At 54.4% G+C, this 121,896-nt stretch overlaps 1 protein-coding gene across 4 annotated transcripts; it reads right to left on the reverse strand.

Annotated features, from left to right (window-relative positions):
• Window positions 1-53,056: 53,056 nt before the first annotated feature.
• Window positions 53,057-120,481, reverse strand: PTPRU (protein tyrosine phosphatase receptor type U). 4 transcript variants are annotated; one of them, XM_027714649.2, is made up of 32 exons: window positions 120,344-120,480; window positions 102,716-102,844; window positions 94,568-94,839; window positions 94,413-94,494; window positions 93,433-93,548; window positions 93,154-93,328; window positions 91,910-92,203; window positions 91,006-91,314; window positions 87,311-87,420; window positions 86,795-86,996; window positions 85,851-85,953; window positions 85,161-85,434; window positions 83,496-83,532; window positions 82,848-82,986; window positions 80,810-80,839; window positions 79,365-79,522; window positions 75,766-75,956; window positions 74,141-74,213; window positions 73,140-73,216; window positions 72,408-72,425; window positions 71,578-71,614; window positions 71,156-71,253; window positions 70,956-71,072; window positions 69,967-70,121; window positions 68,351-68,486; window positions 68,116-68,265; window positions 67,818-67,991; window positions 65,199-65,339; window positions 62,585-62,710; window positions 59,698-59,855; window positions 58,454-58,589; window positions 53,057-55,975 (listed from the first exon to the last, which is right to left on the reverse strand). In XM_027714649.2, the coding sequence occupies exons 1-32, from the start codon at window positions 120,414-120,416 to the stop codon at window positions 55,913-55,915; spliced, it is 4,353 nt and encodes a 1,450-aa protein (XP_027570450.2). In that variant the 5' UTR covers window positions 120,417-120,480; the 3' UTR covers window positions 53,057-55,912. The 4 variants fall into 4 exon arrangements, with proteins under 4 accessions (XP_027570450.2, XP_039245866.1, XP_039245865.1 ...); XM_039389932.1 differs by lacking the exon at window positions 80,810-80,839; XM_039389931.1 differs by lacking the exon at window positions 72,408-72,425.
• Window positions 120,482-121,896: the final 1,415 nt, after the last annotated feature.

Below are 121,896 nucleotides of genomic sequence, written 5' to 3' on the forward strand. Positions count from 1 at the left end.
ACAGCCCTGGTGCAAATCAGAAGCTCGGGTAGGTCCATCTGTTCTTTACCCCCAGAGAAGGACTGCTGGCCTTGAATACTGTGGGCAGTTTTGGGCACCACAATGGAAGGAAGATATGAGGGTGTCCAAAGGAGGGTTTCCCTCAGCCCAAGGATGGTGAACCTCAACAAGTCCCTCTGCTGCTGAGGAAGCCTCGAGTGCGGAGCATCTGTTTAAGACAGGACCCTAAATCTGGCACCCAAGTCCCATTTTCAGTAAGTCCCTTATTAGTCTGACCTTTATCCAGTGTTAAAATAAATTGATGGGGAAGGGCTTTGAGAGGAGCAGCTGAGGGCACTTGGTGTGTTCAGCTGGAGCAGAGGAGACTGAGGGGAGACCTCAGTGCAGTTCCAATTCCTGGGCAGGGGCAGAGGAGGGGCAGGGACTGAGCTCTGCTCTGGGGGAGCAGGGACAGCCCCCAGGGAACGGCTGGAGCTGTGTCAGGGCAGGCGCAGGGTGGATCTCAGGCAAAGGTTCTTCCCCCAGAGGCTGGTTGGGCACTGCCCAGGCTCCCCAGGGCAGTGGGCACAGCCCCAAGGCTGCCAGAGCTGCAGGAGGGTTTGGCTGATCCTCTGGGGCACAGGGGGGGACTCTTGGGGCTGGGCCTGTGCAGGGCTGAGGATTGGACTCCATGATCTTTGTGGGTCCCTTCCAGCTTAGCATATTCTGGGATTCTGTGACTCAGGTGGCCCTTGGCTGTGCTGCACTCTCTGAGATCTCCACGTAGTCAGAGCACTTTCTTCCCACCCAGTGTCTCCTCCCTGCAAAGCACGAGGATGGAAGTAAAGCCTTTCCCTCCAGGAACAGCCTCACACCTCCTCTGAGTGAAGGGAAATCTCTGCTGGCTGTTCCCCAGGACATGGAGACAGGGCCAAAGATGTCCCACAGAGAGAGAAGGGCTGGGCAGTGCCAGCAGCTGGCTTAGCCACAAACACTCTGGAGCATCGTGAAAAAGCCACCAGAGCTTGAAGTGGCCCAAGGCAGGTGCATCCAGCATCTCATCTCTGTCCCCCCAGCATCACTCAGGTCCCATCTCAGTGGAGGTGACAGTCCCTGAGCATCTCCCCTCCTCTCACCAGGGGTGATGAACCTTGACGAGTCAGGAACCCTTGAAAGGGAGGGTGTGGGGGGTGGGTGGGTGTAGTTGAGCATCTGTTTTAGCCAAGACCCTAAATCTGGCACCCAAGTCCCATTTTCAATAAGTTCTTTATTAGTCTGACCTTTGCCCAGTGTTCATAATAAATTGATGGTGTTTCCTGTTTCCCTTGTATAAATACATCTTTTTAATAAACGCTGTAGCCACATACCCGGAGAGTTTGTTTCTCTCTGCCTGGAGTTATCACCCCATAAACAAGAAGCAGCTCCACACAAGCCCCTAATTGATCCATTTTGCCTGATTCCCAATAAGCCATAAAAAGGTACGTTCGTTGAGGGGAAAACTAGAGTTTTTATCATCTTCTGCCTCATTTTAAGGGAGGATGAAAGGAAGACAACTGCTTTACGTTTACTAAAATATTTAGAACAAGCTGTGAAAGATAAAAAACATCTCAGAACAACTATAAGTTGTATTAATACCACAGTCCGTCCTTGAGAGTAAAATGCAGTCCCAGGCAGGTAAAAAGCTATTAAAGAGATAAAGAGATCTTCCTTTGAATTGACACGTATCTTATTTGATTGCAGCACCATTCCCGTGCAGTTCCAACGTTCCTTCTCCACTAATACCGAATTAATTCATTTTGATTATTGTTATTATGGCAAATGGCAAAAGGAATTAGCAGAGATGAATCAGGAGCTCGGGCTGGATCCCACCTCCCACCGAGACACAGCGAGACCTGCGGGCCCATAAAAATGATGGAAGGGAAGGGGAAGGAAATCATCCGGCAGATTAAAAAGATTCCTTGCAAGGTGGCGTCTGCCAGGCTTCGTCCAACGCCCAACATCGTCCCCGTGACCTCCAAACAGAAGGATTTTCCCCCCGTTGAACTCCGGGTTCGGCTCAGGGGAGGGTGGTGTGGGCACAGGGAGTGCCAGGGCTGAGCCTGGCACAGCAGAGAAGCCAAAGGGCACTTTCTGCACCTTGCAGGGGTCGCCCATTTGAAAGGCAAATTTCAGTAGCAGCAAATGTGCAGGGTTGCAAAACAGGGGAGCAGGTCTGGGAAGCAGCTCCAGGGCTGCTGCCCTGCAGGGCCCAATCCTCTTGAGCAGACCAGGCTGGCGACTCCAGGACTTCTCTCCAGCTTGACTTGAACTGGATTGGGCTTCTTTTCCCTACAGCATTACTGGGATAAGGGAGAATCATGGAATGGTTTGGGCTGGAAGAGACCTTAAAGCCCATCCAGTCCCACCCCCTGCCATGGGCAGGGACACCTTCCACTAGCCCAGGTTGCTCCAAGCCCCATCCAACCTGGCCTTGGACACTTCCAGGGATGGGCAGCCACAGCTGCTCTGGGCAACCTGTGCCAGGGCCTGCCCAGCCTCACAGGGAAGGATTTCTCCCCAATCTCCCATCTATCCCTGCCCTCTGGCAGTGGGAAACCATTCCCTGTGTCCTGTCCCTCCATCCCTTGTCCCAAGCCCCTCTCCAGCTCTCCTGGAGCCCCTTTAGACCCTGGAAGGGGCTCTAAGGTCTCTTTGGAGCCTTCTCCTCTCCAGGTGAACCCCCCCAGCTCTCCCAGCCTGGCTCCAGAGCAGAGGGGCTCCAGCCTCCGGCGAGTGGAAGCTCCACTCCCGCTCCTGCAGCCACTCTTGTCTTCTGCACTGCTCAGCTCCAGACAAATATCCTGTGAGTTACCCCTTGCCTCAAGCCACAGACTGATTTTCTTATATTTATCAGGTCAATGGGACTTCACCTGAAAGATGAAGAGATGAGAACTGGCTCTGCTCATCTCTGCTGTCACTGCTCGGGGGGGGCTCTGGCTGCTGTCCTTCTGCGTGGGGAGAGCACAGAGCTGCCCGTGGGATGGGCACTGGGGACTTGGGTGACCTGTATTCAAGTCCCACCAGGGCTGGAGAATCCCACATATCTGGGGATTTTATTCTGGCCCTGGAAAAGATCACTGGCACTGGTAAACTAAAAGAACTTTGGGGAGAAAGAAAAATCACAGCCCTGATTGATGGGGGGGGGGAATAAAAGTGAAAGAAAACAGCCCTGCCCAACTGGAGTTTTCCCCAGTTGGAGCATCCTAAATCTCCAGATTCTTCCAGGATTCAGAGGAAGAAGTCTCCAGGAGAGGGCATTGCTGCGATGGCTCTGCACGGGGCCCTGCATCTCCCCGCTGCTGTTTAACCCCTCAGCAAGGCAAGAGGTGTTGCCTGCGAAGCCTTTCACGTGTACAAAATACACTTCACGTGTATTTTGGGGCTTTTCAGGCCCACAACTGACCCTGCCTCCATCGATTTGTCAAGGACCCCCTCCACCTCTCCCCACCTCTGGCTTTGCTCAGCTCAACCTGAGCTCTGGAGCTGCTGGGGCAGAGCCCACGTTTCCCCTCTGACCCCATCTCATTTCCCAGCATCAGAACCGTGGAACAATTTGGGTTGGGAGAGACCTTAATCTTGCTCCACCCCGTGCTATGAGCAGGGACACCTTCCACTAGACCAGGTGTCCCCCAGCACCTCGTCCCTGCTCCTGCAGTCCCCTGAGCCGTCAAACCCCGCCGAGGCTGGGGGGGTGTCCAGGATCAACTCTGTGCATCCAGGAGCTCCAAAACCGCTCAGAGACAGCGAAGTCCCCGCGGAGCAGACGCCGTTTGTTTGTTTATGGGTTTGTTTGCCGGTTTGTTTGCAGACGCCGGTGCGGAGCTGTTCAGCATCCCGAGTCCCGGCCCTGCCGAGCGCTGGGAAGCCGCGTCTCCCTCCGTTAAACCCAGCGGGAGAGCGGGAGCTGCCTCGGCAGGGAGGGGATGCGGAGGCAGGGGGAGTGATCCCCCACATTCCAAGGCTCCCTGAGCCAAACTGGGGGGCCCGATGTGCGGGGATGAAGCGGGGGGAGGTGAAAGGTGCGTTGCTGATCCCGAGTGTGGTGTTTGTTTGGGGTGAGGCTTAACAGGGACTAATACCTTTGGGATGTTTGTTATTATAGCATCAGCCACGTCAGCACATAGAATTCGGGAGGGAGGGAGGGAGGTGGCCACATCTCCCGTTTGCCAGTCTCTTCCCAGTCTCACACCACCCAGCCTGCTCCAGGAGAGGTTTCTTTGCCGTCTGAACCACTCCAGGGGCTTCAGCATCCCTTCCCTCCTGCGTAACTCAAAGCCTTTCTCAGCCCCCCCCTTCCCTCTTTCCTGCTTGTGAGGGATGCAGCTATTTCTGTATTACAGGGAAGTTTTAGGAGCAGAATCCATTAGGGGCTCATTTACAGCCATGCCCGTAGGCAGACGCAAACCTCGCTTCCCTAAGATGAGAGACTAATCCATCAGCTGCCTCTGCCTGGCCTGTTCTGTCTGCAAATGGCTTTACTGTGCCAGGCTTCTCACTCTCTTGGCAGCCTGGAGATGCTCAAGCTCTCCTGGACCCCTGTGATCAACAGTCCCCAGAGAAATCATCCCCCCCCCAGCCCTGTACCCACGAGCTGAAGGGAGGATGTTTCTCTTCCCAGCTTCTGCAAACATCTGGGCTGTATCCTCACAGCTGGACCACAGGGATAGAGTTTGGACACCCCTGGGACAAGGGGAAAGACCCAGATTGTGTCCCAATCTTGCCTTCCTGCGAGGAGCTGACAACAGAGATCCCTTTTGAGTTTTCTTCCACCTCCCATTTTGATCAATCTCTTATCATTTCTCAGAGGCCATTAGTGATAAGGGTGGAAGAAGAGCTTCCTGGATCAGATCAAAAGTCCATCGAGGCCAGTCTCCTGTGGGGCTGGGACAGGAGCAGGACAGGCAGGAGGCCATAAACCCTTCCTGACTCTGGCCATCTGCAGCTCGGGGCCTTCCTGAGCCAGACAGATCCGTAAGGAACTCGTATTTAAAAGCCCTTGATGGCCCTTTTCTGGCCATATTTGTCTAATGACTTTGCAAACCCACTCCTGGGTTTGGTCTCCCCTGGCCCTGGCAGAGAGTTTCACAATTGGATTAGGCACTGTCTGGAAATGTCCTTCCTCCATAAGGGGAGAGAGAAAGTTATCTTGGATTTCATCTGTTGCTGGCACTAATCTGAACTGAAATCTTTCTTAAATCTCTGCAGGGAAGTGCAAGTCATGCCTGGCCAAAATCTGGTGTCTGGCAAGGTCCAGGTGCCCAAAGGACCCACAAAGGAGCTATGGATCCCCCTGGGGTCATCCATCTCCATAAGGTGTAGCCTGTTCCTAAAATCTCCCTAATTCTGGGAGTGCTTCTCTTGGGACCATCCCAAAAATCTGTATTTTCAGACCTCCTAAGCCTTCCCATCACTACCAGGTTCCCGATATAATGGGACAGAAGATTTTATTTGCTCAAAAAGATGTAGAAACTAAAGGGATTAAGTTAAATTTTTCAAAGTCATGCATCAAAAGAGGAGCTTGTACTGCCCTAATCAGGCATGAAAAGAAAGCCAACCCTCTCTAGAGGGATTCATGTTCAGCTGGAGATGGGACAGCTCTGTCACATCCACTGGTTGTAGCCTGGCCCAGATTTAGCAATGCCAGCCTGGCTTTCCAAAGTTTCCACCAAGCTTGGATCCATGCAAAAAATAAATCACAGGTCCCTCAAATTCTGTCCTCAGCCTTCCTGGTCAGAGATTTTTGTGCATTTGTCCAAGAACTCTGTGCTGTTCCCCCTGAAAATTCCAGATGGAACTTGAGGAGTGGGGAGCCCACATGTGGTATCTTCTGCTGACACAGACCTTGCTACTACCGGGCCCGTGAGCGGGGTTTTAATGCTGGATGGTGACACTTTGGTTTATTGGTGCTCTCTCCACACACCCCAGGTGGTGACAATGCTCCTTCTGGTGCCTTCTGAAGTAGATGACAAGAAAGGAAGGATTGCAAGAAACAAAAAGAAAGTTTCTAACGACGCCAGGGTTCAGCACACACCTCGATCTCCTGATGTTAAACACTGCTGACACAGGCCCTGCACTGCACAAATCTGCAGCTTCCCTTAAATTAGCAATTCCACAGACACAGTGGGAGCTTGCATAAGAATTGTCCATAAAGGGAAGAGAGTCACAATATCAGCCTAGCATGAAGCCCTGCTTTCTGCTTTTTAATTAAGATTTCAAGCCTGTGTCTCCCCCGAGGTGCTGCGCGAGGTTTTGCCAGAGACGAGAAGCAGCCGGGGTCCCTCTCAGCAAATTGGCTTTCCCAGCTCTGCTCACACGCCCGTCAGGGCTGAATTCCCAGGGCCACGTTTGGGGGACAGCTCCCACAAGAAAGTGAAGCCCATAATTTGGGGACTGGGAGCCTTCCCTGCAGGCTCAGGTGCTTTTGTGCCTCCCCTTTCCCAGCCAGGACCTGCTGTGGAAGCAATGGGACGTGAGGTTTTTTTCCTGCCTGTCACTCTCAGTTCTGAACAGAAAGGCAGGAACTCTTAGGATGACATTTCCAGTGTGAATACCTCTGTTTATATATTTTTTAAATTATTCTCCTCTCTTCCATGTTCTCTCAGCATTCCCTTGGAGCTTCTCTTTCCCTGTCTGCCCCCTCCTGCCGCGTATCCCTGAAGCTGGAAAGTGAAATCAGAGACATGAGCAACCGAACAAGTTATCTGCCAGAATCAAAGAAAGATGTTGGCATTTGCATTTGTCCTGGTCCATTTCTCCATCACAACCCTATTCCCCCACCTGTAATTCCAGAGCAGAGCCCAGTGGCTCACAAACACCTCAAAGATGAAGCAGCAAAACCGGGGCTCCCTGGGGGGGGGGGTGTCAAAATAACCCCACAGACACGGGGTCACAACCAGAAATCCCTGTCTCCCTCCCCTTTACATCACTGCCAACTTAGGATTCATTTCAGAGGAAGCAGAGGCAGGCCAGGAAGCCCAGCACAGCTCTCCCCTGGCTCTCCCAGTTTCAGATGTGCCAGGAATCGTCGCTGTGCACATCCATCACTCCCGTTAATGCTGCCCCTCCGATGGCAAACCTTTCCTGAGCGAACACGAGCTCACAGCCAGCAGCCACCGCAGCCTTCCCAACCTCCACGCAGGCTGGGCAGGATCCAGCCCAGGGGAATACCCCCGAGCAGGGATCTGGCTGCGTTTTCACGGGGAGAGCCGAACGTGGTGCCCACTGGAGACTTTTAGGTGCCACCTGCAACACAAAGGGAGAGGCACAACACTGAGAACACACCCCACTGCTGGCTGTCCCCACGTCGAGGGGACAACGACAAAGACTGCCCTGGAAGCACCTCTGAAGGTTTCACAATTACACCCATAAAGAATTTAACACGCAATAAAAGCGCCGAGTAAGTTATCAAGGCCTGGCGAGGAGAGAGAAGCTGATGCCTTGCCCTACAGGTGTTCATAAAATATTTAGGAACTTTAAAAAGAAGAGGGAAAAATGCAGTTCAATAAACCACCGTCACAAGCAGGTCCACTCTGCCAGGCAGCCAGTGAGATGCAGGATTTCTTCAGGACTCATTAACTCCCCCTCCGTCGTTAATGGGGCCGTGGCCGCTCATCCCCCTTCCCCCACATCCCACAAACGGCTTCATTTAGAAGCTGAGATTGGAGCCCGAGCTCCAGGAATAACATTTGCCTGGATGTAATTAGGCATCAGCAGAGCAAGACTCCCCTAGTCAAGGGAGAGTGGAAATCCAGGTCAGGCAGCTCTCTGCCCACAGCTACCTGCTCCCGGCTGGAAAAGACATGGATCTGGGGAATGTGATGCCGTGGAATGGACTTTTCAAACCCCCGTGTTTAAGTGGGGGATAGAGGGAAACTGGGTAGAAAGTTTTTTGGAAGGAATGGGTTGTCTGCCCCCGGTGATGAGCTGAGGGCTTTTGTGGAATCACAGAATCCTGGAATGGTTTGGGATGGAAGAGCCTTAAAGCTCATCCAGTGCCACCCCCTGGCATGGGCAGGGACACCTTCCACCAGCCCAGGTTGCTCCAAGCCTTATCCAACATGGTCTTGGACACTTCCAGGGATCCAGGGGCAGCCACAGCTCCTCTGGCAACCTGTGCCAGGGCCCCCCCACCCTCCCAGGGAACAATTCCTTCCCAATATCTAACCCAAATTTCCTCTCTTTCAGTTTGAACCCATCATTCCTGTTCCCGTTGAACAGTCCCTCTCCAGCTCCTGGAGCCCTTCAGATCCTGGAAGGTGCTGTGAGGTCTCCACACGACCTTTTGTTTTTCCAGGCTGAACAGCTCCAACTTCCTCAGCCTGTTTTTGTGCCCGTGGGGATGAACCAACCCGAGCCAGAGCCACACGAGGAAGACCTGCCCAGCTCTTCCTCCCATTCTCCCGATGGATTTGGGCTCCTTGGGGCAGGGCTTTTCCCCCACCACTTCCAGGTGTGGCAGCTGAGGTTGGAGCAGGTCCCGGTGGGGCTGTGCCACCAGGAGAACCTGCCTTCAATGGATGAGGGAAGAGCAGGTGAATTCCAGGCTGTGGGGTGGGAAAAGCCCTCCAGGAGCAGCGGGAAGTGCTGCTCTGCCTCTCGGAAACCCAAAGCGCTCCTGATCTGTCGAGCATGGGAGATACAAGGGAGCAAACCAAGAGGAGATAAAACCCCCACAAGTGCTGTTTTGACATTTGCTTGTCCCAAACGAGAGCAGGAAATCAGAAACACGCAGGAAGGAATAACGGCAGGACTGGAATCCCGGGCAATTTCCATTCGGATCTGTCAAAACAGCTCCTTCTGGCACAGCAAGACGTGAACCTGCCTCTGCCCACACTGTCAGTCAGCCCTGGAGAGCTGGGGGACAGAACCCAAGGCAGGGGGGGACCCACAGGGGAAAAATAATCCCTCCTCCCCTGAGAAAATCATGGTCTTGAACATCTTTCTTGGGACACTTAAACACCCGAGTTGTCATTTGGCTGCAAACAATATTAACAATGAGGAAAAAAAAAACGTTTTAATAGGAATAAAATCTATTCTTTAGGCTGCAAATATTCTTTTTTTCTTTTTTTAATATGTGTGTGTGTGTGTGTGTGTGTTGAGTGAAAAGGAATTAAGTGTCTAAAAAAAGAAGTGCTTCTGAATTAAGGCTCATTTCAATTTAAGACTGCTGAAAGGCAGAACTCCAGGTGTTGTGCAGGGTTTTCTTTGTTCATTGTCACAATTCAAGAGGAATTTGCAAAATACTTTGACTAAATCCACCGTGATTTTTCTGTCAGAAACATTCCAGGTGACAATTTTTACCCAGAAAGCTCCACTTGTGGCAACTCAGAGAGAATAGTTTAACACCAGCCCAGAGGGAAATATTTCATTCTTATTTTCCTGAAGAAATGAACACTTCCAACAAAAGCTGACACTTGCAGGGGGAGAGATATTTTGCAGAAATCTCGAGTTTTACAGAAACCCAATAGAACGAGGATGTTTACACGGAAAAATCTCGGACAAATGCAACGTATCCCATGATCTCATCCCGAGCTTGCCCTCCCCAGGCTGCAGCATCTGCTTTACAGTGTCAGACCAGCCTTTCCAAAAACCCAGGCACTGGGGTGAGTGCACAGAACCTCCAGGAACCCAGAGGCAGCACTCAGCACCCGAGCAGGGCCTCAGGAGCTGCGAGCCAGAGGGTTGGCAAAACCCAACATGTGCTTCCTGGCGCTGATGGAGCGGCGATAACTCCCAGCAGCTGAGAGCGCCCGGCCCCCGGCCCTCCCCCTGCTCCTGCGGGGGTAAATCTTGGGCTGTCCCCTCCAGCTGTCCCTCCCTGGCCCCAGGAGGGGTTATTTGCTCAGATGGGATGGAAGGAGAGGTGGAAGCATCTGTGCACAGCCACGGCTTTGGCGTCAGGAAGGGCCATCTCCCAGCACCACCAACTGATTTATCACCACCAACCCCTCCCTTCCAGCAGAGCCAACCTGAATTCATCCCTCCAGAGCAATAAACTCTTTTTTCCCCTTGAATTCTTCCCAGATGACAAGTCAGGCTGTTGCCCTCCAGCCTCAGCAGGTCAGACCTGCTCCAGCGGTCCCCAAAATCCACCCTGAGCTGGGCTGGGATGTGCTGCTCTCCTGCAGAACCTCAAGGTAATCTGACCTGAGGGGCCCAGAGCTCTTAAACTTGGGGGGGTTCAGGGCTTCCTCTCACATTGCTGGCTTGACTTGGGCTTATTTAAACTCCTGACTGAGGTTTAGATTATTTCTGCCCTTTTCCTGCCGCGAAATTTTTTCTCCTTTAGACTGAAAAAAATCTCGGCTGCACTCGCCTCGTGCTTCCCCTGCACAGTCTGTTTGGGTTCATCTCGTTCCTGGAGGCTGCCCAGGTCTCTGTGGGGTGGAGGGAAGGGGGGCTCCCAGCTGTGAGCTGGGATCTGCACTAAAGGAGATCCCTGCAGCACACTGGTGGTGTGGGACATGTGGGGAGATGTTTTCACTCGGCACAAATGTGCATTTTGGACTGGCAAAGCAGGAGCACTTCCAAGCTCCCTGTGTGGATCCAGGGGGCTGTAGCCAAGTGCTGTAAATCAGAGCAGCCCCTAAGCTGGCCTGGTTACAGCAGGCCTGCCACCACAACAGTGCTGGCACGGGGATGAGGAGCCAGCAAACGATCCCCAAGAGCGTTGGCCTCGACTCAGTTTGCATGACCTCATGCCACATCTTGGTGGAGAGGTCCACCAGTGAAAAATGGGGACTCCACAGGCTCCAAAACCAGCAAGTCTGAAAGCAAAAGCAAGTAGAAATGTTAAGCTTGGCTTGTGCTCAGAGCACACCCCCAGAGCTCGGCTCCCTGGATCACGGGGAGCTGTGGAGACTCAAACTTCACAGCTTGGGCTGGGAGGACCCAAAGTGCCAGTGCACATCTCAGTGTGTTACCATCATTATTATTATTATTGTTATTATTATTATTATTATTATTAGCAGCAGCAGCAGCTAGAAACCCCCAGTATGGCCTTGAAGCAATGCAATTAAAAAAAAAAAAAAATCTCGAAGTGATAATAAAAAAATAAATAAATAAAAAATAAATAAATAAAAAAACCCACAAAAATATGAATGGCCCTTCCAGAATGGGTTTACATTTTCCTTGGCTAATTGCCCATCCCATGAATCAGGTTGAGCCAAATCCTAAATTCTAAGAAAAACTCCATCATCCCCCTTCTGTTTGAAGGGAAACTGCCAACATGTCTCACCCGTAATCGTCTGAATCTGAGGAGAGACATTCAAATTTATGATGGGAGGCAGAGAGCCAAGTCCCATTGCTCTTCAATGAACATCCTTCAGTGAGAAATCCCTCATTCCCTGTTGCTGGAGTGAAGAGCTGGGCTCTGCCTGCACAGCCGGTTTTGTTCCAGGGCACTCAGCCCCACCGGGGCTGAATTCCTCTTGCTATCCTGTTATTAGCTCTGATTAAACAGGGAGGAAGAGGAAATTAAGCTATTCCTGTGTAATTATGTGTCTTAGCAAGCCGGTTTTAACCCATTTGTTGCCTTCAAAACCAAGTTTCCCGGGAGGGTTTTCATCCCTGGACCGTGATCTCACCCTGCTGAACTCGGCACAAGTGGGGCAGGGCAATGACTCACTTTCAGTGTTTAAAGCCAGCCCAATAAATCCCTGAACGACTTTCTAACGGTGCAGTAAACATAATCAATGAACATTAACAAAGCACTGGGAAGCCAAGAAATTCTTTGGGGGGTAAAACACACACCATGAATCTTTCCTGTGCTGTTGTATCAGGCAGGAGCCTCCGACTCCTTTATTGTGTTCGACACACACAGCTGGGAAATATTGTCTAAAGCCATTCCTAGACTGACCCAGGTTTTTCAAAGAGGTTTTTTGGAGCATCTAGGCCTGATTTTTTTTTTTTTTTAAGGTGTATAAGTGCCTTAAGATTGAGGTGCTTGTAAAAAAAGGGTTTTTACAAACGTCAGGGAATTTGGAGTTGAAGGAGGTCACTGGTCCTTCTCCTCTGAAGAGGAGAGGAAACGGCCTCAAGTTCTGCCAGGTTGGATATTGGGGGAAATTTCTCCATGGAAAGGGCTGTCCAGCCCTGGCACAGCTACCCAGGGCAGTGGTAGAATCCCCATCCCTGGAGGGAGTTAAAAGCCCAGTGGATGTGGCACTTGGGGACATGGGTCAGTGGTGGCCTTGGCAGTGCTGGTTTAATGTTTGGACTCGAAGGTCTTGGAGGGCTTTTCCAACCTAAATGATTCTGTGACATTCAATGGCATTCAAAGATGCCACTGCCCCACCAAGAGGTTGTGCTTCGTGCTCCTCATCTCCTGGGGTTCAACACGGAGAGGACATCACATGCTGGGCAAGAAGGGACTTAAAAGACTTTGCTCTCTTTTCTCTGTATGGCAGTAAAATGAGCCACTTCCCAACTCACTGGATTAGTTTTACACCTTGAGGGGAAAAGGGGCCCTTCTCTCAGAGCCAGCCTCTGGGAGGGTGTCATTCACCCTGACACAGGCACAGGGAAGTCAAACACTTCCATTTATACACCTTCAGCTCTCTCCATTATAATCCTTATGGAGAAAAAGAACCCTCAGCTCTGGGGGAAACACCAGACTGTGGAAAACAGCTCAGGCTTTCACATGGGTCAGGTCTCAGGTCAGGCCAGCCAAATCCTGCCCCTGGACCACTGTCAAGCTCCAACCACCACCTCCAGTCAGCTCATTCCCAGCATTGTTCCAGGATCTAGAGGTCCTGATTAGACCCAGCACCCTGTTGTGCTCTGAGCTGCAGACAGACACAGAGCCAAGTCCTGGCCCAAAAAAACCCTGTAATAAAAATAGACAAGACAGATGGAGGCTCAGATTTATGGGAAGACACACAGCAGGTCAGGAGCAGAGTTGAAATGAGAGGGAAGTAGCAGGTCTGAGATCCCTCAATTAACTCTTTTTCTTTGGCACCAAGGCACAAATCATACCCTTCAAAATGCCCCAGTCCAGATGCTCCAACCACCTTGATTTCAGAGCCCAGAAAGCTGCAAAGCCTCAGACAGCCAGTGCTGAGCCAAAATGTGCTCTCAGGCACACATGGTGTGACTCTTGGGGTGTCCTGTGCAGGGCTAAGGGTTGGACTCGATGATCCTTGTGGATCCCTTCCAACTCAGCATATTCTGTGACTCTGTGAAATGCCTGAAAACAGCCCCAGCCCCAAACTGCTTCTCCCAAGATCCACAAATCATTCATGACCCTGATCTTCAGTCTCCTGTGACAGTTTCATCTGAAGCTGGGCACCCTCTCCAACCCCCACAGCTTTCCCTGGGCTCTGACTCACCACACCAACCCTTTCCCAAACCTTTGGAAAATCAAGCTGTGCTGCCATTGCATCATCAGCTGTAACGTCAGACAGTGTGACTGACAGCCCTCATTAATTAGGAGACCAGCAATCACGCTGAGTGTGCTTTGTGTTCCTCACCACAGGGCTGTGTTTGGGTTCCTGTAAAACTTATAAATAGTATTAACAGCAATTGCATCAATAATAAGAGCACAGTTGTGAACTGTTTATATAGCACCCATCTGCTCAGAGCTCCACAGTGACTGATAACGCCACAACCATCTGGGTGCCTTTGGCTCCTGCTTATCAGCGTGGCAAATCAGGCAGCCAGTCTCCATCCCAGCAGCTCTCGCTGGTTCTGACTTGCCAGCAGCCATAAATCACCTCCTTAAACTGCAGACTGTTCCTGGAGAGGGAGATGGGAACCCACAGGCAAAAGTTGGGAGCACCAAGATGGAAAGAGAGACATTCTTATTGCAGAGTGCAAAGAGGCTCTGAGGGGAATCTGCAAAACCACAGTGAAATAAGGAGAGACCATCCCTGCAAAGGCACAGTCACTCAGAGCAGTTCTGGTTTTAGTTTAAATCACTTTTAAAAGTAACCCTTGCAAGGGTTTGGCTTTGAAAGGAATCCTCTTTCTCCTGGGCCGGGGGCTGTTTGTGTCGATGAGGCCCTTGCAGGGCAAACACTGGGTGCATTCAGGGCCTGGAAAACATCCCATAATGCCAACATGCCTCCTGGGCAGGAATCCCCATCACTTCCATCCCTGCAAGTGTCCAAGGCCAGGTTGGACGGGGCTTGGAGCAACCTGGGCTAGTGGAAGGTGTCCCTGCCCATGGCAGGGGGTGGAATGGGATGGGCTCTAAAGTCCCTTCCAAACCACGCTGTGATTCCGTGATTTGGGATCCAGGAGGGGCTGGTTGGGTCTGCAAAGAGAAGAACAGGATCTTGCCCATGTCTGCCTCTGCAGGGAGGGGGCAGAGGAGGGACCAGGCTCTGCTGGGGGGGCCCAGCAATGGCACAGCAGGAACGGGCAGGAACTGATGCCCAGGAAGCTCCACCTGGACAGGAGGAAGAACTTCTTTGCTGGGCAGTGACCCAGCCCTGAACAGAGACCAGAGAGGGAGTGGAGTCTCCTCCCCGGAGATATTCCAGACCCCTCCGGACACAATCCTGTGCCAGGTGCTCTGGGATGGCCCTGCTGGAGCAGGAGGTGGGACCAGGTGGGACACTGTGGTCCCTTCCAGCCTGACCCATCCTGTGAACCAGCCCCAAGTGTGTCTATCCGTGGGTCTGTCACATGAGTGTGACAAGTGCCTGGTGGAAATGGCTAAAACCACCCAAAACCAGGCTCTTGTTCAGGGTCTCCCTTTTCCTTCACCCCTGTGACCAAAGTAAGAGCTCGAAGGTGAAAGGAAAGACAGTCAGTCCATGTTCTCCCATCAAAAGAAACCCACAGCAAGAATCTGTTGGGACAAGCCACTGAAGCTGCAGCAGGAACATCCTGGCCAGGGAGATTTGGCCTCAACCAGCATGTCATGAGCAGGATTTCAATCCAGGTCTTACTCAGGAGGTCTCCCCAACAGAGAAAGTCTGAAAAATAAAGCTCTTAGGAACAGTATGTCAAAAGATTAATGTTCACTCCTGCTTCTCATCAAGCCCTGAACGCCTCAGGAGGAGAGTTCAGCACTTCTGTTCCTGCCATGGCTGTGCAGAGCGGCGTGAAATGACTTCCAGAAACAAACTCATGGGCAGATCTGCGCTCCTCAGGCAGGAGGTCCTGCAAGGACAGACAATGTGGCAGCAAAAGCAGCCCCCGGGAGGCTCATGTCTTCCACAGAGCCTTGGAAATCTCCAATCCCCTTCCAACGCTTTGATCCTCAAACGACCCAGCGATTCCAGGCAGTGATTTCCCCGGCTGGAAGGCAGGGATGGTGCTGTTCCCCTGCCATGAGGAGACTCTCTGCTCTACCCAGGTAAGTCATTCAAACAGCACTGGCAATTTTGGAAGCTTCTCTTTTACTTGCCGTAGCCGAGGCAACCTAAAAAGGCTGGAGTGCTGGAACACTTCCAGCCCCTGGAATTGCTGGAGACACACTTCATGGCAAGCTGGGCACCCACTTTGGATAATCCTGACCTCCAGAGAGCTACACCACAGCAAATCCCCTGCAGAGCCTTTGTGCCAGGTGGAAGGAGAAGGTCTCTGTGCCAGGAGCTCCACGGGATTTGCCCCTGAAGAAATCCAAGGCAGAACAGTCCAATTCCAACACAGACAATGAGCTGTGAAAACAGCAGAAATCCACACCAGAAAGCTTCTATTTACAAACCTCCCCTGAATTCCTTTTATACACTCTTCTTTGAGGGATTTTTACAAGTTTTTGGGGCTTCCCCAAGACTTTCTGGTTCCAGCCAAAAATAGACCTTTTTGTTTTCTCGTTAGAAATGTCATTTCAAGGTAAAAGGGTTCTTTCCATGACAAATCCGTCTCAAATATTCTCATTGAACAGGGAAAAAAATATTCAGGAAATCTGCCATTTTGCTCTACTTTTCTCAATTTTGACCACACCATCTTTTTCCCAATGGGAACATGTTTCTTGTGAAAATATGGCTCATTGTCTGAGCCACGTTCAGGAAAAGCAACAAGACAGACAAGACACAGCTTGTCACCCCTCTCCAGACACGAAAAGGTTCTCCAGCTAAAATTGTGGGAAATAACGACACGTGTAAAAAAAAAAAGGAGAAAAAAGTTTCAAATAAACTCTCCTCTTTTTTCTTTTTCTATTTTTTTTTTTCCTCCCAGCTCAACTGAAGCTCTTCAAAGTTTCTCCTCTCATTGAGTCATTTAGTCTTCAGATAAGTGATTCTTGAGCCTTTGATTAAAATTACTGGGGAGCGTCTCTGCATGATTAAAGAGAGATAACACAACAAAAGGACGAGGACTTTACACCATTATTATGGCAAAGAAGTGCAATTCCCGACCTGAGAGCTGCATCAACTTGTCTAATGCAATAAATGCTTCCCCTTGTTGGAAAAGTGTCAAATTAAGCTTCAAGATGTCAACCCTGAGCTTTCAAAGGGAGCTTTCTGGGGAACTGTGGGACTGCCAGACTGATGTGGCAAAGGGCTGGGAGGTGGCACAGAGGGAGTTATTCCCTGCTGGAAAACACCAGAGCAGAGTCTGCCACCTCCAAAAGGTGGGAGAGGGTGCAGAGAGACTCACAAATGCACGGTGAGAGAAGAAAGGGTATGGGGAGGGATAAATTGGAACGTGGCACAGGTTGCCCAGAGAAGCTGCAGCTGCCCCATCCTTGGAAGTGTTCAAGGCCGGGTTGAACAAGGCTTGGAACAACTTAGTCTGTGGAAAGTGTCCCTGCCCATGGAGGAGTGGAATAAGATGGGCTTTAAGGTCCTTTCCAGCCCAACCATTCTGTGATTCCATGAGCTGGGATCCAGGAGAGGCTGGATCTCAAAGACATGCAAAGGTCTGCCCAGTTCACAACCTGCTGCATGTTCCTCGGACACACAGCAGGGAAAACACATTTGTCTAGAGAAAAAAACCATCATTTCCAATCCTACCCAAACCAGAATAGTTATTCTGGAGGGAAAAAAGTCATTTTTTTGTCCAAAGCAAACATCCATCTAAGGATTTAGTCAGGACACCTACACGATGTAGACAAGTCTCTGCTTTCCTTGCAACGTGCCCTTGGACACACAGCAGGGAAAACACCTTTGTCTAGGGAAAAAAAAAAATCATTCCCAACCTTACCCAAACCAGAAGAGATGTTCTGAAGAGAAAAAAGTCATTTTTTTGTCCAAAGAAAATGTCCACCCAAGGATTTAATCAGACCTACACGATGTCACTGCCTGATGCAGACAAGCCACGGGTCTCTACTTTCCCCTTGGAAGAAAGGATCATTCACTCCCTCCCCAGGCACAATGTGGAGCTCCATTCTTTTAATTCAAGGAGTTCCTACAGTGCTGGGAGCTTGTAAAAGTGCAGACAGATAGTTCACAGACGCATCCTATTTGTGGCTTAAAATATACAAGTTTATCATGCAAATGATATGTCAACAGAATGGCTGTGCTTGGCAATACTTCCCCGGGTAAATTAAGCAGTTAAACATACCATGTGTAATATTAAAGAGGTTATGTGTTACATATAATAAGCAGTTGGAGCCAAGTTGTCAGGGAGCCAAGTTCCCTCAGAAATCTGAAATTCAAGGAGCTTCTTCCCACTTGGTTGGGAAAAATGGGGGTTTCTGCCAAAATGCCTCGAGGCAACGTGGTCCCAGCTGAGGCCCCACTGAGGATTTATCCATGAGATGAATGGTCCAGTCTCAGCTCCCCGGTTGGCATTTCCAGAGCCGGGAATTTTTCACAGCTTGAGCTCCGTGCATCTGGGAACTATTTGCAAGGGCAAAAAAAATAATGCGAGGAGCCAATCTTCTCGAGGCTTTTTCACTTCCTGGAGGGTGGAAAATACCAGGCTGGGGGAAGAGAGAGAGAGAAAAAAAAAAAAAAAAAAAAAAAAAAACACAACAAAAATGTCTTGGATTGTTTCAGCTCCACAAATTGCTCCCCGAGGCAAGTAAACGTTGTAAAAAAACATACACAAATATTCAGATTCAAGTTTAACCAAATACCAGGACATTTGGATTTATTCACGTGTCAGCAGCCCCCGAGCTTTTCCGAGTTATTTCAGGTTCCTTCCCATCAGCAAACGTTTTCTGTTTCACAGAAACTCACAGTCAAACCTGGGGGCTCCCGGGGCCCGAAAGAGCCAAATAAAAACGTTCCCTGCCTGCCCCGTGCAGCAGCTCATTACGCTCTGCCCTCCACACAAATGGCTCCGGTGATTTATGGGGAATCAAAGCTGAAATCCCATTTGTTTACAGACCTGGTGCTTGGCTCCGGGGGGTTGTTTTAAAGGGATGCGATGGAGTGAGGCGCAGAAAGTGTTCCTCGGTCCCACCTCGCCTGGGCTGTGCCACCCACACCTCCCCTGACCACCCAATGTCTCCACGGGCACCTTATTTGGAGGGGAAAACGCTTCTCTCCCTCTCTCAGGCCCCACGTTTGGAGACTGCTGTGAGCATTTAGGCTGATGTTTTTCGCACGTCCTAAAAAACCATCCCTCTCCCTGCACACCCATGTGCACATTCCCCGTGGGTTGATTCCCCTCAGCACCCCACAGGCCTGAAGAGATGGTAAAATTCCAGTAAAGTAGGTGTTTCTCAGGCCTCTTCTGCAGGCCATGACCCTGTTTAAACCCCCGTGAGAAACAGGACGATGCATCACATACCCCTGAAAAAGGATGTTTTCGAGTTAATCACTTCCAAAACACCCCGTGAGGAGAAATCCAGGAACACAAGCAAATCATTTCCTTTGCTGTTAAAACCACCACCCTGCTCCTGGGCTGGGCTGTGCTGGCAAAGCCCTCCAGGCACTGATGCTCCTGCAGCTTCTCCCTGCCAGGTTGGGAAGCTCTGGGAAACGACCCTTTCTCCTCCCTGCAGGTGTAATGGTGCCTTTGCCCCCTCCTTGCTGAATTAAGCAGATCCCACTCCTTGATTTTCCCTTGGAAAGGCGTCATTTCCTATTCATTATTGTTCTTCTGCTCTTCTTTGAATCTCCTCCAACATCTCCCCACCCTTCTGGATGCTGTGCCAAGCACGGGGTGGGGGGGGGGGGGGAATAAAACCTTCCTGTGCAAAACTGGTGCATCACAAGTTGCTCATCCACGACCTCCCAGGGCTTTTCCTGAGTCATCAGTCACCCAGTCCTGCAGTTACTCCCTGCATTCCCAACCATCCTTCCCCACCTTTAGCCACGTGGGAGTGATGTGTTTGAAGTAAGCTCCTCACCCAAGCTGTGTCCACGGTCAGGAAAGAGAAAAAGGCATTTGCCAGAGGCAATTCATCCCACTCTTAAGTGTTATCTGAGGTACAATGAACAACTCCTGCCCTGGAAGTGCCTCCACCCTTCCTAGGACCAGAAGAGGACCTGACATTTAGAAGGTCTCAGTTAAAGGGGATGAATGGTCTGACATTTGGCCCTATCAAAATATGATTTTACTCGACCTGGGGCTGCCAAGCCCACCCCAGGCTGGGGATCATTCACTGGGGCTCTGCAAGGGCCCCTTTTCTTCCCCAGTCTTTGTGTCACTTCCAACATTTCTCAGTGAAGACTTAACAGATTCTTCTCTTTTTGTTCCCTGGCTCATTCCTGGGGACATTAAATGGGACAGGGTCAGGACCAGCCATTAAGGGTCTCCATGAGAAAAGACAGCTCTTTGATCAGAACCTCCTTTTAAGACTCCATTTGGACACCGATTCCAACCCCCACTTATTTGATGTGCCCCGTGATGACTTTGGAGGGCTCCACTCTGGCCATTGGGATTGTCCTGGGACAGGGAGCCAAATGCTTTGGAGAAGTTTGACCAAGTTAAGGAGCAGTGTGGGGGTGACAGCTGCCTTCCCTGAGACTGATGGGCTTGGAGGGCACAAAGGATTATCACGACCAGGGGTCTGACTCCCGAGCCACGCTGGCTCTAAAATTCCATCCATTAGGCTCCTTGGAAAATCCCAGCTATAAATCTTCCAGGCCCAATCCTTTTCCCTACAGAGCCCCCCTGGAAGCAGCACAATTGCTCAGGAAGCTCATTAGGATGCTGGTGGGGGCAGGGAGGGAAGGGTCTGGCTCCAGCCATGCTCAGGTCTCTCCTTCCCATGTTGACCCGGCAGCAGATTCCCAAAAGGATTCGTATTTTCCACGCTGCCCTTTGCTTTCCAACACCCCCAGACTCGGAGCCACAGCCTCACTGCAGCTGAAACACTTCCTAATGGCCTCAACCCCGAGATTTACACGGAGCCAACTCCCTTCCAAACCCTTCCATAAAAACGCCTCCTGCAAAGCAGATTTGTTTCGTTATCGTCGGGCCTGGAAGTGCCTGAAGAGACAAACAACTTCAAACTCCTTCAAATTTATTGTGCCACTAAGTCTGCACTTCATTTAAGCCCCATGTACCTGGTGCATGTCTGATGGGGGCCAGGCAGGGGAGGGGGGATGGAGAGCCCTGGTGCGATGGAGGGGTGATTATGGCGCAATAAATATTGGATGGAGGATCTATGATAACATCTATTACGGCTTTATGAAATATTGATGGTGGCTGAATACATATTGCCTCCTGAACAGCTCGTTCTGGAGATGTTTAATGAAAGACATCTGTCGTTTTATCCTTGAATCTACATGCAGGAGAAGTATTGCCTCTCCCTCCTGGCTGGAATCTCGGGGAGGGCTCCCAGAGCTGGGAGAAATGGGGCTGAAATCCTCAGGCTCAGCCATCCAGAGGGGTGGAGAGGCAGAGACTGGTTTATGCTTCCAGAGTCTTTCATTCTGGGGATGAATTAACTCTGTGCTCCTCCGAAATCAATCCCTGCACAGACAAGTGGCTTTAATGGGGCCAAGAAAAAGAGTGAGCAGGAGAAAGGGTGGGAAAGGATGGGGGCTCCCAGAGAAATCAGCTCATCCCTCAGACCTTCATCTCAGCATTTAACCCTGAGTGCAGCCCTGGGGCACAGCACAGGCCCCTGAGGGATCCAAACATCCACAGAACACATTCACCCCAAATCATGGAATGGTTTGGGTGGGAAAGGACCTTAAAGACCACCCAGTCCCACTCCCTGCCATGGGCAGGGACACCTTCCACTAGCCCAACCTGCCCTTGGACACTTCCAGAGATCCAGGGGCAGCCACAGCTTCTCTGGGCAACCTGTGCCAGGGCCTCCCCACCCTCACAGAAACAATTCCTTCCCAACATCCCATCTATCCCTGCCCTCTGCCACTGGGAAGCCATTCCCTGTGTCCTGTCACTCCATCCCTTGCCCCGAGTTCCTGCTCCACACACTCACCTGGAATAAATCCTTTCACCTTTGGTTTAACTAGAAAGGATGAACTTTGCCAAACTGAGCTTCCTCAACTGTCTCCCCAAGGAAAAGGACCTTAAGGAAACCTGATTTCCCAATATTTATTCCTCACACTCACAGGATCCTTCCACTGGACCATGGGTGTACAGGGCAACACCAAAAGAGAAACCAGGAATTATTGTGATATCCCAGACAATCTGAGAAGGTCTTAGAGAGGCAAGAGAGTAGAGATTTAATGAAGGTGATAGATGATAATCTGATTCTTTTGGGGGCTTTTTTCTAGTCTCATTTCTCAGTCTAAAAATGTGTGTCGTTAGTGAAAACTCAGCTTAGCATTGTAAACTTAGCTCCTTAAGAGATTGGCTCCATTTGAGCACTCTTATTGTATGAAAATGAGAGGAAGTTCTTGCCTCTTCCAGTAAATTACACCATTTTCTACTTGAGGCTTCAAACCAATTCAGTGAAAGCCCTTGTACAGACATTTCTTACAGTGGTAACTCAAGTGGGGTATTAAATGGCATTTTTAGCTAAATCGGTGCAAGTTTAAACAGCGGTGCAAGAAAAATAGATAGATGCTCCTCCAGACCTTCTATCCACTCCCTAATTTCCTTCCCCTGCCCAGTTTGGGGTGCTCCAGGCTCTCAGCTCACCCATCTCCAAGCCAGATCAGACGCACGTGGTCAACTGCAGGTTGAGCACTGATGGGGATCAGGGCTGGGGTTTTCCAAGAGACCAGAGGTTCAACTCGGAGAAGGTTCAACCCGGAGAAGGTTCAACCCGGAGAAGGTTCAACCTCTCCCCAGCCCCTGCTGAAGGTTTCGCTCTTTGAACATTCACCCCACGGAGCCGGCGGCCAAAAAACCGGCCATTTGTCCTTTCCCATCCCATCCTCCTTCACCCACCAGAGCGCATTCCTTCTGCCTCCCTTCGCCAGCCCTTTTTTTTCCAGTGGCATTCCCCTCCCCGCTGCCAAATGGATGCTCGGGAGCGCGGAGACAGTAAAACATCGCCCTAATGTCCCTCGCTGCTGCAGCCTCCTCCCATTATTGGGGGAGCAGCATCAGGTTATGGGCTGTTAATGGTCTCTCCACTCGTTTATGGCTTCTCTGGCACCATTCCTGGGTTGGGCACCGCTGTTTTACATCCCCTCGCCGCTCCCCTCCGGCGGGACTCGCGTGTCGCGTGTGCGATGCGACAGTCGGGGAGCTGGTGGGGGGCACGACCAGCAGCAGCGCATCAAAACCACATTAAACACGTTACGACAAAGCCGGCGAACCTCGTCTTGTCTCTGGGTGGGGGCTCGTGGAGGGGGGGGGGGAATTTTTATTTTTGTTGCGTGAAGCGAATGAATAATTCATAGCGAGTCATTGACATGATAAATTCCTCCATTTCTCCCTCTTTTGTGAATCGACAGCAAACAACTTCCCCATTCCTCCCCTCCTGCATTTTCATTATTCGGAATTATTCGCTAAACAATTGCTTGGAATAATTCTGGGGAGCAGATTCTCTGCCGGGCTGACGTCAGTGGAATTAGTGCCAGCGGGAGGGTCGGTTCAGAGGAGATGGTCCATCCACAAGCCTTTCATCACCGGGATTTGGGCTCTGGATTTTGAGCCGTGACGATTAGAGGCAGCCCAGACAGGCTGGACAGTCCCATTTTCCCTTTGCAGAGTTCTGCAAATCAGGTTTTCCACCGTGACCCCCTCGTGTTTACAAATTAACAGGGGCTGAAATCGCTGCCATGGGATGAGACGTCACGTTGGCACCTCCAGCAGCACTTTTGCCACCGCGTTTCATCTCCGGCCCTGCAGGACAAAGTGGGATTTCTGCATTTCCATTTCAACCGCTGCAAATGAGCCCTGCCCTTCCCAGGAATGCTCCTCTCTCTGAACCCACTGCCAGGCTCACCAGTGCAGCTCTGCCTTTGATATTCATGGGATGTGAAAACAACCCAAGGTTTGCTTTTTAATTTCATGGGAAATTTCGCAAGTGGGTTTTTTTTTGCTCCGTTCTGCACTTCATTTATTCATTTACAGACTGACCCAAACCCCACATGAACAACTGAATGTCTTCAGAATACCACAGCTCTGACTCAGAAAGTCCTTGATATTTATCTGCCTGCGGTTTCCAATAAGTTAAACCCAGCTGACCTAAAATACCAAATTCTGAGGGAGCTCTCTGGCTGATGACTCCTGGTATCTGACAGCAATTGTCTGGGGTGTATTTTCTGTATTTATTTATTATAAATGAGACACCTGACACCATGAGATCATAAGCAATTTCCAGCTCTCTCCAAATCACCGGGAGGGTTCCAGTCTCGAGCCTCGCAACATCATCAATTCTGCTGCAAAACTTTCCGGGGCTGATTGTCAGTAATTTGCAACATGTAAGCTGGAGGGAGGGAATTGCTTGCACTTCTCCTCTTCATCTTCTCGTGGAAATCAGCCCGTGCTGAGCGAGCCAACCACACTGTTGTGACCATAAAAAAAACTACAAATCTGGGGGTCTGACTCTCTCCTTTTAAGTGTTTTATGTCACTGGCAAAATGTAAAAGTCATCTCCCTGTTTTCAGTTCCCTTGGAAATCAGCCCATGCTGAGCAGGCCAACCAGACTGTTGTGACCATAAAAAACCTACAAATCTGGGGGTCTGACTCTCTCCTTTTAAGTGTTTTAGGCAAAATGCAAACGTCATATCCCTGCTTTCAGTCCTGTCTGGGTGAGGATATTGATTTCTTAGGTCATTTCTCTGCTTTCCCTGCATCACCTCCCTGCATTTTGGATTTAGGTCAATTCCTGTCACCACCTTGTTTAAAAGAATTTCCCAACGAGCAACAAACATTTCATAAACCTTGATTTCTGCAAAAATCAAAAACCTCCTGTCAAAACTTCTACCCCCCCCCCCCCCAAACCCAGAGAGGGGAGGATTTCACACTGAGGAAACACAACTGCAGAGCAGCAAGCTCTGCTTCCGTGGTGCCTCAGATCATTGTGAGTGAGCAGCAAAGAGCTTCCTGTGCAGCTGAAATCCTCAGACATTTCCTCTTTTCCTCTTCAAACCCCTCCTCTGGAGCGTCGCCTCCACCCACTCCAGCCTTGCAGCGGGGCTGGGTGAACCTTACTGGCAATTAGGAGCCTCCTTCAAGGCAGGAGCTCCTCGGAGGCTCCCACACTTCCACCCCAGCAGGATTCATCCCCCAAGGAATGCTGAGCCCCGGCTGTGATGCTGTGGGGGTGGGCAGAGCCCGCAGCCGACACAAAAACCTGCTCATCCCGTAGTTTAGCGAAGGATCAGGGCACATCCATGGGTTTTGAGCTTCAGTCTCGCTCTCTTTAGCAGAGCCCTGCGCTCCAGAATGACTCATTTCTGTGCCAAGGCAGCTTTGCCTGCCCATCACCCTCCCATCCTGGTGTCCTGGAAAATCCCAGCTCAAGTTTAAGTTCCCATTGACCAGCAGCAGTCTGTGGAAGGTGTCCCTTCTCATCCCAGGGGGGGTTGAACTAAATGACCATTAAAGGTCTCTTCCAACCCAAACCATCCCACCCACCAGCTCCCACTGTGTGGCAGGGAATGGTGGGGACAGAAAGGATTTATTGGTGGGACCCAGGCTGGGAATTGGGGCAGCCAAAAACCCATAAGGGCCCTTTCAGGGACATCAGAGGGTTCTCCTGCTGCCCAAGGGAACCATAAGTTGATGCATTGCTGGATTTCAGCTTTAGTTTAATCCTCTCCTTTTGCTGGTGTTAATTAAAAGTGACTGGTGCTGCAGGAGAGCAGAGAGTGCAGCAGAACAGAGCCAGTGACCCACCAAGCTGGTGAAACTAATAAATAGAGATCCTAATTATTAATGACCCAAGACCCAGTCCCTATCCTCCTTTTACTGGGTGCAGTTCTTACTACTCCAAAAGGCCAGTCTGAGGCATCATTTATATTTTATTTGCCCACAAATACCAGTGCTGGGCACTCCTGGGGCACAGGGCTCAGTCTGGGCATCCCCCCAGGCCCTGGGCTGAGGCAGCAATCCTGGCACAGGCAGTGCCCAGGTAACACAATTCCTCATCACAGCAGCTTTTGAGTGAAGCTCCCTAGGACACTGTGGCCTTCAAAGGGGCTAAAACAGCAAAGGAGATCAGACAAAACCTGGACAAAAACCTTCCCACACCATCCTCTGGAACAGAGACCATGAGTCAAACTTTGCTCTTCCCCCACCTCCTCACAACCCCCTCTCAGCTCTAATTCAAAGGAAGTGCTCGAAGCAGGGAGATGAATCCTGTGGTGAAACGGGGCTGAGATGAATCATCCCTCGAGGGCATGGTGCTCCTGGGACCAGGAGGGTCCTTCTGGGACCAGGAGGGTCCTTCTGGGACAAGGAGAGCCTCAGCAGTGAGGGGCAGCCAGCACTGCTCCAGCTGCAGCAGCTCCTGGCTCTCCAGCCCTCATTCCCACATCCTGCTCCAGTTGGCACTGGCTGATGTTGTGGTGCTCTGGAGCACCCTCATCTCTCCAGGAGAGCTTTCACTGCAGCTCTTGAGCACCAGGAAATGGGAGATACTCCACTTGATGCTGCTCTGCAAATCCATCAGAGAGGGAGGACGGGAAGGGGAACAGCTCGACCCTGCCTGTCACTCCATGGAGGCTTTGCCCTGTGTTAGGGATTGATTAATTCCCAACAAAGTTTGGGAAAAACTGGTGCCCCTGCCTGATGCACAACAGGGAAACCACCAAGAAGTTTATCCCCTGCCTATAAATGACCTGCTGTGGGGGCAACATCCACCCAGCAGGCAGCAGGGGGGAGGCACAGAGAGCTTGGTTCACCCTGCCCACGGGTGCCTGAGCTTTGGGCTGTGCCCAAAAAGGGTGGTAAATCCTCCTGTGAGGGTTGTAAATCCACAGACTTTTGTTGCCAGAAGCTCTCCTCAGCCTGGGCAAAGTGGCAGTGCCACCATGCTGTGGTGGCATGGGACAGCACCTCTGAAGGCTTCTACACAATTTGCTGAGCTGTGGGACATCCACTCCTGGCTGGAATTCACGTGGAATACACACGTGCTGGCACTTACACCCTGCCACCACATACCTGTCCTGCAGTTTGGGGCCACCAAAGCCAAGAGACAGGGCCACGCTGGCACCTTTGTGGGGCTGCCCAACAGCTTTGGCAACACAAGTCACACCTGGGGGGGTGAATCCTGATTTACACCAGTACAACAGGGAAAATTAAGCTTGCAGTGCTTTAAATCCAGAGGAGTTTCCTCCCCCGTTTCCCTTGGCTGAGGGAAGGAGCCACTGCCAACGCCCAGAGCTGGCAGTGCCATCCCTGCTGTGCTCAGGAGGAGGGGAGGCAGCAGCTCCGGGAAGTTTTGGCCCCTGGAGATGGACCCAAGCTTGCTGTGCTCTCAGTGCCAACACCACAGCGCCAAGACAGGCTGCCAGCCCCGGGGGGGGGGTTCCAGGGGGGCACCACCAGCTCCTGCACCTCCCGCACTGCTGGGGTGGGAGAAGGGCACCGAGGGGCAGGGGGGTGGGTGTGTGCCCTTCTGGCACCCACGGGGGGCTGCAGGTGACCCCTCCCTCCTCTCCCCTCCCTCCCTGGCAGCACGAAGCCCCCAACCTGCCCTGCTGGAGTTGTGTGAGTCACAGCCCTGATGTCACCTCCCCGCGTCACCGCCGCGGCTCCGGGAGGGCTTTAACGAGCCTTTGTTTTCCTCAGCCCGGAGAAACCTCAAAGCAGCCGAGGCTGCAGCCCCCCGAGGAGCCAGCAGGTCACTCTGCCACTGCCCCTGTCCCCACAGCAGGACAGGGAGGGCTGCAGAAGGGGCAGAGCCTCGCAGAGCTGGGGGACAGCAGGGACAACACCCAAGTGACACAAGAACACCTCTGTCCTCACTAGAACCTGCCAGGGGCCACCCCCCTCGTAGGACATGGCAGGTGACACCCTGCTGTGCCCTGATCCCGCAGGGATGAGGCAGAGGTGCCAAAGTGGCAGTGCCACCATGCTGTGGTGGCATGGGACAGCACCTCTGAAAGCTTCTACACAAGGAGCTGAGCTGTGGGACATCCATTCCCGGCTGGAATTCACGTGGAATACACACGTGCTGGCACTTACCCCCTGCCACCACATACCTGTCCTGCAGTTTGGGGCCACCAAACCCAAGAGGCAGAGCCACGCTGGCACCTTGGTGGGGCTGCCCAGAACACAAGTCCCACCTGGGGGGTGAATCCTGATTTATACCAATACACACAAAGAAAAAAATCAAGCTTGTGGTGCTTTAAACCAGAGGAATATATGGAACATATCCTTGCAAAGCAGAAGGGAATGAAATTCGTGATAAAAATCAGGGGGGATGAAGAGCATTTTCCTCTCTTTTCTGAAGGTCACTAAAAAGGGAAGCATCACGTGAGGTCCCTGGGAAACCAGCAGTGTAAATAGTCAAGGACAGAGGGCAACTTCCATTAAAGAAAGTGTCTTGCTAAAATACATAAGCACCATATAAATTATTGGATAATGAAATTCCAGTTAATTTGCTGCCTGCTCAGCCCCAACCCTCCTGCCATGCTCCTGAGCCCAGCCAGTTGTATCGAGAAAGAATTACGTGGGAATGAGGGGCAGCTGGACTGGGAAAACAGCAGCTGCTCCAGGATGGGGTGGGGGGTGGATGCTGCAGCTCCACGTCCACTCTGCTGGGCCCCACACCACCAGTGTCCCATGGCCTGACAGGCAAGGCCTTGAGAGCCAAAATGAGGATTTTCCACTAGCTTGAGGACAATCATAGAATCCTGGAATGGTTTGGCTTGGAAGGGACCTTAAAGATGATCTCATTCCACCCCCTCCATGGGCAGGGACACCTTCCACTAGCCCAGGTTGCTCCAACCTGGCCTTGGACACTTCCAGAGATTCCAGAGGCAGCCACAGCTTCTCTGGGCAACCTGTGCCAGGGCCTGCCCACCCTCCCAGCCAACAATTCCTTCCCAATATCCCATCTCTCCCTGCCCTCTGGCAGTGGGAAGCCATTCCCTGTGTCCTGTCCCTCCATCCCTTGTCCCCAGTCCCTCTCCAGCTCTCCTGGAGCCCCTTTAGGCCCTGCCAGGGGCTCTCAGCTCTCCCTGGAGCCTTCTCTTCTCCAGATGAACCCCCCCAGCTCTCCCAGCCTGGCTCCAGAGCAGAGGGGCTCCAGCCCTCATTTTTTGGTCCATGTCCATCTACTTCTTGCACCTGCCCTGTGCAGCACAGTGACCCCCGTGGTGTGTGGGATGGATCAGGTCCTGGACCTACGACCTGGAGTTGGTTTCCAGCACAAATCCCATTCTAACTCTTCCCATTCCCCTCCCCCCCCTCTGCTGCTGTGAACTATTGGCACTTCAGAGCACCAAATATTCAGCCCATTCCATGTAATTTAAAACCCATTATATAAGCTGCTCTCCCCCCCCCACCACCTCCCAGTGTCTCCAATTGGTGTGTCAGAATGTAATTAGCTTTTGATGGGATGTTAAGATTCCTTGAGCTCCCGTGGAGAGGCAGCGTGGGGAGAGGAGAGGCAGCGGTTTGTGATTGTCACTCCCCATGGGAAGCACTCGAAGACCCTGGAAGGCTCATTTGCAGAAATCTAAAATAAAATCAAATAAATAAATAAATAAAGGGAAAATCCAAAAGCAACAGAGCCAGTAGGCTTTGGTTTACTTGACTGAAATCACTGAGATTTTGTTTTTATTTTTATTTTTTTTTTTAGCCTCTGTGCTTTTTCCTGCTTGGAGAAGAATGGAAATTAACTGTCTTGTGCCTGATCAGGGCACTATTCCAAACCCAGATCCTTGGGAAGCTTGAGAAGTCCTTCCTGAGCTGCTCATTCCTGCCTCTCTGGCAGAGGAGATGCTTGGGAGCTTTGCTGCTTCACCCGACCCAGTGAGCTCCTCCACCCACAGCTCAGCATCCAAACCCTGAGCCCAGGAAGGGCAGAGGGAGGTGACAGTTTCCTGGAATCCCATCTGGAAGGGCACATCTGATCCTGGCAAAGTGCAATCCACAGCCTGTCTCCAAAAGGTGGCACTTGGGACCCGGAGCTGGAATTTAGGGGAAGGTTGGTGAGTCGAGGCAGAACAACCATCTCCACTGTCAGCCCTGCTGGGGCTGAGCCTCTTCAGGGCTCAGAAAATCACAGTTCTCCACCACGGGGAGGCAGGACAGCAGAGTTCCTGCATCTGGGAATGCAATTCAAGGGGGATTGCACCAATTCCAGCAGGGATCAGCAGTTCCCAGCAAGGTTGGAGCAACCTGGGCTAGTGGAAGGTGTCCCTGCCTATGGCAGGGGGGGGACTGGGTGATCTTTAACACCCCTTCCAACCCAAACCAGTCTATGATTCTTTATTTCAGCGTTTATTTTGTCATCCCTGAGCCCTCCTGCAGCTCTGGCTGGGGGATCCCATGGGAAGAGAGAAGCCAAAGGATGCAGGTCCTTACTCAGGTGAACCCCGGGGGTGTGTCAGGGTTCACAGCCCCTCTCCTGGGGGCTGCAGCCTGGATATCATTCATGGAGTTTTTCCAAAGCCACTGCACTTTGGTATCATTTCCCCCAACCTCACAGAGCCCTAATGATCCATGTAGGAAACACCACATTTCCAGAGCTTTCTCCCCACTCTCCCACCAGCTGATCTCCACGGGTGTTTAAAACAAGGCTGGCAATTCCCTCAGGACAAGTTTTCTGTGCTCTGGCCAAGCCTGAGCTTTCCCAAGAGCAGCAGCCCCAGGCAGCAGCAGCCCTTGGAGCATCTGCACACCTTCAGGTGGTGCTGAAACCACCAAACAACGTGTTCTTCCCCACATCAGCCCTGGCCCAGAGCCCACTGGAGCCATGAGATAATTGTCATTAACTCAGCAGGCTCTGGATGGGGTTGGTTTGGTCGCTCCCCACCCGTGCAGAGGCTTTGGGACGGATCCTACAGGACATTCGAGCTCAGGGCAGCCACATAAACACTTCCCAAAACACAAACCTGCCACAAACCCCCTGCAAACACACGTGGCCTGATGTCACCCCACCCTTGGCTCTGAGTTAGTTGGTGATGTGAAACACAGACCCATCCAATACGATAACAAGCCATTGCCATCAAATGCCAATTCAACTGGATAATGGGCCCTATTGATTGCTGCGAGGGCCAGACCAATTTCACTTGTCCTTTTAATGATTATTATGACATTATCTATATTATTTCTGCTCAGCAAAATTAATTCCTCCTTCCCCAGCCCTGTCCCTCGGGATGTGTGTGAGTTCAAGTCTCCACTCCTGCTCAGGTGGAAACTAAGGAGACCTCTGCAAGGACTGGACTTAATTCACTTCTAAACTGTTGTCAGGCTATTTGATTACTTTTTTTTCCCTTCTAATACTACCACTGGCATTAATGGAAAGAAAACAATAGCTGCATTTGGTCATTTAAGTAGTCAGCCTCCCCTTCCACAGCTCTGCTGACATTTCTGTCTCCAGCTTGGACAGTAATGCATTCCATTTTAATTTTACCAAATGCTTGCTTTATGATCAGAGACATTTTTCATTTGTATGTGTTTGCATCTCTCTTAAAATTCAATATTTCATTTGGGGCTGCCAGCTTATTGCCTGCTCCTCAAAATAAAGCATTTGTGGCACGAGGATATTTCAAATTATTTTCTCTGGTTTCCTCCACTGAAGAGCAGCAATTGCCTTTCCAAATGCTCTGGGAGGAGCAGAGAGGAGTCAGTCCCAGTCCCTGCACGGGGTACCTGGGGGATAATGGGGTTTTTTGGGACTGCCCTGTACAGAATCACCCCCAAAAAAGGCAAAAAAGAAGAGTTTTAACAAGCTTTTCTTTCCCTGGGCAAACACACCTGTGGCTGTGTTTATTCCTGTGAGCAGAACAGAAAATTATAAAGAATTATAAAATAACACAGCTGATGAGATTCCTTTGTTCCTCCCTTCCCTGCCGAGCCATCAGAGAAGCCTACACAGCACACGGGGCCGCGAGGAGCCATGAGATGAGAGGGAGCACATTGTTGGTGGGTGGCCGCTTTCCGAAACGTCAGGAATATTTTCTAACGAACAGAGGTTGCGCTGTGAGTTCCAGGACCCCAGACGAAGGGTGGGGGGCAAGGAGGGGGGCCGGGCGGAGCGGGGGGGCGCCATGGCACGAGGGGATGCGACAGGGAGACTTCAGTCCCCAGTTTTGGGGTTCAGGTGTGTGGCAGACCCCAGAAAGACATCAGGCAATACCCAAAACGCCGTGTCCTGGAGCTGTTGACTATCAGAAGAGGGAGTTTTTTTCAGAATCTTCACACTTAAAACAAGCTCTCACTGGTGTTAGAACCTCCCTGGAGGAAAGGGGCAGGTGACACCAAAGTGTCCCTGCTCCTCCCTCTGCTGTTCCCTTCCCAAATATCCATTCTCTGCCAGCTCCCCTTCCCCACAGCAAACCCCAGTCCCTTCAAAGGCTGCCCCTGGGACCCAGATGTGTCAGAGGATAATTCCCTGAGTCCCTCTCTGATCTCTGACACGAAGGAAGAATTGACAGGGGAAGTGGGTCGGTTACATACAGAGCAATTTTCTAATTTTCTGAGCAAATTTGGTTAAAGCTGCTGAACAGGAAAGCCTGAAAGCTCAATAACAGAGCAGCCAGGCAGGCAGAGGGATGAGGAGAGCTCTGAATTCAGAATTTTCTGCCCTGAGCTGCAGGGACCATTCGAGAGGCTGAAGGAGATGTTTGTCCTTCCTTGGCCATTACCTTAAGGCTACTGAGAAAGACTTCAGAGCAAACAGTTTTTTACAATATAATAACATTTCCACCGGGGTCCAGCACAAGACTCCTCCAGAATCCCTCCTCTGCCTGCCTTGAGTCAACAAAACAAGGAAAGGTTTCGTGTGGGGGCTGCTGAAGGTTTTGTTTGCAGGAGCCTGTTCCTGCCTGGGCATACAGCCCTTGAATAATTCCAAACCATTTCCATGTGGGAGCAGCCCTGTGCTTGCACAGGGGGATGGAAGGAGCCCTTAACCGGATGGATTGCTGGGAGATGGAAGCACTGGAGTTGTTCTGAGAGCAGGAAGCAGCACAAGAGCTTTTCTCAGGGTCTCTCTGATCTCCTGTGAGGACAGCACAGAACAAAAGGGTTTGTCTCTGTTCAGGAGAGGGAGGGGTGTCCCAGCTCCTGGTACCTGCCCTGGCAAACGCAGTGCTGGGAGCAGAGACCTCAGTGCAGTTCCAGTTCCTCAGGAAGGGCAGAGGAGGGGCAGGGACTGAGCTCTGCTCTGGGGGAGCAGGGACAGCACCCAGGGAATGGCTGGAGCTGTGTCAGGGCAGGCTCAGGTTGGATCTCAGGCAAAGGTTCTTCCCCCAGAGGCTGGTTGGGCACTGCCCAGGCTCCCCAGGGCAGTGGGCACAGCCCCAAGGCTGCCAGAGCTGCAGGAGGGTTTGGCTGATCCTCTGGGGCACAGGGGGGGACTCTTGGGGCTGGGCCTGTGCAGGGCTGAGGATTGGACTCCATCATCCTTGGGGGTCCCTTCCAGCTTAGCATATTCTGGGATTCTGTGACTCAAGGGAAGGTGGCAGGAGGGTCCTGGCAGGGGATCACATTCCCTCAGTGCATGAATGAGCAGCAGCCCATGGACCTGCTGGGGGAGTCAGAGCAGCAGAACCTGCCCAGAAGTACTTTTGCCATCATTATCCACATCCCCAGATTTCTGATCACGTGCAAAGCAGCAGCTTGGCTTTTTCCCAGTCAGGCTGTTGGTCAAACTGGAGCCACCAGCCCGTGCCACAGCTCCCAGGGTGTCAGGTCCATCCATGGCCCATGAAAAGGCCTGCAGAGCTGGCAGGATCCCACTCTGAGCCAAGGAAACATCTGGCAAAGCTCTCTTGAAGCCATGTCTTCTGTGCTGGCCTTTCCTACCTCATTCCAGGTGGCTTTCCAGGATGTATCCTCACCTTCCTCACGGGTTTAGGGTCCATCAGAGATATCTGCTGGGCTTTGTTACTTCCTTTCTTTTGCTCTCTCCCAAGCCTGGTGTTGTCACACGTACAAATGTCTCTGGTTTTGGTTTCCAGCACCACAATTTTCATTTCAATCCCTCACCATCTTCACCCCCAACAGCAGGTGTACATGTGGCACTTGGGGACACGCTTAGTGGTGGCTTTGGCAGTGCCAGGTTGAACCTGATGATCTTAGAGGTCTTTTCCAACCTAAATGAGTCTATGATAAGATGCAGTCAATTGTTTATCACTCACAGATCCACCAACTCCGCTTCTTTGTGTATTTTATGAGGCAGGGCCCAAAAACACCTCAAATCATGAGCATCCCCCTTGCACTGCAGTGTCAGTCCCACTGAGCCCACGTTGAAGGACATCTGATCAGTGGGGAGAGCCCAGCCATGACAATCCATAAAACTCAGCTGCGTTAAGAAACCCTCTAGACTCAACTTCGCATATCTAATTAATTTTAACGTTCCTAACTAGTCCCATTGTCCATCCTTTTCAGGTTTTATTACGAGCTTTTTAATGGAGTTGGAAGGCAAATTGACTCTCCCTTGGTGGGGGGAAGTGACATGTGGAATATCAGCCCCAAGTAAAGTTAGATAATCAGTAATAAGAAAGGGAAAGAAATTGGAAAATGAAAGGCTAAAATATCAAATGAAGTCTCCTGTGATGGAGAACATTTTCTGTGCCCACACTGCCAGAGAAACCTGATTTGAGCTCCTGATTTGTTCCGAGCCTGCCAAGAGGAGGCTGAGAGATGAGCTGCCTCTTAAATCAGGTCTGTGTCCTAAAAGCCTGGTGACATCAACACAGGAAAACCATGGAGATAACTGAGGGTCCCCAAGGGCTCAGAGCTGTAGAATTTCCTTGCTGTCCTGAAACCACACCAACCAACACTGGCTTGTGCCCCCTGGCTTTGGTCTCCATGTTCTGCCCTCATCTCCATCATCTTCTACAGAGTGAGGTCCTTCAGGCTGAGGAAAGGAGTTTGGGTGTCTCCAGAGCACCCTAAAATCCAGGGATGAGGCTGCCTGCCATGGGGACACCACCTCAGAACTGAGATGTTCTTGAAGGACAGGCACCAGCAAACACCTCAGCATCCACCTGCTCCATGCCTTGCTCTGCCTGGACAAAGCCACGTCACTCCCCTCTGGTGGGGGATGTACTCTCATAATTCCCATCCCCTTTAAATTGCTAAAAATTGTAGTTATCCCTCACAGCTCAAGAGCTCACAAGCTCTTCCCTAAGAATATTGATGGGTTTTTCCAAACCTAAGCCTGGGTGTCTCTGGAAGGTTTGGTGCCCTCTGCTTCCCCACGTTTTTTCAGCTGGGAGCTCCCTCCCTGCCCAAATTGTCCTTGGACCAGCCCTTTTAGGAACACAACTTCCACTCTCAGCTCTCTGAAGACCACACTTACCTTTATCCATCCAGGATGGCTTTATCCATCTCTGGATGTTGCATCACCTTCTCTGGGCAGCTGGTTAAAAACAGACCTGTCGGTGCTTCTGTTTTGGGTGTCATTAACAGCCAGGGGGGTTAATCTGGATTTTGGGTGCTACTGGGAGCTGGGCAAGAGGTTATTTATCCACACACCACTGTGAAGAGAAGGAGGCTGACACAACACTCAGCCTTCAGCCCACGTCCTTGGGTTGGTCTCAGTGGTCACACCACGGGCAGGGACACCCAGAGGAACACTCAGGAAGGGCTGGGATGTCCCAGTGGTCCTCCAGCCCCTGCTAAATCCCCCATCCAAAAGCCAGGCTCCTCAGGGAGCAGTGCAGGAGCCGTGTTTGCACAGCTCCAAGAGGAGAGAGAGCCTATATGTTATATCAGCAATAAATGTCAGCAGCTAAAATCAGGCTTCAATTCCTAACTGTCGATTTTCAATAACAATAAAGGCTGAATAGGAGCAGGCTGGTTAACTCCCTGACAGAGCCCATCAGCCTGGCTTCCTTTAAACACTCTGGGACCCGGGGGGGCTGAGAAATCTCACCTGCTCATTACAGAGCAGCCCCTTGTTAAAAGTGGATTTCCCACCTCTGAACGTGCCTTTACATCTCAGGATGTACAAGGAGCAAGTCAAGGTCACCTCCCAGCACAAAACCCTTCTTTTATCCTCAGGTGCTCTTGTATCTACTGCATTTCTCTGAGTATTTTTTGTCCCAGGGTTTCTGTCCAGCCCAGGTGGAAATGACTGAAGTAATAAAGCTCTCACCATTTCCCCTGGAGGATTATTCCATGGTCTAAGAGATTTTGCCATAATAATAATAATAATAATAATAATAATAATAATAATAATAATAATAATAAATATTATAATTATTATTATTATTATTTCCTTCCTGACAGCTGAAATTTGATGCAGTTTAATTTCATCCTGTTATATCAAGGTATGGAGAGAAATGAGAAAAACCACTGTAGGGAAGAGTGGCAGGGAGGGCAGAAAGACCTAAAGGGATCTGGGCAGGTGAAGCTGAGAAGTGACAGATCCTGTCACAGTCCCAGTGCTGTCCCATGTTGGATAGTCCATCTCCATCTCCTCCCCAGTCTCTATTTTGCCCAAAACCTGGAATATCAACCCCGACACGCTGTGCCTGCACCAAAGGGATGCTCCCACCACGGGCAGGACAGACAGAAACCACAAAATTCTGCATGAAAAATGAATCTCTTCTGAACTTTCCAGCGGAGGAAAGTTGCGGGTGTTGCAGCTGTAGCAGAATATGCTCCTCTTCCCCTCATCAGGAGGTGTTATTGGGGAACAATTAAAAACAAGTCAGGGGTAATTAATGGTAATTAAGTGCTCTCGGCGGGGAGTGAGACGCTCGGGGGATGCTGCAGAGCTGACAGGCGGAGAGGAGCTGCCTGTGCGGCGCTTCTGCCCCCGGGGAAGGTGAGGAGAGTTCCTGGGATGGGATCCCAGCTCTGTGCCAGGGGTCGGGGCTCCCCCAAACCACACGGGAACCAACCCTCGAGGCCAGGCAGGCTCCAGCTTTTTGGTTTTCCCATCTGGGACGTCTTTTCCGCTGTAAAAGCTGTTTGCGAAGGAGCTCGGGGAGAGCTGGGCTGAAGCAGGAGGGGAGCTGCGGTGCAAGGAGGGGCTTGGAGCTTGACTGAGAGTGTCCCCAGATGTGATGGGGTGAGACCACACCGCCTGTGGCAGCTGAAGGGACGCAGACACGATCCAGGAAGGGAAGGAAGCAGCTGGTGGGACTGGAAAATCACTGCCTGCAAATGAGAGTTCAGCCTGAAGAGCAAAATCTTTCCCAAAAAGCCAGCGCTCCCTCTCCAGCAGCGCCCACCTCCCCTGGCTTATCGGGAAATCCTAATAACCACGGATTTACACGAGCACTCCTCGTTAGACGGGCGAGGAGCAACAGAGATATCCGCTTGCGGTTGGAATTTCAGCTGCATCCAAGTGTGCGACAATAGGTGGAGCTCGAAGTACTGTCAGCTCGCAGGGAGGAGAGCAAACCAGGGGCTCAGGGGAGACCCACAGCCAGAGTCACCCCAGGCTGGGACGTGCCCCACCCTGGCTGTCCCCGTGCCCAGCCTGCACAGAGCCACCCCCTGAGCTCCTGAGGGACACAGCCCGACCGCTGGAATGGTTTGCACGGGAACGGCTTTTGCTTTGGGAAGAACTTTTGCATTAATGAAGCCTGGAGGGATTTAAAGAGCCGCGTGGATGGGGCACTTAGGGACTCGGTGGGAATGGTTGGATTCGATGCTCTTAAAGGGCTTTTCCAACCTGAATGATGCTTTGAATCTGTGAAGTCATGGTTCTCACTGCAGATTTTGTGCCACACAGCCAGCACTGTCAAACCAGGGCTCCAAATGTGGACCTTGCCCAGTTATTCCAGCCAAGCCAGACCTCCAGCTCTGTAATCCCAGTTTAAATCACGCTAGAGGTGCACAACCTGCACCAAGGCATTTTGGGGTGGGTTACTCTGCCTGGATAGATGCAAACAGGGGATGCTTCAGTCAGATAGACCCTCAGACACCCTGTCAGGACTGGATCAAGGGAATGGCCCAGGAGAAGCAGCCCAAGACATGGCAAGGGCAGGAGTGGACCTTCCTCCTCCTCTCCTAAGTGCTGCTGCTCCTCCACGGGGGAAGGAGGACCAGTTGCCCCCCCCAGTATCACCATGGACCATCCTGGGGGGCTGGGGGCAAAGCAGAGAAGGGTTTGCTTTCCTTGGGTGGTTGTTGCTGGTTTGGCTGTGAAGCAGAAGCAGAGGAAGGCACAGCTGAACTGAGGGCTCTGCCTGAGCCTCCCACACTCCTGCAGGCAATGGTGGGAGCAGAGACCAACCCACCATTAAACTGCTTTAGTTTCTGGATGCAAATGCAACACAGAAATCCTTGGGAGAAGCCTGAGATCAAAACAAGAGCTGTGGATTACTGCACATGTTAATTCTGAAACCTAAAGGCATTGTATGGTTGGAGTGAGGTAGGAGAAGGGAGTAGGTTTAGATTAAATATTAGGAAGAAACTTCCCTGGGAGGGTGGAGAGGCCCTGGCACAGGTTGTCCAGAGAAGCTGTGGCTGCCCCTGGATCTCTGGAAGTGTCCAAGGCCAGGTTGGGGCTGGTGGAAGGTGTCCCCGTCGGTGGCAGGGGTGGAAGCAGATGATTTTTGAGGTTCTTTCCAACCCAAATCAGTCATTTATACCTGGCTGGACAGGTTGGATGGGGCTTGGAGCAACCTGGGCTGGTGGAAGGTGTCCCTGCCCATGGCAGGGGGTGGCACTGGGTGATTTTTAACATCCCTTCCAACCCAAACAATTCTGGGATTCTTTGCTCATCCTTAGAACCCCCATCCCTGCTCCCCGAGTGCTTTTGGCTTCTGCACACGAGCTGCTCCTTTGAGCCTTTCCCCTTCCACACTACAAAATCAGTCTCTCTCCACCACTTCCTTACAAAGTGGCCAAAATTACAGCCAGCACTGGATCCTGCAGCTTGTTGGCTGGACTTTGGGCAGGGTCTGAAACATCCCAGCTTGAGCTCAGCCAGGCCTGGGCCGTTGCCATGCAGATAATTCTTAATTGCACAGAAAAGAAAAATGAGCTGCAAACCAACTGCTTTGATTAAAATGACTGGTTTTGGAGCTGTTAAGACACAGAACTCCCTTCTTTATGGCAAGAGCTCCTTGCAGGAGCTGCTGGTGGTAAAATTGGTTTCTCCTGTGCTTCAAAAGCAGAACAGCAGGTGATCACTTCAGAGGGACCAGGGTTTCCTTCAGCCAGAACAAGCACACCTCCATTCCAGGTCCCCCTTTCTTGGGCTGGGGACATTTTCCAAGATCTCAACTGAGACAAGAGTTCAGGCTTTCTCTGCTCACACCAGACTCCTCTGAGGTGCCCAAAGTCACAGGGCAGGATGGAGGTTCCTGCACCCACTATTAAAGATTTGGATCCAGGGGCCAATTTTGACTCTGGGTAAATTCCCCCACAGGAATTTCATGAAGGAAATTCATGAAATTTAAAATTACACGAAGATTTAAGCACCACATCAGGGCTGTGGCATCAACAAGATGCTTCACCTATAACCAAGCAACACAACCTCTCCACTGTCCCAGGTTTGCACCACCAGGACCTTCACAACTCCTCTCCTTGAAGGGTTTCTAAGGCAGCACTTAAGGTGAGAGCTCTGTTACCTTAACAAAGGGTGAAAAACTCATTAAAAAGGAACATTCCAGTTCCTTTGAAAGCTTCCTGCAGCAGGACCCCATGGATATGTGTGCTCTTCCCACCAGCTGGATGCACACTAAGAAGTTCTGCAGAGTTCATGGTCTAAATAAACGATAAAACCACCACAGCAGCAGGATCTGCCTCCAGGGGCATCAGGCAGTGGGAAAATACAGCATTACTGGGATGACATCCTTCTGCTGTCCCTGTTTCTGGAGCATATTTGACATCCCCATGGGAACAAACACCCCCCTGAGCTGGCCCTGCTGTTGCCCAGGGTGACAAATGGAGGCACAGGGGCTGTGACAGCAGAGCCCCAGGAATGCTGGAGCTGGAGAAGATGGATGAATCCTCAGGCCTGTCCCTGTGGAGCTCTGGGAGGCCCCATATGGCCAGGGCTGCTGGCACCCTGGGGCTATAAGGGCTGCTTGGATGGAGCCTGGCTCCAAATCCCATCTGCCAGTGTCACTGGGCTACTTCCAGCTCGGATGAAGCCTGGAAAACTCGAGTGCCTCAAAGGGGGTGGAATGCAACTGGAAGCCGTGATGTCTCTAAGCTCAGGGCGAGAAGAATGTTGTCTTAAATACCAACAGTCTCACCTGCAGATCCCAAAGCATCTTTTAAAACACTCCCCTGCTCCAGCACAGCAGCTGCACATCCCTCACAGTCACAGAGACACCAAATCTGGGCTATTCCTACCAAATTTCCCAATCAGGCCCTTTGCTGCTTCCATGGAAACAGAGCTGGCCACGTCAAGAAAGGGTTAAATTCCTAAGGTAGCTGCTAATTACATTTGTAAGTAGTTTTAAAAGGCCACCGAGGCCCTGCAAGCAAACATTTTCCCTTTTAATGACACCGGTAATAGATTAAGAGGGACCTGACTCCCGACAAACATTAAAGCAAGGAATTGGATTACCCTGACGACCCCAGCCAGGGATCTCCTGTGTGTGGAGACACTGGGAAAAGAGCCTGGCAAACAGCCACAGCAGCCTTGGCACAGATGTGGCACGGGCAGGTCGGTGCCACTTCCCCTTCTGTCCCTGCTCGTCCCCCAACACTGGAAGTGAAGCTGTGCCAGGAAAAAAGAAAATGGGAAGTGCTTTTAGGGGTGGGAGGAGGTGATACTGCAGATGTTTGGGTTGTTGCAGGGTTTTTGCCTTAGAGGAGGAGGAGTGAAAGGCAGAGACTGGGGGGAGGAGGGGGGAAAGGAAATATTTATCAAGCTTCAAAAGAAGCAGATGGTTGCAATGGAAGGGAAAGTGCCCGTGGGATGACTCCGGTGGGAGGGGGATTAGTCCTGAGCTTGTAAAGGTGTTTAAGTGTTCCCTGTTCTGGGCCATCACATCATTGTCAAAAGCCCAGGGTGCCACCACACCTCTGCTGAAACCCCAACCTGGGTGCTCTGGGCAGAGCAGGGACCTCAGTGAGGGATCCCAGGGCTTTGGGATCATCCCCAGTGCTCTGCACTCACCACCCAGCCGGGACTGCCCCTCCCTGTGCCACCAGCCCAGGAGGCTCCAGTGCCACTGAGCTGCCCCAGGGCACGAGCCACCTCCAGCCTGCACTGCCAGGGGGACTCGCTGGTCCCCTCCACTGCTCCCAGTGGGATGCTGGGCCTGCTGGGACTCGCTGGAGGAGCCACTTGCCAGCGCCTGGCAGGATGGAAATCTGCCTAATTAGCACCAGTAAAAGCAGCAGCAGCAGCAGGGGCCCGGGCAGCCCCTGCCAAGCAAACATGTTCCAATCAAACTGCAGCTTCTTTGCTCCAAAGTTTACAAGATGTTGCTTTCAAACCCTCGTTAAGCCCTTCTGTTGTCCCCCCCTGTGCCACGGGTGTGATGCCAGGACGTGCAGCCACCGCTCCAGCCCTGCTCCTGCTGGGGGTGGGGATGGGGATGTGGGCACATCTGGCACAGGTGGCATGGAAGAGCCAAGGAAACCTGAGGGATTGGACTTTTCCCGGGTCATCCTCTGGACACAGCCTCTGCACAAAGCCCCAGGGCAGCGTTTGGAAGTGCTTTGGGAGTCCCAGGCAGCTCTTCCTGAAGTTGGAGTGTATGAACCCAGGTTTAAACCCAGCCTGGCCAGCCAAGGCTCCAAAATTTGTGCAGAGAATCTGGTATCTCCAAGGTGCAGCACCTCTCAGACTGGCACAGGTACAGGGGAGGCACTTCTGCTTGAGCCTGGGGAAGGGCCCAGCTGAAACTCAGTCCTGGAATCCCACAATGGTTTGTGTTGGAAGGGACCTTAAAGATCATCTCATTCCAACCCCACACCGACCCTAAAGAGGGGCTGGCAGAGAGATCAACAGGGAGAGAAACTGAGACAGATGATGGACAGATCAGACACCTCACCATGATGCACCAGAGAGGGGGGCCACAAAGGAAGGGTCTCCATAGGGAGGGTGGTCCCTGGGGATGGATGCAGGGGGATCCAGGGGGAGGGGATGGTTCCCCACCGGGAATGCAGTGGGCTCAACACATCCCTCATCCCCATGGAGAACATTTTGGGCTCACTGTGGCTTCATTGTCTCCTCTTGACCTGCTTTTCTGCTGTCTTTGGGGACCTGGGATGGTGGCCCCACAGCTCCTGTACACCAGACATTTCCTGGGCAGAGCAGCACATCAAGCACGGCAGGACAGAGCCTGACCAGAGCTGAGCTGGCCCTGCACACCCCCCCAGGCAAAGCAGGCAGGGAAGTGGGCAGGGATGGAGGCAGGACATGCAAATCCCTGCCAAGCTGTGCCTTGGTGTCAGCAGAAGGCTCTCAAATGGGAACGGCCCAAGCCTTGAACACAATTTTTGGAAATAAGTTAATTCTTTGGACACTAATTAAATGCTGGGCACCAAGTCCTACCTCTGGGCGAGTGCCTGGGCTGCTTCCCTGCTGGTGGCACAGCCCCAAACTGTCCTTTCACCAACCAAGTGGTGCCTCAGGTGCTGTGTCACAGCCCCAAGGAAGGTGCCAAACCACAACCCCCCCCACTGGAACACCTTTTCCTCACGAGCTGGTGCCTGCCCTTCATCCCAAAGACCTGGGTGCACCTGAACAGGGTTTGGGGCCCCCAAACTTTGTGCCAAGGGGATCACATGCCCTTGGCAAGTCCAGCCAGGTCATGGCACGTGGCTCTGGCTCTGCAGAGGAGCCCAGCCCAGAGGAGCCCTGGGCGCTGGGACAGCGGGAACACTCTGCCAGGATTTACTCAGCACTTTGAACAATTAGTCCTTCTCCTTCTGCAGTGCTCAGGGATGTGTTAAGTGCAGTTTACAGGCAGCAAGGTGTCCCACAGAGAGCCTGAGAGGCGAGGAGGCAAACACTGGGAGGGGGAAATGAGATGGAGAAGCTCAGCCTCGAGGCAAACCATCCCCCCTGCTGCCCCGGGCACGAGAACTCGGATCCTCCCCCTCTCAAAGCACTGCCTGGTTTTGGCTGGACCCACACAAGCACTTTCCTGCCCTGTGGGACACCCCCGAAAGCATTACCCCCCCACTGGACTTTGTAGCTGCTCTGCAGTGCCCACCTCCATCCCCTGCAATTAGAAAGTGATGAAAAGTAGAAGAAAAAGAGCTACAATTCAGTTCTGGCCCACCTCTGACCTCCCACCCCTGCTCAGAATTCCGAGATAGTTTAACTCGTAGTCCCGTGAGCACACACAGCCCCCAAAAGTCAGAGCAGCTGCAGGAGATGCCAGCTTGGGTTTGGGTGACAACAAGCAGGAGATGGGGCAGAGCCAGGTGTGCTCAGCACAGCCTGCAGGGCACTGAAGGATTCAGGTTGGAAAAGATCTGTAAGGTCAAGTCCAGCCATTAACCCAGCATTGCCAAGCCCCCCACTCACCTTGTCCCCAGTTGCCAGAGCTCCCTGACTGTTCAATCCTTCCAGGGTGGTGATTCCAGCACTTCCCTGAGCTGGAAGCTGCTGGGCAGGTGGCACCAGCCAGGGCCAACCCAGACACCGACCCCACAGAACTCCCTTGGGAACACACTCCAAGCCCTGCAAAACCTGCCGGGCTTTTCGAGGTGGGGGGGAAGGCCAGGGAAAAACAGCACGAGAAAACATCAGGTTTCCACACTCCCACCCTTGTGTCGTTCCCCTTTTGATGCTACTTTTTATTTTGATTGCAAAAGGCTTCGTGGTCTGCCACAAACCTCCCTCCTGCCCTGAGAGCCAATGTCAACAGGAGCTCTGGGAGCTCCTCAGAGGGAAAGGTTTAAAATTACAGCGTGAAAAAAAAATAAAAATTAAAAGCAGTGGCCTGATTTCTTTTTTTTTTCCCAAGCTTTGCCTTTGCCTTCCCAGGAAAAGTCAGCATTTTTTCTCTTTTCCCCATGAAGCAGTAGTCACGTTTTGGGGTCCCAAAATGGGGGACTTGCAGCTGCCCAGCTCCCAGGTGGGCAGTGCCCAAACTCCTTGATATCATCCCAGAGAGAAGACCCTGGCTGGCTTTTCCATGCAAAATCTCTCCTCTTGGAGCCAAGTCAAACACCTTCCCCTCTTGGCATGGCCTGCAGAGCCCAGCCAGGATAGCAGCAGTTATTTAGTTAATGCTGGAAAAAAACCCTTGGATCAGGAGAAAAAAAAAACAAAACAAAACATTTTCCTACAGAAAAATGCAATCCCCAACCCCTTCCTGTGCTCAATTAAGACAAGGCCACTAATTAGGCTTCCACCTACCCATCCCACACCCTCTCCTGGGCCAGCAGTTTGCTGCCCACCCTTGTGCAGTACTTAACCAGCCTTTCTCTGAGTTAAAAAGCCTGTGAAAGGCACGAAATTGGGCCAGGGCAGGTTTGCAAACAGCCTCAGCTCCTGGAGCTTGGCAACATATTTAATTCCAGCCAGAGAAACTCAAACCAAGAGGGGTCCTTTGCCAAATGGTCTTGCAGCAGGGCAGCAAAGGCAGGGAGTTCATGTGCCCCATCTTTGCATTTTCTCTTGCTGCAGAAGGGAGGGATGTATAAATCTGTATAAATCCGTATAAATCTATATAAATCCATAAAATCTCCACGTCCACCTGCATTTTTGTGTCTCTGAGTGGCTCCAAACAGGCTCCTTCAAAACACCTGCCTGTGTTTCAGGTGCTCGGGGGGGGGTGAGGCTGTTTATTTGGGTGTGTTTGTGTCTCTGCATTCTGGCTGTGTTTTTGGTAGGGGCTGCATTTCCCTCTGCATATGGCTCTGTGGGCTTCCTGCCTGATTGCGTGGGAGAGTTTTCCCGTGGCTTTTTGGTGCCATTCCCAGGCAGCTCCAGCAGCAAAAGGCACGCTCTGCAAGGGGAAATTATTAGGCAGCATGGGAAGAAGAGGGGGGAGCACTGAGAAATGTGCAGGAAGGAAGCCAAATGGGGGGGGGGGGAGGGAAAAGTGGCCCAGAGGGTCTTTTGGATGATTTTTCCCAGCCACGTGGAAGGGAGCAAACAGGGTGTTTGGGAAGGGACGCTGGAATGGCACGAACAGGGGGGAAGGGAGAGCCCCAGGGAGGGGAATCACGCTGCAGGTGTCCCACTGGATGGATTCCAACGTGCATTTTATTCCTCCAGGGGTTTAGAGGGGTGTTTCCCACTTCTCTGGCGTCTAAACCAAGGAGCTGCCAGCCCCTGCAGGGCTCCCAGGAATGCCCTGCCCCTGGTGTCCCACACCCCAGCACGAGGCTTTTCCCAACAGGAGAGTCCTCCAGTTCCTCCCACGCTGACTCCAGACACAGGATAACCAGCTGGAATGGTCAGCCTTGCAGTTCTGACACTCAGACAAGACAAGGACACGTCATACCCTGAGCTGTGGTGGCCCAGGAGGTAAATCCTGGAGCATCTGCAGCCCAACACCACCATCCTGCAGGAACATCACTAGGCAGTTGCTCAAGCACCTCAGGAAAACCCCTAGGCTCCATCACCCCAACAGCTCCAGGATTCCCAGTGGACATTCCCTGGCCCTCAGGTCCTGCCCTCCTTCACTGCCATCACCTGTGAGACACCTGAGCTGTGCCTGCCCTCACTAATGAAGGTTAATAACTTAATGATTCATCCTCCCTCAGCCTCTTTAGGAGCTTCCCTCTCCCTGCTCTAATCCTTGCAAGAGGATTTCTGGCTGCCTTGAGGGCCTAATGCCAGTCCCATATGGTCCTTCCAGGCTGTATTTCGGGCTTGGCCACCACTTGTGACCAAATCTCCCTCCCCTGGGGGCTTCTTTGCACATGAGTGTGCAAATCATACCCTCCCACCCCCACCAAAGGCCACCAACACCCTCCACGTGGGTGCTCAGCCCCAGAGCAGGGAGCAGATGTGGCCTTCAGGGGCCTGACCTGCACCTTCCAAATTCCATGCAGTGACCACGGGGTAACAGTGGATGGGCTGCAGGTGGGAACAACCCCCCCAACAGCAACTCTTCATCATCCTCTCTATCACAGACTCACAGAACATCCTGAGCTGGAAGGGACCCACAAGGATCATCCAGTCCAACCCCTGGCCCTGCACACACACCCCAACAATCCCACCCTGTCCCTCAGAGCGTTGTCCAAACCCTCCTGGAGCTCTGGCAGCCTTGGGGCTGTGCCCACTGCCCTGGGGAGCCTGGGCAGTGCCCAACCAGCCTCTGGGGGAAGAACCTTTCCCTAAAATCCACCCTGAGCCTGCCCTGACACAGCTCCAGCCGTTCCACATCTGATGCAGAGCATCTTTGGAGTTCCCCCCACGACGGAGGTCCCTGGGGGTCCCATCCATTACACTCCTATCAACACCCCTCTTTGGTTCATCTCTTCACCCAATCTCCCCTGTGCATCTTGGTGGAAAGAGCCCAGAGATAATAACAGGAGATATGGGTTGACCTATGGGATTCCTGGGGTGATCAAACCGTCAGATAACAGAATAAATCTTTCTCGTGGGCCGGGGATTAAATCAGACAGTGTTGGCTGCTGCAGCTTCTTATTTATTTGTGTTCTCTTAAATTGCATTTCCCTTCCCCCCACGAAGAGCCCTCGCTGCCTTCAGCTGTAAATTACTGCAAACCTTCTGGGGAGTTTAGACACTGAGTCTCTTAACCTTGCAAACATCTCCCGTTTCCCTTAATGGTCTCCGAGAGCTCTCAGGAAAGAGAAAGCAAAATGGGGAACGTGATTTGATGGGAAGCTCCCACCTTGGCATTGCACAGGAGCTTGACCCGGCCTGGAGATCACCTAAACCACAGGGGATCAGTGTGTGACTCCTGGATGTTCCATGACCTTGGATGCAGCATTTCACCTCTGCTTCCCCCAGCTCTCCACCCGTCCCTGGTTCTCCGCAGCCTCCTGGGGCTGGGGATGGTTTGCATCCCACAGACAGGGCCCCAGGGAGCTGGGAATCATAAACCAGGGAATCACAGAATCATTTATATTGGAAAAGGTGGAAGAGGTCGCCCAGAGAAGCTGTGGCTGCCCCTGAATCCCTGGAAGTGTCCAAGGCCAGGTTGGATGGGGCTTGGAGCAACCTGGGCTGGTGGAAAGTGTCCCTGCCCAGAGGGGTGGAACAAGATGAGCTTTAAGGTCCTTCCAACCCAAACCATTCCATGATTTGATGATTCCAAGATCGTCGAGTCCAGCCATGAACCTGGCACTGCCAAATCCACCACGAAACTCCATCCCTGAAAGGGGGGACCTGGAACTGCTCTCCTGCATCAGCACATGTTCCCAGAAGGCAGCATGTCCCCATTTGCTTTGGCAGGGGCAGCACATGGATAACTGGGCACCTGGCAGCATCTCTGGGGTTTGGGTAGGAGATCATGCCAGCTTTAGAACACAGGACTGATGGGTGAACTCCGAAAGGGGGGTTGGAGGAATGCCCAGAAGGGGGTTCAGTCTCTCTGTCTGTTCAGGAGAAACGTTTGACAGAGTGAAATATGTTCTCCTTCAAAGAGAAAAAAAAGAAAGAAGAAGAAGAAAAAAAAAACAACAAATCAAAACCAACCCAAATCTAAGCGTGAAATTTGCTGTGAAATTATTACAACCCTGGAAAAGTTTCTACATTTCAGAGCTAAAGACCCAGTTTCAGACGAGGCTCCTGCCTGACCCCCTGATGCTCCTCCACCTCCCCGGGGTGAGCTGCAGGGGAGGCAGGGGCTGATGCACTGTGGGGTGTCAGGAAAGGCTTACACCGAAAAAAATCCCTTGCACTTCCTAAATCCTTCCTTGGAACAACAACTTTCTGAATCTCACCCAACAACCCCTGGACCCCAGTGAATTCCCAGGGCTCTGCAGAGCCACCGGCACCTCCTCAGGGCTTCCTCCCCTTCCCAACCCTTCCTGCAGCCTCCCTGCCTTGATCTGGACACGTCTCACCATAAAGCTAATCCTGAGGAACAGGAAAAAAAACCCCAGGCTGTGAGACCCAGTTCCCAGCCAGACATTTCTAATGAATTTTAATTTTACCAAAACGAAAATCCCGGAGCTGCCGTGTCAGCCGATCCCTCCTCAGACCTCATTAAGCGTCCCACAGAGCAGGGAGGGACGAGCTGCTCCCTATTCCCTTTTTATTTTGTTTTAAACAGCAATCCATTCCGGAATGGGGAGGGCTGGATCAATGGGCTGTGGCTGCCCGAGGTGTTGGTGTGATGGTTCATTAGAGGAGGGTTGTTGTGCCAACATCTGACACCAGGGAGACACTGGGGGGGGGGATCATCCAGGTCCTGAGCCAGTCCCCAAACCTGTCTGCAGCCAGGGGAGGTTTGGGTTCCACATGGATCATCAGGTGTGAGGGGACAGCACATCTTCTCATGTCCCAAATTAGAGAAAAAACACCCCGGGGGAGCTGCGGGGAACTTCTCAAATGGCAGCAACAGAGCTTCAGGGCTCGGTGTGAGGGAGGGAAAAATCCTTGGGAATGGCAGCACACGGGGGAGGGACATGGGAGGGGGAATATTGGGGGGGAGCATCAGTGGGGAATGTGGTGGTGGAGGGATGTAGACTGGGGGATGTTGGAGGGGGGACATTGGAGGGGCCTGTTAGTGGGGGTGTTGGTGGGGGAGGTTGGTGGGAGGACATTGGTGGGGGAATATCAGCAGGAGGATGTTGGTGGGGGATGTTTTTGGGGTGACATTGTCAGGGGGACATCAGTGGGGGAACATTAGCAGGAGGACATTGGTGGGGGGCTGGCACAGAGTTGGGGATGGATGGATGGATGGATGGATGGATGGATGGATGGATGGATGGATGGATGGGATGTTTTTCTGCATTTCTCACCCCACCCCAGGGGAGAAACATGCCTGAGCCCCCCTGCACCCAACCCGAATCCCACTGCTGCAGCACAGCCCCCTGGAAGTCCCCCAGATCTGCAACCACCACGGGCACCACTCCTTTGGGGGGCAGAGATCTGTCAGGAACAGCCCCAGGCTCCCAGCACAACACTCTCCTGAGGCCAGGGGAGGGTTCCATCCTGCTGCTGACCCGGCTGTGCCCCCGGTGCCTCCCTGAGGGGAAGCTCCAGGCCCTGGTGTTCCCAAGCCCTCGGTAATTTTGGGTGCATTCATCTCTGCCCGGCCCCAAGGAAGGCCCGAAGTTCAGCCCTGGCTCAGTGCCTCCTCTTTGGAATTCTGGCAGCTCCACCAGCCAGCTGAGCCCTTTTAATGGGCAGCAGCAGCATCCCAGGAGCCCTGGGCGAGTCCTGCCTCGCTGAGCTGGGCTGTCCCTGGCAGGAGCTCTGTCGGAGCAGGGGAGGGCAGAAGGGTATGGGATTGTTGTCCCCAGGGTGACAGCGAGTGGTGGATGATGCTCTGCCCCACACACTTCCTTCCCAGGGATGTCACAGAGGGGAGGAACCCACAGACTCCAGCTCAGAAAAGTCCATTCTGGTTTTAGGAAGGGAGAGATGAAGCACTGAGAGATCTTCTCTTGGAAGTCCTCAAAGAAACCCCAACAAACTCCACTCTTGCCTTCCCTGCAGGACCGTCCTCCAGCCCACCAGCAAACGGGCGATTTGTCAGTGCACCCACACCCCCAACATGTTTCTTTGGGGTGGAGAGTCCTCCCCTGGCCTTCTTCACATCCTGGGACTGGAGGGGAAAATGTCACTTGGCCACAGAGCCCGAAATGCAGAGGGTCTGGCACATGGAGATGTGGGTCCAACCCGTGGAGATGCGAGTCCAGAACATGGAGATGTGTGTGCAGAACGTGATTTGGGTCCAGAACATGGATATGGGGGTTCAGCACATGGATATGGGGGTTCAGCACATGGAGATGTGGGTCCAGAAAATGGAGATGGGGGTTCAGCACCTGGAGATGTGAGTCCAGAACATGGGGATGTGGGTCCAGAACATGGGGATGTGGGTCCAGAACATGGGGATGTGGGTCCAACCCATGGAGATATGGATCCAGCACATGGAGATGTGAGTCCATAACATGGATATATGAGTCCAGAACTTGGATATATGAGTCCAGCACATGGAGATGTGGGTCCAGAACATGGATATATGAGTCCAGAACTTGGATATATGAGTCCAGCACATGGAGATGTGGGTCCAGAAAATGGAGATGAGGGTTCAGCACATGGAGATGTGAGTCCAGAACATGGGGATGTGGGTCCAGCACATGGAGATGGGGGTCCAGAACATGGGGATGTGGGTCCAGCACATGGAGATGGGGGTCCAGAACATGGAGATGTGACTCCAGCAACCATTGACATGGAAGGGCCATGAGCACCATTGTTGGCCATCAGAGATTTTCCATTGACTCCAAGGCCTTCAGGCTGCTCAGGAAGGGGAAGATCAATCACCCACAGCTGTTAATCCGCAGAGACATCCCAGACCACAGATAAACCACAGATAAAAGCTGTCCCACCTCCTCCAGCGGGAACACCTTCCCTGGCCTGTAAAAACCTCAAAGACACGACACTAAGAGGAAAGTTAAATGATTAATTTGTTTTTCAAAACCTCATCCCAAGGAAAATATCACATTTTCCAGCCAGAGGAAAATTCTTTTGGCAGCCTGAGCCCCTCTAAACTGTTTGGGAGTTCATTTGAGTTGACTTGAGTGTGCTCACACACATCTGTGATTAGACACTCACTCCACGGATATTTTTGTTAACCTCCCTATTTGAAATTCTCCCCAAACTTCCCGAGCAGGATTTTCTTGTCCAAGCATTTGTGTTTTATATCCGTGCTAAAATACTGCTTTATAAATAGCAAGAGCTTTATCCTGACTCTAACCAACAAACTCAACTTAAAGCTAAATGCATAATTTACTGCAAATTAAACTTAATGGGACTGGAATAATTATGTTGACTTTTGGAAGTACTTAAGGATAAACACATGATTAGATATTTTGCACACCGTGAGGAAATATTTATTTCGAAATACAAATTCTTCCCATTGAGCCTTTTGATGGAACATTTAGAGGTGACACGAGCAGCACAGAGATTACAGGCCCGTTAAGGCTACTTAAATAAATTATCCCACAGCATTTAGAGCACTGGAGAGATGGGAAATCTCTGGAAGAGTGTGGTGTCTGTGCTGGCAGTGATAGTTTGGGGAGTTTGGCACATCCTTGGGTGGGGCTCTTCAGACTCTACTCCTTGTGCCCATCCTGGGAAAAGTGTCCTGGGCATCCCTGCAGAGCTGGGCTGTCCATGGGACAAGGTCATCCCACAAAGATCATCCTACTCAGGGACCCTTCACACACTTCTGCCCCAAAAATAACCCAAGTAAGGATGGATGGGTGGTCCAGACACCTGGGGACAGGGGTGTGACATGTTTGTCCCCATTCCAACCTCATCAGACAGGCGTGGGAAGTCTTGGCAGGGTCTCTGGAGGACAGGGATAAAAGAGGGGATGGAGAGGATCAGCCCGACAGCAGCACTTGGCCTCCGGAGCCATCACAGGTGATAAAGGGGCCACTGGGACTAATTGAATTGGGGTTTTGCTTTAATGAATTAATCTGCCAAGGTTAATCAGGGGGGTTTAACACACCCTCCCCCAGCCCTCACCCTTGGCTCAGGGCAACCTTTCAAATGCCACATCAAAAGGAAAAAGCCAAAGCCTGAGAGGGTTGAAGTGCCACGACCTGGGGTGGGGTGGCCCAGGTGGGACCCTCCCACTGGGAAGGGCCCTGCTTTGCCTGAAGCACTGAAGGAGAAGAGGGAAAAGGAGGCCCTTGCTCTGCCCACAATTCCTTTGGGTACCTTGGTCATGTCCCTCCATAACTGGGGGGGTGAGACCTGGGCACCCTCCTGACAACACTCCCCGTGTCCCGAAGGTGGTTTTGGGTTGTGGGCTCTCCAGGGGCAGGTGGGGTTGGCAAGGACAAAGCTGAGCATCCCCTGGGAATTCCAGCCCCTCTGGGCAGGTGGAGAGGGGTGTGAGACAGGGGTCCCAATGCCAGGCACCAGCCAGGGGCTGGAGCTGGACTCCTGGCACATCCAGCACTGTCTGTCAGCCAGGATTAGGGAATGAGCCTGTGGATGGAACAAGAATATCCAGGTCACCTCCAACAATACCATGACATTGGCTTAGGGAAATTAGGACCAGCTCTACTGGGGTGTGTGCTGCTGATAACAGCACAAAGGAGGCGTTGGGCTGGTGAGCAACTCCCAAGAGCCCAAAGTTGGGCACATTTGGATTAGTTATTGAAATGCAAAGAGCTCCTTTTAAACGGCTCTAATCCAGCCAGGCCTGGCAGAGCAGCAGCAGGACCCCAGTGCCTCAAGCCCTGCCCCTGCCAAGGCATTCTTGGCTCTGGAAAACAGGGAAAGAAAGAAATGTTCCACTCCATCCCACCCCCACCCCGGGGCTGCCCCACAACAGGTCACTCACCAGGACACGCCGATGAACCGTAAGGGGCAGCACCTCCACGGGACATCACAGGATGAGGGCTTGAACTGCTGGTCTGTCCTGCCTCCAGGGACCTGTTGGCTCTTCTGGGCTGTCCATGCCTCTTGGAGAAGTTGCAGGGATGAGGTAAGGAAGGACAGTGATGCCACTCACCTCCCTGAGCTCCCGGGGCCCCAGAGAGCCACCAAACCCTTGTCCCTGCAAAACAGCTCCTCTTTTTACCTTCACGAGCCATAATTCCTGGTCCCTGGTGGCAGCAGCTGCTGTCTCTCTCTCCATCACAGACCAGCAGTGGAATGATGACTGTCATAAACCAGGGGGAAAGGCTTTTTCCTCATTAGCTGCCTGTGACAGCGAGTGCCCAACGAGCTGTGGCTGAAATACAGCCTGGGAAGAGTGAGGCTGCAGAGGGAACCAGGGGGAGGAGGGTGGGGAGGCAGCACAGGACTCTGGAATGGCTCTGGCTGGGTCACCAAGCTGGTGGCCAGCCTGGCTGTGGGGTCCAGGACCAGGCTGTGGCTGCACAAAACAACCTCGCTGGGTTATTTTTTTTATAGATGCCAATTTTTCCAGTCTGGTTTGGTGGGAAGAGAAAGGAAAGGGACACTGTGGATGGCCAACAGGGCACTGGAGGTCACAGGGGCCAACCCACCTCAAGGCCACCAGGACAGCACCAGGGGCTTGGGGACACAGAGGTCACCCCCTGTCAGGCCTGACCCCACACACCCAGAGCCCTTCCCAAGGGCAGGACTTGATTGGAATTTGCATTATCCCCCTTTTCATTATTTATTGGTAAAGTGTAATTACTGCCTCCTTCAAGAACCTTAATTAAAGATGAAAAACAATCCTGACAAGTCAATTAGATTTTTTTTTTCCTTGGTCTCCATTAAATTAAGACTCAAGTGTTACTGGAAGTGTTTAATATCAGAGCACATTTAACTGAAGGCTGCTTTGCAATAAATAAATCACCAGAGACGATGCAGAAACTTCTCCTGAAGGCTCTTCTCTACCCACAGGATTTCATTTTCCAGCTGCAAAATGCCCTGAGTTTCTCCTTCCTCCACAACACCTTTTCCAGCCATGGAAAACTTCCCTCAGAAGCACCCAGGGTGGGTCCTGCCCAGCCCAAGATCTCCAGGAGGACACCAACAGCAAAGCTCTGCAAGCACAAGGCAACCCCATCTCCTCTGTGCCATGAAGGTTTTGGAGTCCTGGAATTTGGCCCTGCAAATCTACTCCTCAAAATAGCCTTAAAAAGCAAGATATGGCTGATGGAGAGGGGTTTTTTTCCTCCCCAAATCACAGCTCCCAGATCAGAGCCAGCGAAAGAAATCCAGAGGCCATCACAAATTTGGAACATTTATTTATGCAACTGATCTTCTGAAAAGGAAAGAAAGCCAAAAAATAATAATATAATAATAAAACTATTTAAAAAAAACCAACCAGTTAAAACAACAGCTGGATGTGCGTGGTACAATCCACATCAGACCTGTCCCTCCCTCCTTCTCCGTGGTGGAGCTGCCTCCTTTTTGGGATCACTTTTCCTGCATATGGACAGAATGGTTCCAATTTGGTGTTTTTCTTGGGTTTTAATTTTTTCCTTTTTTTTTTTTTTTTGTTTTGTTTTGTTTTGTTCTGGTTTTGTTTGGTTTGGTTTTATTAAAAAAAAAAAACAAACAAACAAAAAAAGCACCACTCCAATCTGTAATACCAATAAACATTATCCATCTTAAGAACAGTATTTATATTTTTATATATAGATTTCTATATATATATATTTCTATGTACAGGATGTCCTTGCCTCGTGTCAGAGGAGCATCTCAGTAGGAGTTGGAGGTGGGCTGGGTTTTATAGCACTTGGATTTCAAAGTCTGCCCTTCACCAGAGATGCCCTAAAAACCCAGGGACACCTAGGCAAGGAGATATCAAAATAAAATAAAAAGGAAAAAAATCTGGATTTTAAAACATATATACAACTCCTCCAGCTTCTGTTGTCTCCAGGACTAAGTGGGGTTGCAGCTTTCCACCTTTTCCTCTTTCTGGCAACACTTCACCTACATCCCTGTGGGATGGTCCCTCCCTCTGGACTGCAGGGAGGAGGTGGGGGAAGATCTGGGATGAAGCAGCAAAACATCCCTCTGGCTCCCAGGACCGAACAGCCCCCAGATCATCCCATTCCCAGGGATTTCAGAGGCTCAGCTCAGCCATTTCCATCCCAAACCCAAACAATTCCTGCACGTTTCTGCACCCACCATGCAGAGCCTTCCCTAGGACAGCAGGACGTGTCCATGGAGAGATGGGGATCGGGAAAAGGACACGGATTTATTCCAAGTCAAGGCTTGTGATGCGAGACCTGGTGTTACCAGGTACTGGTGTCACCACACTGGGGTGTAACTGGGCCATTTTAGGGTAAAAAAAAGGCTATTTGGTCACGAGACTGAATGGGCACATGACAGGGTTAGACAGCAGGGATGGAAAAACGGGAATAATGTTGTATAGCCCTTGGAATAAGTTGTTTTCAGGCTGGGAATTACTCAGTGAGCAGGTGAGAGAGCCAAGGCTCTGGGCAGAACCCCTGGGTGCTGCTGAGACCCCCATCCCCACAGCAGGTGGGAAACCTCCGAGGGGAGAGAGGGCAGGGCTGGATCTCCCTGCTCTCCTTCACCCTTGGAAGGGGGATGGAAACGTCCCCTGGGTTTGCTCCCCCAGCCTTCAACATTCCCTGGGGAGAATTCCCTGGGGAGAGGGATCCCCAGCTCCAGGCAGGGCAAGGCAGGGAAGCTGCCCCTGCCCTGGGGAGATGGGGCTGGAGGATGGGGGAGCACACATGGGGGATGAAGGATAAGAGGAGGATGAGGGAGAGATGAAGGATGAAGGAAGGATGAAGGATGGGGTTGCCCACATCCACCCTCCAGCATCTGGAGGACAGTTGTCTCATCTGTTCTGCTCCATCCCCACAAAAAATGATGGTGAAGTTCTGCCTGGCCCTCAAGACAGACCCAACCTCCCCTCAGTCTGAGTCCCCAGGGCAGACCCCAGACCTTCATCCCTCTGCCTGCACCTTCCTGAGGCTGTTCATTTTATTACCACCAGGCTGTGAGCAGAGATTCCTGTAATTATCACAGCATCAGATGGAAAAAGTGCCATCTCACACCCACCTGCAGCAGGATGGAGCCAAAAAAGTATCAAGTGCCTTGAATCACCAGCCCTGGGTGGCACCAGGGGCTTGGGGACCTCCCCATGCCCAGCCCCAACATACAGCCCAGCTCAGGGGCTTCAGCACAGCTCAACAGCACCCCAAAACTGCTCCACCAGCCCCAGCAAAAGCCAAGAGCATCAGTGGACAACTGCCTGGGGGCAGCATCCAGGGGGAACGTGGGACGGACCCGAATTTTGAGGGTTTTGCTTCAAATGCAGCGATTCACAAGGGAAGGGTTAAAAACAGCCCTGTGGGCCGGAGCCTTTGGGTCATCAGGAGGAATTAAGTGCAACAGATGGGGAGGATGGTGGGGAGGTGCAGGGGAAGCAGCGCTTCCAAAGCTTGGCAAAGGTGCCAGGAAGGCCCGGGGCTGAAGCAGGACACGGTCGGTGCCACCTGTGCTCTCTCATCCCTCCTCCCTGCTCTGCCCAGGGCTGGGCACACAAAGGGTGGCAACTCACACAACTAAAACAAGCCAAGACCAAACTCGTGGTGCGAAGGGGCACAAACTCAGGAGCTCCTGAGAGGGTCTTTGTCCCAGGCAGCCGTTGGGCTCCTCGGGAGCGGCTTCAGTTCCACACAGAACTGAAAGCCAACGTCCCTCCTCCCGGTATCCATCCTTCCCTGCTGGGAAACGGCCTCGGCTCCTTCTGTCCTCCTCTTCCTCCCCTCCCCGGGCTCCTCTCCAGCTGCTTTAGGGGCCCCCGGGCAGCGCACCCCAACTCCAAGGAATGGGATGAGTCGTGACATCCAACCTGTGGCCACTCAGCAGGGAGGGAAGATGGAGAGCGGAGGAGGAAGATGGAGAGCGGCCAACACACCCAACACGTCCAGCACATCCCCACGTCCTCTCGTTTCCTCGATCCCATGGGTTTTCCCGTTGGGTCCTTTGCTGTTTCCGGGCCCGCCTTCAGCAGGAACGCAACGTCCAGGTGGGAGATGCACAGTTGGCACGACCCCTGTGCCAGCCCTTGCCGCCCCTCTCCCGGCCAGGTGCTATCTGGTCTCCAGGGACTCCAGATATTCCAGTGCTATGTCGTAGCAGAAATGGTACTGCTCCTGTTCAGAGAGGGAAGAGAGGATGTTGTGATCCCAAGTGAATTATTTCCCAAATCCATCCCTGTTTGAGGCAAAATAAATGTCCACAGCCCTAAGGAAACGCCTGTGAGGGCTCTATGGGATGTCAGCCCTGGCTGGGGGCTGTGTCCCTCTCCAGGCTCCATGACAGTCCTGCTGATGCCACAACCAGGAGAAACTCCACTCCTGGCAAACAACACCCATTGTTGGTGTTGTCCCCATTGTCCTCCAGATCCAAAGGCAGCACATGCAACAAATTTCCCTTTTCTGGGGACAGATGGCACCTTCACCTCCCCCAAGGGATGGACAAGGACTGTGACATCCCCCTGCTATGAAAATACAGTTTATTCACCACCCCAGGGTACAAGCAGGAGCAGCACTGGGGGCTCAGTGACCACATTCCCCCTGTCTGACCCCCTCACCACCACAGTGACTGACATGTGTCAGTCAGTGGTGGTAGAGCCAAGGGAATGATGGATTTTGGGGCCAGAGGTGTCCAAAACAAAACCTCAGGCAGGAAATCGAGGAGAGTTTTTGTTTCTGAGTTCAGTAGAGGCTGAAAATGGGGAGAGTGCCAAGGTGACCACCCATGGTCTGGGTGGATGGAGATGCCCTGCCCTGGCTGCCAGGACATTCTTCATCACAAATTCTCTTCCTGCTGATGAAGAAGAGTTATTTTCCATCCCTTGCAGGGATTTGGTTTGGGTGTTTGCTGTGGGGGGAGAGGCACAAAGGGAACTCCCGGGAGTTTCACTTCCAAAAAAATCCAAATTTTCCAAGGGAAGTGCCAAACTAATGAGCATTTTGGTGCTCAGGTCAAAGCCTGAGCTGCCTGTGACAGAGCCAAGGACTGTAAGTGGGGAAGCTCCTCTCCAAACTCTCAACAGGACCGAGCTCGCTCTTCCTTCTTTTCCCAAGACACCAACAGATGATGTCAACATCCTCCCACCTTCTGCTTCCCCTCAGGGAAAGCCCAGCATGGGTTTTATAGCAGAAGTCACTGAAATTGGGCTTGCAAAGGCAGTGTCATCCATCCACATCCTTTCCATGACCTGTTCCCATGCACAGAAAGCTCAGGGGAACGCTGTGACCTTGGCAGTGCCCAACCCCAGGAGCTGTTGCTCCAACAAACAAAACCAGCCTGAATGGGGGGGGGGGGAAAACACCCCAAATAAATCAGGATTTTGGTGCTGCTACAAGTGCTGGGACATCAGGTGGGCGCAGGGAAGGAAAGGGGAGAGCTCAGCTCCCCAAATCCCAGCTGCAGGACAGGGATTGCAGCTCGAGCACCGGCAGGAAAATCCCGTTATCCCGCACGGGTGGGCGGCTGCTCAGGGATCCCAGGTGGGAGCGGGCAGGGAGGGAGAGGAGGACTTCAAAGAGAGGAGGCTGCCACAGCTCAGATTAAAAGCACATAATGCTTTTGGGATTAAGAAAAGGGATTGTTTCATCACTTATCATCACATAAAAATAAACCCCAGGGGCAAACGGAGGGGAAGACGCGCGGGCAGCGGGAAGCTCCTCGTGCTGGCTGCTCTCTGCAGGGCTGTGCCTCCTTACACCAGGCACGGATCCGGCCTCCTGGAGACTCAGGGAGATTGAGATTCCCAGAATAGCTGGTTCAGGTTCATTTGAGGCGGGAGGACGCTCGTGTCCTGATGGGAAATGTTGCCTTTTTTTTTTAATACCTTTGCAATTTAGCCCGATGGGCCTGGTGGCTTCATGCTTGTCACATCATCTTTCCATTATCTGCATCCCTCCCCCTGCTCCCCTCTCCCCTCCCTCACCTTCTCCTCCGCTTTTAATTCCTAATGCAAATCACATCCCCTCCTCAAAAAACCATTTCATTTTGCAACTTAGGGATTTTATAATCCGAACAGGGTAAACATTTCCAGCTGACTTGCTTTTAAAACATCAGGAGGCACCTGGATTCCTCCACCACGGGCACGGACACGCGGCTGCTCCATCCCCTCTTCCATTATTGAGGGCCTGAATTAGGGCAGGGACTTTTCACCCTGACCTGCTGCCACCTCCAGCCTCCTCCTCAGGGCACGTGGCTCCCCTGCTGCTCCCAGCAGCTCCTCCACCCAATAATTTCATTCCAAATCCTCATTCCTTTTATATTTCTAACAGGAATTTATCTGACTCCCCCTCAGAGCTGCTCCCAACGCCACAAACCTTCTGAAGAACCACAGTGACATCCCCATGAGTTGATGTGAACCCTGCTGATTCCTGGGAAGGATTTCCAACAACCCCAGTGCTGACACCACGTTGGCACGGCAGGATGAAGACAAGGCTGCTTTGAGAAGCTGCCTCACCTCCCTGCCCATCCCATGCCCGTGATGCTCATCAGGATTTGGGGAGGCAAAGGAGGTGTTTTGGGAATTAGGGAGCCCCAGCACCTCTCCCCTCTGCTGGCACCAGCAGCCAGGGTGGATGTTGGTGGGCTCTGGTGCTTACCAAGGTCTCCACCATATTTGGCTTGTAGTTGCGGAGGGTCTTTGCAGCATAGAACACATCTGCCATGTTGTGACACTTGATCATCTCCAGGATCATGGTGGAGGCACAGAAGGTGCCACTCCGGCCACCTCCGTTCCTGGTGGGAGAAACACATGTGTCAGTGGTGAGAAAATGGCATTAGAGCACCTTCCTGCTCCCTCCAAGCGCCCCCTTCCCTGTGTGACTCTGCATCCCAGGAGATGTGCCCAAACCGGGGGACCTGAACCTGCCCCCCGGGGTGGGAGGAGTTGTGATCCTGCCCTCCCAGTCTTTGTAAGAGCATGAAAACACCTTTTTGGACCATCAAGGCTGGATCCTGGACCATCTGGGCTCAGCGTCCAGCCCTGCCATGGATCAGCTCCTCGTGTGAATTTGGGGAAGCTGCTGTGTCCCTCCTCCCATCCACAGGGAGCTGGTGACGTGGGGGTGGTGCTGCCTGGAGGAACCATCCCATGTTTCCCCCAGAGCACTGGGTACCTCCCCAAAAGCTGTTCTCCCACCGTGTCTCACCCCTGGCAGTGAAGGGAACAGGGGAGAGGAAGAGAGAACACGACGCCGGTGTTGTACAGAGCATGTTCTCAAATTATCCCCGGGCTAATGAAGACGGACAAGGCTGTAATTAATTTTTGATTAAAGGCTCTCCTGCTGTCTCTGCCCATCTGCAAACGTGCCAGGTCCCATCCGAGGGGAGCACACGGTGTTTGTGAGCCAAACCCGCCGGGAGGAGGGGGATGGAGAACATCTCCAGGCTTGGAGCAACCTGGCCTAGTGGAACGTGTTCCTGCCCACTGGAACATGATGATTTTTAAGATCCCTTCCCACCCAAACCATTCCACGGTTCTATGTCCCCCTCAATGAAAAGCAAAGGATGGGAGTTGCCACAGTTCCTGCCCCATCCCTTTGGAGCCTGCCACACACAGGGGACAGGGTTGGGACCTCTGCCAGGCCCTGCTGCAGGACAGGGGACAGGCATGAAGGGCAGGGATGGTGCCAGGGTGTCATTCCCACTGAGCATCCATCTCATGGAGAACGTTTGACTTGGTGACCACAAGGTGCCTCCAAACTCACGTTGTGGCACCATCTGGGGCCAAAGTCACCCCAGGGAGGGCTTTTTTTAGGGGGTTTCCAGGCAGAACTGTGGGCATGGAAACTGGAGGCATCTCCCCACCACCAGCAGAACCTGCTCCTCCCCAGGGGACACTCACAGGCAGTGCACCACGGTCCTGCCATCCCCACTTTCCTTCTGCCACCTCTCCACTTGGGCCAGGAGGTGCAGGAAGGACTTCTTGGAGTCGGGAGTGTCTCGATACGCCGACCACCGCAGGTACTGGAAGTGCCGGACCATCAGGTGCCCCTCCTGCAACTAGAAAAGCAAAACTCATCCCCTGGAACCCCTGGGCTGCCCTCATTTACTGGAAGGTTTGAGGGAGGGCAAGAGGGGTTTGCCAGGCATGGACAGTGGAGAAAGAGAGGAAAACCTTTTCCTGGTGCTTTAAGTTGGGTGGTTCCTCGAGCTTGCTCTGGTTCCACCACCCCATTGCACCTGGGGAAAGCTCCACAGACGTGGTTTATCCCACCTCAGGCTGTCTCTGTGTCTCCTCAAACTTGTTACCAGACCCCCTGAGCCTCCCCAGGGCTTCTCCATCACATCCTCCTCCTGCACGACGAAGATCCACGGGGACGTGTTTCTGTCCCGCTCGCTGTAAACCAGGAGGCTGCCGAGGAGCTGCCACCCACAGAGGCAGGAGCTTAATGCCTGGTAATCTGGTTAGTTTGGAAAGCTAATCTGGTTAGCTGGATCCAGGAGGAGGATTAAAAACATCCCCGGAGCTGAACGAGGCCAAGCTTTAGCCCAGCAGATGTGGGGCTCCTGCTCAGGAATACTCGGAGCATCCGGAGTGTTGGCTGGGGTGGGACCATGGTCACACATTCCAGATGCAACTCAGGGCTTGGCAGCACAAATGGGGAGCACACACTGGAGGAGAAAGGGGGGTCAGGCACAGAGGGGGGGTGCTCAGCTCTGGAGGGCTCTGTCCACCCCATTTCAGATGCCTGATGAGCACCAGACCCTCTCCAAGCAGCAGGACCACGGTATTCCCGTGGCTCTGCAGGGAGCCCCAGTCTGGGGGTTGGGAACTGGGGGCATGCAGTGCCCATTCCAACCTGCACCCCCTTAAGAGGGGCTTTTCTGAACCTTTTTGGGGGCTTTTCCTAGTCTTTCCAGGAGACTCAGTTTGGGTTGGTGATGTGGTGTGATGGGCTGATCACCTTGGACTCCAGTTTTTGCTTCCGGCTGGAAGCCAGGAAGGCAGAGGGGGAAGATGAGACAAGTGGAGTTAAAACAGGAGAAAATCCCTTTGCCAGCTCGGGAAGGACAGTTTTGGGATGTGTTTTGAAGCTGAGGTGAAAGCTCTGGAGGACTTGTGACATCCCCAATGCTTCATCCCAGCAGGCAAAGGCTTGGCACGAAGTGGCTGCAAGCAATCTGCTCCCTGGGGGAATCTCCCCTTAGATCCAGAGATTTCCATCATGCTGAATTTGAATTCAGTACAGAGTATATCCTACCACCTGAGAGCAGAGCATGTTTGGTGTAGGATTTTGTGCTGACACCCAGGAAATGCCAGATGCTCCCACAGGGAGCGTGAACCAAAACCCTCTTTGTGTTGAGTCCAGATAATCAGGATTTATCTCCTCTGGCCCCAGTCACCCCTCGGAAGCACCTTCCCAGCCGGGTCATCAGCCAGGCCACACGCTCCTTTCCAAGCTCCCTAATTCCCATCTGCCTGGTGACCTTCACTGGGGCATTGGCCTCAGCCTCTTGGCAACCCTCAGGAGTTTAAGGCCTTCAGGGATGTCACCTCTCCCTGGATGGCTTTTGTAGGTAAAGCAGCTTTTGTTTTTCCACGTGCAGCTCTGCACCCACACGGGCTCTTCATCACAGTCTGTGTCCCTTCCCTGTTTCCCTGCATTTCTCTTCATTTCAAAGCAAGATGAACCAGCCACATGTCCAAGCAACAAGGTAAAAAACTTGGTGGATCTTCTCACCCTGCAGGAAAAGGGCTCTGCTGGTGCCATGCCCATGTGGGGAGTCTCCATCCTGTGACACACGTGTGGCAGGACCTCCAGGCACGAGGAGAAAGGTCTTCCCACAGTTTTCTAACATCTTGCAAGGAGCTGGGAACTCCAGAAAGGTTTGGATGGAACAATGGCAATTCTACAGGGTCTTCTCTGCCAGGAGGAGAGCTGGGGCTGCATCCTTTGGGGGGGCTGGACTAGGCTGAAGACATCAGCATTCAGGGGGGACCTTCTGGCTCTTTCCAACTCAGGAGGGTGGAGCCAGGGGAGGGTCAGGCTCTGCTCCCAGGGAACAAGGGAAAGGACAAGAGGAAAAGGGCCTCAAATTGCACCATAGGTGGTTTAGGTTTGATATTAGGAAACATTTCTCCACCAAGGGTTGTCCAGCCCTGGCACAGGCTGCCCAGGGCAGTGGTGGGGTCCCCATCCCTGGGAGTGTTCAAAAGTACACAGATGTGGCATTTGAGGACACGGGTTAGTGGTGGCCTTGGCAGTGCTGGGTGAACAGTTGCACTCGATATCTCAGGGGTCTTTTCCCACCTCAAAGATTCCATGATTCCATGATCTACAGCACCATTCAGTTACCTACACAGGCAATGACCAGCTCCAGGACTGTGTGGCCTCACTGGGTGCATCATCATTCTGCTTTCCAAAGAAGGTCTTCCAAGAAGGCCCAGAGAGGTTGTGGACTCCCCATCCATGGAGGTGTTCAAAGCCAGGTTGGACATGTCTTGGAGCAACCTGGTCTAGTGGAAGGTGTCCCTGCCCATGGCAGGAAGGTGGAACAAGATGATTTTTAAGGTCCCTTCCAACCCAGACCATTCTGGGATTCGAGGACTCACACATGGCAGCTCTTGGGCATGTCCCAGCCCTTCCCCAAAAAAGCAACCAAACCCCCGCACGTGAGCTCCTCCAGCCCTGGGACATGCCTGGGGGCATCCGGGCACACACACAGACACAGACACACATGAAGACCCCCTCTCTTTGCTGGCATGGAGCCAGAGCAGAGACCCTCACCCGTGTGATGTTCTGGACTCGGAAGAGCCGGGACACGATGTCCTCATCCGCCGTCCCGGACACGTACTCCACCTCCATGGGGCCGTACTGCTGGAGCCCTGGCTCGGGCCAGTACTGCAGGCAGGGCTGTGGGGAGAGGAACAACAGCTCAGCAGGACTGGGAATGCGTGCTGGGACACGGGGAAGGGCGTCACACGTGACAGGCAACCGGGTGGTTGGTGCTGGACACCAAGGGGAGCTCCTGGCACAGGGGTGGCACCAGGATGGGATGCTGGACCACGATACTGTTACTCACACAGCGACCACAGCACATGGATAGGGATGGATGGAGGGATGGATGGAAGATCTCTCTCTCTCAACTTGTTCAGGGATCAAAGCTGAAAGGTCAGACCCACCCCCAGCATCCACACAGCCCCCTCCCACTGCACGGACACAACAGCTGGTCCACGAGGATGCAGGATGGGCTGTGCCCCAGTTCCAGCAAGCACAGACTGGATCTGCACAACGATGGAGCAGGGCTTGGCTGACCAACAGGACCCCAGGGAATGGCTGGAGATGAGTCAGGGCAGGCTCAGGGTGGATCTCAGGCAAAGGTTCTTCCCCCAGAGGCTGGTTGGGCACTGCCCAGGCTCCCCAGGGCAGTGGGCACAGCCCCAAGGCTGCCAGAGCTGCAGGAGGGTTTGGCTGATCCTCTGGGGCACAGGGGGTGACTCTTGGGGCTGGGCCTGTGCAGGGCTCAGGGTTGGACTCCATCATCCTTGGGGGTCCCTTCCAGCTCAGCTGATTTTGTGATTCTGTGCTCCCACTCTGCTCTCAAGCTTTGTTGGCATTAGAAGCCACTCTGGCATCAGCAGCCCCAGCAACACAGGATGACAGTTCCCCTCATCCCATGGCCAGGACATCCCACCAAGTGAAAGCAATCCCAGCCTGCATCCCCGGGGAGCAACTCCACGTGTCCGTCACGGCCCTGACGGATGGCTCGGTCCAAGGGGCACGGATGAGAGTATTTTCACACTGTGACAGCTGGAAACCAGCATGGACACAAAATAGATGATGTTTGTCACCACACTTTAACAGGGCATTTACCAGCCCAGGCCATCCACAGCCTGGGCCCAACCACACAGCAAACCTGTCTGAGAAATAATTGGTTATTAATGGGGGCCATAAATCTCCCACATCTCGAAGCCTTCCAGACTCAGAACTATAATTTGGATATTAAAACTTCCTTAAGCAAGAGACGTAGTTCAAGTGAGGGCTGTACCCTCTAAGTCACCTTTTGGAGCTGCCTGCTGGAAAGGGTGATTTATTACCTGTTGGTCCTAAACTGGTAAACATTTAGGATTCAGCTAAATATTGTAACAGGCATCCCTGAGGAAGGGACATCCAGAGAGAGAGGCAGGGCTGGGTAAAGAAGAAAAATGGCAGAGGGTGGTGCCAGGGGACAGTGGTGGCTGCAGGGGACAGGGATCTGGGGGAGGGTGGCAGAGGAGCCTCACAGGAGCTGAAGCTCACGAGAAGGCTTTCATTGCTGGACCACGTAATGAAAGAATAGGCTGAGAGAAATAAAATCAGGTTTGCTGCCTCCTTTTTAAGCAGCATGGGCAGCAGGTCGAGGGAAGTGATTCTGCCCCTCAGATGAGACCCTCCTGCAGAGCTGCTCCAGCACAGGAAGGGCATGGAGCTGCTGGAGAGAGTCCAGTGGAGGCACCAAGATGGTCAGAGGGATGAAGGAGCTCTGCTGGGAGAGTTGGGATTGTTCAGCCTGGAGAAGAGAAGCTTTGGGTGACCTCATTGTGGCCTTACAGGGCCTGAGGGGGAGACAAGTGCATGGCACAGGATTGCATCCAGATGGTTCTGGAATATCTCCAGTGAGGGAGACTCCACATCCCCTCTGGTCTCTGTTCCACTGCTCAGTCACTGCCCAGGAAAGAAATTCTTCTTGTGCCATTTCATTTTACTTATGTTTTTCACACAGAGAGGTATATTCTCAACAGCAAATAACTTCTTTACAGTCTGTGGTAATGAGACAGGGAGAAACCATGAAAATCTCTCAAACCACATGGAATTTGCTGCTTATCTCGCTGCGAAGGGCTTAAAAGAGCTGTCGACCTTAAAGGAGTTTTATTTTACAAAAAGACAAGCACTGCAAACCTGCTGCTGACTCGCCGTCAGCAGTGAGCTACTGAGCAGACACTCTCCAAAAAATAAACACACTTAAAGCCCCCCTTCGAGGTGAAGGTGCTGTTCGAATGATGAGTGAGAAGGAAACTGCTTTGTGAAAGGAACTTGTGCTGTGGAGAGAGCGTTGGCTAGAAATGCAACACCTTCCAGTCAGTTTGTAAGAACAACAGGCTGACAGCACAAAACACGGACAGTCACCAGCCAGGAAAACCCTTTGCTGAAGCAGTGGATGGAAAGGTAAGTATGTGATGGACTCAAAGACCAGGGCAAAGATGATGCCCTTCTTCCATCTGCAGCACACGTTGGTGCCAGGAATCCTTCCCAGCACTGACAGTCGTTCAAACCAAGCCTCAAGATAAACCGGGCTTCGAAGCAGGCCCTGGGATGGCTGGATCCAAGTGCCAGCAGGGTGCCCGGGGGCAGCAGGACTCACCCAGGCAGAGTTGGACTGGTTGAGCTGGTTGAGCATGACGATGGAGGTGCAGCCGTAGTCGTACACCAGGCGCCAGAAGTCGGTGGTGGTGTTCTGCAGGGGGTGCAGGGTGACGATGAAGGCAGCGCTCCTGGTGTAGCTCTGGGGAGAAGGAAACACAGGCACCATCAAGGGCGTGGTGGTGGCACTGGAGCCACTGCTGTCACCCCCCCCCCCCAAAAAAAAAATCAGTGCAACCAGAAGATGAGTGGCACCAAAGCCACCTTCTCCTGGTCTCCCTGGGACCACCTTTGTCACTCCTGGTGATGGGGAGGTCCAAGTGATCCCTGCCCTCGGGCAGGGTGAAAGCACCCACCCTCTGCTCTCCCAGGAAAGGGTATTTTGCGTAAATAACTAAGGAAAAGGTGTCACCTTTGAGCAAAGAACAAGCAGAAGCTGTGGCTGCCAGATGGCCCCAGCCCCCAGTTCTGCACCCTGGCCCCAAATGAAAGCATCACCACCAGCATCACCCCCACCCACAGTGTCCCACCACTGAAAGGGCACTGGGAGCAGCAGGAGCAACCACTGCCCTGGGGTTCAATGGATTTTTGGGGGAAGAAAGAAAATCCCCAAGCAAAAGATCCCTAAAAACTGCAAGTAAGTGGGGGAGCAGGGGTGATGGAAATTACTGGTGATGCCAGACCTCGAGTGCTGTGTCCAGTTCTGGGCCTCTCATGACAAGAAGGACATGGAGGGGCTGGAGCGTGTCCAGCAAGCAGAGTGGAGCAGGGGAAGGGGCTGGAGCAGCAGGAGCAGCTGAGGGAGCTGGGGGGGCTCAGCCTGGAGAAAAGGAGGCTCAGGGGGGACCTTCTGGCTCTGCAACCCCCTGACAGGAGGGGGGAGCCGGGGGGGTCGGGCTCTGCTCCCAGGGAACAAGGGACAGGAGGAGAGGGAACGGCCTCAGGCTGTGCCAGGGGAGGGTCAGGTTGGACATCAGGAGGAATTTCTCACTGAAAGGGTTGTTAAACATTGGCAGGGGCTGCCCAGGGAGGTGGTGGAGTCCCCACCCCTGGAGGTGCCCCAGGAAGGCCTGGACGTGGCACTCAGTGCTCTGGGCTGGGGGACAAGGTGGGAATCAGGCACAGGATGATCTGGAGGTCTTTTCCGACCTGTGATTCTTTCTCCTTTGTACTTCAGATGAGAATCCTTCCCTTGGTCATCCTGCCACCAGCTCACCAAGCTCAACACTGCTTCGAGCAGACTCAACAGTTGGGCTCCAGTCCCCCAAACACAGACCCAGCACAGCTCTTTGCTGACTGGGGGTCCTCTGGCTGCTGCAGAACCTCCTCATTCCACTCCCAGAAATGCCTTTACTGAGCTGTCCCAGCCCTGCCCACGGGCAGCAGTGAGACCCTGGTGCCTGGTGAGAGCTTTCTGCCCTCGAGGAGGGGGGTGAGAGCAGCAGATTTCACCAGGGGCTGCCCAGGGCTTGCCTTGGCACCCACATCTTTGGCACAGGTGTGAGTGACAGCAACTGGTGCAGAGCAGGGCACGGCTCCACTGGCACCACACGATGTGGCACCAGTGACAGGCAGCCAGACCATCTGACAGATGGACAGACTGCCTTGAGCAAACCACTTTGGCACTTAAAGAAAATTAGACTTTTCTTTTTTTCTTTTTTACCCAAAGAGGGAAATGGGTTTTATCCCTTCAGCGAGAATTTCATCCTCGGGGCTTTTTCTGTCTATAAAAAAATATTTTATTCGCTGACCCTTTAGCAGAGATTAAGGGAGGCTCAGTGATGCATAAAAATAAAATGGATATGCAAACAGCAAGCAAGCTGAAAACAAAGCTCCATCCCCCTGCAGCCCAACAGGAGCCACTCCCCACCACCAGCAGCCCAGTCCGCTTTCCAAACTGCTTTTGCTGTGGGAGCAGGGATCAGGGATCAGGGAGATGGGATCTGCACAGAGATCCAGCGGGATAAATCACTCGTGGGATGGAAAATGCAAGGCTTGGCCTGGTGCCAGTGCTCAGCTGTGACCAGGAGGGTCTGGGGAAGGTGTCCAGGGTGTGAGGAGCTCAGTGCTGCCCGTGCAAAGCACCCCAGCTCCTTTCAGGGAGAGCAAGGTGGGTTTGGTGACAAATGGCCCGTCACTCAGAGCCTGCAGCATCCTCTCTGCTCTGCTTCGTGACCATCAGCAACCAGGAAATAGCTTTGCCACCACGGGGGTCCCTTCTGACTGGCCCAAGGGGATGAATGGTGGCTTTGGGAGCAGTTCAGAGCCCCTGAACTGCAGCAGGAGGATGGACAGGAGGATGCACAGCAGGGTGCTGGCAGCACACGGGGGGCTCAATGCCACCAACCCCTCCATGAGCTTCCTCTCCCTCCTCTGCTCCACTTTCCCTGCAAAATACTGAAGCCCCTCAGTGCGTGGCTCGTGGGAGGAGGTGATAAGTCCTTTCAGGATGCTGTCACACAGAAGAAGGGGTGCAGGTTCCAGCAGTCCCAGCCCTTCCTCCCCCCACAGCTGCCACGAGCCCTCGGTGCAACACGAGGCTGGAAATCCAAACCAAGCCGTGAAAAGCTGCCTGAGACACAACCCACACCATCCCCTGGGAAGGAAGGGGGCCACTCACGTCGGTTAAGGCCGCGTTGATGTAGTTGTTGCTGTCTCCATCCACGGAGATGAGGAAGGGGAGGCATCGGTCCGGCGGCAGCACGTCCATGCTGCGGTTGCGCTCGCGGTTGCGGGGCAGGAGGGCGATGCTGCACTCCTCCACGTCCAGGTGGGGGGTCACCGAGTTCAGGGTCTGTGGGGACACACGTCCCCCCTCTCAGCACAGGGCCCAAAACCCCTTCCTGCCGGCCCCAGCGGTGGTGGGCACCGGGAGGGCGAGGGGAAGAGGGGGTGGCGGAGGTTTTGGGGCCGCTCACCTGGAACTCCTCCCGCAGCTGCGAGGAGTTGCTCTGCGGCTCAATCCTCACCATCTCCTTGTAGGTGGGCTTGAACTCGCTGGCGGGGATGCTGGTCTCCCCACACAGACAGGCCTCCAGGATGGCATCGTGGATGAAGATGTACTGCTCCTTTTGTGGGGAGAGGGGACAGGGCTGAGCCTCCCCCTCCGCCGTGGTGACCATCTGTCCCCGGTTGTGCCCAGTGCCAGCTCACCTCTGTCTGGATCATGTTGATCCTCCGTGAGCAGAGGGTCTTCACGCAGTTGTAGATGTCCACCACGCCCTCACACTCAGCCATGTCCAGCATAACGTCCAGGACGATGTAGCAGCCGGTTCTCCCCGTGCCAGCACTGGGGAGGGAGTGGGAAACACAGCAAACACATTCCCAGTCTCTGCTGGCACCCACACGCTGCCCAAAGTGCTGCTGGGCACCGAGCAAGGTCGGTGTATGGACCCTGCCCATGAATGTGGGGGCAAATGGGGTCCAGGCAGGGCTGCCAGGACCTCACACACCTCCATAACCACAGCCTGGCTTTGCCTTACAACCCCCCCAAACACCACTGCAGCAGCCCCAGGGGTGTGTGATGGTCACGCTGTGGGGGGCACCCGTGTTTAAGGTTCATTTTTACTGTAAGACAACAAAACACATGCTTTTTGCAACAAAACTGAGAGCTAAACCACCTGAGTGCTAACAGTCCTCCAGGATCCCATCCCAAAAGGGCCAAGGAGGGCTCAGCACCGAGCCCTGGGAGAGCAGGGAGGTTCCCCTGGCATGAGCAGGTCTGAATTCCCCCAAGGGAGAGCCAGCAGGATGCCCAGAGCCAGCCCAGCAGTGCTGATATCCCAAACCCTGGACTCACAGTCCTACTGTTGCTGTGACCCCCCCCATGACGTGTCAGCAACAGAACCACCCCCCTGCTCCTTTCCTACAGTCTTTTCCAGTGAAATACTAATTTCTGGGGCTGGTGAATCACTCGTGGTGATTAGCAGTGATTACAGGCTGCGGGCACTAATCACCCTGGCTGTTCAATGAAGGCTGATGAGGCAGTTGACAGGGAGAAATCAAATCAAATAAAAAAATCCCTCCCACTCATCAGCTGCTCGTTTGCCCAGGAGGGAGAGCCATTAACCCATCCCATGGGAATGCCAGAAAGCCACCACTGCTGCTCAGACGTGCCACTGGTGTCCTCCCAGCTCCAGCGTCCCAGTGGCTGAGCCTGTCCCTGTGGGTAACCCTGGGAAAGGGGCTGTCCTCTGTCCCCCTTCCCTCTCCCTTCAGCCAGACCCAATATCTGACCATCAGCAGGGATCAAGCTGCCCGTTCCCCTGTGTCACCCCCCCATAAGGACAGAGGTGTGTCACCAGTGGCAGGTGCTGTGGTAGCCCCAAAACAGGGCTGTTCCCCCTGGACCAGCCCCAGCCTCCCATCCTTGCTGCCACCAGCCCAGGGGTGACATTTTGCAGGGGTGACATCATAGAAGGACATCAAGGCCAGGCTGGACAGGGCTTGGAGTAACCTGGGCTAGTGAAAGGTGTCCCTGCCCATGGCAGGGGTTGGACCAGATGATCTTTAAGGTCCCTTCGCCCAAACCATCAGCCCTAGTACCCTCCCTGCCTCAGCCTCTCCTCACTAGAAACCCAATTTACACCTTTCATATCTCCCTGTTGAATATTTCAGCATCACTCTGAGACTTCAGCGTTGTTCAGAGCCCGGTGCCGAGCACCCAGGACACAGCGTGCTCCCTGCCCCCCACCCATGCCCCCCAAAGCCCATCCTGGAGGTGGATGGTTCCCCCCAGAGCTGGTTCTGCCCCATGGCCACGTCTGTACCTGCAGTGGATGACAATGGGGCCGGCATCAGGCGGGGTGGACGCCTTCACCCTGCGGATGAAGGCCAGCAGCCCCGTGGCATGGTAGGGGACACCGTGCTCGGGCCACGACATGAAGTGGAACTGCTTCACCTCGTGCCGGGCTGAGTAACCCCTCTGTAAGGGAAGGGTGAGAGGGCAAAGTCACTCCAGTTTTCTCAGGAATCCATGATTTTGCCAGCTCAGCATCCGCTCAGGTGGACCATACAACAGCTCCCTTCTCCTTGACTGCAAGAGGGTTAAAAAGCAATCAAGGAGAAAGAGGAGGAGGCAGCAGCAGCCTCAGGTCTCATTCCACGAACATCTTTGCTCCCTGCCCTATAACCAGGCAGCAATTTGATATTCCTGTAGATTGAGGGGTAAATTGCACCGGCTCCATCTCCAGTTACCAGGCTGGAGAGTGATGGCTACATCACCTTCAGCCCAGGGGAGAGGAAAGCATCCTTCTCCCCCACAGCACTCACACAGTGCTGACAGGAAATTAAACACTCACTCACTGCCCAGACCAACCAGACACTCACTGCCCAGAACAACTAAACACTCACTCACTGCCTGAATCAAGCAAACTCACTCACTGCTCAGAACAACCAAACACTCACTCACAGCCCAAACCAACTAAACACTCCCTCACTGCCCAGAACAACCAAACACTCACTCGGTGCCCAAACCAAACCAACCAAACAAACCCTCACTCCCTGCCCAAACCAACCAACCACTCACTCCCTGCCCAACCCTACGCGGGGCTGAGCCGCTCGCCCAGCACAGGGTGCAGAGCCAGGGGAAAGGCAAAGGAAGGAGCTACACCCGGTGTCCCTGGGGTTCGGAAGCTGCACCTCAACCAGGGGTGAAAGCCCCATTTTGGGTTAATAACTAGGGTATTGGTCAATGCCAGGCCGTGGCTGGTGGTGGGAGCTGTCCCTGAGGGCAGGGTGGGCAGCAGCGGGGCCGTACCCTCTCGAGGGCGAAGGTGCGCACAGCGTACTCAGCCAAAGTCTCTGACTCCACCAGGGTGATCTTGATGTCCCCGTACATCTCCGAGTCATCTGGCCAGTATTTGGAGCACTTCACCTGCAAGGAGAGGATGGGATGGGGTTTTGGCTCTGTGGAGGTGGCTTCTTGCCTGGAGGGAAGGGATGGGGTCAGGTGCTTACCCGGCCCACCTCCACCAGCTTGGTGATCATCACAATGCTGGAACAGTGCTCCTGCCACACCATGCGCCAGAAATCGTACACCATCTCCTGCTTGGGCCCTGTGGGAGGGAGGAAAGGACCCCAGGGATGGATGGGCACCACCAGCAGAACCCAGCCCCGGCAGCACCGCGATGCCACCGCGCCCTCCCTCCTGCCTCTGAGGCACAAACACCCCCACGGCATTTTAGAGCCCTTGTCCTGCAGGGTCATGGGGGGGTTTGTGGTGCCAAGGGGTGGGAGCTGCTCCACAGTGGCCCCCTGTCACTCTTTCCTGCCCCAGCAAGGTCAGATCCCACCAGGGACAAAAGCCAGCTGCTAAATGAGGGGCTGCAGAACCCCTGGCTGAGAGGGCTGGGAGAGCAGGGAGGGGATGCCACACTCACCTTGGGTGGCTATGAAGTGGTTGGACCTGTGGTAGCCCTGCAAGGGAAGCAGAGACATCAGTCCTGAGCTGGGGGGGACACTGGGACACCCGAGAGCTGGGGCACAGCCCCGTAAGACATTTCCCAGTCACCCAACTGGTCCTGCCCACCAGCACAGTGCTGCCCACCACCACAGGAGGAGGAGGTGGAGCAGTCACCCAGCACCTGGAACACCCTGTCCTGGGAGGGTGCACCTCCTGCATTCCATGGAAGACTCCTAACTCATCCCTGGTCTGCACTAAAATCTTTAGCAGCACCCAGAGGGCATCCCAGGATCCACCAGCTCCTGCTGCCACTGGCATTGCTGCCACAAGAGCCCCACTAATGACACCCCATCCCACAGCAGCCACGTGGTGCTGAGTGACATCCCTGCTCCCCTTCTTCATCCCAGCTGCTTACAGGCACCATTCCCAACTCTTAGCAGGGACATGCCAGCCCACATTCCAGCCAGGCTGCTGCCAAAGGGACCACGGACCCAGTATCCCACTCCTTGGCCATGGGCCCAGCAGAGTTAAACCACAGCACACATAGGGAGGTGACAGTGGCTTCTCCATCTCCCGTGGCTCCTTTCCCAGGGGATTTTGTGGGATGAATTCAACCCCTCCTCCGAGCACACGGGCCCTGCTTTCCCTGTGCCACACAGACCTCTCTTTCCCCTTCCCTGCACCATATCCAGGTTTATCCACACATTTTCCCAGCCTGCCTTTCCCTGATGTTATTTAACAGCACACTGCCCAGGGCAAGGCCTGGCAGGAGATGGGAGCAGAGGAGAGGGGGAACCATCTACTTACTTCTCGGTTAATCCGAATCTTAACGATCCCGTTGGGACACAGGTTTGAGAGAAAAAGATCAGAGACAGAGACATTAGTGAGGCACAGATCAGAGAGAGAGGTTAGAGCACACGACCCAGAGCAGGTCACAGGGAGACACAGGGGAGAAGGGACACAGGGAGGCTGCTCAGGCACTGGGATCTCAGCATCAGGCCACCACTGACGGACAACATCCTCTGGACAGGAGGGAAGAGTTGGATTTGCTGCTGCTTCTAGGAGATGCTGGAGCCTGATGGAGCTTTCCTGCACCTCCCCTGGTCTCAGCATGGAGGTGACGGGGGACATTGTTCTTGGGGACATCACTCTCACTGGGGCTGAGCTCTGCCCAGACTCACAGGCACCAGCAGGATCAGGGGTACCCCAGTGTGAGCCTCAGGTAGTCCCTTGGCCCCCTCAACCTCTGCATCCCTCACCCAGGGAGGACAGAGATCCACAGTCACAAAAGGAGGGAAAGAAAGGATAGAAAAAGGGAGGAGAGAGGAAATGAGAAAGGAGGGACAGAGCAACAAGCAGAAACTGGTGAGGAACAGAAACAAATCAGGCAGGTCCTTCGTGGTGTGTCTCAGGGATGCACAGACCAGCCCACCCTGGGCTGTCCAAACTCCTCAAAATGCTGCTGGACAGACCCTGACAGGCCCCAGGAAGCTCCTGTTGCAGCCCAGACCCCCCGAGACAGGCCCTGTCCCCACTCACATCGATGTAGTTGGCGTTGATGTAGTCGGAGTTGGGGTCACCCAGCAGCGGGTGCAGCTTCACACGGTGACGGTCGTCTGGGGACAAGGGGAGAAGGGACCATCAGTGCCTGGGGCTGGTCACCCACCGGGTCCCTGGGCCTCCCAGGCACCCTGTGCAAGCATTCTGCACCAGGAACCTGCAAAACTCAGGTGGGTGGTGCATATTCAGGAGCGATAAACACAAGATGGTGATTTAGACCAGCGTCATATCTCCCTGAACTCTGCCCAGTCCTGCCAAAAAGAGGGCACTCATCCTCCAGCCTAGCCAGGCACCAGGATGGCCAGAGCCCAGAAAGCTCTGCCCAGCCTCTGGTGTCCTCTGGGGTCCTGAACAATGCTGGAGTGGAAGGCAGGAAGCTGAGGACAAAGCAGGTGGAGAGCACCAGAGCTCCTGGAGCAGCAGGCTTGGTGTCTCCATCCCTGCAGGAATGTCTCTAGAGACGTGGCAGGGAGCAAGGGGTGGCTGTGCCACAAGGACTGGAGGGAGGTGGTGAAGAGCATCCTCTCTCAGGTGGGGTCAAGCCCTTCCCTAATCTTCTGTCCTAAAAACTCATCAGTTAACCCCCTTTTTGTCCACAGCATCCTGCACATCCGCACCAGAAGCTCCCTAGGGCAGGGCTGCAGCTTCTCAGAAGTCCATACAGGAAAACATACTTCAGGCTATGTGGGGCCTTCCAGCACCACCCAGAATATCCTGGTGATGGTGTCATCACCCCAAGATATCCCATCTTCAGGAGTTATCCAGCTCCAGCCAGGCCCTCCTCTGCTCCAGCCTGATGCCCAACAGGAGCTCTCAGGCTGGGACCCTGCACTGAGCAAGGACCTTCCTGCTGCCCTTGACCAACCAAACCCCACCAGTTTATTCCTTGCCATGGACTCGAGTCCAACCTTCCCCCAGAAAAGCCCCCAAAGCCCTTTAGAAGGTTTCTGAAGCTGTTTGGGGTGTCTAAAGGCACTCACATGTCGACACATGATCCTGTCTCCCTTTGGTCTTGTCTTTCTTCTTCGAAGCATCCCAGCCTTCAAAGAAACTCTGGAAGGAAAGGATGGATATCCTGAGCCGAGGGCAGGACTGTGGGGTCCCCTCCAGCCCCACAAGTTTCCTGGGGAGCAGGACAGACAGGGTGGTCCCTTTACCCCAACACTTGGCTCCATCTCCACAGCACGCTCTCCCAGCTCCACACATCTGTTGCATCCACAAAATGCTCCATTTTCCAGCAAATTACAGACTGCCTGTTTTTTTTCCCAGGGTTGGTTGTGGGTTTCTTTTTTTCCCTAAACCTCTCCAGCCCCCTTTCTCTCCCAGCACAGAACAGGTTTGTGTGTAATAACAGTAACATTCATAGATTGGTGTAAGAGGAGGAAAGTGGAAGGAAATTACATGTTTTCTCCCCTTCCATAATATCTGAGTGCTTTCAAATGACTAGTTCCAAGAACATACAGCAGCTTTTCAAGGAGCACTAATGATTATCACAAGCCCTGGTTTGTCCAATACATGAAAGGGGGGGGAAGCTCCTGTTCCTGACACAGCTGAGCATTAAACAGCAATTTCACTGGGAATTTTGATCCCCAAGACCTGTGGGACACGGAGGAGTCAGGAAATCACCCCTGCAGGGTGTGCTGAGGCAGAGGCATGTGAAATAATGTGCTCTGTTACAAGTGCTCTGGCCTGAACAGGTGGGATGGGCATGATGCAGCCAACAACCCCTGGGAGGGAAATCCCTCCTCTTCCAGGGATCCCCTTTTCCAGCATCCTCTCCCCAGGGTTTTTGTGGTCTTGGGAGCTGCCAGATTGCTTGTCCTTCGGCTACAGCTTCACGTTATCACAGGTGTGTCTGGGAGCAGAAGAACATGACATTGTGGTGCCCAGAGGGAGGAAGAAGAAGGAGAAGAAAGGAGGAGAAAGAAGAAAAGAGGAAGGAGAAAAGAGGAGGAGGAAGGAGGAGAAAGAGGAGGAAGGGAGGAGGAAGAAGGGAGGGGGAAGAAGGGAGGGGGAGGAAGGAAGGAGGAAGGAAGGAAGGAGGAAGGAAGGAAGGAAGAAAAAAAAGAAGAGGAAGGAGGAGAAAAGAGAAGAGGAAGGAGGAGAAAAGAGAGGAAGAAGGAGAAAAGAGAGGAGGGAGGAGGAGGATGAAGGAAGCATCCCCAGTCCTTGCAGGAGAGGTGGGATGACGCACTGCAGACAATGCTGGCAGGGCTGGTTTGGCTCCTCTCAGGGACCCGTTCAAGCTGACAATGAAATCCAGAGCTGCCAGGACCAGAGGTTTGATCCAGACCCAGGGACACCCCCCATGCTGACAGTGCCAGCCCAGAGAGCTGTGAGCACCAGCTCTGGAGCATCTTCTCCCTGCACGTGGATCCTGCCTGTGCCACCTTGTCCATCCCCCTGCTGCTGTTTAACAGGGGAGTTTATGCAGCACTGACCTGCTTTATGCCCTTGCTGTGGAACCACCAGCAGAGCCCCACCGAGACCTCACCTCTGTCAGGGGAAGGTCCCACAGCGGACCCCACAAAACCTGATCCCCCGCACTGCTGCCAGGGGCTGGGCAGGCAGGGACAGCTGGGAGGGCTGCAGGAGGTGTTCTCACCTCGTACTCCTGCTTGAAGCCGTAGCCCTCGGCCGTTTTCATCTGGTTGATGTGCTGCAGGAGGTCGGCCACGCGCACGGCCGGGTGCAGCTGCCCCGTGTGGTACGGGGAGCCCTTACGGCCACACTGGCGCCGCGGGGAGCCCCCCAGGAGGCTGCTGGACTCGTTGACCACGCTGCTGCGCTGATCACCTGCAAAAAGAGAGGGGCAACCACAGCCCATCAGGGGGGCAAAACCTGGGGCAGCGTCCCCGTCACCTCCTCGCGCTCGCAGAGGGAGGAGGGAAACACCCCCGGGAGTGTTTTGGTCTCCGTGGATAGCACCTGTGGTAGTTTGGTCCGGGCCTTCCTCGGTGACCAGTTTGTAACCAAAGAAGGGCCCAGATTTACCCAGTATTCCCTACGATTTTTACATAGCCAGGCTATAAGAAGAAAGGAGGAGAGGCCTTTGCTCTCTTGCCTTCTGGTGGCTTGGAGGGGCAGGTTCCCTGCTGTTGAGTCTGCCCTGTTGGAGAGCGAGGCCTGGTTGGGCCTTGTCGACCTTGGGAGACGGAGGGTGCCGGCGATCGTTCCAGAGCGACTCTCGGTTGTCCCAAGGAGAGTAGTGAGAGATTTCTTTGCTAACTCTTTTAGTTGCCAGATATTGGGCTACTAATCGGGATATATATATATATATATATATATATATTTTATTTTGGTTTTGTTCCTTTTTCCTTCCCCCTTCCCTTGTGAAATTGTATATATATTTCAATTGCATATAACTGTAATATGTGTAAATATATTTATATATATCACTTTAGCTGTCTCTCTCTAGTTTCGGTTTTCTTGGTTGTTTTTTTTCCCTCTTCTCCCTGAGGTTTTGGGGGGGGGACACACACGACTTCTTGTGGTAAGGTTTGGAGACTTGGCAGGGAGCCAGCTTCAAACCATATCACACCTTATCTGGCTCTGTGCTGTACATTGAAAATGGATTTACATGTCACGTAAAGGCCTCTCTTCGGAACAGTTTTGCTCAATGTGACTTGCAAGCAGCCTGTGAAGTTTAGTTCGTTTGAATTATGTAAAAGTACTGACTTCCAGGCTGGAGTGAACCAAACTGTTGGGGCTTAACTCCAAGGGGCAGCCAAGCCCCGCCAGCCACTCCCTCCCTCCCCATTCCTGGGATGGGGGAGAGAATTGGAAGGGTAAAAGTGACAACACCCGTGGGTTGAGATAAAGGGAGTTTAATGGGAAAAGCAAAGTAAACCAAAGAATTAATTCCTCGTGCTCTCTACAGCTCTTCCTACCCCACAAAGCTAAAAATACCCATCACGGCCTTTTTAGGACTCCAGCAGATCTATTAGAAATCAGTAGGCAAGACCTTAGGGGGGTTAATAACCTTATTTCCAATTAACTCCAATGCAGACAGGCAAGAGCTCTGTGCCCAAATATTCACACAAAGTCCTGAGTTGAAATATCACCTTGCCAAAGTCTCCAGCTCAGCTTAACAGTTAATTTTCCTCGCTGCTAGAGAGCGGCACCGTGTTCCTCCCGCTGCCACAAATGGAGCTGGCTGCTGTTTAATGGGGGAGTTTATGCAGTATTTACCTGGTTTGTGCCTTTGCTGTGTAATTACCAGCAGAGCCAGACTAAGATCTCACCTGCATTTGTTAAGGGAAGGTCCCACACCAGATCCTAAAATCAGGGTTTGCACAAAACCTGATGCTCTGCGTTGCTGTCAGGGGTTGGGCAAGCAGGGACTCATGGAAAGGTTTGGGTTGGAAAGGACCTTAAAACTCATCCAGTCCCACCCCCTGCCATGGGCAGGGACACCTTTCACTATCCCAGGTTGCTCCAAGCCCCGTCCAACCTGGCCTTGGACACTTCCAGGGATCCAGGGGCAGCCACAGCTTCTCTGGGCAACCTGTGCCAGGGCCTCCCCACCCTCACAGGGAACAATTCCTTCCTAAATCTAAATCTCTCCTCTTCTAGTTTAAAACCATTTCTCCTTGTCCTATCGCTATCTGCCCATATAAAAAGTCACTCTTCCTGTTTTTTCTAAGCCCCCTTTAGGCCCTGCAAGGGGCTCTCAGGTCTCCCTGGAGCCTTCTCCTCTCCCGGTGAACACCCCCAGCTCTCCCAGCCTGGCTCCAGAGCAGAGGGGCTCCAGCCCTTGGAATATCTCTGTGGCCTCCTCTGGACTTGCTCCAGCAGCTCCACATCCTTCCTGTGCTGAGCACCCCCAGAGCTGGATGCACCAGAGATTTGATCTCACTCCCAGGCTGAACCAACAGGACAACCCAGGAGTGCCCCATGACCCGGCCTGGGATTAATGAGAAATTAATTGCTGGCACTTGCAAGGTGCTGACGGCTCCAGGCAGCCACACGCTGAGGAACCACCCAGGTTTCCCTGAGGATTAGTGATTTTCTTTTAAATGCACGGAAACTGAGGCCTGGTGGGGAACAGCCACCAAGAGAGCAGCCCATTCATTTACCCTCGTTAATTAAGGACGTTCACAGCCATTGGGGGCTGTCCCCAGCCATGGCAGCCAGCCCAGCCTCCCCAGCTCAGCCCACACAGAGCCCTACCAGCCTCTGAGCGTTTCAAGGACAGCAACCAAAAAAAAAAAAACAACATAAATACACCTAGTTCTATGTATTAAGAAGAAAAGTTTGCCCTCTGGGCTTCTGTTATCCGTGAGACAATGCCGGGAATCACATTAATCCCACAGCCCGTGCGGAAGAGCCGCGTGGAAGCGGCATCTTGAAGTTACTGTAACAGATGTTATTAGCATATGGTTGGAACTGGGGCATCCAAGGAGTGAGTTATTTTACAACTAAATCAGCGTGGAGACGCATCCTCCAGTGGGTGGGAAGGAATCAGTCTCCCTCAGATGCGAACACGGGGGCTCGGTAACCCTTGGAAGGCCAGGGTTGGGTGTGCTGGGGAAGGCTGGTGTAAAGCTTCCAAGCCCTGAGCGAGTGAAGAGCTGGGGTTCACAGCTCCAGGGGGGGTGCAGACAGGTTCTGAGCCCACAAACGGCCTCAAGCTGCCCAGCCACAAGCTCAGATCTCCACGTGAAGAAGATGCAGAGACCCAGCTCGAGCAGCCCACGAGCGTTTTCCCTTCAGCACAGCCTGGATGATGATAAAAGTTACCACAGGCACCGATGAGATCAATGCCCTTGGAGAGTTACACAGGGCAGGGAAAAGCCTGCAACGTGCCACACACATCAGGCTAAAGTAGATGTAACACCTTCTTACTGAGCCTTGGATAAATATACAGAGAACCACAGAATCTCCTGAGCTGGATGAGACCCACAAGGATCATCGAGTCCAACTCCTGCCCCCACACAGGACACCCCAACAATCCCACCACGTGCCTGAGAGCATTGTCCAAACACTCCTTGAGCTCTGGCAGGCTGTTTCTGGGATATTCAGGGATTATTGGGCACCCTTGCTGTGGCTGGATGGGAGCAGTGGGATGCCAGGATTCCCCATCCTTACCTTGGTTGCCACAGCTGTGGGGCGGGAGCAGGGGAATACCGGGGTTCCCATCCTTACTGTGGTTGCTGTAGCTGTGGGATGGGAGCAGTGGGATGCCAGGACTCCCATCCTTACCTCTGTTTCCATAGTTGTGGGTGTCCATGAAGGACAGCCCCAGGCGCTCGTCCTCCTGCAGGGTGCTCTGGTCGGTGAAGCTCCTGTCGATGGCACTCATCATGTGGGTCTTCTCGTGCCGGTAGTTAATGGTTGCCTTGGTCATGTTCACAGGTTTCCTGCAGTAGGGAGGAAGCAGAAATAAGCAGGGCTCACCCAAAGGTGCTGTAAGATCCCAGGGTCACCATGCTTTGGTTTTGTGCTGTCTCCAGCTGGATCATCCCTTGCCGGCTGCTCACGCTTGATGTCCCATCCTGTCCCCTCCCCTGGGACAGCCAGGAGTGCTCCATGTGTAAGCAAAGGCTCTCTCCAGCCATCTGGCATCACGTGGGTCTGCCCCAGCTCCCCCCAGCCCGGTTTCTCCAGCCTTGCCCCACCCATTGCCCCCCGAGCTGCAACACAGCCCATCCAGCACACCACGGGCATCACTCTGCTGCACAGGGCAAGTGCAAGGAGGACACAGATCCCAAAAATGCTCCAAGGGCTGGAGCCCTTCTGCTCTGGAGCCAGGCTGGGAGAGCTGGAGGTGTTTAGCCTGGAGAAGAGAAGGCTCCAGGGAGACCTGAGAGCCCCTTCCAGCTCCTAAAGGGGGCTTAGAAAAAACAGGGGGAGAGCAACTTTTTACATGAGCAAATAGTGATAGGACAAGGGGAACAGTTTTAAAGTAAAAGAGGAGAGATTTAGATCAGTGGTTAGGGGTAAATTCTTCCCTGTGAGGGTGGGGAGGCCCTGGCACAGGTTGCCCAGAGAAGCTGTGGTTGCCCCATCCCTGGAAGTGTCCAAGGGGAGGTTGGATGGGGCTTGGAGCAGCCTGGGTTAGTGGAAGGTGTCCCTGCCCATGGCAGTGGGGGTAGAATTAGATGATCTTTAAGTTCCCTTCCAACTCAAACCATTCTGTGATCCTAAAACCATGCTGGGGGCCAAATCCACCCCAAAGGACAGGCTGGACCCCCTGACTACACAAGTGCTCAGCACCCACCAGAGAGGCTCTTCCCCCAGGGCAAGGTCCCTGTTAGGCATCTAACAAAGATTCTGGGAAAGCTGAGGAACAGAACCTCACACCCCAAATTCAAGACCCTGAATGAATATTTTTGAGAGGCAGCATCAGGCTATGAAGAAGCCAGAGCAGGGCTTAAACCAGGGGAGGGATGAACAGGAGATCTGAGCCCATGTCTCAGTGGGGCTGGGACACTGCAAGACGCTGCCAAAATCCAAAATTCAACCCGGAGTCACTGACCCTTCCCCTTCATGTTGCTTTCTCCCTCTAACAAGCTCAGCAGCGTTATCTTCCCAAGCCAAAGAGACCCTTAAAATGTACTGGGCAGAGCTAAGGACTTGTTGGAGCAGTAGGGTGAGTGGGGTGGCCCCGAGGAGGGTAAAGGAGAAAGAGAACGACAATTACTCACGGGTAATAGGAATAAGAATAGTAGTTCCTCCTGGCAAGCGTGCAAACAAAGAGAGCAGCAGAAATTGCATAAGCAGCTTTTCTCCAGCACAGAGAAGGGGGGGTTACAGTGCTGCCAGAAAATTAAATGCACCATAAAGGTCCCCTTTGGCATCCACAGGTTATTTATTCCAGGCAGGAGCCAACATCCCGCAGCAGAGCACAAGCACCGGCTCTCAGGGTGACCACACTAGAGGTGGGGTGTGCCCACAGTGCCCTTGTCCAAGGGGCTGTTCCATAATTTTTAAGAGTGAACAGCAAACATGTCCAAAATGTAGGGATTTCCCTCAGGGAGCTGGTCAGGGGCCCAGTGGGATAGATGGGGTTAGGACATCACGTTTCCAGTGCACTTTTTCCTAGGAATGAGTCTGTTCCAGAGCTGCCTTCCCATTCCACCACATCAGTGTTTTTCCAACGGCAAAACACTCTGGAGGAGATTTATGAGCTCATCCCAGCTTGCCCACAGCCCCAAACTCAGGGCTGTTGGCATCGGGTCTGATTTGTGGCTCTGGTTTGTCCTTCAACAGGTTCACCCTGGGATGCTGAAGCAGAGCTGCTCCTCCTCCTCCTCCTCAGCACTGGGAATGCAGCAGCCACACTCATGGCTTCCCACCCACAGCAGCACTCCCCAAAACACCATCAGCACCACTGGCATTTGCTCCATCAGAGACAGACCTAATGGAGTCACAAGCCAACCCTGCACAGGTGCCACATCCCCGCTCTAAATCCGCAAGGATCCCTCCGGGGCGCACGGAGACACAAAGAGCTTTGCACATTTCCACGGGCCGAGGTTGTGCCCCGCTGGTTTTCTCTCCCCCCCTGGCTGTTCACCTACTTTGCTCCATCATCCCCAGCCCTGTGTTTAATTGCTGTCCTTTCTCCCTGGCTTTGAGAGCCCCCCCGGCTCCGGCCCCGCACGGAAGGAGCCGCTTTCCAGGGCCGCTTTCCAGGGCGTTGCACCCAAGCAAAAAGCAGCGGCCGCGTCCCCAGCGCTCCCAGGGATGAGTGTCCTGGAAAGCCCTCGCCCTCCTCCCTCCCACCCCACTGAGGTTCCCCCACCCACGCTGGATGTGCTCAGCTTTCCAGAGAGCCGGGGAGTGTGGGGATTCCCCTGGGGGTGGCAGAGCAGTTTGGGGGTCCCCAAGGATCATCAGCCCGGGGAAAACCTCCCCTCCGGTGCACGCCCAAATTTTAATGACTCGTTTAGAGCCAGCTGGAGATCTCAGTAAGGGACTGTCAACATTCCACTGGAAGCTCAGTGCTTCCCCATTAAAACAAGCCAAGGAGGCGCTGGACTGCTCTGAGCACCCACACCCAGGGGTGACCAGGGTGGGCAGCCCCCTGCCCGACCCCAGAGGGGTCCAGCATTGGACTGGCCCCAGCCCAACCCCTGAGGGGGAGACCTGCACAGCCAGACCCTCCAGACCTCAGCCAACAGCACTCCCATGGATGGATCCAGCCCTGGGCTGGTCAAGGCAACAGGGAAGCCCAGAGACATCTCAGTGCAGATGAAGCTGATTTTTGTCATTTTGGGCTGAGGGTTGCAGGGTTGCACACCCTGGGGTCCCCTGGCTGCTGTTAGAAGGGGAAGAGCTGGTGGGATGGGGACAGCCTGGCTCAGCACTGTCCCAGGGCCTGGACACGGGCCAGAAGCATTTCCATCTCTGCAGAATCACCAGGGCAGCACAAAGCCAAGAAGTAGCAGCAAAAAGAGGCAAAAGACTGAAAAATACACGGGAGAGGGACAAAGCTCCAGAGCCCTGAGGGGGAAGGGACATCCCCAGGACTTTGCTCCTTGGTCCCCAGTGCCTCCTGAGATCCCACAGTGCCTGGTGGGATGCACAAGCACACGGACACCCAGCTCGAGGGAGGGTCTGGGGTCTGCCCAGCGCAGCACAATCACCACCAGTAGCTCCCAGTTAGTGCTGGGGTGGTGGAGAAGGGCTGAGCTCGGGGGAAGGGACAGATGAAGCACCAGCCATGACACCAGGTCTCCTTACCCTTTCCGGATGGCCACGATGATGGCTCCCAGCAGGATAATCAGGACGATGAGCCCCCCAGCACAGATCCCCAGGATCAAGCCCATCTCCTCCGAGTGCTGTGACACCTCCAGGGGACGCTTGCTCTCTTTGCAGGCAGCTGCCAGGGGACAAGGACAGGCAGGAGGGGTCATCACTCAGCTCCAGGGGCGTTGGCAACATCATATATGGAAACACTGGGATTTGTCCCATGGGGTGATCATTGCTCCATGAACACATTATTCCACCAAGACATTACAGGGCTCTGCAGTGCCACACTATGACCACGGGCAAGGCCCTCTCTCAGTTCCAGTGGGGTGAGACAAGTCCCTTTGTGCCACCTTTTGTCACGCCCCACGTCAGATCAGCCATCCCCGGATTCAGCACCCAGCACTACTGACTCCAGCCTGCCACCCCCACCATGACAACGGCATCAAGAGGGAAAACGCAGCCAAGGGGAAAACCCCAGGCACCAGAGGAAGAGGGAAAGAATAAAACCATCACACCCAGCCCGACCAGCAGCAGCACCGGTCCCCACACCCACCGGCACGGCCCCAGCCACCGGAGGAGCCGCAGGGTTGGAGCCACAGCCTCGGTGGGACCCCCCTGGCTGGGAAAGGGTGGGCTCACCTTTGCGGGCGATCCGGACACAGTTCAGCCGGGTTTCCTACGGAGGTAAAAAAGGAGGATCAGTGCTGGATGATCCCAGAGCTCCGCTCCCCACTCCCGCTCCGAGCGAGGCTGGGTGGATGCAAGGTCAGTCCGTTGGTGCTTTGACCCCCCAAATCGAGGGAGTTCGCTGGTGATTTGTGCTGCAGCACCCAAAGAGCTCCTGGGGACCCACATCCCAAGAGATGCTGCTGAATGAGCTGCCCCCAGCATTCCCAGGGTTAGCCAAGTCCACTGCTCCTGGCACAGAGGGGACGGCAAAGCTCAAGACCATCAGAGGGACCCAGCAGATCCAGGTAAGCTGTGGGTCACCAGCTACAGCTAAAACATTCCCAGGTCATCATCCAGAGCTTCATGGGGGTTTTCTTTCCATCAGTTAAAGTTTTCAGCCCCAGTCCCAGTGCCCTGTATGCGCTGACAAGTTTGCCAGCCAACAGTTTTAACATTTGCCATGTAGGGACGGGTTCAGCTAAAATATTCCATCTTTCCATGCATCCAACTTCTGCTGCAAAACAAAAAAGCACCATCTTGGCAGGATTGCCTTCTTCTCCAAGCATCCTCAGGACACCGTTGCTGGCAATGCTGCTCCATCCACCCTTGGACTGAGACCTGCCCATGCCACAGGCCCAGGGCAGGGTCGGCTCCAGCCCTGCTCTCCCTGGGGTTACCAGCTTCTCCTTCTCCTGTTTCTTGCTTCATCTGGCACAAAACCCTTGAACAACTCCAGCCAGGATCCAGCCTTTTTGCAATGTCTGACAGCAGCCAGGACAAATCCATTGCCTCCCAGCAGGAAGGTTATAAAACAGCATCAGCTACCAGTTATTATCCAGCAGTGCCCAAGCGAGCCAGAGCCGAGATCCTCCCTGTCCATCTCGGCTCTAATTACAACCCAGCGAGGTGTGAACGACCCTGGAGCCCAGGAAAGGATTCAATAACCAGCACCTTTCCAGCAAGATGGAGCTATGCAGGATGAGGATGGAGCCGTGGTCCTGCTGCTTTGCTTTCACCCTCCCCTGGGTGGGATGGGACGTGCTGGAGCAGGTGATGCCGAGAAGGGTCCCGGTGGTCCCATCAGTGACTTGGAGGAATCAGCCCAGGGATGTGGGGGTGCTGTCAGAGCAGGGCTGTTGCACCTTCACAGAGGGAACAGGCAGCAGAAGGCAGGGAAAGGCAGCCTAGGAGCTCCCAGGAGTTCTCTGGAGCTGGGATTCGCTGTCCTGTCAGCAGTGGGTCCCAGCAATGCACACGCAGCTCCTGCTGTCCAAATGGTCCTTCTCCACACCAGGATGAACCCAGGAATGGGGTGTCCCATGCACTGGTGCTGGTTGGAGTGATGGCTGGTGGGTGGGGGAGGTTGGACTCCTCCCTCTCCAGTGTCAGCACTGGGATGGGGACAGGCACAGCCCAGGAGTGCTGGGAGGAATGGGACACCCCTCCATGGTCCCAGTGTGCCATAAGGGCAGCCCAGAGCACCAGCTCCCCCTGAGCAGGACACTGGGGGTGAGCCCAGAGGGTGGCCCAAGGGGGACCTCAAACAAGCCCCGTTTTTCCTGACCCCCCCAAACCCCAGCCTGCCTTCTGCCTGGTCCAACCCACCGGCCGGATGGGGGTCCCACGGGCACTCACCCCTTTGAGGTTGCTCATGGCTTGGAAGTAGATGAGATAGGCCTTCTTGGGCTCCAGGGGGGGGTTCCAGTAGCCGCTGTAGGTCTGGTTGTCCCCCACAGTGAAGGGTTTGGCCTCAGTGAGGCTGCTGGCGGGCAGCTCTGCCCCAAAGTAGTGCACGGAGCCCCGGGACACGGCGTCGTCAAAGGTGAGGGGCACCGGGAAGCATTCCGGCCCCCCCAGCTCCCGCTTGAGCTTCTTGGGACGGTCCTCCTCCACTATCACCTGGTAAGTGCTGGCAAGGGCCAGGCACGGGTTAGAGTCACACAATCACACAATCAGCCAGGTTGGAAAAGACCTCCGAGATCTTTGTGTCCAACCTGTGACCCAACCCCACCTTGTCACCCAGCCCGTGTGGCACTGAGTGACACATCCAGTCTCTTCTTAAACACCTCCAGGGACTCCAGGGACTCCACCCCCTCCCTGGGCAGCCCCTGACAATGCCTGATCCCTCTCTCTGTGAAGAACCTCCCAATTTCCAACCTCCCTTGGCACAGCTTAAGCCTGTGCCCTCTTGTCCCACTGCTGGGAGAAGAGACCGATACCCAAAAATAGCACTGGGAAAATCACGGTCCTGCCCTTCCTTTGGAGCTCCACCGTGCTGTCCCACCCCATTTGTGGGGGTCTCACCCTCCTACAGCCCCGACCTACCTGATGGGAGCCCCCCTGCCCTGCGCCGGCCGCAGCAGCACCGTGATGGTGCTCTCTGACTCGCTCAGCGGCGATGGCATGTCCCCATAGTCGAAGGTGGGAGCTGCAAAGGGAGCAGGGATGAGTTCTGGCCCTCAGGGATGAGTCAAGGCCCCCAGGGATGTGCTCAGAGCTGCCCCCAGCTCAGGGGGGACACTGAGGCACGAGCAGTGTGACCCAACAGTGTGACCCTCCAGGTCTTGAACAAGTGTCAGGGTTGGGAGAGGACCCCTGGGTGTGCACTGAGGGGGGTTAACAATGCTGGTCTGGCAGAGGGGAGAAGACAGGAGCGGGATCCAACCTTGGCAGGACCCAAATGCTCCAGGGTTTAAAGATGTGCCCAGGGATGGCACCAGTCAGAATCACTGGCACTTGGAATCACTGGAATCAAAGTGTGACCTTTACCCCTGGGGCAGAAACACACCCAAGCCAGCCCAGCAACACCCCTAGACCAAGATGAGGGACCCCCCTCATGCCTGGCATAGCCCTGTGGCCCCCAAACCACCACTGGCAGCCGCTGTGGTCCAGCTTGAGCTGCTTTGCAGTTTCAGTGCCCCCATCTGGGCTCATCTCAGCCCGTTTGCTGCAGTTAATGGTGACACCACAGCAAAGAGCCTCGAGTACTGCGTGGCTCATTAATGAAGCCCAATTACACTGAGAGCTCACACAGCACCAGTCACCAGCACTGGGCTGGCTGGACTCCCCAGCCAGGGACCCACCAAGTTGGGGGGCTGCCTGGGGGGCTCACGGCACAGCTGCCACCCCCAAGAGCATCCTTCCATAGCAGCCTCCGGTCCCCACAAACCTCCCAGCCACCAAACTCACGGGAGCGATGCAGAGGGTCGACACCACCCCAGGATATCTGAGCGGAGGCGAAGCCGTGGCATGGAGCCACAGGAACCTACCGGAGATGTTGGTGGTGATCTCGGTGAGTGCCGTCTGGCCAAAGCCCTTCCCGGTGCGGGCCCGGACTGAGAAGAGGTAAGTGGTGCCGGGGTGGAGGTTGGAGAAGACGTGGTAGGTCTCGTTGCGCAGTTTGGACACGGTGCGGCGCGGGCCGGGCACGTTGACGGCCGGGTCGGACGACTCGATGCTCTGGTAGCTGATCTGCAGGGACAGGGCAGAGCGTCACCCGTGGCCGTGGGAGAGAGGGGAGACCCCGGATTCGGGGGAAAGGGATGAATTCCAAGGGGGATCATGGGGGCAGCCTGGAGGCAGAGGTTTTTTGGGGTAAATCAAAAGCAGAGGTTCACTGGAAAAGCCAAAAGAAGGGCTTGAGGGCAGCAGCAGTGCTGCAGTCGCCTTTAATCCCCATGAGCAACAGCAGCAGTTATCCCAAATTCCCTCCACTGTGTCCCCCCAGCAGGACTCTCCCGTGTCCCTCTGTCCCCACCCTGGGAGTGCAGCCCTCCGGGACGTACCTCGTACTGTGTGATGAGGCCGTTGGGCTCCACCGGTTCCTCCCACTTCAGGAATATCATGTCCTCCAGCGGGGTGAAGGTGAGGGACTCCGAGGCGATGCCCCCAGGCACTGGGGAAGGAAAGGGGACATGCTTGGATGCAGCACAAAACCAGTTTGGAAGGAGAAATCCTCCAGGAAACCCCTCCAGGTGGCCCCGTGACCGAGCCACCACATCCCCTTTGCCATGTCACCCAGCTCCAACATGTGCCACCAGACAGGGCTGGTGGCTCCCCAGGGAGATGCTCCCCAAGGCAGTGATGCTCCTGGGCCCACTGGTGACTGCCACTGGAGGAGGATGTCCCCCCCTCCCACGGCACAAATCCCACAGGTACCATTTCCAGCAGCAATTCCCACCCACCGGCACCGGCACAACCTGCCCCAGCTCAAAATAAATCAATCCCCTTTTCCCCCACAACTTAAATCCCCCCAGGAGCCACCAGCACCCTGGGGAGACACTGCCAGCAAGCAGCAACATCCTCACCTGCAGACAGACATGTCCCAGCCCTCCCCTCTAATTAGCACCAGCACAGTAATAACTGTAATCACCAACAGCGATCAGCAGCACCGGGATCGATATCCGCTCCTTTATCGTGGATTTCTCCACGGAGAGGCAACGGCTTGGGAAAGTCCCGCTCCCAAAACACCCCCCCATCTCCTTGCAGAGGGACAGCAGCTCTGCCCCTCTGCTTTGCTTTTTATTTTTTTCCCCCCACAGCTTTTGTTCAGATCTAATTACGGGGCCGGGAGAGAGGGAAGGGAGGGATCTCCTCCCCCACCGTGCAAACACGGCATTTCCACTTGATTTACAACTTAATTTAATCAGAGGCACTGTGTCCTACACGTGTACACAGGCTCTTATTAAACCCTGGGAAAATTAAGGAAACCTTCGGGGCAGGAATGTGTGTACCTATATATTTTTTTTTTATATCTTATAACCTATGCTATATATATAATTATGTATTATTTTCTATCATTATGTATTATATATGACCTGTAGTATATATACAGTTACATCTTATTTTATATTATTATTATATATTGTATCATCATTAAATTATTGTCTAGAGTACAATTTATATATTATCTTAATATTATAACATATATAGCTTATATATTTATGTATGTAGGTATAGGCATGATACACCAGGTTGAGACCAGCAGAGGATGCACACAACAGCTTCCAGATGTGCATATACCCCTCTGCCATCCATATATGCACATATATATATTTATTTATGGATTTATATCTATTTATTTGGGCTTGCATGCCCTGCAAGGGAGAGAACTGGCTCCTCACAGCACCAACACGCTGCAGTGGCATTTCCACAGGCACCCGGGGTTGAGTTTCATCATTTTGTGTACACAGAACAAAATCTCCAGCTGTGGGTCACCTGCATCCATATGGAGCACTGAAACACCAGCTGGAAAACCTATGGATCCAGCAGATTCCTCCCCGTGTCCTGCCCCAGCACGACTTTGCCCGGGGTCCAAGAGGATGCTGCGAACAACACCCTTGGTTTGGCTCAGCTGTTAACGCCCCAGAGATGGGGGTTCCAGCCCAAAATCAGGGTTTATCACCTGGGATGTGCACGTGCATCTTTGCAGCCCACCAAGACCAGCCCCAGCTCTGCACCAGCAGATGCTGCCACCAAAACTGGCCTCGTGCCAAAATAAACCACAATTAAGGGTCCTGTGATTAATGAGCCTTCAGCACCTTGGCTTAATTGCACGGGTGGCTGCTCATCACCCAGTTCTAGGAGCAAAACTCCTTCTCCTCCTCCCAGGCAGGCAGGGAGATGCTGTGCCAAGCCCACGTGGAATAAGGGCCGTATATCCATAGGTGGATATCCATGGACCCATCTCAAGGAGGCCACACGTGCCCACGGCCCCAAGTTCAATCCAAGGGGGAAGCCACCAGCCCCAGTTAATCGAGGCACAGGGAAAAGCAGCTGGAGTGATTACAGTACAGCAAAAAGACATCTGGAGCTCCTGTATTAATATTCCATCAGAAAACAGCTGGAGCAGTCACAGCCCAGAGAGAACAGCTGGAGCAATCAGAGCTGGAAAAGGAACCGTCGGGAGGGAGGAGCTGGGTGCCCCTGGAGGGGCAGGCTGGGAGCTGGGGATATGGAAAGTGCTGCTGTGCAGAGGAGGGTGCTGGATTTAGGATCTGGAGATGAAAACGGGACTTGGAGACACTTCAGGTTTCTTCAGACACTTCAGTCCCACTCCAGCTCTGGAGGTTTTGCTTTCCAGCCTGGGAAACAGGAGGGACGAGCATCACACACACATCGGTGGGTCCCAAATCACGGAGAGTCCCATGCAGGGGAATTCCACGGAAGGCTTCTCCTCAGGGGGTCTGGAGCCAGTCTTTTGCAGTTATCAGTTCTTCCACCTTAATTGCTGATTCTTCATGCTAAAAAAGTGCTTTGGAGATTAATTCTGGTTTTGTTTAACATGTGACTCTGGGAGAGCCGGGGATGCTCCTGGTGCTCAGCACCCAGCATCCACCCAGGCCTGCAGCAGCTCCTTGCACCCACACAAGCTCCCACGGAGCAGGATGAGGCCCCCTGGCCCCACCAGCCATGAGAGGGACAGCTCTGACCCTGTGGGGGCTGCCCAACTGCCCTTGAAGGGGCATCACAGCACACGGGGGAGATCCCTGTGGGGCAGCAAAGAGGATGTGACAAGCAGGAGTCACCAGTGGGAGAGGCCAGCCCTGGATGTGGCCTGTCACTGATGGGTGGCACCAGACACACGGAGCCAGCCCTGTCCTGTGCCTCCTGCCATATCCACTGCTCTCCAGAGCCCAAGTGACCCAAACACTGCTGATGGAGAGACACAGTGCAGGTAAGGCCAGACCTGGGAGACCTGTACAGTGGCCCCAGCTCCAGGACAGCCTTGGAGAAGATTCCAAAACAATGGAGCAATGGAGCCTCCAGCGAGGACATCACCCCACTCAGGTGCTGGCAGCAGGAACCCAACCCCGGGGCACAGCCAGAACAGGGGGAAAACAACAGCTCAGCCTTTCAGGAGCAATGCTGTGCCAAAAAACAAGGGCCTTGATCACCACAGAGCTCATCTGCACAACCTGAACTTGCTCCAGGGCAAACTGAACTGGGGAAGAGCACTGGGGGAACCGAGCAAAGCTGCTCCTGCCCTGGTTAACAGCTCTCTCCCAGGAATTCAGCAGCGCTGGATCCATCGGAGACCGAGCAGATAAAAGACGTTACCTAAGTACAAAGCATTAATTGTTTTAATTGCTGTTATTATCACTACCAGGCTTTGGTTCCCAATAAGGGATGAGTGAGGAGGCTTGTGCTGGGAGGAGCTGGGCATCAGCCAACTCTCACACCCTCCACCAGACCGGACATGGGTCAAACTCCACTCCGAGGACGAGGGCACTGTGTCTGCAGTGACACCCCCATCCAGCCCCCAAGCACTTCCCTTCCCCAACCACCATCACTGCCCCTTTCTCTCACCTCCCCCTGCGCAGCCCTGAGGCTGCAACACCCTTTTCACTTCCCTGTAAGAGCGATGCCACAGGAGATATTCCCACCCTGGGCTGAGAGCCCACCACAAGAAACACACCGACAGTTCAACAGCTGCAGAGTCCCGTTTTTGGGGGTGATGCACCTCCCTGAGCGGACTCACCATCCTCATCGGTCTGAAAAACCACCTCCTTGCCCTCCTTGCGCCCCTCGGGGTTGGAGAGGATGAGCTTGACGTGGATGTTCTTGTAGGGCAGCAGGTTTTTGATGGTGTAGCGGTTGGCGTTCCGCTCCATCTTCACACACTCCTGGAAGGTCTGGTTGTGGCCGCTGCCCACGAAGTAGCGGTAGCAGAGCGAGACGGTGTAGGTGTGGCAGCGGGTCAGGTTGTAGCCCAGTGGCTCCCACTGCAGTGTCAGCTGCCTGGACTGGATCTCGGAGAAAGCCAGGCCTTTGGGGGCCCTCATGGGCTCTGTGTGGGAAGAGACGGGGAGAGATGAGCGAGGAAGAAAAACATCTCATGGATTTATGTGCATTGTCAGGGAAAACCCTTTTACAGGGGTGAGCGCAGAGAGCAACCCTGGCCCCAAAAGTGGGACCAGCCCCAGCACAGGATGCTGCTGCCCTGCAGACAGGGCTGGGGACATCACTGGGTCTCACAGCCACCAACACTGCAGGGACAGCAGCCCCCATGGGCTCATCCTTTCCCTGAGGAGGTGAAGTCGGGTACCAGTTCCACTATTCCGGTGGGCACCGGGAGCACCCACTCTATGAGCAGCCCCAGATAACCAGATAGAGAGGCCATGGGAGCCCTTGTGTTGTCACCAAGCCCGTTTCAGGCTCTTGAAAGGAGGAGAGTGCCATCCCTGGGAAGCTTAATTAGCTCTAATTGGCATGAAGGGAGAAGTCGGCGCTAACGAGGAGACAAGTTACTCTGCCAACACGTGCACGTGGGTGGTTTGGATTAATGGCAGTGAACATCCTTTCACGCCCGTGGGTGGTGGGAAGGGCTCAGGGTGGCAGGGGACCTCTCCCAAAGCCGCCCTGGGTGGCCCCGTGGGACCCACCTGCGCACTTGGTGCGGCTGATGAGGGGCGGCCCCGGTTTGCCGGTGCCCCCCTCGCCGGGCCGGGTGAGCAGGACGCTGATCTCATACTCTGTGTCCGGGTCCAGGTGCCAGAGCTTGTAGGTCTGCATGTTGACAGCGTGCACCTCCGACCAGGGCCCCGAGGTCATGCGGTACTCGATCTCCTTGCGCACGATGGGGCCGTCGCCGATGATGGAGTTGGTGTTGAGCTGGATGATGAGGTAGGTGGAGCCGGCCCGGAGCAGCTGGGGGGGTGCAATGGGTGTGGGGGGCTCTGGAAGAGAACAGAGAAGGGGCAGGTGGAGCATCCCCCTCCAGAAGCAGCTCCCAGAGCCAGGCCAACGCTGGCACAACCACGGCCGCCACAATTTTATTGTTGACTCGTTACAGTTTACACATCCCAAACATCTCTTCCCACACCAACCGACCACATTCAATCTGCAAAAAAGAAGGCTTAGGCATGACCTAATTGTGGTCCTCCAGTACCTGAAGGGCCTACAAAAAAGATGGAGAGGGACCTTTTACAAGAGCCTGGAGTGACAGGACAAGGGAGAATGGCTTCACACTGACAGAGAGTAGGTTTAGATTGGATATTAGGAAAAAATTCTTTACTCTGGGAGTGGTGAGGCCCTGGCACAGGTTGCCCAGAGAAGCTGTGGATGCCCCATCCCTGGAAGTGTTCAAGGCCCTGGATGGAGCTTTGAGCAACCTGGGCTAGTGGAAGGTGTCCCTGCCACGGCAGGGAGGTGGAACAATTAGAGCTTTAAGGTCCCTTCCAACCCAAACCGTTCCATGATTCATGCTGAAAAGCATGGGACAAACTCGGATTCCCCACCCAGAGGACGTGGGGATCGACACCAAAGTACAGGAGGGCACCAGCTAGTCCTCAAACTTCAGCCTGTGCATGTGCCCTCAGTGAGGCTTTAACAGCTGCAATAGGGTTTCATCTGATCAAACCTTAATTATCTTTATGAGATACACAGCCCAGCGTGGTGCCGCACAGTTTCACCATAATTAATTAATTCCCACCTACTGCAATCAAAAATAAATCATCTCAGGCCACCAGCAAAGGCAGTTTCCTGGTTTTTATGATGCAAAGTCTGTGTGTAGCAAGAAGAAACTGCGATCCCACTGCCCCGGGCGTCCCACCTTCCTCCTCCTCTGCCAACAGCAGAGCAGAGACGGCCCATCCGTGACCCAGGAACCCACCGGCACATCACCCACCTTTGACGATGAGCTCGGCGAAGTTGGAGACCCCCGAGCCTCGGCTGGACTGGGTGACACAGCGGTACAGATCCTGCTGCGCCTTGGACACCTCGTCCAGCTGGAAGGTGGCCAGGAAGCGCCGGTGGCTGATGTGCTTCACCGAGGCGGCAGGGACCGCCTGGCCGCTCTGCCTCTGCGCCACGGGAGAGACCAGGCGTCACTGCAGGCACACCCAGGGCCACCAAACGTGTCCCCGAGGCGGCGCACGGGGGGGGTTTTACCACGACCACCCCTCACCTGCATGAGGAAGCGCTCGGCCTCGGACGCCTTCCCGGCGGCCACGCACTGGAAGGTGGCGTTTTGCCCCGCGTTCACCTCCACGTCGCCCAGGCGGGAGAAATGAGGGGCTTTCGCTGCCAGAGGGCACAAGGGAGAGGTGACAAAGTGGCTTAGCTCTGAGAGGATCCTCAAAAAAAATCCCACCATGCCCAAAAAACCCACCCAGGATGTCATGGCTGGGGCCGAGCTCCAAAACCCCAGTCCCGAAGCCTCGAGCTTTACCAGGGGTTTTACAGATATTTAGAGTCCAAGAGTTCACCCACGTGAACTTTTCCAGAGCCTTTAGCTCTTTGATACCTTGAATTCAGGTAAAGAGAAAAAGCCACAGACTTTTTCCCAGGAGATTTCTTTTAATTTAGTGAAAAAAACCAAGCATTTTGGCAAAAGGTTTTACAGGAGTACCAATCAACCAAGGAGAAGCATTACACTAAAGCACTCAGCAAACATCAGCTCCAGCTCAGAGTCAAGAATTTGTTCCTGTCTCCATACAGCCAGTGTCCCAGGGAGGGATGCACCCTCTGGCATCTCTGCCAGAGGCAGGCTCTGGGGTTGATAGAGAGGGGCAGGTCTCTGGAAGAAGTAAGTGGTGAACCCCAAGAGCCAATGTGTTGGGACAGCCTGGGATTTTGGGTTCCAACCGGTCTGGGTAGACCCTCTTGATGGGAACACTCAAGCCCCATGTTCAGTCTGTGCTCTTCCAAGGTTTTATGAAAACAAAAGCAACGTTGGAGCTGGCAGGGATGGGGATGGAGATGGAGAAAGGAGCCTCAGGGGTGCCCAGGGGATGGAGCTCCACCAGCCCAGGTGACAACAGGACACCCAGGCTGCACCCGGCGTTAGTCCACCCGCTCTCTCCAGGATCACCCCAACGGGCACCAGGACACCAGCACCCACCTCCCCACTGCCACCCGCCTCGAGCCCCACCCCCTGGCACTCACAGCACGGATAATTCAGGAGCAGAATGTCATCCAAGCCGAGGTACCCCCTGCGCTCACTGGACACCACCGCCTCGAACAGGACCTGCGGCACCAAACACTGCGGTCACCCGTGGCCGGGGGGCTGAGGGGGGGGCTGGAGGTCTGCTGGGGCTCACCTGGTACTCACTGGGCCAGAACAAGCTGACAGCCAGCTCTGCCTGGTGCCACTGGCGGCCGTGGGAGCCCGAGGCGTTCCAGACGGCGCTGCCCACCGGGCCCCCCGTGACCCGCACGTAGGCACTGAGGGTGCCAGGGCTGTGCCCGTCCCGGCTGTACATGAAGTAGCTGAACTGCAGGCAGTGGGTGTCATTCTCGCTCAGGGCCTGGAAAAGCAGGTGAGCTTTCTGGCCTGGGGCGTGCTGGGAGGAGTTCACCATCAGGTAGGAGCCTGCGGAGGGAGGGAGAAGAGGGAGAGCTTGGAGTAACTAGGAAATGGTGAAGGGCCTGGAGATGAAGCCATAGGAGGAGCAGCTGAGGGCACTGGGTGTGTGCAGCTGGAGCAGAGCAGACTGAGGGCAGAGCTCAGGAGAAGCTGCAGCTCCTCCCAAGAGGCAGCTCCAATCTCTGCTCTGGGGGAGCAGGGACAGCACCCAGGGAACGGCTGGAGCTGTGTCAGGGCAGGCTCAGGGTGGATCTCAGGCAAAGGTTCTTCCCCCAGAGGCTGGTTGGGCACTGCCCAGGCTCCCCAGGGCAGTGGGCACAGCCCCAAGGCTGCCAGAGCTCCAGGAGGGTTTGGACAATGCTCTGAGGGACAGGGTGGGATTGTTGGGGTGTCTGTGCAGGGCCGGGGGTTGGACTGGATGATCCTTGGGGGTCCTGTCCAGGTCAGAGGATTCTATGATTTTAATCCCCCTGTTCCACATCTCCTGAGCTTTGCCAGCAGGGATGGAGGAGGTGGAGGATGTGGGATCACAAAGATGCTCATGTTCCCCAGGACAGTGGTCCATGCCCTGGGGGATGTGCAGGACAGGATGGAGTCTGTTGGATGTGGACAGCAGCAGGACACTGAGATGGAACCTGGCTACTGGACGAGGAGGAAAGGATCAGACCAGCTGCCTCCAGGAAAACCTGCTCCCTCTTCCCAGGGCACGGGGGTCAGGAATGGCTTCGATGGCACCAGAGACCCTCCACCTGCTGCCCTTTAATTCTCACAGCTTCAGCTGCATCAGTCCCCCTCCCCAGCCGGGCCCCAGCTGTGTCATTCCCATTCCCAGCTCCTCCCATCATTTACCACGCAGTTGTTGCCGAGTTTGAACTGTGCACAGCAGGGGGAGAAAGCTCGTTTGCTTAACGAGTGCAACCATCGCTGCTCTCCGGGATGCCAGGAATGTCGTTCCCAGGCCTGCCCCACCACTGGCAGCCACTGGTATCCCACCTCCCGTCCCCCCACATCCCCAGCAGCAAAGCCAGGAGCCCCCACTGCAACCCTGAAGCCTTAATTATTGGGGCAGGCAGGTTGAAAATCCCAAAGGGGATCCCAAAGGCGGCATCATTCCCTGCCCTGCACGCTCCAGTCAGGCAGTCTGGAGGCAGGAGGGGGATGCAGGAGTCCCAGCTGGCCAGGGGCTGGGATACAAGGTGGGTGGGACACAGGGAAAAATAAGAAGCTGCCCCACCAAATCCTCCCCCTCACCAAAGGCGAGGGGATTATTAATCTCCATTTTAATAACAGCAGGAGCTGTAAGTAGCAAAGCTGGGCCGTTTATCCAAGCCCACCATTGTTTTCTTGACAGTCTGTGCTCCATTATTAATGGCTCTCACCACTGGCTAATTCCAAATCCAGGCACTTCCTCCCATCAGCTCCCATTGAGGAGCTCCAAGAAAAGCCTAATGAAGGCAAAGGGGAATTGTAGGGGGAACCCATCCACCCCCCACAGTATTTGGGATTGCAGAGAGTACCCATCCATTCCCTGCAGCATTTGGGATCACAGGGGCCACTCATCCATCCCCCCCAGCATTTGGGATTGTAGGAGGCACTCATCCATCCCCTCCCCATCATCTAGGATCACAGAAGGCACCCATCCACCCCACACAGTATTTAGGATTGCAGAGGACACCCATCCATCTTCCCCAGCATTTGGGATCGTAGGAGGCACTTGTCCATCCCTCCCAGCATTTAGGATCATCCATTCATCCCACACAGTATTTGGGATTGCAGAGGACACCCATCCATCCCCCACAGCATTTGGGACCTGCACCTGAGGGGACCCCAACACACCCAGGGGGTCACAGCCTCAGCTGGGGTGACACGGTGCCAGGTACCACACACATCTCCCAGTGCATCCCTCAGGGATGGGAGCTGGGCCAAGGCAAAGAAACCACCGAAAAGGCCAATTTTCCCCGTGTCCCTGACCCACGTGGCCACCTGGCCCCTTGGGGTGGCCACTCAGGGTGAACTAAAAGGATGACAATTCACGTCCTCGGAGCCCAGCACAGCTCATTTCACCGACAGAGGGGAAGGCACCGTGGCCAGACTTCCCTCTTTTCTCCTCTCCTTTCCCCCCAGCAAAATTACTTCTGCTCTAACGAGATCAGCTCCATTTGGTCCAGGCTGTGGCATGGGGGGGGTGACTGCTGACCCCCCCTCGTGCCAGGGGACATGTCCCAAAGGCCACCTCATTAACGAACTGGCCCTCGTTAACAAACACAGGCCCTTCCTCCCGCCCTCCCTTCACAAACAAAGAGCCACAGGACCAAAATAAAGAGGCCAAGACTAAAATTAAACCACTGAGGGGTTATTTTAAAAGACACAGAATGCCCATTAAGGCCATCTGGGAGCAGGGATCCACCTGAGCCTCCCTCATCAGACAGGGCTTCCCACACACACAATTTTCCCCCATTAATTTTGTTCCCGGTGTTGCGGCATCGGAAAAAGCAGGTTCCAACTGCTTGCTTTTGTGCTAATTATATCCTCCTCTGCTGTAAATATCTGGACTTTGCTTCAAGCCCAGGGTGTGGGTTGGGTTTGTTTTTTTAAACACAGGAGAAGCAGAGGTACTTGAAACAGCCAGAGGACAGGGTTAGATGGGATATTGGGAAGGAATCTTTCCCTGGGAGGGTGGGGAGGCCCTGGCACAGGTTGCCCAGAGAAGCTGTGGCTGCCCCTGGATCCCTGGAAGTGTCCAAAGCCAGGCTGGACAGGGCTTGGAGCGACCTGGGATGGTGGAAGGTGTCCCTACCTATAGAAGGGGTGGAACAAGATGACAAGATGGGCTTTAAGGTCCTTTCCAACCTAAACCATTCCATGATTCTATGATTACACTTGTCCCTGCATCCCACATCTCCTGGCACTGGGAATATCCTGGAGCAGGGAGCTCCAAGCAGAGGTGGCTGGGGGTTACGAACACCCTCAGCAGCCCCTCTCTTTTTTTTTAAAAGAGGATGTTTGTGGTTGTCAGTGAGATTTTTGGGCTGCTTTTTTAATGCACCCCAATAAAACGGGAGCACAGCCCCACGTGGGTGCTCCCCCAGCAGCACCAGTGCACAGGGAGCTCTAAAGGCAGCAGGACAGACAAGGGGACAAAAGGGTGACAAGGGGTGACAGCCTGCAGACACAGTCCCATGGCAGGTCACCAACCTGCTCCTCCCTGGGCTCTTGATCCATCTGGGATGCTGCCAGGCAGCTCCAGGGGATGCTCCCAGGTACCCAAGGACAAGGGGGGCTGCACAGCCCCTCAGAGAGAGATGCTGCAAGGACTTGGGCGTTCCCCAAACACCTTCCACTTGTTCCCTGTTAATCCACCAGCACTTCCAGGGATCCCCTCTGAGCCCCCACCCCACTGGGTGCTCAGCACACACCAGGGTCCAGCAGCTTTCCCAGCCAGGGCAGAAGCAGAGCTGCAGCAAAACCTGTGCAAACTGCCAAATTCCAGCTTTTAAAGCTTAGCTTAACTCCTGCCAGCAAAGCTGGAGGCAGGGATGGAGAGGAGGGGTGTCCAAAGGCGGGGGGGGGACAGGCAGGACCATTCCCAGCAGCCGGAGGGTTGATGCACTATCCCAGCCAAGGGTTATTTTGGAGCTGTATCCAGATGTTGGCATCACACAGCCAAAATCTGCTCCAAAAATCACGATGAGAAAAACCATTTCCAAACCTCCCGTGAAATGTGAGCTGCAGAAGCAGCCCCGAGGCATCTCCTGGTCGAGACTTCAATCCAAAACAGGATTTGGGTGCACATCAATATCGTGCATCGCTCCTTAAATCCTTCCTCTGATCCTCAGCCTAAGGTTGGTTTGACACCAGAAAGGTCCAGGCGAGCTGTCACCCCCCTTTTGTCACCACAAATAACACATCAACCCCTCTGTGCCCCCCCCACCTCAGCTGCAGCAATGTATTATATTTTCATTTTCAGGTTTGCTTTTAGAAAAGAGCCTAAGTGCTCTGTGGAAAAAAAGAAAAGACTCAAAAAGCACTAAATAATAATAATTCAATCAAATAAATGAAGAGAGAAACAAGGTTCCAGCATTGTTCCCTAAGGAAGACCCAGCAACTTGCTCTGCAGAAGTCAATGATGAGGGTTGAGCTGCAAAACCAGCACAGAGAGCCTTGGACCCTCCCAGCAAATCCTCATAGGGGGTCTCCAGGTAAATTTTCCCACTTGTGGGATCAGATCTTCCTTGGAATTCAAAGCAGGTCTTCGAGGATAAATCAAACCCTCCAATAACCTCAGCCAAGAGCTGGGGAGCAAAGATCTCCCACAGGATTTTCCCCCAGCTCCAGGTGAAGTCCTGCTCACCTGCAGGAAAGGGGCAGCTCTCCCCATCACGCTGCCCATCCCAAGGGTCCTGCCTGCCACTGATCCTTCCAGGAGAAACCCAAACAGCCCTGCAAGAAGAGGAGAGAAGAACCCACTCCCCCCTGCTTCCCTGTCTCAATGAGTTTTTCCTCCTACAAAACCACTGAGAGATAAAACTAAATAAAAAAAGAAGAATTCCAAGAGCTCTTGGAAGGCAGTGGAAAGCAAGGCAGGATGACAGGGAGAGGGCGGCTCCGGCAGACAAGAGGTGCCAAGGGACCAGGTCTGAGCACTGCAGCATCTGTCTCCAGGAAATCCCGCTGGAAAATGAAGCTGTCAGTGCCTCTACGTGTGTCAGATCCTTCTCCATCTCAGGGCAGGCACGGGAATCAGGGATTCAATCCCTGCTTCTGCCCTGAGCATCTCCCAGGGAAGCTCCAGCACCAAGAGCTGATCTCCCATGGCCTTGGACAACCCGCAGCAACTCCCCCAGGAGCCAAAGAAATCAGGCTTCATTTTGCAAGGTTTTTATGGATGCGGAGCAGGAGCTGGTTGGGAAGCAGAGCTGGAGCTGCCAGCTGAAGGAGTGACTCCTTGGAGGGGATGGAGGGACAGCAGAGCTCACCAGGGTGGGGACAACAGCTCGGTCACCCCCCAGGGCTGGACAGGGACACGACAGCTCCGTGCAGGGAGTGAAAAGCCAAGCAGGGCACAGAAACTCTGAGTCACAGAGGGTTTCCTAATGCCACTGAGTTTGGAAGGAAAATCTAGGAAAAACCGCCATTTGAGGGAAAAAACTCACCCATCAAGATGTTATTTTAGCCCTTCCAGTGCCTGAAGGGGCTCCAGGAGAGCTGGAGAGGGACTGGGGACAAGGGATGGAGGGACAGGACACAGGGAATGGCTTCCCACTGCCAGAGGGCAGGGATAGATGGGAGATTGGGAAGGAATTGTTGGCTGTGAGGGTGGGCAGGCCCTGGCACAGGTTGACCAGAGAAGCTGTGGCTGCCCCTGGATCCCTGGAAGTGTCCAAGGCCAGGTTGGAGGGGGCTTGGAGCAACCTGGGCTGGTGGAAGGTGTCCCTGCCCATGGCAGGGGGTGGAATGAGATGGGCTCTTTAAGGTCCCTTCCAACCCAAACCATTCTGGGATTGCAGCCTCACCCCTGCCCTCCCTGGCTCCCCACTGCTTCTTTACAAAAAAAAAAAAAACAACAATACAGAGCTTAAAAAAAAAAAAAAAAAAATCACTATTGCAACGTGGGAGAGACCCATCCATCATCTTTAGGTGAAAGAGAGACAAGTCGAGAGACGGGGGAGAAAAAAAAAAAACCCAAACCAAACAAGAAAGCAAAAGGAAAGCAGGCTGGAAAGGTAGAGGCAGGTGGCCAGCAGCCAGCACCCGCTCCAATAAATCCTCTGCTCCTTGAAACTGGCTGATCTCCAATAAAAACTCATTTTAATCTAAGACCACGAGACTCCTTTCGAAAGTGCTCCCTGGAGAGGCCCCAGTGCTGCGAAATCCCCCTCAGCCACTGCAGGAGCCTCGTGGGTAAAACCACACAAAACCAGGGGCCCTGCACCCACTGGGTGCCCCAGGACCATGGGAAAACAGGATCTACCTGGTATTAGGGGATGAGCATCCCTTTGGGTGTCACTGTCCCTCACCCAGGAGGTTTGGGTGCTCTTCCCAGGGCACCATCCAACCTGGGACAGTCACATCGGCTTCCCCCTCGAGCCTGGAGTTCATTTCCTAAATCCTCTGCATTCCTTTGATCCCCCATCTCTTGCTGACCCTCAGTTACTTCCTCAAGCAAGGAGAGCAGCCCCCTTCCACTCTCAGCCCCCTGCAAGCCCCCAGGCTTTAAACAGTTCACTGCAGATTTAAATGACAGCTGAAAATCGAGCAGAAAACTCAACTAATGACATATTTCAGACTCTCCATCACGAGCCACTTCAAGCCCCAGCTCTGCTTCCCCCCTCTCTGCCCAGGGACACCCCCCCTGGACACACACCAATTAGGGCAGTGCAGTTTAAAGCAATTATTTAGAAAATCATGAAAGCAGTCTCACAGGCAGGCTGAGGGTCGTTTGCCCTCACCCAGCACCCAGGACATGCCAGTGGGGACGGGATGGAAGGAAAAGGTGATGGGAAAAGGTAAAGGAAGAGGAGAGTTAGCGGAGGGGAAAAGCCAAATTAAGCCCTGGCATGAACAAGGCACAGGATAAACAGCTGGAGGCAGATTGGTGGAGCAGAAAAGAGTTTTCTATAAAGCAGGTAATATTTTAATAAATAAAAAAAGGTTGTTTTTAGTGTCGAGCCCTAAACCAGCTCTCCTCTTTCTGCCCATCCTCAGCACAGGACCAGCCCTCCAGGCTGGGCAGGAGATGGAGCCTCAGGACCAGGCAGGAGCCAGCAGTCCCAAAAACAAGGAGCATCCCAAGCCCAGTGCATCTCACAGAGCAAATGGGTTCAGGGACAACTCAAGGGGGTCACGGTGGGACAGAGCTGGGAGCAGGGAGCAAGTAAAGCCCCCAAATGCCACCCAGGCACGGTGACCACATCATCCTCATGGGAGAGGGGAGCTCCCCATGGCTGCCTGGCTGGCTCTGCTCCCCCAGCCTGGCCATTAGAGAGGAGATGGACTCGGAAAATAACAAAAAACAGCTTAAAAGCAATGAGATTTATAAAAAAAAAGTCCATTTGCATTTTCTTCCTTTACAGTTCCCAAGACTTCGGAGATGCCTCCAACTCCAAGCCCTTCCCTGCACTTGAAAGAGCCAGAAACATGTTGTATCCCCCTTTTCCACATCTCCCAGAGGTGGGAATTTCTCATGAGCCTGCAGGAGACAACAGTGAGGGAAGAGCAGGCACTGGCTGCAGATCCCAGGCACGGAGAGCAGCTCCAAGGGTGCCCCTTTAGGAGGGGATCTGGGTGCATCCTGGCTGCCAGCAGCTGCAGAGGAGGAATTTGGCATCACTGGAGATGCTGCCAAGACCCATGGGAAGTGTGGAAAGCCACTTGAGCTGCTGCAGGCTGGGAGACAGGGGACATCTCAGGCAGAGGGGACATCCCCCACACAGCCCTCAGCCAGCCCAGGGAGCAGGGCAGCCAACCCAGCCATGGCAGAGGTCACATGGAGAGGGAGAAAAGCTGGGAATCTTTGCTTTCCCCCCCAAAACCACATCTAGACAGATGACAGGCCCAGATTGGGGGTGGCACGGCAGGGACATGGAGGCACCTGGAGCCACACAATGTCCCTGTCCCTGCTGGGCTGTTAGATCCCTCCTCCCCCAGCAGCAACAGGGTCCCACCTTCCCTGTCCCCAAGTGTCACCCTCCCCCAGGGCCACACACACCCTGCCTTGCTGTGCTGAGGACCGACACAGCTCATCACACCACGCCCACCCTGCCCACACAAGCCAAGCCTGAATTTAAATTCCAAGCAGGAATTAAAGCAGGAGAGGACACAGCCCAGCCCTGGTGTGCAGGACAGAGAGGTGGGTTGGGGACAGAGGTCCCCAGGGACTCACCATGAGGCAGGTCAGGCGTCAGGTGAGGCATCAAATAGCTCCGGATCAGCTCCCACTCGAAGTCATCGTCCTCGCCCTGGCTGTACTCGCACTGGTTCGGGTCACTGTCCTCCTCAAAGGTGCAGCCAGCTGTGGGGAGAGTCCTGTCAGTGCCTGCTGAGACCCCACAGAGCCACTGCTCCCTCCCCAAAAGCCCCCCCAGGGCGGTGTCCTGCCCCCCAGAATGCAGGGGGACTCAGACATCCCCCCCGTGAGCAGGGGATGGTGCTGAGTGCTGCCACTGCCCCACTGCTCCCAGCCAGTGCCCCACCAGTGCAATGAGCTGGCAGGTCTCAGCTCCCAGGGAGGCCTCAGCCCTGGGAGCAGGATGCAGCTCCCAGCTTTGCTTCCCAGGGGGTGGTCACTGTACCAGGGGTTTCTCCCCCAAAAAAAGGCACTCGGCTGTGGTGGCCACACGAAATTCCTGCTTTGGCCCCAGCCCTCTGCCTGTGGACTGACCTTGGGCTCTTGGGGTCTGTCCATGGCCTGACATGAGGGTGGCAGGTCTGAGCAGGGACCTCCAACACCCTACAAATGCCCCACTGAGCCCCCCCAGCTGTGGGACAGTGCTGCTGAGTCCTTTTATAAGTTATATTTTATTAGATATTTATCTGCTGGGGGTTGGGGTTGTTTTTTACCCTTTGCAAAGGCAAAAGCCAGGCACCACCTCCCCGGCCCACAAGGTGCTTGGCTGAGCATGGAGCACTGGGAGTAAACCTAAAAGGTCACTTGTCCCCACGATAGGTGACATGGAGAGAGCTCCCCATGCTGCATCCAGCCTTCCCACATTCCTGCATCCATGCCCCTCATCATCCCACATCCAGTCCCCCATCATCCCACATTCCAGCCTCTCCATCCTTTATCCAGCTGCCCTCACCATCCCACAGCCAGCCACCTGCAACATCCGACATTCCAGAACCCCCATCCTGCATCCAGACCCCCCTGTCACTGTGAATCCAGCCCTCCATCCTGCATCCAGACATTCCCATCATCCCACATTCCAGCCCCCCCATCATCCCACATCCAGCCCTCCCATCATCCCACGTTCCAGCCCCCTCATCCTGCATCCATCCTCCTTCATCCAGCTGCCCTCATCATCCCACATCCAGCCACCTGCAACATCCAAATCCAGCCCTCCATCTTCCTGCATCCAGCCACCCCATCATCCCACATCCAGCGAGGTGCAACATCCCACATTCCAGCCCCCCACCCTGCATCCAGACACATCCATCATCCCACATTCCAGCTCCCCCATCTTCCCACATCCAACCACCCCCCTCATCCTGCACCCAGATACCCCCCTCATCCCTCATCCATCCCCCCCGACATCCCACAGCCGGCCTCTCCATCCCACATCCAGCCTTGCCCATCATCCCACATCCATCCAGCCCTGGAGCTCCGGCTTTGTCCGTGGGGCCGCAGGGGGCTGGGTCATTAACACAGACCCTTTGTCCCATTAAACCCACCATTACACCGGACCAGGGAACCAGCGCTAATTAACGGGGCCCCTGGGGCTGACAGGGGGGCTGGGGCTGACTGGGGGGGTCCTGGGGCTGACTGGGGGGGTCCTGGGCTGACTGGGGGGGTCCTGGGCTGACTGGGGGGGTCCTGGGGCTGACTGGGGGGGCCCTGGGCTGACTGGGGGGGTCCTGGGCTGACTGGGGGGGTCCTGGGCTGACTGGGGGGATCCTGGGGCTGACAGGGGGGCTGGGGCTGACTGGGGGGGCCCTGGGCTGACGAGGGGCCCCCGGGCTGACCAGGGCAGGCGTGTTCAAAAAGCCCTGAGCAAGCGGAACGAACAAAGGGCAAACATCCCCTAATGGGAGGGCAGGAAAGCGGAGCCGGGCCAGGGGATTATTTCTGCTGGGTTTTTTTTCCCGTTTTATCCCAAATTACATCAGTGGTTCCCCCAGCACCACCCGGGGATTTGCCAGTTAATGGCCTCGCTGCTGCCGACAAGGGTTGTGCTTCCCTGTGCTCGGGGGATGCTTGGATGCATCACTTAGACAAACTCGAGTCCAAACACCAAGGGGAAAAAAAAAGCCCGTAAAATGCCCAGAAAGTGACAATTCCCAACTCTTTTACATATCTTTGGAGCTCTCCTTCCTCTTTGCGCTAAGTTTTTAAAGCACCGAGGGCACGCTCCGGCTCTGTCACACACCAGCTGCTTTTTTTCCCTCTCGGAACCGTAAGAAACCTCTCTTTGAGAAAACCGAAAGCGAATCCTCTCCTGTTCATACGCCTGGAGGCACCGAGACATCACAGCTTTCTTCCAACCCTTCCCGAAATGGAGCGTCTGCCCATCCCACGTGCGGGATGTGCCCCCGCACCGCAGCCCCCGGGTCCTCAGCTCTCGCCACGAGACGCGTCGGATTCGAGAGAGAGAGAGAGTCTGAAACTTGGCTGCACTTTCCGACGGGAGGAGGAAAAAAAAAAAAAAAAAAAAAAAGCACAAATCTGTCAAACTTTCCCGGGAAGGGAAGAAAATAAAATAAATTTCAAAATAAAACAGTGTCAGAGACTTAAGTGCCAAGTGATTTAAAAGAGAAAAGAAAAAAAAAAAAAGCCTGAGTGTTTCTTTCCAAGATCTGCTGGAGCAGGATATTCTTGGAGGCAGAAATTTGTTCTTGGGGTTGTTTTGTTTTTTTGTGGTTTTTTTTTGGTCTGAGAAACCAGAGAGGAGACAAACAGCGCTCCAGGCTGGCAGAGACACAGGGAAAAGTGGTTCCTTTACCCCCAATAAACTATCCTCAGCTGCTGAAAACATCCAGGGAGATGCAGCCCAGGAGGAGGAGGAAGGGACATCTCCCCACCCGAATCCCGCTGCCACCAACCCACCCCGTGCCTCAGTTTCCCCACTGCTCCATCCCCCCCCCCCCCCAGCAGGACCCTGGGCCACCCACAAGACTCCAGAAGTTTAAAATGCAATTATGGAGTAGATATTTTGCTGGCAAAGGCACAGCTGGCCAAGCCCATCCGTCTCCCTCCCCGGACAGGTTTATTGCTCCGGCTTTTCCCAGCACGAGCCTTCCCTCCCATCCACGGCACAAAACGAGGGCAGCTCCACCGGCCACTCCATCTCCCCGACTAATTTGTCTTTGATTTGTATACATGGGGAAAAAATCCAAAGGGTTTGGCAGAGCCTTGGTTTTCCATGAGCTATGGGATGCTCCTGGCGCTGTCTCTCTCCCCATCCAAGGACAGGGCTGGGCAGAAGCAGGTTCTCCTTCCCCATCAATAAGATTAAGGGCATAAAAATTAACACCTGAGCAACTAAATGCCGACAGCCCAGCTCCAAGGGTGGCTGGGGGTGAAGGCAAAGGGGAGAAACCCAGAGCAGAGTGTAAAGAATTAAGGTTTCATCGACATGTCTGCAAGGAGGGCAGGGAGACCGGAATCTGAAATACCCATCTGCAGCAACAGAAGGGTTTTATCCATCCTAAGGGCTGAGGGCGGGGGCTGTGGGAGCAGGATGAGATTACTCTGGGTGTGGATATGCCCTAAAAATCACCAGGAGGAAACAAGGAGCCCCCAGTTCCCTGTGCTGGCTCAAGGCCAGGGTGACAGCAGCTCGGGGCGGGGAGGTGAAGGAGTGAGGGAGGTGTGATCTGAACACCAGAGCAGCTAAAAATACTGCAGGGAGCTGCTGGTCTGCTCCTGGGGGGGTGTTGTGTGTCCAAGACAAAGCCTGAACACCCCTAAATCACCCCAAATCCAGAGCCTGCCCCATGCATGACAGGCATCCCATGCCAAGGATGAGATGTACCCATTAAACACCCTAAATAAACAAAACCCCTGTGGTGTGTCCAGGCAGTGGGGAGAAGAGGGATGAGTTCCAACGTGGGGGTTAAACACCAGACAGACCAAAATTTTTAAAAAGGAAAGGAAAAAAGAGGTGGTTTGAGGGATTTGCCATGGAGATGGGCACCAGTGCTGCTCAGCCTCCTCCCCTGGTACTGCTGCCACCCCACTCCAGGCACCACTGCCACCTCCACGGCACCATCACGTGCCCAAGCAGAAGGCAGCAGAGGGACAAGCACTAACACAGGGGTTAAACACCAGATGAAGCAAAATTATTTAAAAAGAAAGTCAAAAAAGATGGCTTGAGGGGTTTGCCAGGGAGCCTGGTACCAGTGCTGCTCAGCATCCCCCTGGGTACCACCACAGTGGGCAGAGGGGAGCAGAACACGAAGGTTAAACGCCAGATGAGCTAAATTTTCTTAAAAAGAGAGGAAAAGAGGCGGCTTACTGGATTTAGCAGGGAGAAGGGCCCTGCTGCCACTCAGCACCCCTGGGGAACCGCTGCCACCCAGCATCCCCCTCCACAGGGATGGAGAGGAGGAAAGGCAGGGAGGAAAGCACAGGGATTCACAAAGGAGAGGGAGGAAAAGAAAGACCAAAGAGCCAAGTACAAAGGACAGCATCTAATTAATTCTCCGTGGCCACCGAGGAACGTGGCCGCCTGCCCACAGCCCAGCCCGAGCTCTTTCATCCGCCGGGGCCCCGCTCCTCTCGCTTCAAAGTTAATTACACACTTAAACCTTTTCTGTTTAACCTCCTGCACCGGGGGACTTGCTCCACGGGCTTCTCTTTTCTTCCACGGAGCAGCCTTGAAAAGGCTCCTGTGCCAAAGGGCAGCCCAGCACCATCCACCATGGGATCCAACCCAGCACCATCCACGATGGGATCCAACCCAGCACCATCCACAATGGGATCCAACCCAGCACCATCCACCATGGGATCACAGCCCAGCACCATCCACGGTGGGATCACAGCCCAGCACCATCCACGGTGGGATCACAGCCCAGTACCATCCACGGTGGGATCACAGCCCAGCACCATCCACGATGGGATCCAACCCAGCACCATCCACCATGGGATCCAACCCAGCACCATCCATGATGGGATCACAGCCCAGCACCATCCACGATGGGATCCAACCCAGCACCATCCACCATGGGATCTTGGGCACCTGCCCCTCTTTCATAGCTCTGGGGATGCTGCACTTGCTAAAATTCTGAGTATAAACCCATTTTTTATATAGCCTGTCCCCTTTCTGGTGCGTTATCAGTGTAACATCCCCATCAGATGATGCCCTGAGGGGTCTGGGTGGTGATGTTGCCCTCCTTGGGTGCCCCAGATTTACTGATGGAAAAAAGCCCATTTTGCTCCCATCTTGGCTCAGCCAGGACTGGATTAGCCCCACGGTCACCTCTGGGGTGCAGCATCCTGGGGCATAAGCCTGAGTGGCACAAGACTCCCCATGGCACAGGTGCCAGCCAGGGGAGCCAACACCTTTCGGAGTCAAGGTAAATTTTTTAGCCCTGGCCTTTTCCAGCAGCTCCTGCCCCCCCATCCCAGGTAATTATCAGCAGGAAATCAGTGGGATTTCCACAGGACCCACCACACATCTCCCCAGCAGCCAAGTGGTTCCATGCAAACATTCAAGGGCTGTGACCACTGACCCACCATCACCATCATCCAATCACACCAGCGTGGCAGGGGGTGAGCAGAGCTCCTCTGGCACCCAAATCCACAGCTTTCCCTGCTTCCCAGGAGCAGGGATGGAGCTGGAGGCACACAGCCCCAGAATATCCCACCCATGACCTCTCCTCTTAAATGCACGTGAGGAAGATGCTTTTCCTGCACCAAAGGACGAAGCTCTTTACACAGGAAAAAATGGCTCAAGTGCTGCTGCAAATGGGGAAACTGAGGCACGGGGGGGATTTGGTGAAGTGCCATAACACCAGCAGCCTTGGCACCATTCCCCAGGGATGGCAGGGAGCCCGGGGAGCCGGGGGTTTCTGGGATACAGCACCTCAGCTGCCGTGGATCCCCGCGAGGTGCCATCCCTTCCCCAGCACCCCCGTGGAGCAGAGCCAGCCTCCCACCTCTCACATCCCAGCTGCTATTTAAAGGTGATTTCCTTGGCACACTCCCACAGGAACGTGCCCTGGGAAGGAAACGCTGGGAGCCGCTTTTCCCGGGTGCTGGCAGGGAACACGTCCTGCAATCCACCTAAAATGAGACATTCCACACACAGCATTCCGCAGGCTGAGGCTCGGGGACACGGGAGCACAAACCCCACTTACATCTGGGAAGGGCTCAGACTTCCCAGGGGGGTGATGCCAGAGAATCTGGGAATCCTTTGGCACTGAGGAATCCAGCTGGGAGAGAAAACCCAGGCGGGGAGCGGGTCCTGTGCCGCAGCATTCCCAGTGAGAGCCACACAGGGACCCCAACAGCTCCATGGCCAAGCCCAAACCTCCCAGGATTTCTGTCTCAGAAGTGGGAAAACCTCTTCTAGTCCAGGCAAAGAGGAGCTGAATCCCTCCTTAGCTGCCCTTTGCTCACTCACAAGGGTCTGAAAGTTGTTTTGTGCATTACACACCCCTGAAAGGACAATAAACCCCCTCCCTCTGCAACTTGTTCCCCAATTCTGCCAAACAGAAACGTTTTAAAAAAAAAAACATAAAACAATTAACTGACTTCTCAGCCCTGATAAAAGTTGATTAGAACAACATGGAAAGCAGCACCATTAAAATTCTCACCAGTAGTTTGTTTTGGTGCTCCAAATCATTTTAAATATTGTATTTAATAGAAAAATAATTTGCTCAGCTGTAAGAAACATCAATTTGCAACTTGAAGCCTTGTCTATTAGCCAAAGGAGCTAATGTGTAAACATTAGCAGCTCCAGGAACGCGTGGGGTTTGGCCAATGCAATTCCAGGGAGAGAGCAGCCAGATATTAAGACAGAAGGATTTGCATAATAAGTCACTTATGCCTGATAACCTCAGTGTTTGGAAAGCTCAGGACTAGGAGAACAATATCCATCTGCCACCAACTACAGAAGACATAAATCTCCTTTTTTTTTTTTCCTTTTTTTAATTTTTTTTCTGGCTGCTGAAGACTCTCCACGGTTTTTACCTGCAGGTCCCCGTGGAGGTGTCAAAGCTCCCAGTCCCAGCAGCCTCCAAAGGACCCCGGGGATGGGGGAGATTTGGGAAATCTGGATTCATTACAGGCATCCCGAAGCAAATACAGCTGGGAAAATACAACTCCAAGGGTTTGGAATGCCACAGGGATGGCTTGTGCTTGGGCAAGGACCAGGTGTGCCACACTTTGTCACTTTATGGTGAAGATGCATTTAAAAAGCAAAGGGGCCCCTTCCTTGGGGCACATCCAGCTGCCAAATGCAGCTCCTCTTCCATCCCACAGCCAAAGCAGCTCCAGGGGGATCAGCATCACTGGGACCAGGGATTCCACCAGGAATGCCTCCCTGGAATGCACCTCCCTGGCTGGTCTGGAGCAATGCTGGGGGGCACAAGCCAGGAGGTTTTAACCCCCGAGCTGGATGTGTGAATTCAACACCCCACCCAAGGGCTGTTCCTGCCCTTCCCAGGGGGATGGTGCTACAAGGGGCTGGGAATCCTTTGGCACTGAGGAATCCAGCTTGGAGAGAAAACCCAGACAAGCATCTGGATCCATCCGAGAAAGGACCAGCATCCCTTGTGCCCCCCCTGCAGCACAAAAACACCCTCAAGCTCCACAGCCAGGAGGCCACTAAACCCACAGCACAGGTGCTTTCATAATGAACCATCACTTAATTAACATCAGCCCCTTCCACTCCATGGGAATTAAAAACAAGGCAGGCCTTTGGAAACCTCTGTCCTGCCTCTATGGATCGCTCAGGTGCAATTCCAGCTCCTGGGCTGTGGAGCTGGGGGGCACCTTGGGGGGGGGGGGAAATTAAAATAAACTGAAAAATAAAAGGGAAAAAAAGCTCCCCCCGGGCTCCTTTATCACCATCAGGTCCCCACATCCCTGCTGAGGACTATCCACCCCACATTCCCATGGACCCAGAGAGACCAGGGCTGTGAGCCCCAGGAGTGACACAGCCCTGAGCTGCTTCCAGGGAATGCCTGAAGACACAGATATTCCCTTGGCACGAGGGAAAGCAGCTGCCCCAGGATGCAGCAGCGGCATCACCACAACCCTGGGGGGCTCCAACACCAGCTCCAGCTGCAGAAATCACGGGAGAGAGCAAGTTTTCCAAACCAACCCCACTTTTCCGGGGATAAAGATGGGGGGAACCCTCGGTCCTGCCCTCGGGGTCCACGTCTCCCCAGTGATGGGTGTGGGAGCTCAGCACTGGTGGGCTAATCCTGCCCTTGATGGATCACATGCCAGTGCTGGGAGAGCCTCAGGAGGCAGCTCTGAGGGTTATTTATGGCCTTTCAGGGCAGAGAAAGGGGCCACTCGTTCTGTCAAAAAGCCCTTGCCCAGGAAAACCACCCAGCCACACAATCCCCACCGTGCCCAGCCCTGCTCCCAGCCCTGGGGAGGAATACAGAGGGGAGGAAGAGGAGCACATCCAAAATCCAGGTCAACGCCCTCCTCCTCCTTCTGTGTCACCAGAAGGGCCAGGAAAAGCACTGTGGGCAGGCTGACACCAAGGGGGGAAGGTGACAACGGGGCTGACGTGGGCACATCAATCACTTCTGTGTCTGGCTGCCAGTGCTGGGGGCTCAACTGGACCCTTGGCTATGGAATGGGGGGCCTGGATCTGCTGGGAGCTTAAAGGCACCAGCAGAAGCCTCCATGGGGGAATCAAAAATGATTCCTGTGCTCAATGGGTCTGTGTGTTGGACCATGCCAGGCACCCTTAGGGCAGGCAAAATTGGGGATATGGTTACTTGAGCCCAAAAAAAAACCAAAAAACAGGTTTGTTTTTACCAGTCCATGAATTTGGCTGAGCCACCCCCAGCCAGTGACAGCTTGGGCATCCACCTATCCATCCATCCATCCATCCATCCATCCCTGAGGCTGAGGCAAAAACCAGCAGCTCCAGCAAACTCATCTCATGGTCTCCACCATCATCCCAGTGCCACCCAGTGCTCCCAGAGGTTAAAATCCCTTGAAGATCATGTCCTCAGGTCCTGGGTGAAGGCACCCACACAGACAGCAGGTATAAAAGCCACCCCACTCAGGGACAGCACGTTGTACATCCAGAGTCACAGCAGCCTGTGGATGGTGCCTTTCCCTCAACAGCTCTTATTTATTTCATTTATTGCCTTTATTACCTCCCCTCCAGCACTGGCTGCACAAATGGTTAAGAAAAAAAAAAAATAACCAAATTTCTCTTTTCTCTGCAAAGCTGCTCAAAGTCCATCCCTGCCCTCTTTATTTTCATAGGCCCTATAAAAACCCAGCTGAGACACAGGCAGGTGCCCACCCCCTGCAGCATCTTTAACCCATTCCAGCAAAAACTCCGGGATTACACTAATTCTGCAGGAATAACTGAAGAGAAGAGGCCCTGCAGCGCCAGAAGTGCACACAACACCCTGTAACCCCAATGCACAGCACCTTTCACCCCCTCCCTGCACACATCCTGCCCTGGACAGATTCCAGCTCCCATCCCTGACCACCTGCAGCCAGCAGACCCAGCCATCCCATGGGAAGGAAGGCAGGAGATGGCCCCTTGCACGGAGAAATGGCATTGAGAGGCAGGCACGGTGAGCAGCAGCTCCCCAGGCAGGAGCCTGGGCGAGAGACTAAACAAAAAGTTCAGTTAGTATAAAGAGAAATAGCCCAATGTGGGGATGTGCTGCTTTAGCCTAATATTGTTATAATCCAGGGAAAGCAAGCTGGTTGCTGGCTGCAGAAAATCAATGGGATATTATCACTCAGCAGACAGATGGAAATACAGTAAAAATAAGTAGAAATAATAACAGAAATAGGAGAGTCCTTGGGAGGGGACCCAGAAGGGCAGTGGCTGAACCTGCACCACATCCATGGCACTGGGGGGGGGGGCTTCAAGAGTCACCCCCAAGCTGCTCCTTGCCCAAAAACACCCTGGAAAGCTCTGGAACCCACCTCCACCAAAACCAGATGTCCCAGCAGGGACTTCACCATGCTGGGGGGGCGATCACCCACCTTAGCTAATTCAATTAACCAAGCTGCAGCACCCAGTAATTAAGTGACGAGTATTTATGCTGTTAACTGCACTGCTTCCAGCAGCAGGGATGTTGGAGCAGACACCATCCTTGGGTGGATCTGCCTGGGATTCCTGACCAGGCTTGGGAATTGCTGCTGTTGAACCCTCCACCAGCACGGCTCAGGATCTGGGGGGAATTAAAGCACCAGGGCCACACAGCACAGCACAGAGAGGGGGCTGCACCCCCAGGAGCCCTGCAGAGTATTCCCAAGACTCCAGCAGCTCCATGGACACCTCCAAACCTCGTGAGCCAGCCATGCTCCAGCCCCTTCAGCTCCTGGGACAAAGGGCCATTCCCACCATCTCCTGGCAGACAGCAGGGAGAGCCCTCAGGCAGCACCCCGAGGATGAGCCCCCACACTGGGGGAGCAGCTGGGCCACAGCAACTGATTCAGCTGCTCTTCCAGATTGGCCTCTGGATGCCATCCTGCTCTGAGGGACATCCTGCTCTGGATGCCATCCTGCTCTGAGGGACATCCTGCTCTGGATGCCATCCTGCTCTGAGGGACATCCTGCTCTGAGGGACATCCTGCTCTGAGGGACATCCTGCTCTGAGGGACATCCTGCTCCGGGGGACCCATCCAGCAGCTGATGGTCCAGTTGTGGGGTGAAGCACATTGGACCTGAGCCCCCCTCTGCTCCTCAGATGGGCTAATTGGGCTAATTAGGCTGAGGATCTCCAGCAGGGAGCAGCACACCAGGCTCATCTCTTCACCCACAGGCACCAAACAAAGCCTTGGGGACAGTGGCCTCGTTAAGACTCATCAGGTCATCGATGACCCTGTCCCCTCACCCTGTCTGGGAGAGCTCAGAGCACCTCCAGCCACCACATCCCAGCCACCACCCTGATTAACTTAACAATGCCAAGAAAGGTCAGATCCACATGGGAGTCCAGGAAACCAAAGCAGTGGCTTATCAGGATTTAGGATTCCCCAGCCCATGGTGGCTGGGCACTGGGGCAGAGCCCAGCACCAGCACAGCCCCAGAGCAGGAAAGGATGGACCCTCTGGCAGCCCTGTGGAGCCAGGGAGAGCTCCAGCACTGCCACCCTGTCACAGGCAGTCTGCAAGTATTTTTCAAGCCAAATTAAAAAAAAAAAAAAAAAAAAAGGCACCAAAAAATAGTGTATGACAAAAATATTCAGGCAGTTGCTCCAGCTGCAATACACTTCCACCCCCCAGTGCAATGCTCTGCTTCCCCACTGCACCCCTGGTGAGGATGGGGGCTTTCCCCAGCTTCCAGGGGTCTCCTCTGGGTGGGCAGAGGGGTCCCTGGGCAGGGGCTGCATGGCAGGCGTGTCCCTGCTCCCCCATCAGCAGTGGGGCTGCCCAGAGCCCACCCACTGAGTTGGGGCCACCAGACCCACTGCAGGACACTGGGGGGGAAGTTGGGGGCCAAAGGGGTGCCCAGCACCCCCCAGCCCTCACCCAGCTCCTGTCTCCTCAACATCTGGAGCACTTTGGGAGGCAGGAAGGTCAGAAAACGACAAATTTATGGGCAAACACAGTCAGGAGGCTCCTGCCAGCTGTGACTCTGTCACACACAGTGTGGGGTCACACAGCAGGACCCCACAGCCCCACTGAACCCCAAACTGCAGCAGCATCACTCTCCCTGCATTCCCACTGCAGCCCAGGCTCCACTTTGGAGCAAGAAGCACTCCAAAGGCTGGGAATCCCACAGGAACAGCCCCCACACCCCTCTGCACCCCACAGCAAGGGGGGCAGGAGGAAGGGGGAGCTTTCCCATCCTGCTCCTGCAGTGAGCAGAGCACCAGCACCCAGGCAAAGGTACCCGGGGCAGGAAACAGGGACAGCCCCACCTGGCTCACCACAATCCATGCTTGGATTCACTCTGCAGGTGAGAAAAATGAGGGTACAGAGCCTGAGCCCCTTAAACCTCTGGTTAAGCCCATGGGCATGTGTCCCCCCCCCACACCAGTGCCCAGGCAGGTGCTGCAAAACAGGGCTGTGACACCCAGGCAGGACCTGGAGCAGCCAGGGAATAAACTGCAACCCACAACCAGCCAGCAAGCAGGAAAAACACTCCTGAGTTAAGAAAACTAAATAAAATAACAGCCCAAAGGGCAGCTGGTGTGTGACAGCCACCCCTAGTGCTGGCAGTGGTGAGGGGCACGGGGCTGCCCCACAGGCTCTTCTGCCTCTGCCTTCCAGCAGCTGCACTTCGGCTTTTGATGTGGGCACAGGGTGTAGAAGCTCCTGCTTCCAGGGCCAGGAAAGCAAACAGCTCAGGGAACACCCAGGAAAGTCCCTCCAGCACCTGCCAGCTCCACATCCCTCCTCCTGCCTCCCCAGAGATGCCCTTCACCCGGCAAGGAAAAGCAGGTCCTGTGTCCCCAGGTCCCCTCCAGCCAGGCTGGCACCCCCTTCTCTCCCACCCCATCACCCACCCACATCCATCCCAGCACAGGGAAAAGCAGCAGCAGCAGCTCCTGCCAGGCCACCTGCAGCGGAAAGGAAAAGCTCCATCTCCAGGACTTATTTATTTTAAGGCTGCCAACGAGGAGGCAATTAGCTCCAGGGGATTAATTGTTGGGAATCCTCCTTGTCCAGAGGGGAAAGCCTCAGTTTCACCAACTGCAGGCTGGGGGAAAGGGGGGTGTCTCCAGGCTGGAATGGGAGAGCAGGATCCATGGAACGCTGCGAAGCAAATCCCAAGCTGCCAGGGGAGAGAGGAGGTTTGGGAATCCTGACATTTAATCACGCAGTAACTAAAGGTTCCCAGACATGTCTAATAAGACAATTATAGTGCATGTTAATAATAGATTATTAAAAAGCTTATTTATGGAGGTTTAGGCAGGCAGATGGCAGGGCCACGTTGATAAGGCTCTCCAGAGCCTGTGCTACCTCCCAGCTCCCAGGGATGCAGCAGGGATTTGCCTTCCTCTGCCTCCAGCCCCTCATGCTTAACCCTCACACAGCTGCCAAAAGCAAAGCAGCAAATCCCTGGAGAGGGGCTACAGCCAGGAGAGGATTTTTATGGGGTGTTTTGGGGTGGTCAGGGCTCTCAGCCCCTCCGCAGAGCAAGGATGGGGTGATGAAATGATGGAAAAGCTCCATCCCGGGTGCAATCAGGGGAAAAACCAACATCAACAGGGATGTTTAACCCCTGTCACAGCCAGGACAGGGGTTAAAGCCACCAAAAAGCACCTGCCTTGGTCTTCCAGGAGGTGTCCCTGCTCCCCCAGGGTGCTGATCCTGCTGGGCTCTGCTCTGGGAAAGCTCCCAGGGAAGCTGGAATAGAGCTGGTTTGTCTTAGTTTGGATAACAAAGGGAAAAATGTGCAGTGAGGGCCAGGAGGTGACTCACCAGCATCCCTGTTCCCAAGGCCAGGGCAGGTCCAGGCACCCAGGGGAAAAAACATGAAACAGGAGTTTTGGAACAAGAAGAAAAGGGTAAAAATGAAACAAATACAACTGTAAGTCTTGATGGGGGAAAAAAAAAACAACAGGCATTGCCAGGCTCCACCACGGAGCTGCAGATACGGAGCCAGAGGGACAGGTCCATCCAGGAGCATCAGCATCACTTGGAACATCCCTAAATTCAGCTTCACCCTCAGAGATGGTGAAAATCCACCACGCTCCGGTGTGTGGAGAGGGGACACTGGGAAGCCAAGGGCTTGGGAGCCAGAAACCTCTGCCCTGGGCACACTCGGGCACGTCAACAGGATTTTCCGGAGCATCCCGACGCAGGAGCCCGAGGGGTGTTTGCACTGTCTGGGTGCTCTGAGAAAGGGCATGGCACTCCCAGGGCATTAAAAACACACACGAAGGAGCAAACAAGAGAAAGAGCCTCTTCCCTGGCACGGCAGAACAGGCAGGAAGGAGAAAAAAAAAAAAAAAACAACAAGCCTGACAAGGAAAATGTAACATTCTCGTTCTCGCACATTTTATGCGCCCGGTGAAGGAGGGCTGGGAAGGAAAAAATGCCTTGGCATGGGAGAGCCCTGGGCAGCCAGGTGGAGGGGAAATAACCACCGGGAAAAGCGCTGGAAGTGCAGGATGAGGCACCGGAGAGCTCAAAACACTGACCCTTGTCCCCCAGCAGCAGGAGGGGCCGCCCCGCTCCTGACCCCCACCCCGAGGCACAGGCAGAGCATCCCGCTCATCCCCCTCTCCCAGCATCCCCGGGAGACCCCCACGACAGTTAACGGCCAGGGAGGGACAGAGGGACGCCGAGGGGCTGCTCTGCTCCCGACCCCAATCCCAGCCCTGGAAACGGCGTCTGCTTGGCTGTTCCCATTCACTCAACCGAGACGGCACCGCCGCGCCGGGGTCAGGGTCAGCCCTGCCACCTCCTGCCAGCGCTGTCCGGGGGGGGCAGGACGCTTGGGGGGCCCCAGGGCTGACCCCCAGCAAGGGGTTCATCACCACGACCGGCAACCATCCCCCTAATCCCCCCCCAAAACTGGTCCTAGTGCCACCAGAGCCGCCACCAAGCGCAGTCCAATGCTCCCCGGCAATCCCAGCCTCCCGAGTGGAAGCTGCAAACCCAAATGTTTTATTTGCTTAATTGCCGCTAACGAAGTCGAAGCCGAGCGCAAACAGCTTCCGCATAATTCCGGCAGGAGTGCCAGGCAGCACCTCGGCCGCCTGTCCCCACCGCTGGAAAACAGCCTGGGAATGTAGGGGGACACAGGCTGGGGGGACACAGCCTTGGGGACCCCCGGAGGGCAGCTCGTTGCTGAAGTTTTGGGGTGCAGTGCAGAGGAGCAGAGCTGCGCTTTGTGAAATTATTTAGGTTGGAAAAGATCGAGTTCAGCTGCTTCCCCAGCGCTTCCAAGGCCACCATGTCCCCGAGTGCCACATCCACCTTTCTTATCAGGGAAAGCAAGAGGAGGAGGGAAATAGCTGAGCCTGCACAACCCGCTGCCCCGGGGCCCAGCCTGCTCGTGGCCACAGGCTTCCAGCAGGGAAAGGCCCCGTGTTTTACCGCAAACAGCCCGGAGAGGCGAGATGGGGCTGGCAAATCCCACCGGGGACAATCACAGGTCCCTGTCACAGCCCGCTGGCACCGCAAGACCCCCCGGATCACTCGGTTTGGAGGGTCAGCAAGTGCCTCCCAACACCACCCTGGTCCCCTCCATGACAAGCACAACGGGCCGGCACCGACAGCTCAGTCATTGCGAAATCCTAACGAGCTGCAAAAGTTTGAAGGCTGCAGGAAGGAGACGAGAGCACCCCAAGGCAGTGGAAGGACCGTGACTGGGGTACCTCGATTCCTCCCAGCTCAGGTGGACACGGACACGCCGTGCCTCAGCTCCCCCACCTGCAGAAGGGACCACACTGTGCCCCTTCTTTGCAAAGGCGCAGCAAGAAAACCTCTCCCCCTCCTGAAAATCCCCACCGAGACAAGCAGCTGGTCCTTCCCGTGACCGGCTCCGGGGTCTCCGGTGATCCCAGAGCAGGTGCAAAGGGCTTAAATATTTTTTTTCCCAGCCCTGCCCGCCGTGCAGCCCCAGCGATGAGCCTGGTGATATCCCTGCAGGCGGCCAAACCACATCGGCAGGAGCAAACATCAGATCCAGCTAAAAAGCAGCCTGCAATGGAGCCGGGGGGCTGCAAGCAGACCCCTCACCTCCAGCTGGATCCACTCCTTTGGCTCCACTGCGGAGCTGAGCTTGCTCTGCATCTTCCAGGGAAATGCTGGAATAAACACGCTCCTGATTTACACCAGGAGCGGGCTCGATCCTGCCCTTCACTAATGCCATCTCGCAGGGAAGGGAGCCCACAGAGGGAAAAGGGTTTGCTTGGGAGGGAAAACCACCCCATAGAGCCCCCCCAAGCCCCGAGGTGTCCCCACCACAGCCCCTCCAACCTCTCACAGGCTGCGGCAGCTCAGCCCTGAGAGCCATCAGAGAAACGCACACACCAGGGCTGGGGCAGCACAGCTCGAGACCCCCCCTCTGACACCGGGGGGGTGCAGAAGCCCCTTCCTCTGGCAGAACAGAGCCCCTCACCAGCTGCCTCAGTGTCCTCATCACCTCCCTGCTCTGCCTTGAAGCACAAAGCAGCTGATCCTCCCCCCAACCAGCACACAACTGCCCCCTCCTCAAATATAAATCCGTTCCCTCCACCCCACAAAGCCGGGGGAGCCACAGCAGCTTCGTATCCCCTCCATCCACCCGTGTATCCATCCCCCCATCCATCCCTGTCTCCATCCCCCCACCACACGGGTCAGCCGCCGTCTCCTGTTTTCTGCTGACGGGTGTCACTATTTATAATTTTTGGAGAAAAGCCACTACCCAAAAAAAACAAAATCAATGCACCAACATGGGGACTGCGTGCAGGTGAGCCTGCTTGGATTTAAAGGTGAAAAACTACAGAACTAGGCAAAAATACACTTTGATGTGCCGAGCATTAGCTAAAAGCTGGGGGTGGCAGCGCCGGGGACCCGTTGGAATGAGGCACCAGCTCCCCGTGTCTTAGTTTCCCCCCACAAAGCCCCCGGTAGCGCCTCGGGAGCCCCAAAAATCCCGCACTCCGCAGCATCGAGCCCCGCTCCTGCCTCCCGAAAGGATCGGGAGCCGATCGCCCCCCATCCCGATCCCCGCATCAGCCCTTCCCCAGCCCGTGCTTTGGGGGGTCCCGGGGACCGCTGGGGCGCTCAGGGGAAAAGGAGGGAAACACTAAAAATATATAAATGAGTACAATCAAATCCATCGACCGCCGTCTCGGTACAACTCGGACCGTGCATCCCCGCGGCACAACGAGAGCCGGGAGGCTGCGAGCGGAGCCGCCGCGGCCGCCACCTGTTCCTACCGGAGGGTCCCCAAACCCCCGCAGGGACCCCACGATGAAAGCACCGGGATCCCGCCGCCCCCCCGGCAACCGGGATGGGGGTTCCTTTCACCTGACCCCCCCCAGCGCTGCCACCGGGGGAAGTTTTCCCTGCCGGGGGTGCGGCGGGAGGGGACTCGGACGGTACCGGGACCGAGCGGGTCGCGCTCGGCGGAGCATCCGCGGCGCGGGGGGCGCAGCCGAGATCCTCCCCCCCCGCAGCGGGAGGGAAAAGTTCCCCCGGCGGCGGCAGCGGGAAGGAGAGAGGAACCCCCATCCCGCTTCCCGGGGATGGCAGTGCCACATGGGACCGCGGAGCCCGGGCAGGGGGGCGGCAGGATCCCGGTGGTTCCATCGGGGGGGGATCCTGGGGACCCTCCGGTAGAACAGGTGGCGGCCGCCGCGGCGGGACGGGGGTGGCGGAACCCCCATCCCGCTTCCCAGGGGTGGCAGCGCCACGTGAGACCCCGGTTCCCGGGGCAGGATCCCGGTAGTTCCATGGGGAGGGGGCGGGTCCCTCCGGCAGCACAGAGTCTCCAGGGGATCTCCGGTTGCAGGCGGCGGGACGGGGGGGGTGGCGGAACCCCCATCCCGGATCCCGGGGGGGGGGGGGCGGTAGGATCCCGGTGGTTCCATCGAGGGGGAAAGTCCCGGGGACCCTCCGGTAGAAAAGGGTCTCCAGCTGCAAGTGGCGGTCGCGGCGGAACCCCCATCCCGGTTCCGGGGGGGGGGGGTGTGGCGGAACAAGACACCCCCCCCTCTTCCCAACACCCCCCCGCCGTTGCCCCGCTCCTACCGGCGGGCGTCTCGGTGTCCAGCGCGTAGACCCGCAGGGCGAGGGCGAGCAGCAGCGCCCGGGCGCTCCGCATGGTGCGGCCGGTGCCCGGTGACCCCGGGGGGGGGGGGGTCGCGGGGCGGGGGGGAAGGGGGGGGCGGCGGGGCCGTGGCCGCCGCCGCTGCGCGCCCGCGGATCCGGCGCGGCGGGGGCGCAGCGGGGCCCCCGCGCCCGCCCCGAGCCTCAAATATACCGGCGGCGGCGGCCGTGACGTCAGCGCCGGGAGGGGAGGGGGAATTTGGGATGGGGATGGGGGGGGGGAAACCGGGAATGGGAACGGGAAGGGACGGGCGGGGAGGCGGCGCCCCCTGGTGGTGGATGGAGGTGGTGACGGGGGGGAGGGGGAAGGGGGGGGGCACCGGGGGGGCACAGGGAGTGATTTTGGGCGGGGGGGAAGGAAGGGGGAGGAAGTGCGGGGGGGGGGCCCCGGAGTGATTTGGGGAGGGGGGAAGGGAAGGGGGAAGGGGGGGGGTACCGGGAGTGATTTTGGGGAGGGGGGGAAGGGAAGGGGGAAGGGGGGGGGGCACCGGGAGTGATTTTGGGGAGGGGGGGAAGGGAAGGGGGCTACGGTAGCGCGGGAGAGGGGAAGGGAAGGTCGCAGGAGTTACGGGGGGGCGGTGGATGGGAGAGGGAGGGGAGTTCGGAGGTACGGAGGGGATGTGGGTAATTACAGAGAGGGGGGTCCTGGGAGTTATTGGGGGGGGGAGGGAAGGGGGCTACGGTAGCGGGGGAGAGGGGAGGGGAAGGTTACGGGATGGAGGAGGGAGGGGGTTCGGAGGTACGGAGGGAAGGAGGGGGAAGTCCCGGGGGGAGAGGGGAGGAGGGGGTGGTCCCGAGAGTTATTGGGAGGGAAGGGAAAGGAGCTGTGGTAGCGGAGGAGAGGGGAGGGGAAGGTCCTGGGGATTACGGAGGGGGCGGTGGGGGGGATAGGGATGGGGATTCGGAGGTACGGAGGGGATGAGAAGAAGTGCCGGGGGGAGAGGGGAGGGGAGGGTGGTTCCGGGACTTACGGGAGGGGGTGTGGTGGATGCGGGAGGGAGAGGGGGAAGAGTACCGGGGGAGAGGAAAGGTGGGGGTCCCGGGAGTTACGAGAGGGGGAGGTGGTGAATGGGATGGGGCCGTCGTACCGAGGGGATGGGGGGAAGTACCGGGGGAAAAGAGGAGGAGGGAGGTCCCGAGAGGTACGTGGGGGGTGGTGAATATGGAAGGGCAGGGGGTCTCCGGTACCGGGGGAGAAGGGGAGAGGGATCGGATCAGAGGGAAGCTGGGGGTCCCGGGACTTGTGGGGAGGGGGTGGTGCACGGCTAAAGGAGATGCTTCTCTGGTACCGGGGGTCCCCGGTTTTAGGGGTGTGCAGGGATGCAGGGACAGTCCGCAGGTGGGGGGGTCCCGCCTGCAGAAGGATTCCCAGGATCTCCCCAAACACAAGGGGTGTCCTCATGGGTACAGCTGGAGTGGATCCCGGGGGGTTTCCAGCTGCAGGGCAGGTGCAGGGAGGAGGCTGGGGAAGGGGT

Source organism: Pipra filicauda, unplaced genomic scaffold (assembly GCF_003945595.2).
Source record: "Pipra filicauda isolate LSUMZ 115617 unplaced genomic scaffold, ASM394559v2 scaffold78_size3787270_pilon, whole genome shotgun sequence".
Classification (NCBI taxonomy): domain Eukaryota; kingdom Metazoa; phylum Chordata; class Aves; order Passeriformes; family Pipridae; genus Pipra; species Pipra filicauda.

Coding starts and splice junctions, on each gene's coding strand:
- PTPRU (XM_027714649.2), bottom strand. CDS start 120,416: ATGCGGAGCGCCCGGGCGCTGCTGCTCGCCCTCGCCCTGCGGGTCTAC. Junction 94,495..94,567: donor TCTGGCCCAGTGAGTACCAG/GTGAGCCCCAGC, acceptor TTGGTGCCGCAG/GTCCTGTTCGAGGCGGTGGT. Junction 80,840..82,847: donor ATCGTGGCCATCCGGAAAGG/GTAAGGAGACCT, acceptor CACGCTTGCCAG/GAGGAACTACTATTCTTATT.